Here is a 144,179-nt window from a genome sequence, read left to right as displayed (position 1 = left end):
CAGTAATAAAAAATAAAAAAAACTCATTGGAATCCATGTAGATTAAGGAGCCGGGCGCATGGATTAGGGGGGCGGGGCCCCTGTGCCCCGTATGGACGGGCCGCCACTGCAAATGAGTGTTATAGCAACTACCCGCTGGGAACCCATATCAATTCAAGTCAAAGCATACCTGATGAAGGCATACCTCCCAACTGTCCCGGATTCTGCGGGATCCTCCCGCAATTCAAAGTCTGTCCCGGGGTCCCGCGGACTAGACTAGGATCCCGGGAAACAGGGCCCGGGCGCGACATTCCGTGCCTCCATGTTTGCGTTCCACCTCCATGTTTGCGTTCCACCGCCATGTTTGGTGTCCGGTTCCCTGTGATTGGGCGTATGGGGGTCATGTGCGGCGTGGGGCTGGCCTGTCATTGATTGTCTAGAAGTCCCGCCTCCGCACATGACCGCTATACGGGCAATCACAGTGCGACGGGAAATACGGAGCACATGTAGGAGAACCCCCCCGCTCAAACAACTTTGATTCTCCAGCACTTTGACCCCCGCCCCGCTCAACAACTTTGATCCCTGGCACAATCCCCCCCCCCCCCCCCCCCCCCGCTGAACAAGATGTCCCGCATTGGATTTTCTAAATGTTGGGAGGTATGTGAAGGGGTCCTTGAAAACGTTGAAATTTATTACTGTGATATGGTCACTAACCAGTACCCAGCCGTGCTATAGACAAAAGATGGCTACAGGGCATTCGTCCAGTTCTGGAAGGGCTTTTATAGACGTCCTCCCTGAACCCCGCCCTCCCGCGCATCCGCATCGGGTCCGCTCTGTGCCCACTGTTGACAGGCTATGTCACAAACAGGGACAGGTTCAAGGTCAGGGCAGACTGCAAACAAGTGTAGTCCAAATACTAGCTGAAGTTGTTAACCAGAGAAACAGGCATGAAGAAGCACAGGAACTAATGCCAACTGAATTATTGGGCTAGGAAATGAACCCATTGCTCAGGCAACGGGTGCTGGTCTGAGTAGAGCTAAATAGCGAGTCTGATTGACAGGATAGGCGGGGGCTGCCCCTTCAATATATTTCCTTTTTGCACTAATACATTGCTGCAGTCTTGTTCTCCGCTGGTCGAAGGCATGGAGAAAATCTATTTCTGTCAGCTGTTTCAACACATCCGCCGTTTTCTTCTTTACAGCATCAACTGACTCAAAACGCGTCCCTTTAACCGCTTCACCCCCGGAAGGATTAACCCACTTCCTGACCAGGCAATTTCTTTCAATACGGCACTGCGCCACTTTATCTGACAATTGCGCGGTCGTGAGAAGCTGTCCTCAATATTTTTTTCCCCCCCACAAATAGAGCTTTCTTTTGGTGGTATTTGATCACCTCTGCGCTTTTTATTTTTTGCGCTATAAACAAAAAAAGAGCAACAATTTTGAAAAAAACACAATATTTTTTACTTTTTGCTATAATAAATATCCCAATGTATTTAAAAAAGAAAAAAAAATCTTCAGTTTAGGCCGATACGTGAATAAGCGTCTATTGATTGGTTTGCGCAAAAGTAATAACGTCTACAAACTAGGGAATAGATTTATGTCATTTTTATTATTATTATAATTTTTTTACTAGTTATTGCGGCGATCTGTGATTTTTATAGTGACTGTCACATTATGGCAGACAGACCGGACACTTTTGACACTATTTTGGGACCGTTGTCATTTATACAGCGATCAGAGCTATAAAAATGCACTGATTGCTGTGTAAATGTCACTGTCAGGGAAGGAGTTAACACTAGGGGGCGATCAAGAGGTTAAATGCATTACCTAGGGAGTGATACTAACTGTGGGGGGAGGGGACTAACTAGGGGAGGAGACAAATCAGTGTTCCTATATACTAGGAACACACGATCTGTCTCCTCTCCCCTGACAGGACATGGATCTGCAGGACCCTTTTTTCGGTCCGCAATGGAATCAGATAGCTTGGGTGTTCACACTTATGCAATCCGATTGCTGCACCATTTTCGAACTGATCTGGGTGTGTCATTAACTTTGCATTGATACCCGGAGCGGTTCGCAGATGTCAGTGTGAACGGCAGGTGACATGCGATGTGGAAACTCGCACTGGAATTGCGCTAGTTCCCGAATCGCATACATGTGAACCAGGACTCAACCCTCGTTCACACTGAAGGCGCATTTAAGTGCAAGTTTGGGGGGGATTTGAAAGACATCCATGCGGGTTCATGCACCGATGTCTATTGAAATCACACCCAAAGTTGCCAAAAGTAGTACAGAAACAACTTTTGGGAATCTGTGCGGCGCCGGCAATAGGCCCCAATTTGGCATGCTCCATGTGAAAGGGGACTAAAAGGGGTTGTAAAGGTAAATGCTTTTTCACCTTAATGCATCCTATGCATTAAGGTGAAAAAACATCGGACAGTACCACCCCCCCCCCCCCCCGAACTCCCGTTTTACTTACCTGACCCCTCGAAAGTCCCACGCTCATCCCCATCATCCTCCTTGGTTCTCAGCCTGGCTGTTGATTGGCTACACTGGATGGATTGAAAGCAGCGCAGCCATTGGCTGTGGACGGTGTCAGTAGGGCAGTGGACGGTGTTAGTAAAGCAGTGGACGGTGTCAGTAGAGCAGTGGACGGTGTCAGTAGAGCAGTGGATGGCGCAGTAGGGCAGTGGACGGTGTCAGTAGGGCAGTGGACGGCGCAGGAGGGCAGACGACGGTGTCAGTAGGGCAGTGGACGGTGACAGTAGAGCAGTGGATGGCGTCAGTAGGGCAGTGGACGGTGTCAGTAGGGCAGTGGATGGTGTCAGTAGAGCAGTGACCGGCGCAGGAGGGCAGCGGATGGTGTCAGTAGGGCAGTGGACGGTGTCAGTAGAGCAGTGGACGGTGTCAGTAGGGCAGTGGACGGTGTCAGTAGGGTAGTGGACGGTGCCAGTAGGGCAGTGGACAGTGTCAGTAAAGAAGTGGACGGTGTCAGTAGGGCAGTGGACGGTGTCAGTAGGGTAGTGGACGGTGCCAGTAGGGCAGTGGACAGTGTCAGTAAAGAAGTGGACGGTGTCAGTAGAGCAGTGGACGGTGTCAGTAGGGCAGTGGACGGTGTCAGTAGGGTAGTGGACGGTGCCAGTAGGGCAGTGGACAGTGTCAGTAAAGAAGTGGACGGTGTCAGTAGAGCAGTGGATGGTGTCAGTAGGGCAGTGGACAGTGTCAGTAGAGCAGTGGATGGTGTCAGTAGAGCAGTGGATGGTGTCAGTAGAGCAGTGGACGGTGTCAGTTGGGCAGTGGACGGTGTCAGTAGAGCAGTGGACAGTGTTAGTAAAGCAGTGGATGGTGTATGGATTGAAAGCAGCGCAACCATTGGCTGTGGACGGTGTCAGTAGGGCAGTGGATGGCGTTAGTAAAGCAGTGGACAGTGTCAGTAGAGCAGTGGACGGTGTCAGTAGGGCAGTGGACGGTGTCAGTAGAGCAGTGGATGGCACAGTAGGGCAGTGGACGGTGTCAGTAGAGCAGTGGGCAGCGCAGGAGGGCAGTAGACGGTGTCAGTAGGGCAGTGGACGGTGTCAGTAGAGCAGTGGATGGCGCAGGAGGGCAGTGGACAGTGTCAGTAGGGCAGTGGACGGTGTCAGTAGAGCAGTGGACGGCATCAGTAGAGCAGTGGACGGTGTCAGTAGGGCAGTGGACGGTGTCAATAGGGCAGTGGACGGTGTCAGTAGGGTAGTGGACGGTGCCAGTAGGGCAGTGGACAGTGTCAGTAAAGAAGTGGACAGTGTCGGTAGAGCAGTGGATGGTGTCAGTAGGGCAGTGGATGATGTCAGTAGAGCAGTGGTTGGTGTCAGTAGAGCAGTGGACGGTGTCAGTTGGGCAGTGGACGGTGTCAGTAGAGCAGTGGACGGTGTTAGTAAAGCAGTGGACGGTGTATGGATTGAAAGCAGCGCAGCCATTGGCTGTGGACGGTCAGTAGGGCAGTGGACGGTGTTAGTAAAGCAGTGGACGGTGTCAGTAGAGCAGTGGATGGTGTCAGTAGGGCAGTGGACGGTTTCAGTAGAGCAGTGGATGGCACAGTAGGGCAGTGGACGGTGTCAGTAGGGCAGTGGACGGCGTCAGTAGAGCAGTGAACGGCGCAGGAGGGCAGTGGACGGTGTCAGTAGGGCAGTGGACGGTGTCAGTAGGGCAGTGGACGGCACAGGAGGGCAGTGGACTGTGTCAGTAGGGCAGTGGACGGTGTCAGTAGAGCAGTGGATGGTGTCAGTAGAGCAGTGGATGGTGTCAGTAGAGCAGTCGACGGCGTCAGTAGAGCAGTGGACGGTGTCAGTAGGGCAGTGGACGGTGCCAGTAGGGTAGTGGACGGTGCCAGTAGGGCAGTGGATGGTGTCAGTAGGGCAGTGGACTTGTCAGTAGGGCAGAGGTAGGTGTCCGAAGGGCAGTGGATGGAGTCAGTAGAGCAGTGGACGGTCTCAGTAGAGCAGTGGACGGTGTCAGTTGGGCAGTGGACGGTGTCAGTAGAGCAGTGGACTTGTCAGTAGGGCAGAGGTAGGTGTCCGAAGGGCGGTGGATGGAGTCAGTATGTTTTTATTTGTGTTATTTTTTTAAAAGATTTTTAGGAGCTCCGTTGGGGGGCTTTGGTGAGATATCAGCAGGGGGAATCTGCAGCGCATGGGGTGATTAGGGTGTGCCCAAGCACACCCGGCACACCCCCTGCGCACGCCTATGTACTAGGTTAACAGCGGGTTGAGCATATCACAGTGCTGCTTCTCTTTTCACTGTCTAGATGCATACTTGGGGCAGGGCCAGGAGGACCTGGGTTTAAAGGAAGCGGAGTGAGTGCTGCTGGCCATCAGGCTGGACACATCTAGTGGCAGAAAAAAGTACTGCAGGGCAAATTTCTGCATTGAGGGTGAATGATGTAACAAATGCTGATTTTGTTGTTTTATCTTTTAATGAGCTATTCATTCTTAGCTTGATATTTTTGTCTTGAGTTCTGCTAAAAAAAAAATATATATACATTTAATGTTGTATTAATGAATACAGAGCTGCATTCATTTGTGTCTTTTAATCTGCAGGGAGTTCAGCTCTAAATAGCAGTTGTGCGATAGTTCAAAGAGCATGGTGGCCAAAATGTCATTTATGTGACAAGGTGACCTGTTATTGTTTGTACATCTCCCCGCAATTACCACCAAGAAGATTTCAAAGTCCCGTCTTCACCTAAAACCATTTGTCAGAATGTCCCCTTTGTAGCCTCTCCCGCCGCGAGACGCATGGAACAGGAACAGCTTGGTCTCAACTAAATGTAGAATATTTTTCAGATTCTTTTTTTCTTTTTTTTTAACCACTTAAGACCCGGACCAAAATGCAGGTAAAGGACCTGGCCAGTTTTTGCGATTCGGCACTGCGTCGATTTAACTGACAATTGCGCGGTCGTGCGACGTGGCTCCCAAACAAAATTGGCGTCCTTTTTCCCCACAAATAGAGCTTTCTTTTGGTGGTATTTGATCACCTCTGCGGTTTTTATTTTTTGCGCTATCAACAAAAATAGAGCGACAATTTTGAAAAAAATTCAATCGGCCAGATTCACAGAAGAAGTACGCCGGAGTATCTGCTGATACGCCGGCGTACTTTCAAATTTGCTGCGTCGTATCTTTAGTTTGAATCCTCAAACCAAGATACGACAGCTTCTGGCTTCGATCCGACAGGCGTACGGCTTCGTACGCCTTCAGATCGTAGGTGCAATACTTCCGCGCCCGCTGGGTGGAGTTTGCGTTGTTTTCCGCGTCGGGTATGCTAATTTGCTTTTTCCGGCGATCCACGAAGGTACGCGCGGCCGTCGCATTCTCTTACGTCGTCGCTAGTCGGCTTTTCCCGGCGTATAGTTAAAGCTGCTATTTCGTGGCGTATAGATAGACCTGCCATGTTAAAGTATGGCCGTCGTTCCCACGACAAATTTTGAATTTGTTTTGCGTAAGTCGTCCGTGAATAGGAAAGGACGTAACTCACGTCTACGTTAAAAAAATGACGTCGGTACGACGTCATTTCGCGCAAAGCACGGCGGGAAATTTCAAAACGGAGCATGCGCAGTACGTTCGGCGCGGGAACGCGCCTAATTTAAATAATCCACGCCCCCTACCCGGATCATTTGAATTAGGTGGGCTTGCGCCGGAGGGATTTACGCTACGCCGCCGCAACTTTACAGGCAAGTGCTTTGTGAATCAAGCACTTGCCCGTAAAACTTGCGGCGGCGTAACGTAAATGCGATATGTTACGCCGCCGCGGATGTACCTGAATCTGGACCAATATTTTTTTACTTTTTGCTATAATAAATATCCCCCAAAAATATATAAAAAAACTTTTTTTTCCCTCAGTTTAGGCCGATACGTATTCTACCTATTTTTAGTAAAAAAAATTGCAATAATCGTTTATCGATTGGTTTGCGCAAAATTGATAGTGTTTACATAATAGGGGATAGTTTTATTGCATTTTTATTAATATTTTTTTTTTTACTACTAATGGCGGCGATCAGCTATTTTTTTATCGTGACCGCGACATTATGGCGGACACTTCGGACAATTTTGACACATTTTTTGGACAATTGTCATTTTCACAGCAAAAAATGCTATAAAAATGCATTGTTTACTGTGAAAATGACAATTGCAGTTTGGGAGTTAACCACAAGGGGGCGCTGAAGGGGTTAAATGTGACCTCATATGTGTTTCTAACTGTAGGGGGGCGGGGCTGGACGTGTGTCGTCATTGATCGTGCTTCCCTATATCAGGGAACAGACGATCAATGACAGCGCCACAGTGAAGAACGGGGAACAGCTCTTATCGTTCTTCAGCTCCGGGGACCGATCGCCGGACTCCAGCTGCGATCGGGTTCGTGGGTCCCGCGGTCACGGATATTCGGACCCACGGCTGGGCACTTAAAGAGGACGTACAGGTACGTGCTTGTGCCCAGCCGTGCCATTCTGCCAACGTATATGTGCAGGAGGCGGTCCTTAAGTGGTTAAACAACTATGATTAGAACTAAAAAAAAATAATGCTGTTCTTAGGTAGACATGAAATATTATAAATTATTATCATAACGATCGTGCAATATAGATTTTTGCTGCGAAATTACTAATAAGAGGAATCTCATCTTAGGCTGCATTCACACCTATGCGACAAGTAACGCCGCGTACGCGGCGTATTTTGCCGCGATTTGTTTAACTTTTTTTTTTTACAAGACATTTACATTGATGTCTATGGCCGAACGCCAATGCCGCCTGAAAAAAAGGGTCCGGGACTTGTTTTCAGGCGGCAGGCGTATGGCGTTTCGGCGTTCGGCGTGAGATGTGAACCATCTCATAGACATCAATGCAAATTCGCCCCTCCAGGGTATCGAGCGTCGGGCGTTTTGTCGCCTAGGTGTGAATGGAGCTTTAATGCAAACTCTCAACTTAAGGCTCCATTCACATCAGCGTTTTCCAGTGCGACTTTGGTGCGGCTATCGGGCGGCTTTGATCCGACCTTAAACTCAGTGGACCCGAGTCACATCAAAAATCGCACTCAACAGCGCCCCCCTTCATATGGCGCCCATGGCACTTGCCATGGCTGCCATACCCTAGAGACGCTACTGCTCATGTGTTAGAATGGCCCAGTCACAGTCCAGACCTAAATCCCATTGAGAATCTGTGGCAAGACTTGAAAATTGCTGATCACAGACGCTCTCCATCCAATCTGACAGAGCTTGAGATATTTTACAAAGAAGAAGAATGGGCAGAAATGTCCCTCTCTAGATGTACAAAGCTGGTAGAGACATCCCCAAAAAGACTTGCAGCTGTAATTGCAGAGAAAGGAGGTTCTACAAAGTATTGACTCCGGGGGGCGCCATACAAATGTACCCCCCACACTTTTCACAGATTTATTTGTAAATGTTGAAAACCATTTATTATTTTCCTTCCACTTCACAATTATGGGGTAGATTCAGGTAGGGAGCGTGTAACTCTGTGCGGGCGTAGTGTATCCTATTTACGCTACGCCTCCGCAACTTTGACAGGCAAGTACAGTATTCACAAAGCACTTGCTCCATAAGTTGCGGCGGCGTAGCGTAAATTGGCCGGCGTAAGCCGCCTAATTCAAATGTATAAGATGTGGGCGTGTTTTATGTAAAATCACCGTGACCCCACGTAAATGACGCTTTTTACGAACGGCGCATGCGCCGTCCGTGAAAGTATCCCAGTGCGCATGCTCCAAATTAACCCGCAAAAAGCCAATGCTTTCGACGTGAATGTAAATTACGCCCAGCCCTATTCGCGAACGACTTACACAAACGACGTAATCGACGGAAAATTTGACACTGGCCCGACGTCCATACTTAACATTGGCTGTGCCTCATATAGCAGGGGTAACTTTACGCCGGAAAAAGCCTTACGGAAACGGCGTATCTGTACTGCGACGGCCGGGCGTACGTTCGTGAATAGGCGTATCTAGCTGATTTACATATTCTAGGCGTAAATCAGCGTACACGCCCCTAGCGGCCAGCGTAAATATGCAGTTAAGATACGACGGCGTAGGAGACTTACGCCGGTCGTATCTTAGCAACATTTAAGCGTATCTCAGTTCAAGCATACGCTTAAAGTTGCGACGGCGCGGATTCGGACTTACGACGGCGTATCTACTGATACGCCCGTCGTAAGTCTTTCTAAATCTGCCCCTATGTGTCACTTTGTGTTGGTTTATCACATAAAATCCCAATAAAATACATTTACGTTTTTGGTTGTCACATGACACGATGTGGAGAATTGCAAGGGGTATGAATACTTTTTCAAGGCACTTCAAAAATAAACATGAACGGTTATGGTAAAAAGATTCATACATGAAACAGCAGAGTTAAAATATTTTGTTGAAAGGAAGTTCCTCCATCACTTGTGATCTTATCGTAGGTTCTCTTCCACGTGTGAGGGCGTCTTGTACTTGTTACCGCGCTCTGCAAACAGGAAGTGAAAGAGCAACGCCTGCAGGTGGCCGATTATAAGAGAGGAGGCTGGGGGGTGAGGAAGCTGGGGGGTGAGGAGGCTGGGGGGTGAGGAGGCTGGGGGGTGAGGCGGGTGGGGGGGGCTGAAGATAGGAGTTCTATAGTGAAATCAGAGGAACAAGTGACACATCAGTGGGGTAGCAAACATGGCAGTAGAGTCCTCAACGTAGAACTACAGGCAAAACGTTTTATTTTATTTTGGATAGAGGGTTACTTATAACCAGTGGCGGTTCGTCCATAGAGGGCGCTGGAGCGCCGCCCCCTCTGGCTCTCACCGCCCCTGGGGTAGATTCAGGTACCTTTGCGCATTTTTTACGGAGGCGCAGGGCAATGTTTTTGCCGCTGCGCCCCCGCAAATTTTCTGCGCTACCCGCGATTTACGGAGCAGTAGCTCCGTAAATTGCGTGGGCGCTCCGGCAAAATGCCCGGCGTAAGTGCGCGCAATTTAAATGATCCCGTAGGGGGCGGGAATCATTTAAATTAGGCGAGTTCCCGTGCCGATCGTAGAGCGCATGCTCCGTCGGGAAACTTTCCCGACGTGCATTGCGGCAAATGACGTCGCAAGGACGTCATTTGCTTCAAAGTGAACGTGAATGGCGTCCAGCGCCATTCACGATTCACTTACGCAAACTACGTAAAGTTCAAATTTCGCGACGCGGGAACGACGGGTATACTTAACATTGGGGCAGGGGCAGCCTTACGCGAAAACCGCCGTACGCAAACGACGTAAACTGCGTACGCAGGGCTCGCGTAACGTTGTGAATCGGCGTTAGTATGCAATTTGCATACTATACGCTGAGCACAACGGGAACGCCACCTAGCGGTCATCGCAAGAATGCAGCCTAAGATATGCGGGCATAAGAGCCTTATGCCGTGCATATCTTAGGCTGCAGTCGGCGTAACGAGGTTCCTGAATCAGGAGCATTCGTTACGCCGGGGCAAGTAAGCAATTGCGCTGTGTAACTATGGTTACACAGGCGCAATTGCTTCTTGAATCCGGGCCACTGAGTCTAATAACATAGATTAATGCATTGCACGAATCTATGTTATTATCGCCGCTGCCGCTGTTCTATTCAGATGGTCGGCGCTCATGTCCGGCCATCTGAATAACGGCAGCTGGTTGGCTGTACGGAAGTGCCTATCGGAGCCAACGGTATCGATAGGCTTTTCCGAGTACAGCCCTCGGGTCCCGGAAGCTTATACAAGGAACACACTAGGGATGCGCTCCTTGAATAAGACTGACAGGCGTCTCAGCCAATCAGGTTGGCCTATTCTGGCTACCGGTAACCTGATTGGCTGAGACGCCTGTCAGTCATCGAGGGCGGTAGACGACATCGGGGGACGTGGATGGCTGACTCCAGTAAAGGTAAGTGCTGGGCTGGGGGGGGGGGGGCACTTTACAGGGCACAGCGGCGACATCAATGGGCACAGTGGTGACAATAGGCACAGTGGGGACAATTAAAGGGCACAGCGGCGACAATTAAAGGGCACAGCGGTGACAATTAAAGGGCACAGTGGTGACAATTAAAGGGCACAGTGGTGACAATTGATGGCACAGTGGCTGTGTTTGATTGCATGGCACAGTGGCTGTGTTTGATTGCATGGCACAGTGACTGCGTTTGATGGCATGGCACAGTAGTGACAATTGATGGCACAATGGCTGCGTTTGATGGCATGGCACAGTGGTGCGAATTGATGGCACAGTGTCTGTGTTTGATGGCATGGCACAGTGGTGACAATTGATGGCACAGTGGCTGCGTTTGATGGCATGGCACAGTGGTGACAATTAATGGCACAGTGGCTGCGTTTGATGGCATGGCACAGTGGTGACAATTGATGGCACAGTGGCTGCGTTTGATGGCATGGCACAGTGGTGACAATTGATGGCACAGTGGCTGCGTTTGATGGCATGGCACAGTGGTGACAATTGATGGCACAGTGGATGCGTTTGATGGCATGGCACAGTGGTGACAATGGCACAGTGGCTGCGTTTGATGGCATGGCACAGTGGTGCGAATTGATGGCACAGTGACTGCGTTTGATGGCATGGCACAGTGGTGACAATTGATGGCACAGTGACTGCGTTTTATGGCATGGCACAGTGGTGACAATTAATGGCACAGTGGCTGCATTTGATGGGCACAGTGAGGCTGCAATTTTTTTTTTTCGTTTGCGCCCCCCCCAAAAATTTGGAGCACCAGCCGCCACTGCTTATAACACCTGTAAGGTTTATTTTTGTCATCAGTGTCCCATTGAAGAGATTTACTTTCACTTCCTGTCCCATAGCCAAAACAGGAAGTGAGAGAAAATCCCTGCTAATTAATGCAGTAGTAAACCGCAATTGAAGAAAATAAATAAAAATCCCCCTGCAAGGCAATGTCATATGTAATACTAGCACATTAGGAGAGACTTACCTCAAAATAAAGCCCTGAAGCGCCGCACTGTTGCCGCTGAGAGTCCTTTTTTCACCACAAATAGAGCTTTCTTTTGGTGGTATTTGATCACCTCTGCGGCTATTTTTTTACTTTCTGCTATAAAGTATATCCAATACAAAAAATGGAAAAAATCGAATTTCTTCATCAAGTTAGGCCAATATGTATTCTGCTACAGCCTGCGGCTGCCGGCCTTAAAGGGAGGATATCGTTGTTTGAAAATGTGAGTTTATTATTACACAGAATCCCACGAGTCTAACCCTATCTACCTTAGAGACCCCATTGCCTAGCGCTTAACCACTTCCCGCCCGGTCAATAGCATATTGACGTCCGGGAAGTGGTTGTGTTATCCTGCTGGACGTCTATTGACGTCCAGCAGGATAACAGCCCCCGCGCACCCGTCGCGGCGATCAGTGGTGTGGTGTGTCAGTCTGACACACCGCAACACCGATCTCAGTAAAGAGCCTCCGGCGGTGGCTCTTTACCACGTGATCAGCCGTGTCCAATCACGGCTGATCACGATGTAAACAGGAAGAGCAGTTGATCGGCTCTTGCTCACTCGCGTCTGACAGACACGAGTAGAGGAGAGCCGATCTGTGGCTCTCCTGACAGGGGGGGTTTGCGCTGATTGTTTATCAGCGCAGCCCCTCCTCGGATGCCCACACTGGACCACCAGGATGCCGCCCAGGACCACCAGGGAAGCACCCAACTTGTGGCTGGTCAGGGAAGTCCCCATGGCCATCCACATGTACAAATGTATGCATAACATATGCCAATCAGTGCCCACAAATGGGCACTGACTTGCACCAGCATGGCACAAACACATTTTTGATGCCCAGCAATGCCACCCACCAGTTTCATCAGTGCCACCCACCAGTGTCATCAGTGCCACCCACCAGTGTCCATCAGTGCCACCTATCAGTGCTCATCTGTGCCCATCAATGCCCACCTATCAGTGCCTGTCCATGCCCCCTATCAGTGCCACCCATAAGTACCCATCAGTGCCAGCTATGAGTGCCCATCAGTGCCGCCTATGAATGCCCATCAGTGCCACCTATGAATGCCCATCAGTGTCGCATACCAGTGCCACCTATCAGTGCCCATCATCAGTGCCCATCAGTGCCACCTTATTGGTGCCCATCAGTGCCACCTTATCAGTGCCCGTCAGTGCCGCCTTATCAGTGCCTGTCAGTGCTGCCATATCATTACCCGTCAGTGCTGCCATATCAGTGCCCGTCATTGAAGAAGAAAAGGTACTTATTTATAAAATAAATTAACAGAAACAAAGAAAAACGTTGTTGTTTTCAAAATTTTCGCTATTTTTTTATTTGTTGCGCAAAAAATAAAAATCGCAGAGGTGATCAAATACCACCAAAAAAAAGCTCTATTCGTGGGAACAAAATGGTAAAAAATTTGTTTGGGTACAGTGTAACATGACCGCGCAATTGTCATTCAAAGTGCGACAGCGCTGGAAGCTGAAAATTGGATTGGGCAGGAAGGTGTATAATGCCGCGTACACACAATCGGTCAAACCAATGAGAATGGTCTGATGGACCGTTTTTATCGGACCAAACCGATCGTGTGTGGGCCCCATAGGTTATTTATCCATCGGTTAAAAAAAAGCAATCTTGTTTTAAATTGAACCGATGGATACCTAAACGATAGAACAAAAACGATCGTTAGTAGGCACGTCCATCGGTTAAAAATCCATGCATGCTCAGAATCAAGTCGACTCATGCTTGGAAGCATTGAACTTCGTTTTTTTCAGCACGTTGTTGTGTTTTACGTCACCGCGTTTTGACACAATCGTTTTTTTTAACCGATGGTGTGTAGGCGCGACTGACCATCAGTCAGCTTCATAGGTTAACCGATGAAAATGGTCCATCAGACCGTTCTCATCGGTTTGACCAATCGTGTGTACGCGGCATAAGTGCCCGGTATGGAAGTGGTTAAACTTGGCTGACAGCCTCAGTCTCCTCTGGTCATTACCCTCCTCCAGCTCAAAATTTTAGGCTGACTGTACACTATACAATCCCCTTTAAATCTACCAACAACTGTTGTGTATGGGTCTGCACTTTTGGATACAATTAGAATGTATTGTTCAGATTTGAACTCCGATTTGGTAAATGTAAAAGAGATTGTATACAGATTGTACAATCAGATTGTTATGTGTACGGTCACCCTTTCCATGCATGCGCAGGAAGCTCCCATAGACTTTAATTGGGCTGTACTTCAACACTGGAGAAGCTCTGAGTACAGCCCCATTCAGGACTATTTGGGGACTCATTGCGTGGCCAGCACTGGGAAAGATTTCAGGTCAGAGGAGGCTAAACACGGGAATAAAGGTAAATAAGGACAAGCTGGTGGAGTTTTTATTAACCCTTTCATGCCTAAGCCTATTTATGACATTTGGCGTATACAAGTTAAAATCCGTATTTTTTGCTAGAAAATTACTTAGAACCCCCAAACATTATATATATATTTTTAGCAGAGAATCTAGAGAATAAAATGGCGATTGTTGCAATATTTTATGTCACGCGGTATTTGTGCGGCGGTGTTTTAAACGCAACTTTTTGGGAAAAATGTAATAAAAAAAAAATGAAAAAGTAAAGTTTGCCCAATTTTTTTGCATAATGTGAAAGCTGATGTTACGCCGAGTAAATAGATACCAAGCATGTCACGCTTTATAATTGCACGCACTCGTGGAATGGCGACAAACTACGGTACCTAAAAATCTCCATAGGCGACGCTTTAAACTGTTTTTTTACGGTTACCAGGTTAGAGTTACAGAGGAGGTCTAGGGCTAGAATTATTGCTCTCGCTCTGACGATCGCGGCGATACCTCACAAACGCGACTTCCGTATGCGTTTTCTTTGTTGCGCAAGCTCGCGGGGAGAGGGGCACTTTAAATGTATTTTTTTTTTTTTCTTATTTATTTTATTTATTTTTATAATATTAAATTGTGTTTTTTTTTTTTTACATTTTGATCACTTTTATTGCTGTCACAAGGAATGTAAACATCCCTTGTGACAGTAATAGGTGGTGACAGGTACTCTTTATGGAGGGATCGGGGGTTTAAAAGACCCCCGATCCCTCCTTTCCACTTCAAAGTATTCAGATCGCCGAAAACGGCGATTCTGAATACTGTGTACTTTTTAAAATCCGGCGCCATTGGCAGCCGAGAAACCCGGAAGTGACGTCATGACGTCGCTTCCGTGTTTCCATTGTGGAGACTGAATCAAAGCCGCTTACGGCTTAGTTTCAGTCTGCGCCTGGACACTGGAGGCGCCGGATCGAGGATCGGGACTCCCGGTGGGACGGGAGGCCCGGTCAGAGCGGCGAGAGGCGGCGGGAGGGGGGGGGATGTCCCCTCCCGCTCCTACGGCATAACGATCAGTTGTTATGTCTGGATAGCCAATCGCCGGCTCTAAACAACGGTACCGGGATGATGCCGGAATCATCCCGGTATAACCCCCGAAAGTATAAATTTGCCATAGAAAAAGACATTGGGGGAGATTTACTAAAACCGGAGAGTGCAAAATCTGGTGCAGCTCTGCATAGAAACCAATCAGCTTCCAGGTTTTTATGTCAAAGCTTATTCGAGCAAGCTAAATTTAGAAGCCGATTGGCTACCACCCAGAGCTCCACCAGATTATCCATTTTCCAGTTTTGGTAAATCAACCCCACAGGATTTTGTGATCTGGTCAGTCTTTCAGCAGAGATGCTAATCGTTTTCCCAGATGACCACTAGGGGGAGCACTGACAGGTTTGCTTATGTCACACAATATTGATTACTATGCACCAAATATTGCAATAATAAATGTAAAACTTGAATGTGTGCTCACCAAAAATACTCTTGATGTATTGTGCCAGATCCTCCAGAATTGAGCCCTTGTTCTGTCCACACACAGACTGGAGACGGTGCGGAGTGGAACACCGAGGCTTGGCTGCAATGAGTCATCTTGGAAGGTCTGCTGCATCCAGTGAAGTAACCTTTCCACTTCCACTTCATTGAATCCTGAGCCAAAGCCAAAGCTAACACCTTTCACTCCTCCTGAAGGAGCATCAACTCTACAAACACAGTGTAGGAGGGAGGAAAACTCATAACATCAGTTGTATTTCTGGTGTACAAAGTGGGGGCCCGCTGGGGGCCTCCAAAAATCTCAGCATTTAAAGAGTTCATGAACCTCATATATTTCTTATCGTTTTTAACCACTTTAGCCCCCGACCATTTGGCTGGCCAAAGACCAGAGCACTTTTTGCGATTCGGCACTGCGTCGCTTTAACTGACAATTGCGCGGTCGTGCGACGTGGCTCCCAAACAAAATTGGCGTCCTTTTTTCCCCACAAATAGAGCTTTCTTTTGGTGGTATTTTATCACCTCTGCGGTTTTTAGTTTTTGCGCTATAAACAAAAATAGAGCGACAATTTTGAAAAAAATTTATGTTTTTTACTTTTTGCTATAATAAATATCCCCCAAAAATATATAAAAAAAACATATTTTTTTCTCAGTTTAGGCCAATACGTATTCTTCTACATATTTTTCGTAAAAAAAAATCGCAATAAGCGTATATTGATTGGTTTGCGCAAAAGTTATAGCGTTTACAAAATAGGTAGAGTAGTGTGAGTGAGCAGGGCCGCCATCAGGAATTATGGGGCCCCTTACGCAGCTTCAGGCATGGGCCCCCTGGAGCAGAGAATTGAGGTCGGGGGGCTTTGGGTGCTGACGAACAAAAAAAAAAAAAAGGGGGGTTGCCCTGGGGACCTCTTGGCCCCTAACAAAAAAAAAAAAAATATATATATACATAAAAAATATAAAAAAAAAAGAAGGGGGGGTAGTCATCTAGGCCCTTTAATCAAAGGGAAAAAATATATATAATTTTTTTATAAAAATAAAAAATGGGGGGGTTGCCATCCGGGGGCCCCTGGGGACCTCTAGGCCCTTTAATAAAAACAACAAATAAAATAAAATAAAATAAAAATATATATAAAAAAATTGAAATTACATTTTATAAAAAAAAAGGGGGGGTTGCCATCTGGGGCCCTTACAAAAAATAAATAAATAAATAAAAAAAGGGGGTTGCCATCCGGGCCCCTTACAGGTGTACTGCCTGTACCCCCCTGATGGCAGCCCTCCGAGTGAGTGAGAATTTTTCAAATTTTCTATGAACTCAAACTTTGGCGTTGGATCCCCAAACAGGTAAGTGTCCTCATATTAAAAGTCAGCAGCTACAGTATTTGGGCTAGATTCAGAGCCAGTTACGCCGGCGTATCAGTAGATACGCCGTCGTAACTCTGAATCTACGCCGTCGTAAATTTAAGCGTATTCTGGAAACCAGATACGCTTAAATTAGGCTAAGATACGAGCGGCGTAAGTCTCTTACGCCGTCGTATCTTAGGGTACATATTTACGCTGGCCGCTAGGTGGCGCTTCCGTCGATTTTAGCTTAGAATATGCAAATGAGCTGGATATGCCGATTCAGAAACGTACGTGCGCCCGGCGGATTTTTTTACATCGTTTGCATAAGGCTTTTTCCCGGCGTAACGTTACTCCTGCTATATGAGGCATAGCCAATGTTAAAGTGGAGGTTCACCCGAAAACTTAATTTTTAACATTAGATTGAGGCTCATTTTGTGAAGGGGAATCGGGTGTTTTTTTTTAAAATCGAAGCAGTACTTACCGTTTTAGAGAGCGATCTTCTCCGCCGCTTCCGGGTATGGGCTGCGGGACTGGGCGTTCCTATTTGATTGACAGGCTTCCGACGGTCGCATACATCGCGTCACGATTTTCCGAAAGTAGCCGAACGTCGGTGCGCAGGCGCCGTATAGAGCCGCACCGACGTTCGGCTTCTTTCGGCTACTCGTGACGCGATGTATGCGACCGTCGGAAGCCTGTCAATCAAATAGGAACGCCCAGTCCCGCAGCCCATACCCGGAAGCGGCGGAGAAGATCGCTCTCTAAAACGGTAAGTACGGCTTCGATTTTAAAAAAAACTACCCGATTCCCCTTGACAAAAGGAGCCTCAATCTAATGTTAAAAAAATTTTTTCGGGTGAACTCCCGCTTTAAGTATGGACGTCGTTCCCGCGTCGAATTTTGAAAATTTTACATCGTTTGCGTAAGTCGTTCGCGAATAGGGCTTTGCGTAAATTACGTTCACGTCGAAAGCTTTGACTATTTGCGACGTGATTAGGAGCATGCGCACTGGAATACTTTCACGGACGGCGCATGCGCCATTCGTGAGAAACCTCATTTGCGTGGGGTCATGTTTTATTTACATAAAACACGCCCACCTCTTGACAATTTGAATTTGGCGCGCTTACGCCGGCAGATTTACGCTACGCCGCCGCAACTTACGGAGCAAGTGCTTTGTGAATACTGCACTTGCCTCTCTAAATTGCGGCGGCGTAGCGTAAATAACATACGCTACGCCCGCACAAACTTACGTCCCCCTACCTGAATCTAGCCCTATGTAGCTGCTGACTTTTCTTTTTTTTTTTTTTTTTCCAGACTGGACAATTGCTTTAATTTCTCAAAATCCATGCTTTCCTAAAAATACTGGACTATCCTGCGCTGGGATTGGCATAGAAACCACACAGAAACTGCACCAGAAAGAAGCAGTGCCAAGCTGCCAGCACCAAAACAACCAACGTCAGCAAAATGCCAAAAAAACAGCAAAGAAGCATTGGATCTGTTAGTAAAGGAAAGTTCACTTTAAACTGTTACAAAAGACTTATTAATTTGGACATGAGACAGAGCGCATTTCTCCCCCGCGTCGGGGGCCAAGGACGGAACTATCCAGCTGCTGCTCCCAACGCTGACATGACGACATCAGAAGTATTATGAAAGAGTTGGCACGGTGTCCTGGCTGTATTCATATTTGGGGGATTTGTGCATCAGACCTGGAGAAATTATTATTCACTTTCAGTAGCCTAAAAAATTAATAAAGTAAAAGGAAAATGTATACCAGAGGCTTGCGATTCCAAATCGATGCTAAAAACGCAGCAAAACGCGGAACATGTGCTTATGTGCCATTTAATACTCCAAACGTGGTGCGATTTTGCCACGAGCGTCACCTCCCTGAAATGAGTTGGGATGTCTGTAAGTGACAACCTTGTATGATCATAATACTTAGGCCCAGATTCTCGTAGATCGGCGCATCTCTGCAGCGGCATAACGTATGTCATTTACGTTACACCGCCGCAAGTTTTACAGGCAAGTGCTTTATTCACAAAGCACTTGCCTGTAAAGTTGCGGCAGCGTAGCGTAAATCACCCGGCGCAAGCCCGCCTAATTCAAATTAGGCGGGTAGGGGGCGTATAGCATTTAAATTAAGCGCGTTCCCGCGCCAAATGTACTGCGCATGCGCCGTCCGATAAATATCCCAGGGTGCATTGCTGGGATAAAAAAATGCATTTTAGATCCGACGGCGTAAGAGCCTTACGCCTGTCGGATCTAATGGATATCTATGCGTAACTGATTCTAAGAATCAGGCGCATAGATACGACGGCTCGGATTAGGACTTACGACGGCGTACATGGTGCTGCGCCGTCGTAAGTCCTCTGAGAATCCGGGCCTTAGAGTTTGTTATGGGGGGTCGGGTTTAAGGGCCCCTGCTGGCCCCGGTCCGGGGGATGATTTCTTCACCTATTTCTTTCTTAACCACTTGCCGACGGCCAAACGCTCTGATATACGTCGGAAGAATGGCACGGCTGCGCAAAGCAACGTACCTGTACGTCGCTTTCAGGGGTGGACTGCCCATTCGGGATTCTCGGGGTGCAGGCGCCAAGAGGCTGGTTCAAAAGCTTCCTCCTGGTCCCATCCCGTGATAGGCGTTTGACACTGTGTTCAGTGTTCCGCCAATCACGGACATTCTTTCATCCTCTGACTCAGTTTCCCAGCAGACACTGTGTTCAGTGTTCCGCCAATCACGGACGTTCTTTTGTCTGAGGATGAAAGAACGTCCGTGATTGGCGAAACACTGAACACAGTGGGGTAGATTCACATACCTTTTGCGGCGGCGTATCTCCAGATACGCCGCCGTAATTTGAATTCCGCGCCCGCTTAGCGTTACGCCGATTCACAAAGGCAGTTACGCTGAAAAAATAGGCTTCCTCCACCGACGTAACTTGATTGCGGCGGCATAGAATTGTGTGCAATATAACTTTGGCCGCTAGGGGCGCTTCCGTTGTTGTCGGCGTAGAATATGCTAATTTCCTAGATACGCCGATTCACAAACGTACGTGCGCCCGGCGTTCGTTTTTTTACGTCGTTTGCGTTAAGGCTTTTTCGGCGTAAGGCTGATGCTGCTATTAGGAGGCGCAGCCAATGTTAAGTATGGACGTCGTTCCCGCTTCGAAATTTGAATTATTAACGTTGTTTGCGTAAGTCGTTCGCGAATAGGGCTGGACGTAATTTACGTTCACGTCGAAACCAATGTCGTTACGCCGTACTTGGAAGCAATGCACACTGGGATATGTACACGGACGGCGCATGCGCCGTCATCACATATTACCATAAAACACGCCCCCTTCCCCATTTGAATTACACGCGCTTACGCCAGCCCCATTTACGCTACGCCGCCGCGACTTACAGAGCAAGTGCTTTGTGAATACTGCACTTGCTCCTGTAAGTTGCGGAGGCGTAGCGTAAATACACTACGATGTGCCGCCGTAACTTATAGCGTAGCTACCTGAATCTACCCCAGTGAGCTAGATTCAGAGAGATGAGCGCATCTTTCTGCGGGCGTAACGTATCTCCGATACGTTACACCGCTGTAACTTTGGGCGCAAGTTCTGTATTCAAATGGGGATGTTGGGGGCGTGTTTTATTTAAATTTCACTTGACCCCGCGTTTTTGAAGTTTTTTTTTTAACGGCGCATGCGCCGTCCATAAAATATCCCAGTGTGCATTGCTCCAAAGTACGCCGCAAGGACGTATTGGATTCGACGTGAACGTAAATGACGTACAGCCCTATTCGCGAACGACTTACTCAAACGACGTAACATTTTCAAAACTCGGCGCGGGAACGACTGCCATATTTAACATTAGCTACGCCTCATATAGCAGAGGTAACTATACGCAGAAAAAAGTCTCACGTTAACGACGTAAAAAAATGCGCCGGCGGGATGTACGTTTCTGAATCGGCGTAAATACCTAATTAGCATATTCCTTGCGTAACTACACGGAAGCGCCACCTAGTGGCCAGCGTGATTATGCAGCCTAAGATACGACGGTGTAAGACACTTACGCCAGTCGGATCTTAGGGAAATCTATGCGTAACTGATTCTCTGAATCAGGCGCATAGATACGACCCCGCACACTCAGAGTTACGACATCGTATCTTGTTTCTGAATCCGGCCCAGTGTCTGCTGGGAAACTGAGTCAGAGGATGAAAGAACGTCCGTGATAGGCAGAACACTGAACACAGTTTCAAGCGCCTATCATGGGATGGGACGGAACCAGGAGGAAGCCGCGAGTTTTAAAAAATGGACGACAGCCTGTCAAGAATTTCAGGTACGCTGCAATGTGCACAGTGAGGTGGTAATGGGCACAGGGAGGTTGCAATGGGCACAGTGAGGTTGTAATGGGCACAGGGAGGTTGTAATGGCACAGTGAGGTTGTAATGGCACCATGAGGTTGTAATGGCACTGTGAGGTTGCAATGGGCACAGTGAGGTTGCAATGGGCACAGTGAAGTTGCAATGGGCACAGTGAGGATGGGCACAGTGAGGTTGTAATGGGCACAGTGAAGTTGCAATGGGCACAGTGAGGGTGGGCACAGTGAGGTTTTAATGGGCACAGTGAGGTTGTAATGGACACAGTGATGATGGGCACAGTGAGGTTGTAATGGGCACAGTGAGGTTGTAATGGGCACAGTGAAGTTGCAATCGGCACAGTGAGGATGAGCACAGTGAGGTTGTAATGGGCACAGTGAGGATGGGCACAGTGAGGTTGTAATGGGCACAGTGAAGTTGCAATGGGCACAGTGAGGATGGGCACAGTGAGGTTGTAATGGGCACAGTGAGGTTGTAATTGACACAGTGAGGATGGGCACAGTGAGGTTGTAATGGGCACAGTGAGGTTGTAATGGGTACAGTGAGGATGGGCACAGTGAGGTTGTAATAGGCACAGTGAGGTTGTAATGGGCACAGTGAAGTTTCAATGGGCACAGTGTGGTTGTAATGGGCACAGTGAGGTTGTAATGGGCACAGTGAGGTTGCAATGGGCACAGTGATGTTGGGCACAGTGAGGCTGCAAATGGGCACAGTGAGGCTGCAGATGGGCATTGTTGACCCTCTTTTGACTTATACGCAGGTCGGCTTATACTCAAGTAAATACGGTACACATTATTTTATATATATATATTACACACCTGAAACAGTGTGAAAGCAAAAAAGTCCTGCTAGCCGCATCTTTGGAGCGGCGAAATCAAACAATGGGGCGCCGCAGCTATACCGCCGGGAAAGCGCCTCTGTGGTGATTTTTAACCCTTTCTCGGCTGCTAGCAGGGCGGGGGGGTAAAACTGGCCCGCCGCCCCCGCCCCAGTGTGAAAGGGGCTTACTGCAGCAGACCCATTATTTAAAACGTATTGACACTTTTTTTTTTGCGCCGGTGACACATATACCGTATCACACGACTCTGCTGTATGGCAGAGCCGTGCAAATCTCAGAACTGGATGGACAGAACTACAAATCGTTTTGGGGGCAGGGTAAGGACCCTCCATCTCGTCTCCTCTGTGTATTCAGCCGATTGCTTGGAGCGCAACAACTTCAACGTTAAGGCGCCGCCGCCAACTACAGCCAGCTGATAGATGCTGGGAAAGGTTTTCCCGGGACGGGAATTCCACATCAGTCAAAGTCGGGTTGTTTATGCTTTTCATACGACTTTTGCTGTTTTTTTCCTGTTTGTTGGCGCCCCCACCCCCCGCCCAACTGCTTGTGTCTGGAAAGGATAGAAGCGGTTTGCAGCGAGGGGGCGCTTCTCTTGTGTTGCGGACGCGGTTACATCCTGTTTTTGTACACAGACCTTCTCTAAATCTCACCCAGCAATGGCCGGCAGGGAGGAAGTGTCAGCTCTCTGTACTGCGAGTGATCGGAGCGCCGCCATCTCTCTCTCTCCCATCCTAAATCCTTTATTTATTATCCCAGGAAGAAATGACTGCAGTTCTGGAATCATTAATACGTCATTAACCACTCAAGACCCGGACCTTTAGGCAGCTAAATGCCCAGGCCAGGTTTTGCAATTCGGCACTGCGTCGCTTTAACTGACAATTGCGCGGTCGTGCGACGTGGCTCCCAAACCAAATTGGCGTCCTTTTTTTCCCACAAATAGAGCTGTATTTTGGTGGTATTTGATCTCCTCTGCGGTTTTTATTTTTTGCGCTATAAACAAAAATAGAGCGACAATTTTGAAAAAAATTCAATATTTTTTACTTTTTGCTATAATAAATATCCCCCAAAAACATATAAAAAATGTTTTTTTTTCCTTAGTTTAGGCCGATACGTATTCTTCTACCTATTTTTGGTAAAAAAAAAATGCAATAAGCGTTTATCGGTTGGTTTGCGCAAAATTTATAGCGTTTACAAAATAGGGGATCGTTTTATTGCATTTTTTTTTTATTTTTATTTTTTACTACTATTGGCGGCGATCAGCGATTTTTTTCGTGACTGCGACATTATGGCGGACACTTCGGACAATTTTGACACATTTTTGGGACCATTGTCATTTTCACAGCAAAAAAATGCATTTAAATTGCATTGTTTATTGTGAAAATGACAATTGCAGTTTGGGAGTTAACCACAGGGGGCGCTGTAGGAGTTAGGGTTCACCTAGTGTGTGTTTACAACTGTAGGGGGGTGTGGCTGTAGGACTGATGTCATCGATCATGTCTCCCTATAAAAGGGATCACTCGATCGATGCAGCCGCCACAGTGAAGCACGGGGAAGCCGTGTTTACATACGGCTCTCCCCGTTCTTCAGCTCCGGGGAGTGATCGCGACGGAGCGGCTATAAACGAATAGCCGCGCCGTCATCCCGGATCGCTCCCCGAGGTAAGCCGCACGCAGCGGAGGGGGTCCCGATCGGAGCCCCCACCCGCTAGAAGGCAGGGACATATATATACGCCCATCTGCCTGTACGTGCCATTCTGTGGACGTAAATAGGCATGCGGCAGGCGCTAAGTGGTTAAGGCTCCATTCACACCTGAGCGACAAAACGCCTGAAGCGCGACGCTCAGATACGCTGGAGGGGAAAAATAACATTGTTGTCTATGGAGATGGTTCACATCTCCACGCCGTACGCCGATCACGTGAAGCTCAAACAAGTCCCGGACCCTTTTTTGTCGCGCGTAATCAGGCGGCTTCGGCATTCGGCATAGCCGACAATGACATGTAAAAAAAACGGGGTTAAAAACGACGCGTTTTGTCGCGGCAAATCACGGTACAAAACGCAGCGCTAAGGTGTGAATGCAGCCTAAAGCTCAGCAGCTACAGTGTTTGTAGCTGCTGACTTTTATTTTAATTTTTTTTTAGCCGGACCTCCGCTTTAAAAAATAGCAGCGACAAACCATGTGATATCATCATAGTAAACATAAATAAAACAAAAAAAAGTCACACTTAATCAAATACAAACCACAAATATACCGTGAAGGTAATAACCTAGTGCAGTGATGGAGAACCTTGGCATCCCAGATGTTTTGGAACTACATTTCCCATGATGCTCCACTACACTACAGAGTGCAGGCAGGCAGGCCCGGATTTACTCCCTTTGCTGCCCCAAGGCCGGGTCTTTCAATGCCGTTAAAAGCTGCTCGGTTGTTATGCCGGAGGAGCGGGAGGGGACATCCCCCCCTCCCGCCGCCTCTCGCCTCTCTGACCGGGCCTCCCGTCCCACCGGGAGACCCGATCCCTGATCCGGCGCCTCCATCGTCCAGGCGCGCTCTGAAACAAATGATTCAGTGTCCGCATTGAAAACACGGAAACGACGTCGTGACGTCACTTCCGGGTTTCTCGGCCGGATTGAAAAAAGTACACAGTATTCAGAATCGCCGTTTTTGGCGATCTGAATACTTTGAAGTGCAAAGGAGGGCTTGGGGATCTTTTAGACCCCCGATCCCTCAATAAAGAGTACCTGTCACCACCTATTACTGTCACAGGGGATGTTTACATTCCTTGTGACAACAATAAAAGTGATCAAAATGTAAAAAAAAAAAAAAAAAAACACACAATTTAAAATTATAAAAAAAAAAAAAAAGATTTTTTTTTTTTAAAGCGCCCCCCTCCCCGCGAGCTTGCGCAGCAAAGAAAACGCATACGGAAGTTGCGCCCGCATATGAAACCGGTGTTCAAATCACACATGTGAGGTATCGCCGCGATCGTCAGAGCGAGAGCAATAATTCTAGCACTAGACCTCCTCTGTAACTCCAACCTGGTAACCGTAAAAAAAGTTTAAAGCGTCCTTTTTTTCCCACAAATAGAGCTTTCTTTTGGTGGTATTTGATCACCTCTGCGTTTTTTATTTTTTGGGCGACAATTTTGAAAAAAAAACACAATATTTCTTACTTTTGCTATAATTAATATCCCATTCTTCTACATATTTTTGGTAAAAAAAAAAAAAAAAAAAAAAAAATCGCAATAAGCGTATAGTGACTTGTTTGCGCAAAAGTTATAGCGCCTACAAAATAGGGGACATAATGATTTTTTTTTATTATTATTTTTTTTACTGGGAATGGCGGCGATCTGCAATTTTTATTGGGACTGCGACATTATGGCGGACACATTGGACACTTTTGACACATTTTTGGGAACATTCACATTTATACAGTGAACAGTGCTATAAATATGCACTGATAACTGTATAAATGTGACTGGCAGGGAAGGGGTTAACCACTAGGGGGCGGGGAAGGGGTTAAATGTGTAGCCTAGTGAGTGTTCTAACTGTAGGGGGAGGGGGGTGACTGGGGGAGGTGACCGATCTGTGTCCCTATATACAAGAGACACAGCATCGGTCTCCTCTCTCCCTGACAGGACGTGGATCTCTGTATTTACACATAGAGATCCACGGTCCTGCTCAGTTACCGGGCACGCGCATCATGTTCCCAGTAACGCGACGGGTGCGCGCGCCCCCTAGCGGCTTTAAAAGACGAGGAAGTCATATGACGTCCTGTCAGAATAACTGAGCTACCTTGCCGCCGTCAATTGACAGCGGCTGATAGTATAGAGGTTAAAGCGGCTCTTCAGTAATTTTTTCATCTTTCCATCTTTTAAATCTTCTGCCCTTGTTGTTGTTTTAACTTTGGATAGTAAAACTTTTTTTTTTTTTCTGCCTGTAAATCCCTCATACAGCCCACTTCCTGTTTCCTGTCTGGTCATTAGACTAGGCCAGTGTTTCTCAACTCCAGTCCTTAAGGCGCCCCAACAGGTCATGTTTTCAGGATTTCCCTCAGATGAAACAGCTGTGGTAATTACTAAGGCAGTGAAACTGATCAAATCACATGTGCAAAATAATGGAGAGCCTGAAAACATGACCTGTTTGGGCGCCTTGAGGACTGGAGTTGAGAAACACTGGACTAGGCTTATGACATCATGCACAGCCCTCTCTCTCTCTAGTGAAAGTTTGGGAGGGGGGATGAGTCATAAGAGTGCCAATGAGAGCTGCAGAGATGGAGGTATGCCTCTGTGTGTCTGTGTAAATCCAGGAAGTGAACAGGCAGCAGCTTCAGCTGCCCACAGTTAAAATGGCTGCAGCCAGACTCAGTGGAGGGAATCTTCTGCAGCATATTTGGCAAGTACAGAATCACAGTATATATAAAATAATATGCAAAGTGGTTGGAGGGAAGCTTCAGAATGGCAAAGATGTTTTTATTACAAATTATGTGAGCGGACCGCAGTTCCTCTTTAAAAAAAAAAGACTGAATAACAAATGGGAATTCTCTCGCTTTATTTACATATATAGACTGTACAAAGAAACATGTATCCAAATCAGTATTTACAGTTCCTGTGTAAAATTCAGACAAAAGCATTAACAAAACATCAATGGTATTAAAAAAAAAAAAGAAGTGTAAAAAAATAAACCAACAACTACATAAAACACAGACACAGAATTGTTACTTTGTATCTAAAACCTTTCCTGAGAGTTTTTAAAGGAGCACAGCGCCATCTAGAGGAACGCTGTAAAAAGGCACGTGATCAAAAATGATCTAAACCCAGCCACCAAGACCCCTTTCACACCGCAGCCGCGCCAGCGCTAAAACGACGCTCATTTTAGCTGCACTTTAGCGCTCTTTAACCACTTAACCCCCGGACCATTTGGCTGGCTAAAGACCGGGCCACTTTTTTGCGATTCAACACTGCGTCGCTTTAACTGACAATTGCGCGGTCGTGCGACGTGGCTCCCAAACAAAATTGACGTCCTTTTTTCCCCACAAATAGAGCTTTCTTTTGGTGCCATTTGATCACCTCTGCGGCTTTTATTTTTTGCGCTATAAACAAAAATAGAGAAAATGTTTTTTTCCCCTCAGTTTATGCCGATACATATTTTTGGTAAAAAAAAAAAACGCAATAAGCGTTTATTGATTGGTTTGCGCAAAAGTTATAGGTCTAGATTCACGTAGGGCGGCTTTACGTTGTGCGGGCGTAGCGTATCTTATTTACGCCGCCGCTACTTAGAGAGGCAAGTGCTGTATTCACAAAGCACTTGCGTCCTAAGTTACGGCGGCGTAGCGTAAATCGGCCGGCGTAAGCGCGCGTAATTCAAAGTAGGCAGGTCGTGGGCATGTTGTATTTAAATTAAGCGTGACCCCATGTGGATGCATGGCCGAACGAACGGCGCATGCGCGCGCATGCTCAGTATCACGTCGTATTTACGCCCAAAGATACGCCGGCTCAATGCCTGTGACGTGAAAGTAACCTACGCACAGCCCCATTCACGTACGACTTACGTAAACGACGTAAAAAGATACGCTTGTTTCCGAAGTCCATACCTTGCATGGGCTGCGCCACCTAGAGACCTGCTTTATCTTTACGCATGCGTATGTCTTACGTAAGCAGCGTAACTTATTGCGACGGGCGTACGTACGTTCGTGAATCGGCGTATCTTGCTCATTTGCATATTCGACGCGGAAATCAACGGAAGCGCCACCTAGCGGCCAGCGTAAATATGCACCCCAAGATACGACGGCGTAGGAGACTTACGCCGCTCGTATCTTGGCCAAATCTATGCGTAACTGATTCTATGAATCAGGCGCATAGATACGACGGCGGCCATTCGAACCAGATTCTCAAAGACTTACGACGGCGTATACGCCGTCGTAAGTCTTTGAGAATCTGGGCCATAGCATCTACCAAACAGGGGATAGTTTTATTGCATTTTTATTAAATATATATTTTTTTACTAGTACAGAGGAACACACATTAGTCTCCTCCCCTTGTGTGTCTCCGCCCCCTACAGTTAGAATCACTCCCTCGGGAACATATTTAACCCCTTGATCGCCCCCTAGTGTTAATCCCTTCCCTGCCAGTCATATTTATACAGTAATCAGTGTAGTTTTATAGCACTGTTCGCTGTATAAATGTGAATGGTCCCAAAAATGTGTCAAAAGTGTCCGATGTGTCCATCGCAATGTCACGGTCACAATAAAAAAAAAAAAAAAAAAAAAACGCAGATCGCCGCCATTACTAGTAAAAAAAAAAAAAAAAAACGATCCAATCAATAAACGCTTATTGCGATTTTTTTTACCAAGAAGAATACGTATCGGCCTAAACAGAGGAAAACATTTTTTTTTATATATATATTTTTTGGGGATATTTATTATAGCAAAAAGTAAAAAAATATTTTTTTCAAAATCTTCGCTCTATTTTTGTTTATAGCGCAAAAAATAAAAACCGCAGAGGTGATCAAATACCACCAAAAGAAAGCTCTATTTGTGGGAAAAAAAGGACGCCAATTTTGTTTGTGTACAGCGTCGCACAACCGCGCAAATGTCAGTCAAAGCGACGCAGTGCCGAATAGCAAAAAGTGCTCTGGTCAGGAAGGGGGTAAATTCTTCCGGGGCTGAAATGGTTAAACGCCTGAAAACTGCCCCCAGTGTGAAAGGGGTCTAAATCTTCTTTTTTTTTTAGCCCAAATGTTGTCACCAGACCTCAAAAACATAAAAAATAGCGTAGTAAATTCATATAGCCGGATTCAGGTAGAGCGGCGTATATTTGAGCGGGCGTAGCGCAGCTCATTTGCGCTACGCCGACGTAACATGGAGAGGCAAGACCAGTATTCACAAAGCACTTGCTCCCTAAGTTACGGGGGCGTAGCGTAAATTGGCCGGTGTAAGCCCGCCTAATTTAAAGTAGGAAGGAAGTGGGCGTGTTGTATTAAAATGAATCGTGACCCCATGTAAATGAAGCGCCTAACGAATGGCGCATGTGCGCGCATGCTCAGAATCACGTCGAATTTACTCCCTAAGATACGCCAGCTCAATGCCTACGACGTGAACGTAACCTACGCTCAGCCCCATTCACGTACGACTTACGTAAACGAAGTAAAATCCGACGGAAGTTCCGACGTCCATACCCTACATGACTTAGACCAACTATTTGGTGGTTTAACTTTACGCCGGACGTACGCCTTACGTAAATGGCGTAGCTTACTGCCACAGGCGTAAGTACGTTCGTGAATCGGCGTATCTAGGTCATTTACATATTCGACGCGTAAATCAATGGAAGCGCCCCTAGCGGCCAGCGTAAATATGCGCCCAAGATACGACGGCGTAGGAAACTTACGTCGGTCGGATGGAGCCGAAATTCAGGCGCATCTCCTTTGCAGAATCAAGTGCATAGATACGGCGGCGCATCCGTGGACTTACGCGGCGTATCATTAGATACATCGGCGTAAGTCTTTGTGAATCCGGGCCATAGTTCCTCTCCACGTAAATCTTTAATAAAAAGACAAAAGCTTTATTTCGATCTGAAGATAAACCAGAGTATTCCCGCTTTGTTCAGACACTTCCTGCTACGGGGTTGACAACCGTCTCTCAATTGAGCTCCTGTGTTGTCAGCGATTTCAGGAAAAAAATACCACATTATGGCCACTAGATGGAGTGGGCAATCATAGGAAAGCAACAGAAATACGGTCAGAGTTCGTGAAAGCTGGGAGAAGGCTTGGGACATTCGTCAAGTGCATTTTTTTTATATACAGTATAGACCTCATAGTATCACCCAACCTACATCTACCTTCATTGCTGTTCTGGAATATTAAAGGCATGCATTTTTAAATGTCCGTTTTGACGCAGGGCAGCATGTGTGGTCACTTGACTGGCCAGGAGGCCACCGGATTTCAAGTATGTATTTTTTTTTTTTTAACCACTTAAGGACCGCCTCCTGCACAATGGCACGGCTGGGCACATGCACGTACAGGTACGTCTTGTGCTAGTACCCAGCCGTGGGTCGCGGCGCGCGCCCGCGACCCGGTCCGAAGCTCCGTGACCGCGGGACCCGCAGACACGATCACCGCTGGAGTCCCGTAAACGCTCCCGGAGATGAAGAACGGGGTGAGCCGTGTGTAAACACAGCTTCCCCGTTCTTCACTGTGGCGCCGTCATTGATCGTGTCATCCCTTTTATAGGGATACACAATCGATGACATCACACCTACAGCCACACCCCCCTACAGTTAGAAACACAGATGAGGTCACACATAACCCCTTCAGTTAACTCCCAAACTGCAACTGTCATTTTCACAGTAAACACTGAATTTTAAATGCATTTTTTGCTGTGAAAATGACAATGGTCCCAAAAATGTGTAAAAATTGTCCGAAGTGTCCACCATAATGTCGCAGTCACGAAAAAAAAATCGCTGATCGCCGCCATTAGTAGTAAAAAAAAAAAATGAATAAAAATGCAATAAAACTATCTATCCTATTTTGTAAACGCTATAAATTTTGCGCAAACCAACCGATAAACGCTTATTGCGATTTTTTTTTTACCAAAAATAGGTAGATGAATACGTATCGGCCTAAACTGAGGAAAAAAAATGTTTTTTTATATATTTTTGGGGGATATTTATTATAGCAAAAAGTAAAAAATATTGAATTTTTTTCAAAATTATCGCTCTATTTTTGTTTATAGCGCAAAAAATAAAAACCGCAGAGGTGATCAAATACCACCAAAAGAAAGCTCTATTTGTGGGGAAAAAAGGACGCCAATTTTGTTTGGGAGCCACGTCGCATGACCGCGCAATTGTCAGTTAAAGCGGCTCAGTGCCAAATCACAAAACCTGGCCGGGTCCTTTAGCTGCCTAAAGGTCTGGGTCTTAAGTGGTTAAAGTGGCCAGGAAAGGGGGTTTTAGTGAGGGATAAGAAGGGGGGGGTCTGAAGTTTTTTTTTATCTTAATGCATTCTATGCAAAAAACTTCTGTGTGCGGAACCCCCTTCCCCCCCAATACTTACCTGAGCCCCCTCTAGATCAGGGGTCTCAAACTTGCGGCCCTTCAGCTGTTGCAAACCTACAAGTCCCATGAGGCATTGCAAGGCTGACAGTTACAAGCATGACTCCCACAGGCAGAGGCATGATGGGACTTGTAGTTTCACAACAGCTGGAGGGGCCACCAGTTTGAGACCCCTGCTCTTGATCCTGCGATGTTTCACGAGAGTCTTGACTGTCCGGGACTCTCCCTCCTCATTGGCTGAGACAGCAGTTGGGCGCAATTGGCTCCCGCTGCTGTCAATCAAAACCCGTGAGCCAATAAGGAGAGACAGGGGGCGGCTCGAAAAAGAACACACATAGCTCGGCTCCGGTGCCCCCATAGCAAGCTGCTTGCTGTAGGGGGGGCACTCTGCAGGAGGGAGGGGCCAGGAGCGCCGGTGAGGGAGCCGAGAAGAGGAGGATCTAGGCTGCTCTGTGCAAAACCAACTGCAACAGAGGAGGTAATAATAACATGTTTGTTATTTTTCACCCCCCCCAAAAAAAAAATACAGTAGTACCTCGGATTATGAGCATAATTTGTTCCAAAAGAATGCTTGTAATCCAAAGCACTCATATATCAAAGCGAGTTTCTCCATAGGAATCAATACAAACTCATTCTCAACTAAATTTGTTCCAGTGTCACTGCTAGTGTGTGCAGTACCGCATGTGGCCAGAGGTGGGGAGCCGCCGGAGACACTCGGAAATGCTTGCGTCTCCGAACGTCACCAGCGCCCCCGCACCTCTGGCCGCATGCGGTACTGCACACCACAGAGGCTTGAATCCTACTGGTCTTGCGAGACAACGCTCGCAAATTCGAGTCAGGATTTAAAAAAATAAAGCTCGTAAAACGAGCGTTACTCGCAATCCAAGGTTTTACTGCACATCATTTTAATTTCACCTTAAATCTGATAGTTACAGAGCCCTTAAATTGTCCATACATTACACAATCTTCTTTAGCTTTACCAAAACTATCTAATATAGGGACAACTCTAAATAACCCAACGTATATTTGTATCAAGCAGGCCCTCACGCAAAATAGTTGATGGTCGATCTACAGGAGGTTGCACAGTCAACATTGTATAGTGCAGTGATGGAGAACCTCGGCATCCCAGATGTTTTGGAACTACATTTCCCATGATGCTCTTGCACTCTGCAGTGTAGTGGAGCATCATGGGAAATGTAGTTCCAAAAACATCTGGGGTGCCGAGGTTCTCCATCACTGGTATAGTGCAGGGGTTTCCAAACTGCGGCCCTTTGCTTGCTTTTATGCGGCCCTCAGGGGAATGTTTCATCCACGATATACCAACAATTGGACAGAATTCCCCCCTCCCCCACTCACACTAATGAAAGGACACAATTCCTCCCAATTACACCGAAGATGGGGCACTATTCCCCCTAATGATGGGGTCCAATTTCTCCCAATGACACCAATGAGAGGGGACAGTTCCTTCAAGTGATTCCAACAATGGGGCACAATTCCTCTCACTGACACTAATGATGGGGCAAAGTTTCTCCCAATGATAGGGCACAATTACTCCCACTGGCACTAATGATGTGGCACAGTTTCTCCCAATGATGGGGCACCATTCCTCCCACTGACACGAATGATGGAGCAAAGTTTCTCCCAATGATGGGGCACAATTACTCCCACTGGCACTAATGATGGGGCACAGTTTCTCCCAATGATGGGGCACAATTCCTCTCACTGACACTAATGATGGGGCAGTTTCTCCCAATGATGGGGTACAATTACTCCCACTGGCACTAATGATGGGGCACAGTTTCTCCTAATGATGGGGCACAATTACTCCCACTGGCACCAATGATGGGGCACAGTTTCTCCCAATGACACCAATGATGGGGCACGATTCCTGCCAGTGAAACAAATGACGGGGGCACTATTCCTCCCAATGACAGCAATGATGGGGACAATTTCTTCCAATGACACCAATGATAGGGGACAAATCCTCCAAGTGAGTTCAACAATTGGGGCACAATTCCTCCCACGGATACCAAAGATGAGACGCAATTTCTCCCAATGACACCAATGATGGGGCACTATTCCTCTCACTGAGACAAACAATGGGGCATTTTTTTTCTCTCAATGATGTTGGGACCTTTTCTACTCCCAATGGCCGCAGTCCGCCCCCCCTAAAATCTGTAGGACAGTAAACCGGCCCTTTGTTTAGAAAGTTTGGAGACGCTTGGTATAGTGTATGGTCACATGTAGAGAGGTGTCCCAGGAACAGATGTCCCCATTGGAGGATTTTTACTCACTTCCTGTTCTGGTGACAACTCCAGATTCTCCCCGACCTTCTGTCCTGGTAGCAATGGACTCCAGAACAAGTAGAACAAAAAGGTAGAAACATCCAACAAGGACACAGAAATAATAAAAAAAAACTTGACCTTTCCCTACTCCATTCAAATCTAGAGAAACATAAAATACATTTTAATAATCCAACAATTAAAAAAAAAAAAGGTTCAGGCTTTGTCAGTGAAGATGCCCAAATTGCAACCAATCAGGTGTGCCATGATCAGGATTGATCCCAATTGGCTACTACAGGTGACGGCACCTGGCACAAAGCTCTTCCCTAAATAAGTCCATAGAGATTGTGAGTTCCGGATGGGACAGGGACAACTCCGTTTTTATATATTCTTTCTCTGGTTTTAGTAAAACCTCCTTCTCAGTCCTTTCCTTGTCACCACATCGTCCAGAAAATCATCGTCCACTAAATCATCGTCCACTAAATCATCATGCTCCTTCCGCTTCTGGAACTGGCCCGGTCCTGGAAGACATACATTTGGTTAATCTAGAACCATAGGTGTGCGCAGCCTTTGGCATTAGGGTGTGCACCCCAAAGCTCAAACACACTCTACCAATCACTCACGATGTTCATTCAGAAAGGGAAGGGGCCTGTAAATGGCATATTTACTGGCCCCTTCCCCCACTCATCCTAAAACATCCACAGCAACAACCAGTGGGAGAGGAAGGAAGCCGGGAGTGCCGTGGAGGGAGGGAGGAGGAGCCAGGTCAGTGGGGGGAATCTGTTCTGCACAGGGTGATTAGGGTGTGCCCGGGCACACCTGACACACCCTGTGCGCACGCCTATGTCTAGAACCGTACTTTATACAATGAGATCACTTACCAAATGGGTTGCAGCACGTCTAACACTGAAGTAAACTTAAAGTGGAACTAAACCCCCCCCCCCCCATCCTCCCAGGAGGGCACCACCTTAGTCTCTCTCTATAAGTTAAAGGGGTTGCAAACGTACAATATTTTTTTCCCTAAATAGCTTCCTTTACCTTAGTGCAGTCCTCCTTTGCTTATACTTGTCCCCCCCCCCCGTATACTTGTCCCCATTCTCGTTCTCCCGTATACTTGTCCCCATTCTCGTTCTCCCGTATACTTGTCCCCATCCTCGTTCTCCCGTATACTTGTCCCCATCCTCGTTCTCCCGTATACTCGTCCCCATCCTAGTTCTCCCGTATACTCGTCCCCATCCTCGTTCTCCCGTATACTCGTCCCCATCCTTGTCCTCCCGTATACTTGTCCCCATCCTCGTTCTCCCGTATACTTGTCCCCATCCTCGTTCTCCCGTATACTTGTCCCCGTCCTTGTCCTCCCGTATACTTGTCCCCGTCCTTGGCCTCCCCTATACTTGTCCCCATCCTCGTCCTCCCGTATACTTGTCCCCATCCTCGTTCTCCTGTATACTTGTCCCCATCCTCGTTCTCCTGTATACTTGTCCCCATCCTTGTTCCCCCGTATACTTGTCCCCATCCTTGTCCTCCCGTATACTTGTCCCCATCCTCGTTCTCCTGTATACTTGTCCCCATCCTTGTTCCCCCGTATACTTGTCCCCATCCTTGTCCTCCCGTATACTTGTCCCCATCCTTGTTCCCCCGTATACTTGTCCCCATCCTTGTCCTCCCGTATACTTGTCCCCATCCTCGTTCTCCTGTATACTTGTCCCCATCCTCGTTCTCCTGTATACTTGTCCCCATCCTTGTTCCCCCGTATACTTGTCCCCATCCTTGTTCTCCCGTATACTTGTCCCAATCCTTGTCCTCCCGTATACTTGTCCCAATCCTTGTCCTCCCGTATACTTGTCCCAATCCTCGTTCTCCCGTATACTTGAACCCATCCTTGTTCCCCCGTATACTTGTCCCCATCCTTGTTCCCCCGTATACTTGTCCCCATCCTCGTTCCCCCGTATACTTGTCCCCATCCTCGTTCTCCCGTATACTTGTCACTATCCTCGTTCTCCCGTATACTTGTCCCCATCCTCGTTCTCCTGTATACTTGTCCCCATCCTCGTTCTCCTGTATACTTGTCCCCATCCTCGTTCTCCTGTATACTTGTCCCCATCCTCGTTCTCCTGTATACTTGTCCCCATCCTTGTTCCCCCGTATACTTGTCCCCATCCTTGTTCTCCCGTATACTTGTCCCAATCCTTGTCCTCCCGTATACTTGTCCCAATCCTTGTCCTCCCGTATACTTGTCCCAATCCTCGTTCTCCCGTATACTTGAACCCATCCTTGTTCCCCCGTATACTTGTCCCCATCCTTGTTCCCCCGTATACTTGTCCCCATCCTCGTTCCCCCGTATACTTGTCCCCATCCTCGTTCTCCCGTATACTTGTCACTATCCTCGTTCTCCCGTATACTTGTCCCCATCCTCGTTCCCCCGTATACTTGTCCCCATCCTCGTTCTCCTGTATACTTGTCACTATCCTCGTTCTCCCGGATACTTGTCACTATCCTTGTTCTCCCGTATACTTGTCCCCATCCTTGTTCTCCCGTATACTTGTCCTCATCCTCGTTCTCCTGTATACTTGTCCCCATCCTCGTTCTCCCGTATACTTGTCCCCATCCTCGTTCTCCCGTATACTTGTCCCCATCCCCGTTCTCCCGTATACTTGTCCCCATCCCCGTTCTCCCGTATACTTGTCCCCATCCCCGTTCTCCCGTATACTTGTCCCCATCCTCGTTCTCCCGTATACTTGTCCCCATCCTCGTTCTCCTGTATACTTGTCTCCATCCTCGTTCTCCCGTATACTTGTCCCCATCCTCGTTCTCCTGTATACTTGTCCCCATCCTCGTTCTCCTGTATACTTGTCCCCATCCTTGTTCCCCCGTATACTTGTCCCCATCCTTGTTCTCCCGTATACTTGTCCCAATCCTTGTCCTCCCGTATACTTGTCCCAATCCTCGTTCTCCCGTATACTTGAACCCATCCTTGTTCCCCCGTATACTTGTCCCCATCCTTGTTCCCCCGTATACTTGTCCCCATCCTCGTTCCCCCGTATACTTGTCCCCATCCTCGTTCTCCCGTATACTTGTCACTATCCTCGTTCTCCCGTATACTTGTCCCCATCCTCGTTCCCCCGTATACTTGTCCCCATCCTCGTTCTCCTGTATACTTGTCACTATCCTCGTTCTCCCGGATACTTGTCACTATCCTTGTTCTCCCGTATACTTGTCCCCATCCTTGTTCTCCCGTATACTTGTCCTCATCCTCGTTCTCCTGTATACTTGTCCCCATCCTCGTTTCCCGTATACTTGTCCCCATCCTCGTTCTCCCGTATACTTGTCCCCATCCCCGTTCTCCCGTATACTTGTCCCCATCCCCGTTCTCCCGTATACTTGTCCCCATCCCCGTTCTCCCGTATACTTGTCCCCATCCTCGTTCTCCCGTATACTTGTCCCCATCCTCGTTCTCCTGTATACTTGTCTCCATCCTCGTTCTCCCGTATACTTGTCCCCATCCTCGTTCTCCTGTATACTTGTCCCCATCCTCGTTCTCCTGTATACTTGTCCCCATCCTTGTTCCCCCGTATACTTGTCCCCATCCTTGTCCTCCCGTATACTTGTCCCCATCCTCGTTCTCCTGTATACTTGTCCCCATCCTCGTTCTCCTGTATACTTGTCCCCATCCTCGTTCTCCTGTATACTTGTCCCCATCCTCGTTCTCCTGTATACTTGTCCCCATCCTTGTTCCCCCGTATACTTGTCCCCATCCTTGTTCCCCAGTATACTTGTCCCCATCCTTGTTCTCCCGTATACTTGTCCCAATCCTTGTCCTCCCATATACTTGTCCCAATCCTTGTCCTCCCGTATACTTGTCCCAATCCTCGTTCTCCCGTATACTTGAACCCATCCTTGTTCCCCCGTATACTTGTCCCCATCCTTGTTCCCCCGTATACTTGTCCCCATCCTCGTTCCCCCGTATACTTGTCCCCATCCTCGTTCTCCCGTATACTTGTCACTATCCTCGTTCTCCCGTATACTTGTCCCCATCCTCGTTCCCCCGTATACTTGTCCCCATCCTCGTTCTCCTGTATACTTGTCACTATCCTCGTTCTCCCGGATACTTGTCACTATCCTTGTTCTCCCGTATACTTGTCCCCATCCTTGTTCTCCCGTATACTTGTCCTCATCCTCGTTCTCCTGTATACTTGTCCCCATCCTCGTTCTCCCGTATACTTGTCCCCATCCTCGTTCTCCCGTATACTTGTCCTCATCCTCGTTCTCCTGTATACTTGTCCCCATCCTCGTTCTCCCGTATACTTGTCCCCATCCTCGTTCTCCCGTATACTTGTCCCCATCCTCGTTCTCCTGTATACTTGTCTCCATCCTCGTTCTCCCGTATACTTGTCCCCATCCTCGTTCTCCTGTATACTTGTCCCCATCCTTGTTCTCCCGTATACTTGTCCCCATCCTTGTTCTCCCGTATACTTGTCCCCATCCTTGTTCTCCCGTATACTTGTCCCCATCCTTGTTCTCCCGTATACTTGTCCCCATCCTTGATCTTCCTGTATACTTGTCCCCATCCTTGATCTTCCCGTATACTTGTCCCCCATCCTTGTCCTTCATTGTACTTACCCTCATCCTTGTCCTCCATTGTACTTATCCTCATCCTTGTCCTCCATTCTACTTATCCTCATCCTTGTCCTCCATTCTACTTATCTTCATGCTTGTCCTTCGGTATTCTTATCATCCTTGTCCTTTCATATACTTATCCTCTTCCTTGTCTTCATTTATACTCTTATCCCCTTCCTCGTCCTCCCACATATATACTGATCCTTGTCCTCCTGTATTCTTATCCTCATCCTTGTCCTTCCATTCTCTTATCCTCATCCTCCTATATACCCATCCTTAGGAGACTATATAATTCTACAAATTCCTGGCCAATTTTACAATTTCGGAGAACTCACCGACTGCCTCCCTCGCTGGTTTTTGATCTTTCCTGTGCTGCTGTCGATAGATTTGTAGCTGGGAGGTTTGTCCTCCGGCCAGTCGTAGGGCTGTGGGCGCCGTTCTCTCCTGCCGCGGGCGTATTGACTTTCATCGTCTGAGCTCCAAGAGTTGCGTCTGTAGGGGGGCGAGTGGCTCCTCCTCCGTCTAGAGACGCGGTCCGGACTGCCCCTTCTCCTTGACCTGTCTGGAGACCTTCTGTGATCGGAGCTTTGGTTGGAATGCCCGCGTTGGTCATCATAAGCTGACTCGTCGCTGTGATTAGAGCGGTCAAATCTGCGGGGAGGGGAGGGGTCTCTCCTTCCACGGCTGTCATTTGGCTGCCCTCTCCTATAGCCGTGGGACCGGTCGCTTCTATCTCTCTCGGGAAGGTAGGGGTCTTCCTGGGGTCCGTTCCGCCTCCTGTCCCGATCGCTCTCTAGGGCATCCCACGAGTTGTGTCTGCGATGTTGGCTGGAGTTATTGCTCCGATGAGAGCTGACAATATGTTCAACAATGGGGGGAAGCTGAATCACCCTGCGATCAACTTCACGGACCCCAACTTCGCTCAAGGAAGATAACATGCTGGGGTGGTGGCTGGCCCCGCTGTAGTGAGGGCCCGAGGCCAAAGGCTGGGCTGTATTAAAGTTCTTGAGCTCGTTCTCCAAAAAGTCAAGAACTTTGTTATTGGGGGGTGGGAAGTTTTGCTGTCTGACCATTGGAATGCTCCCCTGAAGTGAGAGATCTGCAGAGGAATGAAAACAATTTTTAAATAATAATCATTTTAATACTTTTGGAAAGAGAAGTGTGGAGGGTATGACTGAAGACAGTATGTGCAGGAGAGGAGTGTGGAGGGTATGACAGTGGGCAGTATGTACAGGAGAGGGGTGTGAAGGGTACGATAATGGGCAGCATGTATAGGAGAGGAGAGTGGATGGTATGACAGTGGGCAGTATGCACAGGAGAGAATTGTAGAGGGTATGACAGAGGGCAGTATGTACAGAAGAGGAGTGTGGAGGGTATGACAGTGGGCAGTACAGCAGAGGCATGCGGAGGGTATGACAGTGGGCAGTATGCACAGGAGAGGAGTGTGAAGGGTACGACAATGGGCAGTATGTAGAGAATAAATAAAAAATGTATATATGTAGAGGAGAGGAAAGTGGAGGGTATGACAGTGGGCAGTATGCACAGGAGAGGAGAGGAGTGCCGAGGGGATGAGAGTGGGCAGTATGTACAAGAGAGGATTGTGGAGGGTATGACAGTGAGCAGTATGTACAGGAGAGGAGTGCTGAGGGGATGGCAGTGGGCAGTATGTACAGAAGAGGAGTGTGGAGGGTATGACAGTGGGCAGTATGTACAGAAGAGGAGTGTGGAGGGTATGACAGTGAGCAGTAAGTACAGGAGTTGAGTGTGGAGGGGATGACAGTGGGCAGTACAGCAGAGGCATGCAGAGGGTATGACAGTGGGCAGTATATACAGGAGAGGAGTGTGAAGGGTATGACAGTGAGCAGTAAGTACAGGAGTTGAGTGTGGAGGGGATGACAGTGGGCAGTATGTACAGGAGAGGAGGGTGGAGAGTAAGATAAGTGAGCAGTATGTACAGAGGAGTCGTTTGGAAGATATGATGGTGGGCAGTATATGCAGGAGAGGAGTGTGAAGGGTATGACAGTGGGCAGTACCGTATTTTCGGTTAGGTTACCGGCTTATACGCCGGTAACCTAACATCCCTCACCTTATCCTAAGACATGCATTATTCAAAGCCGCGCCTCCTACTTCTTCTGTTCCGTGATAGGCGGAACACTCAGCTTCCCAGGAGACACTGTGTTTAGTGTCCGCCTATCACGGAACAGAAGAAGTAGGAGGCGCGGCTTTTGAAAAATTGACGGCCGCGATTCTGCATGTCTTAGGATAAGGTAAGGGATCGTCAAGACACAGTCAGGCATGTCATAAGGGAACAGCGAATCTGGCATGTAATGGGGCACAGTGAGTCTGGCATGTAATGGGGCACAGTAAGTCTGGCATGTAATGGGGCACAGTGAGTCTGGCATGTAATGGGGCACAGTGAGTCTGGCATGTAATGGGGCACAGTGAGGCATGTAATGGGGCACAGTGAGTCTGGCATGTAATGGGGCACAGTGAGTCATGTAATGGGGCACAGTGAGTCTGGCATGTAATGGGGCACAGTGAGTCTGGCATGTAATGGGGCATAGTGAGTCTGGCATGTAATGGGGCACAGTGAGTCTGGCATGTAATGGGGCACAGTGAGGCATGTAGTGGCACAGTCTGGCATGTAATGGTGGCACCGTGGGGCGAGGCATGACTAGTAGGAAGGGGGTAGTCTTATACGGCGAGTATATCCCAAAACCAACATTTTAGCTGGAAAATTAGGGGGTCGTCCTATACGCCCAGTCGTCTTATAAGCCGGCAAATACGGTATGTACAGGAGAGGAGTGTGAAGGGTATGACAGTGGGCAGTATGTAGAGGAGAGGAGTGTGGAGGGTATGCCAGTGGGCAGTATGTAGAGGAGAGGAGTGTTAAGGGTATGACAGTGGGCAGTATGTACAGGAGAGGAGTGTGAAGGGTAAGACAGTGGGCAGTATGTACAGGAGAGGAGTGTGGAGGGTATGACAGTGGGCAGTATGTACAGGAGAGGAGTGCGGAGGGTATGACAGTGGGCAGTATGTACAGGAGAGGAGTGTGGAGGGTCTTACATTATGCAGTATATGCAGGACAGGCATGTAGAGAATATTACGGGGTTGCAGTTAGTACACGCAGCATTATGAGGTGTGTGTTTGGTTTAGTACACAGACAGCGGGTGCCTTTCCAGCATACAGAGACATCCGGTGTACATTTCTGTCCTCACCTCTCTGAAGTAAGGGGTTGAGCTGATAAGAGGAGTGTTGAGAGTGGCGGTCGGCTCCGGCGTAGAAAGGTTTCTCCATCATCCAGGGGACGTGGCTTTGCATCTGCTTCATGTACTGATGGCGGGCGATGGCTGTGGGAGAGAAATGCAGAGCGACATATAGAAAAGGCCAATTAAATTACTCTCAGGGGGTCTCATCAGTGTACAGACAGTAGTAGTACCCGTTCTCATTACACAAATCAGATTCAGTTTTCTTCATTCTCCAGCGATGGGAATGATTTTTAGAGAAGATGGCAAGCAGATTGGCAATTTAAAACAGAACTGTAAAATAAATTCCTTAGCACCCACTGCAGGCCAGCAAAGAGAACTTGCTTTATGTAAACCCATTACAAACCTTAGACCATTCAAACCTAGAACATCTTGCATGCAGCCGTGATGATGTCACACAATAGTAAAATTCCACGTTAAAAACAAGTGAATTCATGAAAAAGATCCATTATCTTCCTTTACACAGCGGTACAAAAGGTAAGTGCCCCCAACATATTTCGCCTGAGCGTCCTCAGGGGCAAAATGACTGCCAATAATCCAAAAACTGTATCACAAACACAAAATATAAACTAACCAATCTAGCAAGTGTGTACAACATATTTTCATCAATATATTTTACTTACACAAGTGACTCGGCACCTGACATCAAATGGAGACACGATTGCTCTGTTAATATATTGTTGACCGTTCCAAAAGGTAAGCACGATTGAACCAACACTGTGAATGTTGAACATGTAAAATACATTGATGAAAATATGTTGTACGCTTTTTCTAGATTGGTTAGTTATATTTTGTTTTTGTGATACTGAAGTAAAAATTGCAATACTATACACTCTATTGTAACCTATATAGCTATTGCATATATGTATCAATTGTATATCCCTATAATTGCTAGACTATCGAGAGTATGCTAGGCCCAGTGATATTAAGTTAGCTATGAAGACAGACACATATGCTAGTAAACAATGTTGCATTTATTTACCAAGAAAATAGGAACATAACAAACTAAACAGCAGATCTACAACATATAAACAACAATCATCAAAGATACTTATCGCCTCCTCTAGGTAGAATCCTTGTTGGCTGAGCTCAAGATGGCAAAGATAACTCTCTGTTTCAAACAGTCCAATTTAAAGAACCTCAGTCGAATCTCATTCAAACTCCCCCCATTGCCAGTCCCATTTTCTTTTGGACCAATCAGAGTGTTCACAGGGCAATCCTCCTCAATAGAAAATAAGATCTAGCTGGATAATGTGTAATAGAAACACACCGTGGTAAGTGATGTGACACAAAAATAAATAGTAATGTGAACCTCAAATGAAGTCCATATGAATTATACGTGTAACTCCAAAATATAAGTGTGATAGTCCAAGGTCAAGCTGGCCTATACAATCCAAAAAAAATATATATATAAAGTGTATTTTCTTTTTGGAGTTGGTCAAAAGTTCTTTGTGGAAAAGACCAAACGACTGTAGAGGAATGGAAGATGATGTAATCTTCTCAGGTATGGAATTCAGATGTTCTTAGTAAGCAGTTGGAACCTCATCAGCAATCCATAATGGTATCCAAATAAACAAATATAAAGATGGGTACTCTTACCGGAATGTGTGGACATACACGTCAGCGACGGTATGTCAAACAAGCATGTACGAGCTCCTAGGCAGCCGTGGTGTCAGTAGGGAAGCCGTTTGATGTGCCAGCCTTTAATCCACCAGGACGGGTCCGATCCAATGAGAGGAGACAGCTCATGCAGGTGAGGTTCTCAGATGAAGGAGTATAATATGCAGTAAGGCGAGGGAAGCTGAGGGTTTCTACGTTTCATGCTTGTTTGACATACCGTCGCTGACGTGTATGTCCACACATTCCGGTAAGAGTACCCATCTTTATATTTGTTTATTTGGATACCATTATGGATTGCTGATGAGGTTCCAACTGCTTACTAAGAACATCTGAATTCCATACCTGAGAAGATTACATCATCTTCCATTCCTCTACAGTCGTTTGGTCTTTTCCACAAAGAACTTTTGACCAACTCCAAAAAGAAAATACACTTTATATATATATTTTTTTTGGATTGTATAGGCCAGCTTGACCTTGGACTATCACACTTATATTTTGGAGTTACACGTATAATTCATATGGACTTCATTTGAGGTTCACATTACTATTTATTTTTGTGTCACATCACTTACCACGGTGTGTTTCTATTACACATTATCCAGCTAGATCTTATTTTCTAGCTGTCTTTCAGGTTACCACACGGTCATCATCCTCTGTGGTTTACCTGTCACACCACTTGGGGGTGTGTCCTCCTCCCCACCTTTCTTTTTCAAATTTTATTGATTTTTCACTGAATTTTGATCATTTACCATATTTTTTGATTCATGTCACTGAATACTCAGCGCTGCACTTTTTCTTTTTTATTTCTTGTACACAATATTGTCTTTTGTTGGTGCTGGCTGCTACTGGTTAACATTGTTTATGGTTAGCGCAACTTTTTTTCCTAATTTTAATCCTCCTCAATAGTTTATATTACTGACTGTCCTGCCGTATTTAGCCTCTGGGGGCAGTATTGCCCATATCATCTCCAATAGCTTGCTGATCTTTGATCATTGCCATTATTTTGGCAGTTACACCTCTCTTTGAAGCTTGTTTGCGGAGGGGCTAATCAAGGAATCTCACAGACAGATTGGAGCCACTACTGTCATGTAAAGTTATAGCCTTAATTGAGTACATTCCAACTTGGGAGCCAAATGGCAGTCCTGTCCTCCATGGCTGACCATTGGGAATGAAAAAAGATATGTAGAAATTATGTTAAAGGGGTTGTAAAGGTACAATTTTTTTCCTAAATAGCTTCCTTTACCTTAGTGCAGTCCTCCTTCACGTACCTCATTCTTCCATTTTGCTTTTAAATGTCCTTATTTTTTCTGAGAAATCCTCACTTCCTGTTCTTCCGTCTGTAACTCCACAAAGTAGTGCAAGGCTTTCTCCCTGGTGTGGAGTGTCGTTCTTGCCCCCTACTTTGGACAACAGGAGAGTCAGGACGCCCACTAACACACAGCTCCTTTCTCTATCTGCAACGTAGAGAGCGTCCTGACTCTCAAAATATTGTACCTTTACAACCCCTTTAACTCATGTTGCCTTCCAACAGATAGTTTTGGATTATCGGTGGTCATTTCTCCCTGAAGAAGCCAGAGTGGGCGAAACATGTTTTACATATACAAGTGACTTGACATCAAATTGAGACATTATAGCTCTGTTAATATATTGTTGTTAATATTCCGATTGTAAGCATGAGTGAGCCAACACTGTGAATGTTAAATATGTAAAATACATTGATGAAAATATATGTTGTACACTTTTGCTAGATTGGTTAGTTATATTTTGTTTTTGTGACACAGTTTTTGGATTATCGGCAGTCATTTCGCCCTGAAGATGCCAGGGCGGAGCGAAACATGTTGGAAGCACTTACCTTTTGTACTGTTGTGTAAAGGATAATATATTGTTTCATGAATTCACTATTGTTGATTTTTATATGTGTTAGGAATCTATTTATACAATTGTGTTAATTTCCGAGAGGTCCACTTTAAATGAAGAGGCCATACCTTCCTCTGGACAGCAGCACTTGGTAGGGCAGCAGGGACAGCGGACGTAGCAGCAGCAGCAATGAGGGCAGCACTGACACCAGCATATGCAGAGGAGGAGGATAAGAAGAAGTCCTCCCATTACGATGAACAGCACGGTCAGCCAATCTGTGCGGGATGAAGAGATACGACGTTACATCAAGGAACAAGGACATTTCCCATAATTGGCTTCCTCCTGGTGCGGGAGAATCAGAGGATAAAGATCCATTGTAGCTGGAACTTCACTTACGTAGAACAATCAGCTTCACCTCCTTATCCCGGTCCCCGGCCGTGTCCCCCTGGGCCTCCACTGAGCAATAATAAACTCCGTGATCCCACCACATTACCTCGCTGATCACCAGGTCGGCTTCTGGAGACAAAAGAAAAAGGAGAAAACTGGTTAAGGAGTCGTCAGGGGCAGGGCTGTCTTAATGAGAGGGCACTGCCCAGGGGCCCCAGCTGCATGGGGGGCCCCTGTCCTTTCCCCAAAGCAGCTGATCGTTGAGCCCGGGCTGCCCCTCTACATCCCAGATATCCCTCTAGCACTCTGACCCCTCTACACCCTGGATACCCCCTACCTCCTACCTACTTGATTTCGGTTTACCTGCACTGTCTCCATTGTAGGGGCCCCAGAGCATTACTTTGCCCAGGGGTCCATGATGCTATGAAGACGGCCCTGGTCAGGGGTTCCAGGGATAGGTCTAGTCCAGGGGTCTCCAGTCTTTTGAAACAAAGGGCCAGACTTTATAAGGGTCAGAGTGTGGCCAGTGGGAGTAAACAATGCCCCATCTTTACAATTATAGGGAGGAATAGTGTCTGTGACAGACCTAGCCGGGACAGAGGCTTTTTGAGGGGATTGAATGCGAGCCTCTTGCCTACCGATCATGTGCCCTGGCATTTGGAGGAACGGTGCTCTTTGTAAGCTGTATGCCGGGGGATCCTTGAGGTTGTGTTACTTTGGATTCAGGTCCGTGTCCCCCTAAGACACAGTGGGCTAGATTCAGAAAGAATTTACATTGGCGTATCTATAGATACACTGCGTAAATTCAAAGCTGCGCCGGCGTATCTTCTTTCTGTATTCAGAAAGCAAGATACGTCGAAATTAGGCTAAGATCCGACTAGCGTAAGTCTCTTACGACGTCGTATCTTAGTTGAATATTTATGCTGGCCGCTAGGTGGCGCTTCCGTCGATTTCCGCAAGGAATATGCTAATTAGGTAGATACGCCGATTCAGAAACGTACGTCCGCCCGGCGTATTTTTTTACTTCGTTTACGTTAGGCTTTTTCCAGCATAAAGTTACCCCTACTATATGAGGCGTATCCTATGTTAAGTATGGACGTCGGGCCAGCGTCGAATTTTCCGTCGATTACGTCGTTTGCGTAAGTCGTTCGCGAATAGAGCTGTACGTAAGTTACGTTCACATCTAAAGCATTGACGATTTGCGGCGTAATTTCGAGTATGCGCACTGGGATTCTTTCACGAACGGCGCATGCGCCGTTCGTAAAAAACGTCAAATACGTGGGGTCATAAGTAATTTAAATAAAACACGCCCACATCATTCACATTTGAATTAGGCGGGCTTACGCCGGACCACATACGCTACGCCGCCGTAACTTAGGGCGCAAGTTCTTTATGAATACGGAACTTGCGCCCTAAGTTACGGCGGCGTAACGTATCTGAGATACGTTACGCCCGCAGAAATATACGCCGGGCTATCTGAATCTAGCCCAGTCACTGATTCATAATGTTTAGACACATACTGTTAGATGCTGATGTCATCAACTCCAGACACCTGTCTGTCTGTTGTCTGATATAATGTAAATGAGTCTAGTATGGCTTCTCTTTTTTTTTTTTTTTTTTTTTTTTTATTTATACAAAATAGAAGACCGGCCCACAAGGACCACAGCGAGTAAACAGTACAACAGTTGTTATATGGAGGCACACATACAAAACATGGCAGTTACATAATAATGCTCCGCGAAAACTTTTAAGCTACCTGTGGAGATACCTCTCCCGGTCGGGGATAGCAGCGCACGGAGCGGAAGGCTATTTGCCATCCGTCTCGCATCGCCGCCCCCAGCTCAAAAACCGGCATCTCATCCCAATCAGTGCTCTTGTGGTATCTTTCTGCGGCCGGGTACTATGGAACCGTGTGTCAGTCCTCCACAATTTCCTTTTTCTAAGTGTAGTAGAATATAAGAAAACAGAAGTAGGAATCTGGGTGCTGCTCAGTGAGCAGTCCAGAGATAAAGAGGAAAGAGATAGAAAAATAAAAGAGAAGAGGGAGAAAAGTAGTAGAGGGATTAGGAAGATAAGTGGAGGGTGAGGGATTGAGAGAGGGGGGTTAGGGGGGGTTCGCGAGCATGGACCAACATCACTGCCTGGCGATTCCTCTCACCGTGGCGGCCTCCGCCGTCAGGGCTGCATGTCCGGGGGGGGGGGGGGCAGGCTTTGACCAGGGGGTGGCGGTAGTTCTCCTCTAAGGGCCTGGCCCTCCTCGGAGTACTTAAATATTGTCCATAATTGCCAGGTCTGGGAGTAGAGTTCACCCCTATCTTGCTTTGACAGGACTAGATCCTCCATCCACCCGATCTCATCCACCTTCCGCAGCCACATGGCCACTGTCGGTGGGTTGGGGGATTTCCAGCACAGTGGAACACAGGCCTTGGCCGCGTCCAGCAAATGGCGCACCACCGACTTTTTGTATACACGCGTTGGGGTAGAGGTTGCGTGGAGCAGGAAATACGCTGGGTCATCTGGGACTTCGCGCTCCGTGAATTTTTGTGTAACTCGCCTTACCCCTTCCCAGAATGGTCTGAGGAGTGGGCAGGACCAAAAGATATGTAATAGTGTCCCTCTGTCTGATCGGCACCTCCAACAGAGGTCCGATGTGTCCGGAAACAATTTATGCAATAGGTCTGGAGTTCTGTACCACCTTGGGGCGTTAGCTGATAGCCCAAGTCTAGTTCCCATCTATCAAGGCTAGGTATCTGAAACCCTTCTACGGGTGTCACCAGTAGCGTATGTAGTAAGGACAGGGCGTGAGGTAGCGCCCCCGACTCCCCGCACATCTCCTCCAAAGTCGTAAGAGTATGCCCGGCGGGTGGTGGGGGGATGGTTCTGAGGAAGTGGCCCAGCTGGCTGGCTCTCATAAAATCCAGCTGATATTGACCGGACTGATCCATCAGCTGGGCCGTCGTCTTCCATCGACCCATCTCACTGAAGTGTGAGGCTTGAAAGGTCCCAGACTCGCGGAGCGTAGCAAATTTGGCGTCTCTAAGTCCTGGTGTAAAGTTTGGGCTGCCCAGAATTGGGCGTAGCGGTGAGGTCTCTGACGTCAGGCGGTACTGTTCTAACAGCCTAGCGCATACCTTTGTAGTATTCCCTATCAGCGGGTGGTGTTGTACGTCTGTTTGTTGTAGGGCACGGCACCACGGAGCACGTCATAGCATAATGTCACATTGTGCCTGCTCTAATTGTGGCCAAGGTTTGAGCGAACTGTGTCGATTCCAGTATATGAGTCGGTTTAACTGCGCTGCATGATAATACGTTCGGACGTTTGGCATGGCTAGGCCACCACATATTTTGGGTAATGAGAGGACGGCTTTATTTACTCGGGATCGCTTCCCTGCCCACAAAAAAGTTCCGAACGCGGCTTGTGTTTGCCTAAAAAATTCCGAGGGGACATGTACGGGGAGGGCTTGCAACAAGTACACGAATTTGGGCAGAATGGACATCTTCAGAATGTTGCACCTACCGAACCAGGAATGTAGTCCGGCGGTCCAGTGGTTCAACAGTTGTTGGACTGTCCTAAGCAATGGAGGGAAATTAAGTTTGAATATATTAGACAGTCGTGATGGGATCCGTGTTCCTAAATACGTTAGTGCTGTGTCCGTCCATTTTAGATGAAAGCCTTGTTTAAGTCGGGTCAGTAGTGGTTGAGATATTCCCACCCCCATCGCCTCTGACTTTGACAGGTTAATTTTTAAATTCGATAGTTTGCCGTAGGAGTCAAATTCACGCATCAAATTTGGAAGGGACGACGATGGATTAGTCAGAGAGAACAGCATGTCATCAGCATAGGCCGAGACTTTGTATTGGTTGTTTCCGACCGCGATTCCCGTAATATTTGGGTTCCGCCGTATTTGCCGTAGGAAGGGTTCTAACGTCAGGGCGAATAGGAGGGGCGACAGCGGGCATCCCTGTCTGGTCCCATTCGCAATCGGAAATGGGTCTGACAGCGTTCCATTTGCTCTTACTCTGGCCGTTGGTTTCGTATAGGCCGCAGTTATCCATCGCATCATTTTCTGACCTATCCCTACGTGACTCAAGGTGGCGAATAAGAATCTCCAGCTCACCCGGTCGAATGCCTTTTCGGCATCCGTCCCTACAAAAACACAGGGGACCTTTGTTTTATTAGCTACGTGGAGCAGGTTCAATACCTTGGTCGTATTGTCCCTGGCCTCCCTGGTTGGGACAAAGCCCACTTGATCCAGGTGAACAAGACCAGGGAGATACTTCTGAATTCTCGTGGCGATCACTTTTGTGAACAGCTTGATGTCAGTGTTCAGCAGTGAAATGGGTCGATAACTGCCGCATTGACCCGGGTCTTTACCCTCTTTATGGATCACTGCTATTTGCGCCTGCAGAGTGGATATATGGAACGCGCCCTCTGTCCCCAAGGTATTGAACAGGCTCACCAAATGGCTCCCTAGAGATGGCAGCAGGGTCTTGTAGTATGTGGCCGTAAGACCGTCTGGGCCCGGGGCCTTCCCTGGTTTGGAAGATTTTAGTGCCATCTGTATCTCTGGTAGGGTAATTGGCTCTTTCAACTCTTCTCTCATTTCTGTTGTTAAGGTCGGCATGCTGGAGGAAGTCAGATATTCCGTCGTCTGGTCCGAGTCATGTTCTGGGATTGGGGGGGGGGAGATTGTACAGGTTCGTATAAAAATTTTGGAATTCCTGGGAAATCTGTTGAGGGGTGGAAACCTTTCGTCCTTCGCGTGTGACTATGTGCGGTATGTATGATGACGCGTTTTGTGTACGGAGTGCTTGCGCCAGCATTCTCCCGCATTTATTGCCCGATTCGTAACCATGTCGCCTACATATCTGTATCGCCGCTTTGGCCTTGAAATGTAACAGATCCGTGATCTGTGTGCGAGTGGTGTTTAGTTCAGAGTTCACTTGGGGCGTCTGGGACTGTTTATGTTGGGTTTCTAGTAACTGCAACTTAACGAGCAGTTTGTTGAGTTGGTCTGTTCTCTGTCTCTTCAGTCTGGCCCCATGTTTGATTAGAATCCCCCTTATGACCGCCTTGTGGGCTTCCCAAACTACCCCCGCATCGCTGTCTTGTGTGGTGTTAGAGTCAAAGTAATGTCTCACCTCCTCAACCACCTCTGCCATGGTATCAGCGTCCTGTAGCAGGCTCTCATTAAGTCGCCAGGGACGTGTCTGGGCCGTCTGTGCATCTGTCAGGGCATATACTAGCGTGACCGGTGCGTGGTCGGTCCAAGTTATCGACCCTATCGACACGTCCTCCACTGCCGAAAGGTGTCTGTGAGGTATCAGGAAGTAGTCAATCCTGGAATAGGATACATGGGGTTTGGAGTAGAAGGTGTAGTCCTTCTCTCCAGGATGAAGAAGACGCCAGGCGTCCACTAGCCGTGCCGAGTGTAGCGCCGTGTGTATGCGTTTACGGGAGTCTCTGGAGGTAGAGGAGAGCCCTGTCGAGGTGTCCTCCTCAGGAATCAAAGGAATGTTAAGGTCGCCTCCTATAATTAGTTGACCCTCCGCGTATCGCAATAACTGTTTTAATTGTCTGGACAGAAAAGTATCTTGGTGCTCGTTTGGGGCGTAGAGGTTCGCTATAGTAACCTGAACCTGTCCAATTCTGCCCTTCAGGAACAGAAAGCGTCCCTCCGTGTCTAATTTAACATCCTCATACGACCAGGGGACTCTAGCTGAGAGAAGTATGGAAACCCCCCTGGATTTTGCTGCCGCATAGTTTGAGTGGTATACTGTGGGATAGTGTCTACTTTTTAGCATAGGTATGTTCCCTTCTCTAAAATGCGTCTCCTGTAGTAACACTACGTCCGCGCCTAAGCGACGCATATCATTCAGGAGCATTCTCCTCTTTTCTGGGATGTTCAGGCCTTTGGCGTTCAATGACACCACAGTCAGCCTGTCCATGCCCGCGAACTCGGGGAGGGTGTGTCCCCTTGGGTCAGAGGGGGGTAGGAAGGTGTGGGGTGGGGGTCAGCCCTCTCGGATATAGGGGGTCGGGTGGGTAAGAAGTGTCAGGAGAGTGAGGGGAATAGGGGAAAGGAAGGATTCAAGTTAGGAGGCCACCAACAGAGTGTGTGGCAAGAGAGAAAGAGTCTAATTTAGCCTAAACAGCTAAAGGCGCTCTCCAGCTGAAAACTGGGAACCGAGCGCAGGCCTAGGTGGGTAGGACAGGGTCTGCAAAGCGAGCTCCCGGGTCCCCCCCCCCCCCCCCGACCATAGGTGATGTTGGGGCCCAAGTTGACAGTGCAATCTAAGTCATCAAACATTCCAGGTGTAGTATAACATCAGATTAGTCATAATATAAAAGAACCAAGTAGAACAGAACAACACAGCATCACATGGTACATAGCAACCCAAAATCAACAGGGCATTCTAGTTCTTTCCTCAGCTTGAAGTGTCATTAATCCCCGTATGAGGGGGACCCCTCTGTTGTGCTCTATGCATGTGGTGCTGTTTCTAACTAGAACAGGCAGAGTGGTGGCGAGCCATGTTATCTCCCCCTCCCCTTCATTTTAAAAAATACCACCGCCCCCTCCTCCACGTCCCGGCCAATAAGGCACAGGAAGACCGCCGAGTTATTCTCTCTAAATGAGAGATCTCCCCTCCACACCGAGCAACCGCTCAACATTCCCTCCCCCAACATCACAATGGTCCCTAGTGCAATGGTGTCCTCCCATCACCCCATAGGTCCCCTCAACTCCCTCCCGCATGGCCACTGTCCAGGCCCTCAGAGGGCTTAGCTACGCCTCAGCGTACCTGTTGGTCCGGTGGTGGGGGACCTTTCGCCTCCCTCCCTTCATACTGGGTAGCGGCTCCAAGTGTCACTGAGAGGGGGGCAGTGGGGTGGTGCTAGCATGTCCCGTTACCAGCATGGGCGGGTCATATCATGTCCCCTTGTGGGGTGGAAGTTCGAGGAAGTTCCTGCCTGTCAGGAGGGGTCATGAGGGTGAGAGGACCCCTCTCCTCCGCAGGGGAGCGCCAATTTCAAACTGGTTAAGGGGCCTCTGCAGACCGGGCATGCACATGTGGCCTACAGGGGCTGGTTGCCTTCCCCCACCCCCCGCTTAATATCAAACAACTGGCGTGGGTTTAAAGTGGGAACATATCCGGGCCAAAGCAGAGTCCATGGGCACTCCCTCTTTTCCCTGGTCTGACATGGCGTGGGGGTAGGAAAGAGAATCTGACGCCGACCCGAATATGGCAGCTCGAGTTCAGTCACAGGAAGATGGGGGTCATGCACTGGAACGTCATTCAGGATCTACTCACGTCCATCGTGCCCGTTAGTGGGGTGGAAGATTGGGGGAGTCCCCGCTTGTCAGGTGGGGCCAGGAGGGCGAGTGAACCCATCACCTCGGCAGGGGAGCGCCAGCTTCAGGTCGGGCAAGGGGTCTCTGCAGCCCGGGCATGCTTATGTGGCCTACAGGGGTTAGTTGCCTTCCCCCACCCCCCGCTTAACATTAAACAACCGTAGTGGGTTCTGAGTGGGAGAACGGCCGGGCCAGAGCAGTGTCTATGGGCGCTCCCTCTTTACCCAGGGCTGACAATGCGGGTGGAAAAAAGTAATCCTGATGACAGTCTGGTCATGGCAGCTAACATACAGTTTCAGGGAGAGGGGGGGTCAAACAATGGGTCACCACACAGTGACTACTCACGCTATCCCTGCGGCTCGTTTCCCGATGGTGCTCTTTGCCGTCGTCTGTTCTGTCTGCGCTGTCTCGGCTGTGCGGCTGCTCTGTAGTTGGAAGGCCCCGATCTCCCGATCGTACGCGGCAGGATCTGCAACCAGTCTGGCACCGATACAGGCTCAGCTCCCAAGAACCGGAACAGTCCCGGCAGGTCCACCGGAGTCATCAGGGTGTAGGCCATCCCTTCTTTCCTAAAGGTGACAGACAGTGGGTAACCCCACCGGTAGGTAAAGCCGAGTTGCTTCGCAAGGTCCAATACGGGTCTGAGCATTGCCCTGCGTCGAAGTGTTGCCCTGGAGAGGTCCGGCAGGATCGTGATTCGTGCTCCCTCTACCGTCACCTCCTCATGTTCCCAGGCGCCTCGCACTATTCGCTCCTTCTGGGCATATCTGAGGAGTCTGCAGATCACGTCGCGCGGCCTGTCTTGATCCGCCATCCTGGGGCCTAGAGCGCGGTGCGCCCTGTCTATCTCGATTACCTCCAGCGGTTCCCCCAGCACCTCTCGGAACAGCTCCTGGAGTTTCCCCTCCAGTGTCTCCGCATCTACCGTCTCGGGTAGCCCCCGTAGCCGCAGATTGTTGCGGCGGCTCCGGTCTTCCACATCCTCCAGGTGGAGCTGTAGGGCAATCGCTGTGTCCCTGTGTTGGTCTCTCGCTCTCTCCAGGCCCGACACCCGCTGCTCCAGGGCCGTAAATGATGCTTCGCCCGTTGTCACTCTCTCCGCCAGGGAGGATACATCCGCCTTCACCTCCTGGAAGTCTCGGCGGTGGGTCTCCTCCAATTTGAGGATCAGCGCCTCTATGTCCGACCGCGTGGGGAGGGCCTCAAGCAGGGCCCGGATTTCTCTCTCCACCGGGGAGCCCCCCGGGGAGGAGGTCGGGGATTCCATGCCAAGGTCAGCGAGGCTCAGTGGTGCTCGAGAGCCTGAAGGTAAGTCCGGTGTCGCTGGGGCTAGAGACCACTCACCGCGCTCCAGGGTTTCTGTCCGGACTGCAGGCGCCGCACCGCGTGGCGCCGTTGCTCTGGCTCCCGGGGATATCTGCTGTTGGTGCTGAAAATACCGGTGCAAATCTCCGGACGGAGTGTTAGATCTGGTCACCCGGGTAGTAGCTTTAATGCTACGCTTTTTGGCCGATTGCATGCCGAATTTAGTGTTGTTTTGGCCGGTATAGGGGAGGACAAGGCCGGGAGCTCGAGGAGGAAACAGCTTCACTCAGCCATGTCCAGGCCACGCCCCTCGGCTTCTCTTTTTCACCCATTGTTGGTTGTGCCAATTAACTCTGCAATTGCCTGAAGGAGTTCTGCGTTGATATGTATGATAATGTGTATTGTAGTTAGGGAGTCACATTGGCTGCTGTAAGGGATTAGTGGGCTCACGTTAATTTATGTTTGTGGTTACTTCCTCTTTAACTGTATATAAGACTTGAATTCTTGTTATAATAAACTGTCTGATGTTTTACCCTACACTGAGCTACGACTAGTGAATGGGAAAGCTAAGGGGCCCTTGGATGGTGTGGTTCCGGACAGAGGAAGCGTTTACGGCAGACAGACTCATTTTGAGTACGGGGTCCGTCACAGTGTCCCATCATTGGTGTCAGTGGGAGGAATAGTACCCAATCATTGGTGTCACTGGGAAGAATAGTGCCCTATCAATGGTGTCACTGGGAAGAATAGTGCCCTATCAATGGTGTCAGTGGGAGGAATAGTGTCCCATCATTGGTGTCAGTGGAAGGAATAGTGCCCCATCATTGGTGTCAGTGGGAGGAATAGTGTCCCATCATTGGTGTCAGTGGGAGGAATAGTGTCCCATCATTGGTGTCAGTGGGAGGAATAGTGTCCCATCATTGGTGTCAGTGGGAGAAATAGTGTCCCATCATTGGTGTCAGTGGGAGGAATAGTGTCCCATCATTGGTGTCAGTGGGAGGAATAGTGTCCCATCATTGGTGTCAGTGGGAGGAATAGTGTCCCATCATTGGTGTCAGTGGGAGGAATAGTGTCCCATCATTGGTGTCAGTGGGAGGAATAGTGTCCCATCATTGGTGTCAGTGGGAGGAATAGTGTCCCATCATTGGTGTCAGTGGGAAGAGTAGTGGCCCATTGTTATTGTCAGTGAGAGTAACAGTGCCCAAAGAGATGGATAAAGGCAAACAAAGGGCCGCATCTGGCCCCCAGACCGCAGTTTGGAGACCCCTGGCCGAGATTATCAAAGGGTCTGCAATTTAAACTGTCTGTGCTTTACAACCATGACCAATCAATATTCAAATGTATGTTTGAAATTGACATTTGGGAAATTAAAAATAGAATAATCTTTCAGGTCTGTACAGTGCCAGAGAACAGCCGGTCTGAGCATGTGCAGGGGATTTGGCACATACCATACATGATCCTATATATATATATATATATATATATATATATATAATAAAAAAAAAGACACAAGCTGCAAATCAAAGTGTAAAGGAGGAGACCGTCCCCTCCCCCCGGTAAGAGGCTTCATAATCCATCGCCATTTCACCAATCCATTTAGATAACGTGTAAAACCATCCAGCCCGCTCCCATCATCCAATCCAGTTACCGCCGGCGGTTAATCTTTCCAGCTGCTGCGGTTTTCACGGAGATAGAAATTCACCGATGTTAATCTGTCAATTGCTTATTGACCCAGATTATCACGAGGGATCCGCAGCTTAATTGCCTATCTCTAGCCAAGCAAGTTCAACTACCCACAGGGCTAATGGATGCAGAACACTTATGTCGTAATGGAGCTGAAAACAATTCCTCGTTAGCGAGTGTCACCACGTGGGCGGGGTCACACAAGAGATTGTAAAAAGGTGGCGTTTCCTCGAGTAGAACAAGAGCCAGGCTTAGCTTGTTATTATACAGTCAGGTCCATAAATATTGGGACATCGACGCAATTCTAATCTTTTTGGCTCTATACACCACAATGGATTTGAAATGAAACAAACACAGTGATTCAGTAACATTTGCGCAGTTTTTACGTAGGCGCAGGGCACCGTTTTTGCCCTGCGCCGCCGCAAATTTTCTGCGCTACCCTCGATTCACGGAGCAGTAGCTCCGTAAATTGCGTAAAATGCCCGGCGTAAGCGCGCGCAATTTAAATGATCCCGTAGGGGGCGGGAATCATTTAAATTAGGCGCGTTCCCGCGCCGAGCGTAGGGCGCATGCTCCGTCGGGAAACTTTCCGGACGTGCATTGCGGCAAATGACGTCGCAAGGACGTCATTTGCTTCAAAGTGAACGTGAATGGCGTCCAGCGCCATTCACGATTCACTTACGCAAACGACGTAAAAATTTAAACTTCGCGAGTACGGGTATACTTAGCATTGGCTGCCCCTGCTTTTAGCATGTGCAGCCTTACGCGAAACCCGGTGTACGCAAACGACGTAAACTGCGTACGCAGGGCTCGCGTAACGTTGTGAATCGGCGTTAGTATGCAATTTGCATACTATGCGCTGACCACAACGGGAACGCCACCTAGCGGCCTGCGTAAGAATGCAGCCTAAGATATGAGGGCATAAGAGCCTTATGCCACGCATATCTTAGGCTGCAGTCGGCGTAACGAGCTCTCTGAATCAGGAGAAGTCGTTACGCCGGGGCAAGTAAGCAATTGCGCTGCGTAACTATGGTTACGCAGGCGCAAATGCTTTTTGAATCTGGGACAATGGCGTAAGTTCAAGGATGCGCCGTCGTATCTATGCGCTGTATTCAGGAAACAAGATAGCCTGAATTTTGCCAAGATACGACCAACGTAAGTCTCCTACGCCGTTGTATCTTGGGTGCATATTTACGCTGGCCACTAGGGGCACTTCCGTAGATTTACGCGTCGAATATGTAAATGAGCTAGATACGCCGATTCACAAACGTACTTGCGCCCATCGCAGTAAGCTACGCCGTTTACGTAAGGCGTAAAGTTACCCCTGCTATATGAGGCGCAGATAATGCAAAGGTATGGACGTCGGAACCAGGGGCGTACCTAGAGCATTTGGCACCCGGGGCGGATCCTATATCTGGCACCCCCACGGTAAAATGTAAAAACACCCCACTGCGTCCCCTGCATCCTTTAATATCTCTTTGTAACTACTGTGTACCCCTCTCCACATACCCCTTTACATTACACGGCACCCTGCACCTCTGGACCCCTTTACATTACACAGCACCCTGCACCTCTGGACCCCTTTACATTACACAGCACCCTGCATCTCTGGACCCCTTTACATTACACGGCACCCTGCACCTCTGGACCCCTTTACATTACACAGCACCCTGCACCTCTGGACCCCTTTACATTACACAGCACCCTGCATCTCTGGACCCCTTTACATTACACGGCACCCTGCACCTCTGGACCCCTTTACATTACACAGCACCCTGCACCTCTGGACCCCTTTACATTACACGGCACCCTGCATCTCTGGACCCCTTTACATTACACGGCACCCTGCACCTCTGGACCCCTTTACATTACACAGCACCCTGCATCTCTGGACCCCTTTACATTACACAGCACCCTGCACCTCTGGACCCCTTTACATTACACAGCACCCTGCACCTCTGGACCCCTTTACATTACACAGCACCCTGCATCTCTGGACCCCTTTACATTACACAGCACCCTGCATCACTGGACCCCTTTACATTACACAGCACCCTGCACCTCTGGACCCCTTTACATTACACAGCACCCTGCATCTCTGAACCCCTTTACATTACACAGCACCCTGCACCTCTGGACCCCTTTACATTACACAGCACCTCTATATCCCTTTACATTAGACTGCACCTCTGGACAGTGCAAACCCCTCCCTACAATACAGACCCACCACTACAGTGCAGACCTCCCTACAATACAGAACACCCCCCCCCACAATACGGACCCACCCCTACAGATCAGACCCCCCTACAATACAGAACACCCCCCCTACAATACAGAACCCCCCCACAATACAGAACCCCCCCCTCATATACAGAACCCCCCCATACAGATACCACTCCCCTCCCCCTCATATACAGAACCCCCCATATAGATACCACCCCCTACAATACAGAACACCCCCCTACAATACAGAACACCCCCCTACAATACAGAAGCCCCCATACAGATACCACCACCTACAATACAGAACACCCCCCTACAATACAGAACCCCCCCAAATACAAAACCCCCCTATACAGATACCACCCCCATACAATACAGAACCCCCCTACAGTTCAGACCCCCCTACAATACAGAACACCCCCTCTACAATACAGAACCCCCCCATACAGATACCACCCCCTACAATACAGACCCCCCCCCCTCCCTCATATACATAACCCCCCCTATACAGAACACCCCCCACAATACAGAACCCCCCCTCCTATACAGAACACCCCCCCACAATACAGAACCCCCCTCATATACAGAACACCCCCTTACAATAGTGCAGAGTGACACCCCCCCTTGCCGTAATGCTGCTGATGTAAAGTGACGATCAGTGCGCCGCGTGCTAGAGCACTTGTACGGAGGAGGGGGAGGCGGCCGCAGCTTCACGCTGCTTGGGTCAGCTGTGTGACTGTCAGACAGTCACAGCCGATAGTATCAGAGCCGCGGCGCTGCGCTGCCATGGAGAAGGGGGATCATTGCGGCCAGGTCCCAGGCGGCGGGTATCACTCGGGTACGGCTCGCACGGCACCCCCCCCCCCCCCTGAATAGCCAGGCTGTGTGTTACCTAGTCTGCCGTCAATCATGCTGTCACCACGCCATGCCTCAGTCACGGAAGGGGGGGGGGGGGCGTCGGCCTGACACCCCCCCCCAGTGTGTGGCACCCGGTGCGGCCCGCCCCCCTCGCCCCCTGCTTAGTCCGCCATTGGTCGGAACAGCCGTCGAATTTTACGCCGTTTACGTAAGTCGTACGTGAATGGGGCTGGGCATAGGTTACGTTCACGTCACAGGCATTGAGCCGGCGTATGTTAGGGAGTAAATTCGACGTGGTTCTGAGCATGCGCCGTTCGGTCGGCGCTTCATTTACATGGGGTCACGATTCATTTTAATACAACACGCCCACTACCTGCCTACTTTGAATTAGGCGGTCTTACGCCGGCCCATTTACGTTACGCCGGCGTACATATGGGAGCGAGTGCTTTGTGAATACTGTAATTGCCTCTCAATGTTACGACGGCATAGCGCATATGAGATGCGCTACGCCTATCTAAAGATGCACCGATCTCTCTGTATCTGGCCCAATGTGCTTTAACTGCAGACTTTCAGCTTTAGTTTGAGGGTATTTGTATCCAAATGAGGTGAACGGTGTAGAAATTACAACAGTTTGTATATGTGCCTCCCACTTTTTAAGGGACCAAAAGTAATGGGACAATTGGCTGTTCAGCTGTTGCATGGCCCGGTGTGTATTATTCCCTCGTTATCCCATTTACAAGGAGCAAATAAAAGGTCCAGAGTTCAATTCAAGTGTGTTATTTGCATTTGGAATCTGTTGCTGTCAACTCTCAATATGAGATCCAAAGAGCTGTCACTATCAGTGAAGCAAGCCATCATTAGGCTGAAAAAACAAAACAAACCCATCAGAGAGATGGCAAAAACATTAGGTGTGGCCAAATCAACTGTTTGGAACATCCTTAAAAAATAAAGTAAGCACCGGTGAGCACAGCAGCACCAAAGACCCGGAAGACCACGGAAAACAACTGTGGTGGATGAGGGGAATGGTGTAGAAATTACAACAGTTTGTATCTGTGCCTCCCACTTTTTAAGGGACCAAAAATAATAGGACAATTGGCTGTTCAGCTGTTGCATGGCCCGGTGTGTGTTATTCCCTCATTATCCCATTTACAAGGAGCAGATAAAAGGTCCAGAGTTCATTTCAAGTGTGTTATTTGCATTTGGAATCTGTTGCTGTCAACTCTCAATATGAGATGCAAAGAGCTGTCACTATTAGGGAAGCAAGCCATCATTAGGCTGAAAAAACAAAACAAAGCCATCAGAGAGATGGCAAAAACATTAGGTGTGGCTAAATCAACTGTTTGGAACATCCTTAAAAATAAAGTAAGCACCGGTGAGCACAGCAGCACCAAAGACCCGGAAGACCACAGAAAACAATTGTGGTGGATGAGGGGAACGGTGCAGAAATTACAACAGTTTGCATCTGTGCCTCCCACTTTTTAAAGGGACCAAAAGTAATGGGACAGATTAACAATCATATATCAAACTTTCACTTTTTAATACTTGGTTGCAAATCCTTTGCAGTCAATTACAGCCTGAAGTCTGGAACGCAATGACATCACCAGACGCTGGGTTTCATCCCTGGTGATGCTCTGCCAGGCCTCTACTGCACCTGTCTTCAGTTCCTGCTTGTTATTGGGGCATTTTCCCTTCAGTTTTGTCTTCAGCAAGTAAAATGCATGTTCAATCGGATTCAAGACAGGTGATTGACTTGGCCATTGCCTAACATTCCACTTCTTTCCCTTAAAAAAATCTCTTTGGCTGCTTTCGCAGTATGCTTCGGGTCATTTTCCATCTGCACTGTGAAGCGCCGTCCAATGAGTTCTGCAGCATTTGGCTGAATATGAGCCGATACAAATATTGCCCGAAATACTTCAGAATTCATCCTGCTTTTGTCAGCAGTCACATCATCAATAAATTAAAGAGAACCAGTTCCATTGGCAGCCATACATGCCCACGCCATGACACTACCACCACCATGCTTCACTGATGATGGTATGCTATGGATCATGAGCAGTTCCTCTCCTTCTCCATACTCTTCTCTTCCCATCACTTCCCATCACTCTGGTACAAGTTGATCTCGGTCTCATCTGTCCATAGGATGTTGTTCCAGAACTGTGAAGGCTTTTTTAGATGTTGTTTGGCAAACTCTAATCTGGCCTTCCTGTTTTTGAGGCTCACCAATGGTTTACATCTTGTGGTGAACCCTCTGTATTCACTCTGGTGAAGTCTTCTCTTGATTGTTGACTTTGACACACATACACCTACCTCCTGGAGAGTGTTCTTGATCTGGCCAACTGTGAAGGGTGTTATCTTCACCAGGGAAAGAGTACTTCAGTCATCCACCACAGTTGTTTTCCGTGGTCTTCCCGGTCTTTTGGTGTTGCTGAGCGTTCTTTCTTTTTAAGGATGTTTCAAACAGTTGATTTGGCCACACCTAATGTTTTTTTTTTCCATCAAAGAAGTTTTTATTGAGCAAAACAACAATTTACATGGTATACAAAACGCGTTCTGGTACAGTAAGCATCATGTGGTAATAGAATACAGAGAGAAGAAAAAATTATATATAAAAAAGGGAAAAATTAAATAAAATAAAGTGGGCCATACAGTGTGGAGGAGCATGACATGCAGTTATAGATATTCTGAAGTGTCTAGGAACAGGTTAGGGGTGAGTTCAGCCACTTGTCCCATATCTTTTCATATTTGGCCGGGCAGCCCCTGTGGGCATAGACCAGTTTTTTATACGGCAGTACACTGTTGACCTCTGCCAGCCAGTGAGAGAATTCTGGGGGGTGCGGACGCATCCATACCCTTGCTATGACCTTTCTAGCTGTAAACAGTGTCTCATGCAGAAATATCTTTAAAAACTTATTCATCTCTGCATCCGGGAATATACCCAAAAGGCATGGTTTTGGCTGCAGAGATATAGGGGAACCCATCTTGTCATGCAGGAACTTCACCACCTGTTCCCAGAAGGCCTGAATCTTAACGCACTGCCACATCAGATGGAAGAAAGTACCCGTATCCCGGGCACACATTGGGCAAACATTAGGGAAGTCTCGTCTGTATTTAGAGATCCTGAGGGGTGTAAGATAGGCTCTGTTCAGGATAAAGGTTTGTGTGAGGCGGTCTGTTAGCTTAGGGGAAACCATTTTGCATGCATCCAGGGCATCACTCCATTCATCATCTTCCAGTGGACCCACCTCCCCCACCCACCTGGACTTCAGGGCATAGGCAGAGACCGTCGCGCTCGGGAGCGTGATCATGGTGTGGAATTGGGTGATTAATTTTTTTGGGTCAGGGTACTTAATTGCGGCCATCAAGGGATTGTCAGCCAGTATCAGGTCGTCCTTGGGAAATTGAGCCCGGAAGGCGTGTCGCAGTTGGGCGTAGCGGAAAAGCATATGATCGGGCAGGTCATACTCAGCTTGCAGTATATTAAAGGGTTTAAGTTTTCCACCTCTAGTGACGTGTGACAGATAGTATATCCCCCTAGAACTCCACATTTCAGTGTCGCGGATGCGCTCTAGCTCCGGTAGGGCAGTGTTGTGCCACAGGGGAGTGTAGACTTGCAGGGTCGGGATGCCCAGCTTGTTTGAAACCACGCTCCACACCTTTCTGTAGTGATACAGCAGGGATTGTCGGTCCCCCGTCAGTCTCATCCCCCCCCCCCCGCTATTGCCTCTAAGGGATCGCCCGCCGACCGAGTCCGTGTAGGGCACAGAAGCCCGAGGAATCTGATCCTGTCAGTCTTGTCTATGTGAAAAAGCTGCGACAGTTGGGCAGCTAGATAGTAGGCGTTGAAATCCGGTAGCGCTAGTCCAGCCAGGTCTGTGGGGTTTTTTAATCTGTGCCAGGGGAGTTTGTGCCTCGCCGAGCCCCAGATGAATGGTTTAAGGAGGGCCTCCATCTGCTTGAAGCACCGAAGCACTAGGTAAACCGGCGAGTGCCATACCATGTATAAAATCTTTGGCAGCAAAACCATTTTTACTAAATTTATGCGACCCGTAACTCCCAGTGGGAGACGAGCCCAGACCTGAGTTCTCTGTTTGAGCATAGCACACAGTGGCGTGATATTCAGTGAGACATAGTCTGCCGGGTCTCTGGTGGTTCGGATTCCTAGGTACTTGATTTCAGCGACTCTTTGCAGAGGAAGCAGGGCCCTATCACCAGTCACCGGGTAGCTGTCTAATGGGAGAATTTGGGATTTATCCCAGTTGATTCTGAGACCCGAGAAAGCGCCGAAGCGCTCTATCAGGGTCAGAGCCACCGGGAGGGAGTCAGTAGAGTCGTCCAGGTATAGTAATGTGTCGTCAGCATATGTACTTATTCTTTCCTCCACTCCATCCCTCCGTAGTCCCGTTATGCCAGGGTGCGTGCGTATAGCTATTGCCAGCGGTTCCGCCGCTAGTGCGTACAGCAGCGGCGACAGGGGGCAACCCTGTCTCGTGCCCCGTCGTAGAGGAAACCGGTCTGATGGCCACCCGTTAGCCAGTACTCTGGCCACTGGGTCCTGGTAGAGGAGTTTCACCCAGCGGATGAATCTAGGGCCTAGTCCAAATTTTGCAAGGCATGTCCAGAGATACCGCCACTCCACCGAATCGAATGCCTTGGCGGTATCCAGGGCGACTATTATTCTGGAGCCAGTGTTGTCGTGTGGGGCCTGAAGGTTAATGAACAGCCTCCTAAGATTGAAGGAGGTGTTCCGCCCTGGCATGAAACCCGCCTGATCATTGTGCACAAGGGAGAGGATCACTGTGTTGAGGCGGGCTGAGAGCACCTTGGCCAGAACCTTAATGTCCACCTGTAGCAGGGAAATGGGGCGGTATGACTCGGGTAGGTGAGGGTCCTTTCCTGGCTTGGGGATCAGCACTATGGTCGCTTCTCTCATTGATGGGGGAAGTTCGGATCCATCAAAGATGGAGTTGTATAGGGCTAGGAGTCTAGGGACTAGAGTGTCAGCATAGGTAGAGTAGAACTCGGCCGGCAGGCCATCCGACCCCGGAGCTTTGGATTTCGGGAGACCAGCCAAAGCAGCGGAGATCTCCTCCACCGTCAGCGGCTCCTCAAGTGTCAGAGTCTGTTGAGCGGTCAGTCGGGGGATCGATAGATCGGATAGAAACGTTTCCGCTAGGGAGTCGTCGTTTGGAGCTACCGTGTCATATAGGGAGGAGAAGAAATCTCGGAACATAGTGGTCACCTGCTCCGGGTCCGTTATAAGGTCTCCCGCTGGAGAGCGCAGGGAGATCACTACTGGAGGTCTCTCCTCACAGTGCACCAAGTAGGCGAGTAACTTCCCTGCTCTCTCCCCGTGTTCGAACGTTCTTTGTTTTAGAAAATAAAGTTTACGCCTTGATTTCTCGTAGTGTAGCTGGTCAGCCGCCCTGAAACAGAGCCTAAGCTCCGCAGCCAGGTCGGCTGTTGGATTGGTATTGTATTCCCTTTCTTTTGCCTCAGTGAGTTTCGTGGCCCTATCCAGTGCCTCCGCAGACACAGCCTTAATGGAGTTTATGCGGGAGGAGAGTGTCATGCGGGCGTGTAGTTTAAAGGCCTCCCAAACTGCCCGAGGAGATGCAGATCCAGAGTTATCGGCAAAGTATTTTTCCCACTCCGTGGCCAGGTCCGCATCCCCCGGGAGCAGGGTCAGCCAAAATGGGTTTAACCGCCATGAGGGCGGTGGACGGGCCTGGGGCAAGGACAGTTCCGCCCAACAGGGACAGTGGTCAGAAAGGGATCGGGGGGAGAAGCCAGTGGCCCTAAGTCTAGGGAGGAGTGGTTTAGATACCAGGATTAAGTCTATACGGGACATAGAGTAGTGTGAGGTCGAGAAGCAGGAATACGCTCTGTCCGTGGGGTGGCCATATCTCCATGAGTCAACGAGATTGAAGTCTGCGAGGAGCCTCGCAAATCTCGTGGGGCGCGACTCCATCGGCGCGGCCTGGTCCCCGGTCATTCTATCAAGGGAGAGGTCTAGTACATTGTTGAAGTCACCCAGCCAGATTGCTGGTATGTCAGGGTGCAGGGCCATAAAATCAAATCCAGACACTAACACAGTGGACTGAAAGGGGGGCGGGATGTAAACTGCCATTAGGAGAAACATATCCCCATACATTTTACCTTTCAAGAAAACGTACCTGCCCTGTGGATCTATCACTGAATCCTGGAATTCAAAATGTGCCGTTTTGGCGATGAGCACCGAGACCCCTCTGGAGTGAGAGGTGTGGACCGAGTGGAATCCCCAGCCCACCCACGGCCGCCGAAGCGTCCTCTGGGCCAAGCCTTCGGCATGCGTTTCCACAAGGACCACAACATCTGCCCTCAGTTTTTTAAGCACCGCAAAAATTGCAGAGCGTTTGATCGGGTCTCTCATCCCACGGACATTCCAGGTTAAAAACTTCAGTGCGGCCATGGGATGAGCCAGGGAGTGTGTAAGGCTCCAGGATTCAGATGACCCTTGATTGCATACATTACACCACGATCAAGCACATATACAGCCCAACATGACCACATCATCACAATGCTGCACCACCTAGATACGTTTTGCTTTAGTGAATCAAAAATTAAAAGAAAAAAAACAACAGCCCAAAACTTTTGCACCCTTCCCTCCCCCCACCCTGCCCTGCACTGTCCCCAACTGGTGCGGGCTTGGACCCTCAACTGCCAACGTGGCATGAGCAGCACCCATATCACTTTAAGTATGCAGGCTGTTGTGAGTACATATGTGGAGGCCACCAGCACAATCCCAGGCAACAGCAAACCAGGTTTCCCGGGGTGAAACCGTGCAGTGGCAGCCCCCCAGTTCTGATAGTGGGTTACTGCAAATGGGGCGGAATTCCGCTGCGTGCTTTGGCACAATATAGGACTGCGCTCGCTGTCCGTTGCGAGCCCTTCAATAGTGCGCCTCCCTCCGCCGGGGGAAGGAGAGTTCAATACAGGGTTATGCGGACATCCATCAATGTGAAACAGCAAAGAAAATAAAAGTTGAAATTAAGTGGGACAAATATATACAGCAAAGATGTAGGGAAGGGGGGACTGATCCAGTGTTCAGCTCGGGGGGATAGGCAGGCGACCCACCCCCCTCATTCAGGGCAGCGAGCAGGCCATCCTTCCAACTCAGGATTCAACCAAGCGGGCGATGCGGACCCCTGCCCAGTGTGCAATGTTGCCCCCCCCCCCGTGGGATTCACGATGTAGGGGCGTCCCGGGGCATCGGGTGTCTGAAAGCATTGTCAGGGTGCTTGTGCTTGTCCTATCTCATGACGCTCCAGGCCACGCCCCCCCCCTAATGTTTTTGCTATCTCTCTGATGGTTTGTTTAGTTTTTTCAGCCCAATGATGGCTTGCTTCACTGATAGTGACAGCTCTTTGGATCTCATTATTGAGAGTTGACAGCAACAGATTCCAAATGCAAATAGCACACCTGAAATTAACTCTGGACCTTTTATCTGCTCCTTGTAAATTGGATAATTAGGGAATAACACACACCTGGCCATGGAACAGCTGAGCAGCCAATTGTGCCATTACATTTGGTCCCTTAAAAAGTGGGAGGCACATATACAAACTGTTGTAATTCCTACACTGTTCACCTGATTTGGATGTAAATACCCTCAAATTAAAGCTGAAAGTCTGCAGTTAAAGCACATCGTGTTTGTTTCATTTCAAATCTATTGTGGTGGTGTATAGAGCCAAAAAGATTAGAATTGTGATGATGTCCCAATATTTATGCAGACCCTTGGTGAAGGTGCGGACCCTTGGTGAAGGTGAAGACCCTTGGTGAAGGTGCGGACCCTTGGTGAAGGTGCGGACCCTTGGTGAAGGTGCGGACCCTTGGTGAAGGTGCGGACCCTTGGTGAAGGTGCGGACCCTTGGTGAAGGTGCAGACCCTTGGTGAAGGTGCGGACCCTTGGTGAAGGTGAAGACCCTTGGTGAAGGTGAAGACCCTTGGTGAAGGTGCGGAGCTATGGTGAAGGTGCGGACCCTTGGTGAAGGGGAAGACCCTTGGTGAAGGGGAAGACCCTTGGTGAAGGGGAAGACCCTTGGTGAAGGTGCGGAGCCATGGTGAAGGTGAAGACCCTTGGTTAAGGGCATTGCAGGTGTGGACCCTGGTGAATATAAGTGTAGGTATGGACCATGCCGACTGTAGCATAAGGATGAATGGAGAGGACCTTGGTAAGCTTGATATAAGGATGAATAAAGAGGTCATTTAACCACTTAAGGACCGCCTCCTGCACATATACGTCGGCAGAATGGCACGGCTGGGCACAAGCACGTACCTGTACGTCCTCTTTAAGTGCCCAGCCGTGGGTCACGCCCGCGACCCGGTCCGAAGCTCCGTGATCATGGCAGCGGGACCCGATCCCTGCCGGTGTCCCACGATCGGTCACAGGAGCTGAAGAACGGGGAGAGGTGTGTGTAAACACACCTTCCCCGTTCTTCACAGTGCCAATGTCACTGATCGTCTGTTCCCTGATAGCTCCATTAATTAGGCCCTGCCTAACAGCCAACCAGTGGCTTTAGCTGGATGATGACTAGCTCCCCTAGAATGCAAACATTGCACCTAACCACTTGCCATCGGTAAGGTTTTACCCCCTTCATGACTAGGCCATTTTTTGCTAAATCAGCCCCGTGCTACCTTGACTGGCAATTGCACGGCCATGCAACACTAGATGAAATGTATATATTTTTTCCACACAAATAAAGATTTCTTTTGATGGTATTTGATCAGTATTGCGTTTTTTTTTTATAATATAAAAATTATATATATATATTATATAATCATAAACCACTTTGAAAACAAAACCCCTAAATTTTCTACTTTCTTTAAAAAAACTTATCCAATAAAAATCACATTTCTTCATACATTTTGGCCAAAATGTATTCTGCTACATGTCTTTGGTAAAAAAAAAAAAATTCCAATAAGTGAAAAAAATCAAACCCGGTAATATTACTAAATAACCATTAGGTGGCAGCATTGCTATGTCAAATGTTCTTGTATTATTCAATCTGGCTTTGTATGACAACATGTAAAATTTATTCAATTTGCTGGAGACGACTTAGCGCACATCCCCATTCACGTTACATAGAAACAACAAATAAGCCTTCAGTTTAAGGCAAGAGATCAATCTTTTTATTATCAGTCAAGATTTAAAAATTGCCATCAGAGTCATCAAGAATAAAAACTGTTTGCATTTAAATAAGCCACATACAGGCTCAATGTTTCAGGAAATTGTATCTCGTTCTGTGAAAAGAAAATCAATAAAGTTACATCTGTCTTGCCTGTTGCAATGAGAGGGGGAGGAGCCAGGGGTGTATTTAGGTTTTGTGCTGCCCTAGGCCTGGTGAAACTCGCGCACCCCTTCCTTTTTAAGACTCGTCCTATCATTTTCATGGGATGAGAACAGAGGGACAGGGTGGGATGAGGACAGGGGGGATGAGGACAGGGTGGGATGAGCACAGGGTGGCATGAGCACAGGGGGACAGGGTGGCATGAGCACAGGGGGACAGGGTGGCATGAGCACAGGGTGGCATGAGCAAAGGGGGATAGGGTGGCATGAGCACAGGGTGGCAGGGGGACAGGGTGACACGAGCACAGGGGGACAAGGTGGCGTGAGCACAGGGGGACAGGGTGGCATGAGCACAGGGTGGCATGAGCACAGGGGGACGGGGTGGCATGAGCACAGGGGGACAGGGTGGAATGAGCACAGGGTGGGATGAGCACAGGGGGACAGGGTGGGATGAGCACAGGGGGACAGGGTGGGATGAGCACAGGGTGGGATGAGCACAGGGGGACAGGGTGGGATGAGCACAGGGGGACAGGGTGGGATGAGCACAGGGGGACAGGGTGGGATGAGCACAGGGTGGGATGAGCACAGGGGGACAGGGTGGGATGAGCACAGGGGGACAAGGTGGCGTGAGCACAGGGGGACAGGGTGGCATGAGCACAGTGGGATAGGGTGGCATGAGCACAGGGTGGCATGAGCACAGGGGGACGGGGTGGCATGAGCACAGGGGGACAGGGTGGAATGAGCACAGGGTGGGATGAGCACAGGGGGACAGGGTGGGATGAGCACAGGGGGACAGGGTGGGATGAGCACAGGGGGACAGGGTGGGATGAGCACAGGGTGGGATGAGCACAGGGGGACAGGGTGGGATGAGCACAGGGGGACAAGGTGGCGTGAGCACAGGGGGACAGGGTGGCATGAGCACAGGGGGACAGGGTGGCATGAGCACAGGGAGGCATGAGCACAGGGGGACGGGTGGCATGAGCACAGGGGGACAGGGTGGAATGAGCACAGGGTGGGATGAGCACAGGGGGACAGGGTGGGATGAGCACAGGGTGGGATGAGCACAGGGTGGGATGAGCACAGGGTGGGAAATTTGTGGGGGGGGCCTTTTTGCCACCCCCCACAAAGTGCCGCCCTAGGCCTGGGCCTTGTCGGCCTAGGCCATAATACATCTCTGGGAGGAGCACAGACACAGAAGACCTCCCACCTGCCAATGATTCTAAATGTGAACCAACCCTAATCATTCTCAGTTAAGGAGATCATCCCTATTTGCATATTAGTTGCCACATAATAAAGAGGACCCGTCACCAACATAAAAATTTACAATAAAAGCACAGGACATTACAGTACTCCAAATGCCTCTAATAAAAAGAACTAGTGGGTGCAAACCGCAAGGAGCGCGCCCAGACTCTCAGTTGCACAAAAGTGTTCGAGAGCCTTGGAAGTATCAGACACTTGTGCAAAAAAATGATGCTTTAAAACATTGATAACAGCTCTGCCAGGAGCCTAAAGGTTAACACGGTCAGCAAATTCTCTGCTGGAGCAGGATTGGGCTATCCTCCTTAACGGGACCATATGAGAGAGATAGAAGCACCGCTAACCAAGTGTAGTAAAAACGTATTAAAAGTGAATTTAAAAACAAACAAAAAAAGGTATGCACTAACAAAGGTGTACGCCAAACGGCACATAGTATACTCCAAGCCAGCAGATGGCAGCCTCTCCACAGCCAGGCGAATTGTGTCCTGCGAGCAGCATCTTGTCAAGCATTGGATTTGACAAAGGGGTAGCACCACCCCGAAACACGTTACCATGCCCCCTGTGACTTCATCACTCCCTCCGGATTCCCAGCCTCAGCCCTGAGAGTCTGTACAGTGTCTAGGACAAGAGGCGGCTTGCAGGACACACGTGGCCTGGTGGTGGAGAAGCTGCCACCTGCTGGCTTGGAATATATGTGCTGTTTGGAGTACATCTTTTTGGAAACATATTTGCCTTTTTTTTTTACTTATTTTTAATAAATTTCCTACACTTAGTCAGTGTTACTTTCATTTCTCTCTTTCTTTGTGCTTTTATATGGTCCTGTCTGGAGAAGGATTGGGATATCCTTTTATTGACACCATAAGGACCATATGAAAGTGCAAAGAGAGACTGAAAGATGTACTCCAAACAGCACGTATATTCCAAGCCAGCAGATGGCAGCCTCTCCACAGCCAGGCCAAGTGTGTCATCCAAGAAGCCTCTTCTCAAGCTCAGGAATTTGACAAAGGGGTAGGGCCCCCCGAAACACGTTGCCATGCCCCCTGTGACATCACCACTCCTTTCGGATGCCCAGCCTCAGCCCTGAGAGTCTGTACAGTGTCAAATTGGTTGCAGATTCAGAGGCTGCTTGCAGGACACACTTAGCCTGACTGTGAAGAAGCTGCCATCTGCTGGCTTGGAATATATGTGCTGTTTGGAATACATCTTTTCGAGGCTATATTTTCCTTTTTTTTTTACTTTTGATAAATGTACTACACTTAGTTGGTGGTGCTTCTGTCTTTCTCTTTCTTTGTGGGACTTGGCGGTGATTCTTCTGTCTCTCTCTCTTCCTTTGTGGGACCATATGCAAGCACAAAGAAAGACAGACTGAAAGATGTACTCCAAACAGCATATATATTCCAAGCCAACAGATGGCAGCCTCTCCACAGCCAGGCCAAGCGTGTCCTGCAAGCAGCCTCTTGTCCTAAACAGCCTCTTGTCAAGCCCTGGGCTTGACAAAGGGGTAGTACCACCCTGAAACGCGTTGTCATGCCCCCTGTGATTTCAATATGCCCTTCAGATGCCTGGCTTCTGCCCTGAGAGTCTGTACAGTGTCTAGTAGACTACTGATTCAGGACAACGGGCTGCTTGCAGGACATACCGTATTTATCGGCGCATAACGCGCACTTTTTTCCCCTTAAAATAAGGGGAAAATCGTGGGTGCGCGATATACGCCAATACCGGCTTCCCGCGATCAGTTTGAATGCCTGTGCCGACATATACCGAGTGCAGTACACTCGTCTACATTCGGCCAGGCTCGGCTTCGCTCGTGCTCACGCATAAACGTCACAGAGCGTGAGCACGAGCGAAGCCGAGCCTGGCCGAATGTAGACGAGTGTACTGCACTCGGTATATGTCGGCGCAGGCATTCAAACTGAGCGCGGGAAGCGGCGATTCGACGGGGAGACAGCGCGGGAGAAGCCGGGAGGACACCACCGAAGCCGCAGACGGACGCCGGACCCGACGAGGCCGCCGATGGACGCCGCGCAAGACACCAAAACTGTAAGTACTAAAAAATTTTTTTTTACAGGAATTGCGGGTCCACATTAGGGGTGCGCGCTATACGCCGGAGCGCGCAATACCCCGATAAATACGGTACTCAGCCTAGCCGTGGAGAGGCTGCCATCTGCTGGCTGGGAATATATGTGCTATTTGGAGTACATCTTTGTATAAAAAACGTATTCACTTGCCATGTGCCATTGAACTTTTTAGCAAATTTGACTTTTTCGAGAAGAGTCAATTCTCTAGTAAAGCCCCTTGCCATATAGCACTCTCCCCTTCTGGGAATGTATCATTACTGCCTGTGCTGGCCCAGCTACTCTGCCTATCTCTTCAACTCCCCACAGTTTTTTTAGCAGCCTGGAGAAAAGTGAATACTATAGAGCGTCGCTTGAGTGGCAGCTCTAAATCTCATGGGGCTGCCGACATCTCATCCAAGATGGCGGCACCCAGCAGCAGTTGAAGGGTTTTTGAGAGGTCAGGAACTGCCGCTGTTGGCTCACGTCTGAAAATTCCTGATGCCTGGCTGTGTCTGAGGTCCCCCCCCCCCCCCAGAACAACACACGAGTGTCAGAATCACTAATTTCTCTGCTGGTTCTGCAGTAAGGATGAGCTCCGGCGTGTTCGCATAGAACACGTGCAGAGCCCGCCAGGAAGTCGGCACCCGCGCTGCGCTAATCACAGCCAGGCAGACATTGTCCGATGCTCGGCTGCAGAGATCGGGAAATGTCTGCTTGGCTGTGATTAGAGCAGCGCGGGTGCCGACTTCCTGGCGGGCTCTGCACGTGTTCTATGCGAACACGCCGGAGCTCATCCTTATTCTGCAGTAGTGACTCAGAGGACTGAAGCCAACACATCAGCATGACAGCCAGGCAACTAGCATTTTCATAAAGAGGGATCAGCAACTGGCAGTGTACCTATTCCTCTGGCGGCTGGTGACCTAAAGTGCTCTGCCCTTAGAACATACGGAAATGTTTTTGCTTGGCTCTCCTGTGACAGATGTCACACATCCTCTAATGACAATGACATTACTGGCTGCTTCCCAAGAGGTGCTGCAGCAGCTGAGCAGAGATTGAAGTCTCTGTAATAAACATGAGAAGAGAGGAAGAAAAGAAAGGTCACCAGGAGTCGGAGAGCAGCGCTCTGTAATGCTGGAAAGGTCAAGAGATGTTATTTTCAGCCTTCTGATCCCGGGAAAGCTCACAATTATTTTTTTTCCCTTTTGGTTTTGGAGAAATGCTGCACCCCCAGGGAGAGGAGTTCCGCCATTCTGATCGTAAATTATTGGGTTACCGTCAGGGCTGTCTGATGCTTGTTATAAAAATGCAGTACCCATTATGCATGAAGGAAACCTGTTCTGAAAGAAATATGGAGGCGGCCAGGTAATTAGGAAGTACTGCATAAGAATGTGTACAACTTGCAGCCAGCAGATGGCGCTCTGTGCTTTGTGAACACTCTGGCCCGGATTCACAAAGCACTTGCGCCGATGTATCTCAAGATACGCCGCGTAAGTGCAAATATGCGCCGTCGTATCTGTGCGCCGTACCCACAAACTAAGATACGCCTAAAAATAGGCTTCATCCGACCGACGTAACTTGCCTACGCCGGCGTAGGGTGGGCGCACATTTACGCTGGCCGCATGGTGGCGCTGCCATTGATTATCCATTCAAATATGCAAATGAGGGAAATACGGCGATTCACGACGCAGGCTACGAGAGGTGCGCATAAGTTGTACGTCCGGCGTAAAGTTAAGCAGCAGACATGTAAAGGTCTACATCAGGGAACAGAAGCCGGCGGTTTTTACGTACTTTACGTTGGACGTGTGTCTGGATGGGCGTAGATTACGTTCATGGCGTAGGCAGTGATCCGGCGTATCTTAGGTAGTTGTTCCGACGTGGTTGTGAGCATGCGTCCACGACACGACGCATGCGCAGTTCGTTCAACGTACTTGTCTGGTTCTCAAACCATCATTTGCATGGGGTCACGCCTCATTTGCATGGCTCACGCCCACTTCCACCTACGCCGACTTACGCCTTCGAAACCCAGCGCAGTTTTGGCAGCCTTGGCTTTGTGAATTCCATGCTTGCCTCTCTGCTCTGCGTCGGCGTAGCGTACATTGAGATGTGCTACAGCGGCGTAATGTGCGCCCGTTCTCTGTGAATCCGGGCCTTTTTTCTGCATCAATTGTGCTTATCATGGACGAATGCCCCTTCCTCCCTTACTAGTGCCATCCTAAAGAGTCACCAATATGAGAGCAGCTGGTGTTGGGCTTTCTTATTAGAAAGCCTAGCATTTTATTCAAAGTGTCACGAATGCGCCCTGCAATAAATGTATATTGGTAACATAGTAGGTACAGTAGTGGGATCACAAAAAAAAAAAAAAAAAAAACTGTATAAAAACTTCCAGAAAATCAATAAATGAAAGAATGAGAGCAGCTGGTGCATTTTATTCTGAGGGGCATAAATGCATCCTTTAATAAATATATATATAGGTAACATACAGAAATCTGGTGCAACTCTGTATAGAAACCAATCAGCTTCCAGACTTTATTGCAAAAGCTTAACCACTTAAGGACCGCCTCCTGCACATACAAGTCGGTAGAATGGCATGGCTGGGCACACGCACGTACAGGTACGTCCTCTTTAAGTGCCCAGCCGTGGGTCGCGGGACCCGATCCGTTTCTCCGTGGCCGCGGCCCCGATCGCCGCTGGAGTCCCGCGATCGGTCCCCGGAGCTGAAGAACGAGGAGAGCTGTGTGTATACAAACCTTCCCCGTTCTTCACTGTGGCGCCGTCATTGATCGTGTGATCCCTTTTATAGGGAAACACAATCAATGACGTCACACCTACAGCCACACCCCCTACAGTTAGAAACACACATGAGGTCACACATAACCCCTTCAGCGCCCCCTTGTGGTTAACTCCCAAACTGCAATTGTCATTTTCACAGTAAACAATGCATTTTTAATGCATTTTTTGCTGTGAAAATGACAATGGTCCCAAAAACGTGTCAAAATTGTCCGAAGTGTCCGCCATAATGTCGTAGTCATGAAAAAAAAAAAAATCGCTGATCGCCGACATTAGTAGTAAAAAAATAATAATTTTGTAAACGCTATAAATTTTGCGCAAACCAATCGATAAACACTTATTGTGATTTTAGCTGCGCTTTAGCTTACGGCGGCACAGCGTATTGTATTTACGCTACGCCGCCGTAACTTACAGGAGCAAGTGCTGTATTCACAAAGCACTTGCTCCGTAAGTCGCGGCGGCGTAGCGTAAATGGGGCCGGCGTAAGCGCGCGTAATTCAAATGTGGAATGGGGGGGCGTGTTTTATGTAAATGTCTGATGACCTGACGTGTACATATCCCAGTGTGCATTGCTTTCAAGTACGGCGCAACGACGTATTGGTTTCGACGTGAACGTAAATTACGTCCAGCCCTATTCGCGAACGACTTACGCAAACGACGTAAATATGCTGAAGCGCCCCTAGCGGCCAGCGTCAGAATGAACCCTAAGATACGACGGCGTAAGAGACTTATGCCAGTCGTATATTAGGCTAAAGTCGGCGTATCTAGCTTTCTGAATACAGAAAGTAGATACGCCGGTGCAGATTTGAATTTACGCGGCGTATCTATGGATACGCCGGCGTAAATTCTCTGTGCCTTCCATGGGCTCAACATACTCAGGATCCATATAGAGATTTGCAGATTAACCACTAGAGGGAGCCCTGTATTCAACTCAGCCTCCATCAAGCTCCCTGCTTCATAGCTGCTGAGGTACAATATCAGCCACACAGGGAGTGCATTGCTTTTAATGGGTTGGGCTACTCATCAGGGCCACCATCAGGAATTATGGGGACCCCTACACAGCTTCAGGCATGGGCCTCCTGGAGCAGAGAACCGGGGGGGGGGCTGGTCCTGCCGCCTCAAATTAAGAAGTGGGGGGGTGCGAATTGAGAAGCGGTGCCACAAATTGGGGGGGGGGGGGGGGTTGCCCTGGTGACCTCTGGGCCCCTTACAAAAAAAAATATATATATATATATCAAAAATTATTTAAAAAAAAAAGGGGGGGTAGCCATCTGGGGCCTCTGGGCCCTTTAATAAAAAATAAATAAAATTATAAAAAAAGGGGGGGTTGCCATCCGGGGCCCTGGGGACATCTGGGCCCTTTAATAAAAAATAAATATATATATATATATATATATATATATATATATATATATATAAATAAAAAAGGGGGTTGCCATCTGGGCCCTTGGGGACCTCCGGGCATCTTACAGGTGTACTGCCTGCACCCCCCTGATGGCGGCCCTGCTACTCATAGACTTGTATTGTGAGAAGGAGCAGTAAAGCACAACTGTTGTGAAAAGACACATTTATTTCAAAGAGGAATAGTATGGCCATTACTATTCCCTGCTTCTCAATATTCTCCAGCAGCTGCAGGGTAGCAGTTGATTGCAGAGGCACACATACATGTAGTATGAATGATAAGACTGAACAGCCTGCATTTGAAAAGTGGTATTGAATAGAGAGATTCGTAGATTAACCACTAGAGGGAGCTCTGCATCCTACTAAGCCTTAATCAACCTCCCTGCTTCACAGCTGCTGAGGTACATTATTGGCTGCACAGGGAGTGCATTGTTTTTAATGGGTTGGCCTATTCCTAGGGGGTTATATACTAAAACTGGAAAAAGTGAAAAATCTGGAGAAACCAATTAGCTTCCAGGTTTTATTGCAAAAGTAAAATTGAACAAGCTGTTAGAAGCCGATTGTCTACCATGCACCGCTGCACCAGATTCTGCATGCTCCAGTTTTAGTAAATCTCCCCCATAGACTTATATTGTGAGAAGGAGCAGTAAAGCACAACGGTTGTGAAAAGCCTATAAATGAATTTAAAAGAGGGATCCCATGTCCAACGCCACTCCCTGCTTCTCAATATTCTCCAGCTGCTGCAGGGTAGCAGTTGATTGCAGAGTTACACATAAATGCAGTATGATCACATTTGTACTTCATTTATTCTGAACAATGTGCCCATAGACGTCCGCTGAAATTTTTCCAGGGAGGGGCGCTTCAGCAGCGGCGATACACAGTCGCATTTAACCCTTTCTTCACTGATAACGCTGCCAGCTGGCAGTGTGAAATAGCTCTTGAGATAATTCAGCTTCACTCCATGCCCATATAAATATAGCCTAGAGAATGTACAGACCCCCCTTCAGCACAGATGGACCCCACCTTCAGCACAGACCCCTCCATTCAGCACAAATGGACCCCCCTTCAGCACAGACCCCCCATTCTGCACAGACCCCCTCCATTCAGCACAGATGGAACCCCCCTTCAGCACAGACCCCCTTATTCCGCACAGACCCCCCTTCAGAACAGATGGGACCATTTTAAGCACAGACCCCCTTCAGCACAAACACCCCTTTAGTACAGACCCCCCCTTCAGCACAGATGGACACCCCATGCAGCACAAACCCCCCTCCCCCATCCCATTCAGTACCTCAGATCAGCGCGGCACAGGCACAGCAGGTTCCCTCCCCCTGTGTACATAAACACTGGAGGGGAGGCAGCTTCACTCGCTGTGCCTGTGTGACATCCAACCGGGACCACTCAGACAGCCCGTGGCCGCAAAACTCTTCAACACCTTCTCGATTTTCCAGGGGGGTCAATTGTCCCCCCTTGCCCTATGGAGCAGACGCCCATGAATGTGCCTTCTATGTATGGGCTCAACATACTCAGGATCCGTGACTGTGGCCGCAGATAAGACTGAACAGCCTGTATTTGAAAAACTGTGTTAAATATAGAGATTTGTAGATTAACCACTAGAGGGAGCCCTGTATTCAACTCAGCCTTGATCACCCTCCCTGCTTCACAGCTCCTGATATACATCAGCCACATAGGGAGTTCATTGTTTTTAATAAGTTGGGCTACTCATTGACTTGTATTGTGGAAAGGAGCAGTAAAAGCACAACTGTTGTGAAAAGACAATAAATTAATTTCAAAAGAGGGATCTCATAACCAACGCCATTCCCCGCTTCTCAAAATTCCCCAGCTGTAGCAGTTGATTGCAGAGGTACACATAAATGCAGTGTGAACGCAATTGTGTTTCTTCAATTTTTCTGAACAACGTGCCATCTATTGGGCTCAACATGCTCAGGATCTGTCCCTGTGGCCGCAGATAAGACTGAACAGCCTGCATTTGAAAAGCAGCTGGAGAGACAACTAAGTGGAAAGTGTCAGGGGCTCCCCGGCGTGACAAATCCTCTTTTATCCGATCGGCGAGGCGCTCACACATTGGGCTCCCAGTTAACCAGCCTGAGATGCATCGAGCAACGAAATCCACTTAAATTGCATCTGGCTGCTAAGATGTGAAAGTGCGGCGTGTGTCGCGATGTGACAGCGGCCTACGAGCATGTTTCATCAATTCCCACCGAGGATAAGGAGGATGCCTCGTACAGCACAGGCGCTGTACATCCCCCACTGCTTCCGGGAAAACCCGCACTCTACACTACAGCCCACCTTGCTAGGAGGACATGCTCAAGTTATTATTTTTATTATTAGCGATAGTATTGTACTTTGTTTATGCGACTTTTACTTGTTTGCTGTCTCATATTTTTGATTATATATATATATATATATATATATATATATATATATATATATATATATACATATACATACACACACACACACACACACACAGATCTGTGCATGGCATGCACCCCATTCCCACATCAGGGAATTTGATTAGCTGTTCTGCTTAAAGCCCCATTCATACTTGCAAAGGGGGCCTGTCTGTATCCCGGGCCTTGTGTCTGCAGGCAATTATTGTATGACCGATAACCTGTGAACTGCGGGCACTGTCAGCCTCCCGTTGCTTTCATTGGGGCTTGCTGCAACTAAGGGCGCATTTACAGTACTGCGTTAGGTTGGCGTGCATTATGTCATGCATCAAACTGAATGGGCTGTCAACAGCACCAAAAAGTAGTGCATGCATCATTTCTGGAAGCACACCGCAGTGACTTCGGTCCGTTGTCGCATCCTGTGCTGCTGTGCAGGTCGATCAACAAAGTGCATTGGGGTGTCATTCAGAAATAGTGGTGGAGAAAAGGTGGTGGTGGGGTGTGGAACATTAGGAATATACTAGTCTTTCAATGACTGTCTATGAGGCAACCTTAGGGGGTGTCGGGGAGGTGTCAGCACAGCTGCTGCACCAGCAAGCCCTTCCTGGTCCTCCCCTGGACATTGGAAAACTGATTGGGCATAACTATGGAAAAAAATTATCAGATCACCCCACTCTTGGCATATTTATTAGTAGTCAAAAAAGTGACTGCATACAACAATGTCTCCACTAAGGAACCAACCTTCCTTGACACATTTTACCACATCTAGCTTGCTTACAAGCCAGGAGTGATAAAATGCATCAAGGAAGGTTGGTTCCCAAGTGGAGACATTACAAGCCAGAAGTGGTGAAACGCACCAAGAAAGGTTGGTTCTCAGGTGGAGACATCACAAGCCAGAAGTGATGAAATGCGTCAAGGAAGGCTGGTTCCCAAGTGGAGACATCACAAGCCAGAAGTGGTGAAACAAGTCAAGGAGGGTTGAAGGAGACATCACAAGCCATGAGAGGTGAAACAAATCAAGGAAGGTTGGTTTCCAGGTGCAGATATCAAAAGCCAGAAGTGGTGAAACAAATTAAGGAAGGTTGGCTCCCAGGTGGAGACATCACAAGCCAGAAGTTGGTTCCCAAGTGAAGACATTGCAAGGAAGGAGAGGTGAAACACGTAGAGGAATGTCGGTTCCTAGGTGGAGACATCACAAGCCAGGAGTGGTGAAACAAATCAAGGAAGGTGGTTCTCAGGTAGAGATATCACAAGCCAGACGTGGTGAAATGTACCAAGGAAGGTGGTTCCCAGGTGGACAGATCACAAGCCAGAAGTTGTGAAAAGCATCAAGGAAGGTTGGTTCCCAGGTGGAGACATCATAAGCCAGAAGTGGTAAAACACGTCAAGGAGGGCTGGTTGTCAGGTGGAGACATCACAAGCCAGAAGTGGTAAAATACACCAAGGAAGGTTGGTTTCCAGGTGGAGATATCACAAACCAGAATTAGTGAAATGCATTAAGAAGGGTTGGCGCCCAGGTGGAGACATCACAAGTCATAATTGGTGAAACAAATCAAGGAAGGTTGGTTTCCAGGTGCAGAAAGAATGTACCGATATCTTGGCACCCACCATAACGCATCTTGTAAATCAAATAGTTCAAAGAAGGTATTGTTCCGACCTCCCTAAAGCAAGGCATAATTAAACCCTTCCCAAAGAAATCCAACCTCGACCCCAAAGACCCAAACTACCAAAGACCGGAAACTAGCCTTAAGACCATCTCCCAGATTATTGAGAAAGCAGTAGTACAACCGCTACAACTCCATTTGGACACCCACAAACTCTTGGACCCACTACAATCAGGCCCAGGCCATGGCACAGAAACAGCACTTCTCAAAATATGGGATGACGCCCTCAAAGCAGCAGAAGACGGGACACCCTGTCTCCTGGTGCTGCTGGATCTAAGTGCAGCATTCGACACAGTAGATCACAAAACTCTAATCATTCGTCTTAAAGAGGTAGCCGAGTCACAGACTCAGATCTACCCTGGTTCGCATTCTTCCTAGAAAATCTTTCCCAGATAGTGAAACTAGGAGCCCCCGCCTCAGAAACACGCACCATTTCTTGCCGATTCCCTCAAGGATCACGCTCTCACCTGTGCTCTTCAACATCTACCTCCGCCCACTACTCAAAATCATCAGCAAACAGGACCTGTGCTACCACTCCTACGCTGAGGACACTTTACTTTCGCATCACAAAAAAAAACAAAAAAAACAATATCACGGATTAGAAAAATGCCTCTCACTGATCGATGATTGGATGACTGAAAGCTCCCTCAAACTTAATGGATCCAAAGCAAAACAACTTCTCCTCCACGCAAACTGAAAGACTAAAGCTAGGACCTCATGGACACCACCCAACATCCTTGGACAGATCACCACCCCAAGCACAAAAGTCAAAAGCCTCGGAGTCACCTTTGACTCAGAGATGTCGATGGATGCACAAATAGGATCAGTAGTCAGCGGATCCCACTATCTTCTCCGCCTACTCTGTAGACTCATCCCCTTCATCCCGGAAGAGGATACAGCGGTAGTAGTCGGAACAATGATCAATTCTCGACTCGACTACGCAAACTCCCTCTACTTAGGACTACCAATATAACAGATTTCGCTCCTACAAGTCGTCCAGAACACAGCCAAATTGGTAACGAGGAAAAAACCATGGGAATCAATCACCCCGTGCCTGAGGGCCCTCCATTGGCTAACCGTAAAGGATCGGGTCACATTCAAGACCCTCTGCCTCACCCACAAATGCACACAAGGAAAGGCTCTTCAATACTTATGCGAAAAAATAAAACACTACACCCCCAATTGCATTCTCCGATTAACTAATCAAAACCTCCTCCACATCCCGAAGTCCAACTACAAATCGAAGGGAGAACGAAGATTTGCAGTCCAAGAACCACAGCTATGGAACGCTCTTCCGACAAACACCCGCATGGAAGAAAACCATCGGGCCTTCAGGAAAAAACTTAAGACCCAAACTCTTCTGAACGATAAGGACGACACTGGATGGAAATAAGCGCCTTGAGGCGATTTAGTTCGCATTTGTAGCGCTATACAAGTTACTCACTCACGATATCAAAAGCCAGATGTGGTGAAACAAATTAAGGAAAGTTGGCTCCCAGGTGGAGACATCACAAGCCAGAAGTGGTGAAATGCGTCACAAAGGTTGGTCCCCAAGTGAAGACATCACAAGGAAGGAGAGGTGAAAAATGCAGAGGAATGTTGGTTCCCAGGTGGAGACATCACAAGCCAGAAGTTGTGAAATGCATCAAGGATGGTTGGTTCCCAGGAGGAGACATTATATGCAGTCAGTTTGGAGTGGAGTGGAGACGGACTATAGTGGCCATTATTTTTATACAGAAGGAGCGAGTCTTGAGTGAAGCTGTGGATTTGGGTGTAAGTACGATTGGGTGAGCAAAAACATAACTTAAAAATCAAAGCAGAACTAGGCCCCTCTCAAACAAAACATGTGTGGCAGCACTTCATTACACATGCATTGGCACCTTCAGTTTTCTTTGAGTCCCCCTGAAAAAAGTCCACCTAATGGAGCTTTCTTGTCATGGGGTGGCCACAATGCTTCACTGCTCCCGAATTCAGAGCAGAGTTGCCACTCTCTTTTAGGCGGGGCTTGCTTCACTACAATGAAATGAGAAGATATTGCAGGGAGTGTGGCTATCAGTATAGTCACTGTAAATTCATAAGCCAGTTGCTTGTCATATCAGCACCCAACCACACCCTTTCCGGATTGGCAGCACTGCTTCTGCTGCTGAAACCTCCCAATGTGAGCTGCAGTGTCTGGGAGGAGCGCAAGAGACATAAAGGAAGGAGGTTTCAGGTCAGTCAGGAAGTTTATTTTTACGTTATGAGACTGGGGGCTGGTGAAAGCCATCATGGGAAAAAGGAGGGGTGGGCACATACTTCCAAACACCCAGAAGCACCAGGGGTCTCAGCAGGAAAATAGAGCGATGTAAGAGTGCAGAGAACGGCATAGTAATGGATTCACTTTCAACACTTACTATTCTGTATGGTGATCTTGCGCTGGCGGTAGTCCATGCCCAGCACGGCCTCATTCTGGCCGCGCTTCTGGATAACGATGCGCACTTCCCTCTGGTTGTCGTTGCAGTCAATGGTTGGGTCTTGCCCAAGGGAGACACCTGCCTGGTACGCTGCAAAACAAAGCAAGGGGATCATAGGAAGTCATTACAAGATCAGTGATCTGTTTATGAACTTTGTAGCTTTTTTTTGTGTCTAAAAATATTCTACTTACTCAGCGATTCATTCAGACATCCATCTTTTAGATGACTGACTTGAGACACATTTGTTAATTTAAAATGTCAGTGCAAACAAACCCATGAGGTCTACAATTTAAAGTAGCTGGGTGGAGTTGCATGCTTCTCCACTACTATTCCACTTTGCTTTTTATTTATAAAGATCTGAAATTAAAATCTACAAAAGGCAAGAAGTCATGACCCAGTTTAAATAAGCTGTTATGGGGGTGTGGCCTGGAGCAGCATGTGAGCAGACGTCTTTCCTAGCAGCTCCGAGATCCCTCTGAACAATCCTGTGCCATCCTGCTCTCCTGCCCCTCTAAACCGGCTACAAACCTTACAGTTCCCTTGGGGAAGCCCCTGGGATACTTTTCTGAGGAATCTGGTGGATGGGAAAGCGCAAGAAGCAGCCCGCGGTCAGGATCAACATCACCACGCGCTCCGACCAAGATGGCCGCTGCACCACCGCGCCACTCTCCTCTCTTGCATCCACGCCGGAGCTCTTTGCTGAGGACCCTGAGCCATCTTTCCCACCCTCTCCTGGGACCTCCAACATGCCAGCGCTGCCTGCCCCTGCGTCTCCTAGCGAGGATGGCCTGGAGGACGGCCCGGAACCGGAGACCACGCTGCTGGAGGTCCTTAAAATCATTAAGGTAAACCACTCAGGTATTATGGGGAAAGTGGAGGAGCTTAAGCTGGACATTACAATAATGCGCCAGGATATGCATAAAGTGCGGGACCGTGTCACAGTAACGGAGCGCCGCATCAGTGATCTGGAGGACACTGTGGGCCCAGCCCTTCCTACCCTTAAGGCCCAGGGCACTAAAATTCGATCGTTAGAGGACAAGATGGACGATTTAGAAAACCATTCACGCCGGAACAACCTGCGCTTGGTGGGTTTTCCTGAAAGGGTCGAGGGTTTCGACCCGGTTGCTTTCCTGGAGAGCTGGTTTGCTCAGGAATTTGGAAGGGACTGCCTATCCCCCTGTTTTGTTTTGGAGCGGGCCCATAGGGTGCCTGGCCGACCGCTTCCTTCGGGTAGCCCCCCTCGCACCATGATAATGCGCCTCCTTAATTACAGAGACCGGGACTCTATCCTACGTGCTGCCCGCATTAAGGGGAGCCTGAAGATCAACAATGCCTCTGTGTCTCTCTTCCCTGATTACTCCCCTGCTGTCCGTGCCTCGAGAGCCAAGTACCAGCATGTCAAGCAAAAGCTGAGGGAGAAGACCATCCAATACTCCATGCTGTTTCCTGCGACGCTGAGAGTGGTGCATCAAGGCCAGGTGCACTTTTTCCAAACCCCTGCCAATGCTTTGTCCTGGTTTGAGTCCCTGCACCAACCTGGCCGTGTGTCTGATCAGGCACCCGACACTTGATTTGCTTTTACCCGTTACCTTTCTTTTTCCTTGTTTTTTTTTTTCTGTCCTGGGTTGCAATTTTTATTCCACTCCACAGGAGTGTACCTGGGGCAGGAGCTCTCAGTCAATCAGGTTGCCGGTAACCAGAACCGGTGAACCTGATTGGCTGAGACGCCTGTCAGTCTTATCCAAGTAACGCACCCTCCGTGCGTCCCCTGGATAACTATTTGGAAGCCAATTACAGCCTGAGGGCTGTAATCGGAAAGCCTATCAGAGCCAGTGGCACTTCCAAAGCCAACCAGCTTCCAGGAGTTATTGCAGGAGAGGGAGAGGTGTGTGGGGAAATATTGGAGAGGCATTGTGGGAGAGGGAGAGGTGGTGTGGGGAAATGTTGGAGAGGTATTATGGGAGAGGTGGTGTGGGAAAATGTTGGAGAGGTATTGTGGGAGAGGGAGAGGCGGTGTGGGGAAATGTTGGAGAGGTATTGTGGGAGAGGTGGTGTGGGGAAATGTTGGAGAGGTATTGTGGGAGAGTTGGTGTGGGGAAATGTTGGAGTGGTGTTGTGGGAGAAGGAGAGGTGGTGCAGGGAAATGTTGGAGAGGTATTGTGGGAGAGTTGGTGTGGGGAAATGTTGGAGAGGTATTGTGAGAGAGGTGGTGTGGGGAAATGTTGGAGAGTTATTGTAGAAGAAGTGGTTTGGGGGAATTGATGAAGAGGTATTGTGGGAGAGGGGGTACAGTCTACAGAAGAGGGAGAGGTGGTTCGGGGAAATGTTAAAGGGGCATTACAGGGAGTTTTCAGTGGATTTACAGGAGTACATTTCATAATAATACATGCAACAATAATGAACAAATATCCTGTAGTGTGACTGTGAAGCAGTAACAATCATGCCTGTGACCACATCACAGCTCTATGAGAAAGCCACTATAAGGGTGTCAAGCTATATTGTGATTAAATATATATATAGAAGTCTTGAGTACATACAGGCAGAATAGAAGTCGAAGATGGGATCTTTGCAGAAGGACTTGAAGACCCAGGAGACGGACACGTCCTGGATGGCAGCAGAAGTGCTGTAGTCACACTTGAGGATCACAGTGGAAAATAACATGGAGTATCTCTGGGTGTCCTGTACAGTCACTTGCAGGGCCCGACATCCTAAAAACACAAAACAGAAGAAAAGACGTCAGAATTCACTCTCAGCAGCTGAATTATATATCATTTTGTCTTATCAAGTATGAATAGTTATCATGATTTACTACACATTGTAGGAGGCGGATGTGAAAGGGTCATGTGGGGACTGCCAGGGTATAGCATGTGCAATTTTCTTCACAATTTAAATATGTATCCGCTTCTATAAATTCTACACACAAGCCAAAAACAATTGACATTTTCTCAAATTTCTGTATGACAAACAAAGAGCAAAAATAAGGGGAAAAAAGTCATATTAAACTCAAAAGCCAAAATGTTATACTGTATATTGCAGCTTACATACACTCACCAGCCACTTTATTAGGTACACCTGTTCAATTGCTTGGAAATACAAATTGCTAATCAGCCAATCACATGGCAGCGACTCCATGCATTTAGACATCTAGACGTCAGTGGCGGTGCGTCCATAGAGGGCGCAGGAGCGCCGCCCCCTCTCGCTTCCGCACCGCCACTGAATACAATACACAGATTCATGCATTGCATGAATCTATGTATTGTTGCTGCCGCCCACTATTCAGATGGCCGGCCCCCTGGTGAGCGCTGCCCATCTGAATAATGCCAGCTGGTTGGCTTTGGAAGTGCTTATCAGAGCCAGCGGCTCTGATAGGCTTTCCGATTACAGCCCTCAGGCTGTAATCGGCTTCCAAATAGTTATCCAGGGGACGCACGGGGGGTGCGTTCCTTGGATAAGACTGACAGGCGTCTCAGCCAATCAGGTTCACCGGTTCTGGTTACCGGCAACCTGATTGGCTGAAGCGTCATCGAGGGCGGGAGAAGACATCGAGGGACCGTGGAAGGAGGATGGCTGACCCCAGAAAGGTAAGTGCCGGGCGGGGGGGGGCAGCATTTTACAGGGCACAGTGGCGACAATTGATGTGGGCACAGTGGCGACAATTGATGTGGGCACAGTGGCAAAAATTGATGTGGGCACAGTGGCAAAAATTGATGGCATAGCACAGTGGCTGCGTTTGATGGCACAGTGGTGACAAGTGATGGGCACAGTGGCTGCGTTTGATGACATGGCACAGTGGCGACAATTGATGGCACAGTGGTGACAATTGATGGCACAGTGGTGACAATTGATGGCACAGTGGCTGCATTTAAAGCATGGCACAGTGGTGACAATTAATGGGCACAGTGGCGACAATTGATGGCACAGTGACTGCGTTTGATGGCATGGCACAGTGGTGACAATTGATGGGCACAGTGGCGATAAATGATGGCACAGTGGCTGTATTTGAAGGCATGGCACAGTGGCGACAATTGATGGCACAGTGGCAACAATTGATGCCATGGCACAGTGGCTGCATTTGACGGGCTCAGTGGCTGTATTTGATGGACACAGTGAGGCTTCAATTGTTTTATTTTTTTTGTTTGTTTGCGCCCCCCCCAAAAAAAATTGGAGCACCATCCACCACTGCTAGAAGTGATGAAGAGGACTTGAAGTTCAAACCGAGCATCAAAATGGGGAAGAAATGGGATTTAAGTGACTTTGAACATGGCATGGTTTGCACTTTGGAGTGCAACTTTGATGCAACTTTGGATGGGTGAAACTTGGATAGGACTTTGGCTTTGACCAGTAATAATGGACAACTGTTGCATTGTAGAACATTCAGGCATGACTTCCATGCAACTTTTGAGGGTTAACATTGAAGTCTATGGCCCTCTATGTAATGACATCGCTTCCGGGTTACTAGATCCGAGACACGATCACAGCCGATTCCAGCTTCGTTCGGGTATCCGGCAAGCCGGCGGATGTGCAGGCTGGTCGATCAGGCGAGTCGCGGAAGGAGGCAGGAGAGGTCCCTTCCCGCTGCTTAAGGTAACGATCAAGTGGCTGCTTAGCCGCACTGATTGTTACAATAAGAAAGCCAAACGTCGGCTCTAAAAAAAAAAACGGTACCGGGTTGATGTGTGCAGCTGCATGCACCCCGGTACAACCCCTTCAATCCAAAGGCCGCATATTTGCGTACGGTCGACGTTAAGGGGTTAAATACACTGACAATTTGGACCAAAACTCGTTATATTCCCTTTAAAAGCAGAGTTCCACCCACATTTTAAATGTTTCGCTCCTGCATTGGCGACTACTTTTTAGCAGCAATGTATGTATCTTAACTCGCTGGGCAATGCTCAGCTTTCGCTATTCTGTGGCGTGGCGAGGTACCTAATTTCCCCCCATGCAGCTGCACATTCGCTCTTGTGATATTAACCCAGGAGCCAATAGGCATCCTCCGCCTGCAGCATTACGGTATTTGTGCGCCACGCTCTCTACGGTATGCGCATGCGCGAGTGCCGTATCCCAGAAGAAGCGATGAGTGGGCTTAAGATGCCCGCACTCAAGATGGGAGTGGGCTCACAGGGAAAATCAAAGTAAGGTTTTTTTCCTAAAAGAGACTACAAACACATACATATATAACTCATACTGATTTATATGGCCCAGATTCTCAAAAGAGATACGACGGCGCATCTCCAGATACGCCGTCGTATCTCTGCCTAGCGCCGTTGTATCTATGCGACTGATTCTTAGAATCAGTTACGCATAGATATTCATTAGATCCGACAGGCGTAAGTCTCTTACGCCGTCGGATCTTAACTGCAATTTTTTTTTAGCCCGCTAGGTGGCGCTTCCGTCGATTTCCCCGTTGAGTATGCAAATTAGGTAGATACGCGAATTCGTGAACGTACACGCGGCCGACGTAGTAACGTAGTTACGACTTTTACTTTTTTCCCTGCGTAAAGTTGCCCCTGGGTCTATGAGGCGCAGCCAATGTTAAGTATGGCCGTCGTTCCCGCGTCGAAAATTTAAAAATGTACGTTGTTTGCGTAAGTCGTTCGTGAATGGGGCTGGACGTCATTTACGTTCATGTCGAAACCAATGACGTCCTTGCAACGTCATTTGGAGCAATGCACACTGGGATATTTTAGGGACGGCGCATACGCAGTTCGTTCAGCGCGGGGACGCGCTTCATTTAAATGAAACATGCCCCCTACCCGCCGAATTTGAATTGCGCCGGGTGATTTACGCTACGCAGCCTCAAGTTTACAGGCAAGTGCTTTGTGAATAAAGCACTTGCCTGAAAAACTTGCGGCGGCGTAACGTAAATGAGATACGTTACGCCCGCACAGAGATACGCCGATCTCTGTGAATCTGCCCTTATATGTGTAGGTGCAACCATCACATCAGTGTTTAAAAAAAAATAAAAAAACAACAACTGGAACTTTGCTTTAAGTAATTCATGAGAAGGCTGAAAGCAGCAACAACGTTCGGCCAATGTTATGATTTTCACACCTGAACAGTGAAAGTCTGAGCAGCCGGCTTCCCTTTGAGTGTTGCTGTAGGGAGATCTGTACGCCGGCCAGGCTCTTGTCTCCCTCAGTGCCGCCGTTTCTGCAATGTTTATTTAAGGTTCTGACATTGCAGAAGGTTATTTGTGAAGAAAACGTCTCTGCACGTTTATTCCGCAAGACAGAAATACACAATGCGACAGACAGGACGAGACACGCTGTCAACCTCTCCGCGGTGCTCGGGTTTATTTCTCTTTGCATAAATATCCGAGATACAAAAACACGTAAAATAATGCGCAGATCTAGGATTAAAGTGCACCTGTCTAAAGTATGTGCACATTTTTTAACTAGCCGTTTTAAAGATATTTAAAACATGCCATCACTGACCTCTCTATCTGCATGTACTGTGAATTAATTCATTCTCAACCATCACAAAAGAAATTGCATTCTAGTCATTTCTGTCTGTGTCCCCGTCCTGTTTACCAGTATCATTGAAAGTGAGAATAAAAGAAAATCCCACGTTTTGGGTTGTTCCCAGAAAAGTAATAGAGAGGAAATCCTCCAATGGGGACCCTAGTTTTGGTGATCTGGGGGTCCCCAATTCCCTTAATTTTCAGGGATTTTTTCTCACTTCCTGTTTGGCTATGGGACAGGAAGTGAAGGGAAATCTCCCCAATGGGACACCAGATGGTGACAATAAACCTAACAGGGGCTATAACCGGCCCTTATCCAAAATGAGAAAGAAAAGTTTTGTCTATAGTTCTACTTTAACCACTTGATTTCCCCCCACCCTTTCATGACTAGGCCATTTTTTGCGATCTGGCACTGCGTCACTTTAACTGACAATTGTAACATCGGATAAATTCGTATTCGTTACGTTCACTAACAGACAAATTTGAAAGGACATTCCAATACCTTTGATTTAACAGTTAGTTATTTAAAATTTTGGGATTTTCTTTCTTATTTTTGGGTTTTCTAATTTTCAAAATTTAGAATTTACGAATGTTCAAATTTGCAAATTTAAAAAATAAAACATTTTACAAATTTTTCTATTGACAGATTTTCTAATTAGCGAATTTTCGAATTTAGGGATTTAGAAGTTTACAGACTTTTTTAAATTACGGATTTTCTAATTTACGAATTTTCAAATTTATGAATTAAAAAATGTAAACATTTTCTAATTTACAATTTTTTTTTTTTTTTTTTTACAGATTTTCTAATTTACAAATTTTCTAATAATTAGCGAATTTTCAAATTTACGGATTTTCTAATTTACGGACTTTCTAAATTACGGATTTTCTTATTTACGAATTTTCAAATTTACGAATTTTCAAATTTAAACATTTTCTAATTTACAATTTTTTTTTTTTTTTTTTTACAGATTTTCTAATTTACAAATTTTCTAATAATTAGCGAATTTTCAAATTTACGGATTTTCTAATTTACGGACTTTCTAAATTACGGATTTTCTTATTTACGAATTTTCAAATTTACGAATTTTCAAATTTAAACATTTTCTAATTTACAATTTTTTTTTTTTTTACAGATTTACTAATTTACGAATTTTCAAATTTACGAATTAAAAAATGTATACATTTTTTAATTTACAATTTTTTTTTTTTACATATTTACTAATTTACGAATTTTCTAATAATTAGGGAATTTTCAAATTTACGGATTTTCTAATTTACGGACTTTACAGACTTTCTAAATTACAGATTTTCAAATTTACGAATTTTCTAATTTACGAATTTTCTAATAATTAGCGAATTTTCAAATTTACGGATTTTCTAATTTACGAATGAAAAATTTTAAACATTTTCTAATTTACAATTTTTTTTTTTACAGATTTTCTAATTTACGAATTTTCAAATTTACGAATTAAAAAATGTATACATTTTTTAATTTACAATTTTTTTTTTACAGATTTACTAATTTACGAATTTTCTAATAATTAGCGAATTTTCAAATTTACGGATTTTCGAATTTACGGACTTTACAGACTTTCTAAATTACGGATTTACGAATTTTCAAATTTACGAATTTTCTAATAATTAGCGAATTTTCAAATTTACGGATTTTCTAATTTACGAATTAAAAATTTTAAACATTTTCTAATTTACAATTTTTTTTTTTTTACAGATTTTCTAATTTACAAATTTTCTAATTAGCGGATTTTCTAATCTACGGATTTTATAATTTTTGGATCTTATAATTAGTGAATTTCATAACGAATGACTTGAAAAACGAAAAAACGAAAAAAAAAATATGAAAACAAAAACAAATTTTTCGGCAGTGCACATGTCTAATCCACATCATCAATTTTCTAAATCACCATTATTTTACTTTCAGGAAAGAGTGACGGAGGATACGGTGGACTATGATGGCGGTATTGTAAAATAATAACCTCTCAAATAATCTGTGGTTGCAAGCAGACAGGAATTCTGTGACTTACTGAAATACATATTAGCACCCGCTGCTCTGTATACTTTAAAATATATAATAAGCTTCTGCAGTCTGATAGGGAGAGTAAATAATCTCATTCATACTTATCAAGAACAAATTTACTTTTGTTACTAATGATAAAGGCGCTCGATAACAAACCGCGTTCAGTCTGGAGCTCGCAGCCACAAATACTGACTGCCTCTAAAGCTGAACTCTGGGAATGCACAAATAAAACTAAATACCCTCGCAGTGGGGTCCCCAATGCATTGCAAGGGCTAAATGCTTGTTATTTCTAGGGGTATAAGACGAGGCCGTATTACTTACCATACTCCCGTTCCGACCAACTCCAGCACTGTCCTCTTCTCCCTGGCGCTCTGGAGTATGGGGGACCCCCCCCCCCCCCCAGTGTCATCGTACAATGCAGAGCTATTAATGCCCTGGAGGAAGCAAGTGTGGTACCATGGCTGAAAGAGCCTCAGACCGGTTGCATGGATAGAGGGCACCTGCCAGAGCCAGGAATAGGGTAATGATAACTTTTTATTCCTGAATCCCCAGGACATAATCAACACATAAACCCGTGCAGAGGCTCCCACTGCAATTAATTTTTTTTTTTCAGCCCAGAGCTCAGCTTTGATGAAGACCTTTCTGCTGTCTATACTAACCAATCGCATATCAGTGAAGGTTTCAAAAATAACAGAAAGAACCAGGATTGGTTAAAGTCCCAATGCATTTAGTTCTGAATGGAGCAGAGAACAGTTAGAACTCCAGCCTCCCATTGAAGGCTACTAATGACACCACATACAAAGACATTGTAGACAATTGCATGCTTCCAACCTTTTGGGGAGGACCTTTTTCTGATCCAGTATGACTGTGTCCCTGTGTACAAATCCAGCTCCATAAAAGACATGACTTGTTGAGCTTGGTGTGGAGGAACTCAAGAGCCTTTAAGAGAGCCCTAACCTCAACCCTACTGATCACCATCCATAAAGACATGGCTTGATGAGTTTGGTGTGGAGGAACTCGAGATCCCTTAAGAGAGCCCTAACCTCAACCCTACCAATCACCATCCATAAAGACATGGCTTGATGAGTTTGGTGTGGAGGACCTTGAGATCCCTTAAGAGAGCCCTAACCTCAATACTACTGATCACATCCATAAAGACATGGCTTGATGAGTTTGGTGTGGAGGAACTCGAGATCCCTTAAGAGAGCCCTAACCTCAACCCTACTGATCACCATCCATAAAGACATGGCTTGATGAGTTTGGTGTGGAGGACCTTGAGATCTGTTAAGAGAGCCCTAACCTCAACCCTACTGATCACCATCCATAAAGACATGGCTTGATGAGTTTGGTGTGGAGGACCTCGAGATCCCTTAAGAGAGCCCTAACCTCAACCCTACTGATCACCATCCATAAAGACATGGCTTGATGAGTTTGGTGTGGAGGAACTCGAGATCCCTTAAGGCCTCGTACACAGGATAGGTTAACCAGAGGACAACGGTCTGATGGACCGTTTTCATCGGTCAAAACCGATCGTGTGTGGGCCCCATAGGTTATTTACCCATCGGTTAAAAAAAAGCCAACTTGCTTTAAATTTAATTTAGTAGGCACGACCATCGGTTAAAAACCAGGCATGCTCAGAATCAAGTTGACGCATGCTTGGAAGCATTGAACTTCATTTTTTTCAGCACGTCGTTGTGTTTTACGTCACCGCATTCTGACACTATCGGTTATTTAACCAATGGTGTGTGGGCACGACGGACCATCAGTCAGCTTCATCGGTTGACCGATGACAATGGTCCTTCAGACCCTTCTCATCGGATGGACCGATCGTGTGTACGAGGCTTAAGAGAGACCTAACCTCAATACTACTGATCACATCCATAAAGACATGGCTTGATGAGCTTGGTGTGGAGGAACTCGAGATCCCTTAAGAGAGCCCTAACCTCAATAATACTGATCACATCCATAAAGACATGGCTTGATGAGCTTGGTGTGGAGGAACTCAAGAGCCCTTAAAAGAGAAGTATGGGTTTTCCTTTTATTTAATAATCATAGTTACCTAGGTGGATGCTGCATCTGTCCTCCAGTGCCTCTAACACAGTCGAATGATCTCACACTACAGATCGCTCAGTTCTCACAGCTTCCAGCAGAGAGCTGGTGGCGGTCAGTCTCCTCTGTCTGCTCTGCGCCCCCACACTCACTGCAGCACTGGGCTGTGGAAGGGGTGGTAGCAGCTGGCTCAGCCAGGTGCCGGTCCAGGCATGTGGGCAGATCCCTATCCCATTGTCAGGATCTTGCCGGAGCTTGGACCAGCTCTGTGACGTCAGCAGACAGCGGACTTCAGCACGCTGTCTGCTGAAAACGGGAGAAGTATAGCCAAGCAGGCTTTGGCTGTACTTCTTTATGGGTTTAGCCGGGGTGCTTTCCTTGTTATCATTAACAAATTCTATACAAATGACCAGAGAGGGGCCAAGGCTAAAGCCATTTCACTGTTATCTTACTATCCCGACTGGTGGGAGTGCGGCATCCTTCGCCAGTTCTATGTAAATGTTTTAATTTTGACACCATTGCAGTGTTATTATTATTATATATTTTTGTAGCATCACATCTGTACACAAGGTCTGTTTTGGTGATGGATCTCTGAATTCTAATTGTCTGGCACTACGCCGAGCTAGTAGTGTCACCTGTGTGATTGTGTACCTGAAGGGTTGCAGCTGATGGCGGCTCCCCTGCCAGACCCGTCTTCCTGGCTGCGCCAGGCTGTTGTTTGCTGGGATTTCGCTGGCTCCGGCCAAGCCTATGCGGCTGCCCTGGACATCGGCCAGTTTTATATCTGGCCTCATCTGCAGCGGCCACGGTCCAGTGAGCACTTCAATGAGAACGTAGATAATTCTGACACCGGGCTTGTGCTACAGATCTACTGGCACTGCCGTTTCTCGGACACCTTGTATATTTAAAATCATGCTGGCAGTTTTATTTTTCAATCAGTTACAGTTCCTGCTTAACCACTTCAATACCGGGCACTTTGGCCCCTTCCTGCGGAGGACAATATTCAGCTTTTACCGTTTGAATGACATTTGCGCGGTCATGCAACACTGCACCCAAACAACATTTTTTATCATTTTCTTCCCACAAATAGAGCTTTCTTTTGGTGGTATTTGATCACCTCTGGAGTTTTTATTTTTTGCTAAACAAAATAAAAAATACCTAAAAAATGTTTTTTTTTAAAAAGTTTGACTTAGTTTCAGTTATAAAATTTTGTTTTCTCCTTCACTGATGAGCACTGATAAGGAGGTACTGATATGTAGAATTGATGGGCACTGATAGGTGGCACTGATGCAGGGCAGCCATCACAAATGTTGGGGCCCCTTACATAGCTTTAGGCAGGGCCCCCCTGGAGCAGAGAACCGGGGGTGGGGGGGGGAGGCTCTTCTCTCTCCTGCCACGGGATAAGCGGGGAGGGGGTGTTGTGGTAACAAATGTGTCATCTCTTCTCTCTTGGTGCTGACGAACAAAACAAAGTCAAGTCAAGTCTTCTCTCTCCTCTTGCGAGTTGCTAAAGGTGGGGGGTCAGATGAAAAAAAATGGGGGGGGGTGCGGCCGGGCCCCTTATGCCTGTACCCCCCCCCGATGGCGGCCCTACACCGATGGGCCCTGACAAACGGCTGTGATGGGCACTGACAGGTGGCACTGATGGGCAGCACTCATGATGAGGTACTGATGAGGTTTTGATAATGTAGGGCACTGATTGGCAATGTGATGGGCACTAATCGGCACTGTGGTGGGCACTACTTGGCACTTTATTGGGCACCGACAGGTTATTCTGAGGAGGCACTGACTGGCAGCTAATGGGTACCTTTTTGTCACATCCGAGGGGGCTGTGCTTATAATCAATGTTCCGATTATCAGCACAGACCCCCCCCTCTGACAGGGAGAGCCGCCGATCGGACTGAGGACTATGTTTACAGCGCTCTCTGGGGTTTTGTAATCCTGGATCAGGGTCTAGAGCTTAAACGGCTTCAAAGTGTCTTGGGTGGGATGAAACCATGAATCCTCTGCCCAGGTCTTACTGGAGACCGGCAGGTTGTGAGAGCGAGTGTGCCGATGTGTACAATTGTTATAAGCAAACAAAGCTAGCTAGCAGGGAGATGTGCTCCCGTTTGAAGACAGGTCCTGTCTGTAGGTAGAGGTGTCCTACTCAAGATGCACTCCATGTCTATCAGGCTGAGAGACTTGGGGTGGCTACACAAGTCTGGGAGACTAAGAGAAAGTCTGGGAGACTGAGAGGGCCGGGGCAACTAAATGAGTCCAGGGGAAATCTGCAAGTCTTAGAAGAGAGTGACAGCCCAGGGGGGTCCCCTATAGAGCGGCCAGAAGTGGACCTGTACAGCAGGGAGCTGTACCCATGGGCAACTGCAGGTAGGGGCAGGGGGGGGGGGCAAGCACACCGCCTGGAATTAGGGATCAGCAAGGTGTCCGCCATAGGCGTGCGCAAGGGTTGTGCCCAGGCGGGTGCAGGAAGGAAGATTGCACTGTTGGTGGCAGCTGGCAGAGCTTTTCATTGCCCGATGTTAAGACATCAGTGGTCTCTAGCATCAGGAGTCAGCACACACAAAACCTCTCCTGCTCTCCCAGCTCTGCATATACCACAGAGGAGGGCGGGTTATCCACAGCCCCTCAAGCCTGCAGCGTGCATCAACAGGAGCCTGGCCTGCCACCGAGTTATAGACGATTCACTTCTGTGGGAGGAAGGAGAGCTCTGCGGGGGATTGGGTATGCATACTGGCATAGCACACGCTTAGATTCTGCACCCTGTACATAGCACACGCCTGGGAATCTGCACCCTGTACATAGCACACGCCTGGGATTCTGCACCCTGTACATAGCACACGCCTGGGATTCTGCACCCTGTACATAGCACACGCCTGGGATTCTGCACCCTGTACATAGCACACGCCTGAGATTCTGCACCCTGTACATAGCACACGCCTGAGATTCTGCACCATATACATAGCACACGCCTGGATTCTGCACCCTGTACATAGCACACACCTGGGATTCTGCACCCTGTACATAGCACACGCCTGGATTCTGCACCCTGTACATAGCACACGCCTGGAATCTTCACTCTGTACATAGCACACGCCTGGAATAATGTCTCCCCGTTAAAAATAAATACTTGCGAGTCATGGCTAAGCCCCTCCCCTTCATGACATTATAAATAGTTGCGAGTCATGGCTAAGCCCCTCCCCTTCATTTAATTACAGACATGGGCGTTCTGCGAACGCCCATGTCTGTAATTAAAGGCGGAGAGAGTCAGGAGAGCTGGTGAGAAGGTCTGAGGGACCAGTGATGAGCAGTGCTGATGAAGACAGAGACAAATGGTTTGGTATTTTCGAGAACCTGTTTTGCTGTGTGAAGCCGAAACCCTTGCTTGGGCATGTTTTATAGGTTTTACTTTCGTTTTATAAAAAGCAGGCTGGCAAGCCCTAAAACCAAGTTCAGACTGGCATTATTCTCACTTACTGTAAAAATGCTACCACTGAACCAACGATCCGCATATCACAACATATTTCACTGAATACATGACATGAACAATGGGGAACCCTCACCCTATGGCCTACTCACTACGCTATACTCCTTCCTGACACTCTTGTCTTTTTGCTGCAGACCAATGTATAGTTGTTGATCTGGCGTGACCTAGAATCAGATGTTGGAATTGTATGATGTAACCTTAGAATTACCAATTGTTTCAAATTCACCCCACCTTGTTATTCTTATTCGTAATTGTTTTCTCCGTCTATCATTTATGGCGCCAATGTTTTACATTACAGGGCTGCTTATTGCATATGTATACCTCTAATTTAATGAAACCTTCTAGCGATGGTTTTGGATACCCTTTGTTACCCGTATATGGCGCGTACACACGATCGGAAATTCCGTCAAGAAAACAGTTTGGCTCAAACTTGTGTCACACAAATGTTGCTGGGAACGCGGTGACGCACAACACGTACAACGACACTATTAAAGGGAAGTTCAATACCAGTTGTATTAGTATAAGTTTAAGTTTGGTGAGAGACGATTTGTGCTTTTCAGTCCGTTAAAGTGCGATGAATGTGCCATCTCAATTACGAACGCTAGTTTTAACCACTTAAGGACCGCCTCCTGCACATATACGTCGGCAGAATGGCACGGCTGGGCACATGTAGTACCCAGCCGTGGGTCGCAGGCGCGTGCCCGCGGCACGCTCCCGCGACCCGGTTCGAAGCTCCGTGACCGGGTCCGTGGGCCCCGCGGACCCGATCGCCGCTGGAGTGCGGCGATCGGTCCCCGGAGCTGAAGAACGGGGAGAGCCGTGTGTAAACACGGCTTCCCCGTTCTTCACTGTGGCGGCTGCATCGATCGTGTGATCCCTTTTATAGGGAGACCCGATCGATGACGTCACACCTACAGCCACACCCCCCTACAGTTGTAAACACACACTAGGTGAAACGAAACTCCTTCAGTGCCCCCTTGTGGTTAACTCCCAAACTGCAACTGTCATTTTCACAATAAACAATGCAATTTAAATGAATTTTTTGCTGTGAAAATGACAACGGTCCCAAAAATGTGTCAAAATTGTCCAAAGTGTCCGCCATAATGTCGCAGTCACGAAAAAAAAAAATCGCTGATCGCCGCCATAAGTAGTAAAAAAAAAAAAATGATAAAAATGCAATAAAACTATTCCCTATTTTGTAAACACTATAAATTTTGCGCAAACCAACCGATAAACGCTTATTGCGATTTTTTTTTACCTAAAATAGGTAGAAGAATACGTATCGGCCTAAACTGAGGAAAAAAAATGTTTTTTTATATATTTTTGGGGGATATTTATTATAGCAAAAAGTAAAAAATATTGCATTTTTTTTTAAATTGTCGCTCTATTTTTGTTTATAGCGCAAAAAATAAAAACCGCAGAGGTGATCAAATACCACCAAAAGAAAGCTCTATTTGTGGGAAAAAAAGGACGCCAATTTTGTTTGGGAGCCACGTCGCACGACCGAGCAATTGTCTGTTGAAGCGACACAGTTCCAAATCGCAAAAAGGGGCAAGGTCCTTTAGCAGCATTTTGGTCTGGGTCTTAAGTGGTTAACAGACCGAGCGCTTCCATCTCGTACTTGATTCTGAGCATGTGTTTTTTTTTTTTTACGCGTCGGAATTGCTACAGACGATCAGAATTTCCGACGGAAAAATAGAGAACCTGCTCTCAATCTTTTGTTGGCGTCAATTCCGACAGCAAAAAGTCCGATGGAGCATACACACGGTTCGGAATTTCCGACAAAAAGCTCACATCGCACTTTTCTTGTCGGAATTTCCGATCGTGTGTACGCGGCATTAGACAATATGCCTCCCTCTTTTCAATGGTTTATATTGGTTGCATGCAGAAAGGAAAAAAAGGACAGGGTTTCACAAAAGCTGTATGTACTGTATAGAACTGTCTTTCAAATGTCCTGATTAAATGTTACCTTTTCCCCGTTTTTCTTTAGAACGGTTATACGGATACTTTTTAAAAATCTTCAATAAAAAACACAATTCTAAAAAATATGGGCCAGATCCACGAAAGAATTACCCCGGCGTATCTCTTCATACGCCGCGTAATTTCAAATTTTGCGCGTCATATCTTTGTTTTGTATCTACAAAACAAGATACAACGGCATCTCGGATGGATCCGACAGGCGTACGTCTTAGTACGCCGTCAGATCTTAGATGCAATTTTTCCGCAACCGCTAGGTGCCGTTTCTGTACTTTTTCGCGTCCAGTATGCAAATTAGCTAGTTACGGCGATCCACGAACGTACGTCCGGCGCATTTTTTTACGTCATTTGCGTTCGGCTTTTTCCGGCGTATAGTTAAACCTGCTATTATGAGGCGTACTCAATGTTAAGTATGGCCGTTGTTCCCGCCTCGCATTTTGAATTTTTTACGTCGTTTGCGTAAGTCGTTTGCGAATAAGGATTTGCGTAGAATGACGTCACCGTCTTAACCATTGGCTTGTTCCGGTTTCATTTCGAGCATGCACACTGGGATACCCCTACGGACGGCGCATGCGCAGTTAATGAAAAACGTTGTTTACGTCGGGTCACGACGTATTTACATAAAACACGCCCCCATCACAGAGATTTGAATGCCGCCCCATTACGCCGCCAAAGATACACTACGCCGCCGTAACTTACGGCGCGCATTCTTTGTGGATTTGAAAAATAAAAATAAGTTACGGCGGCGTAGTGTATCTTAGATACGCTGCGCCCGGCGGAGAGAAGCGCCGAGGTACGTGGATCTGGCCCACAATATATAAAATAAAATAAAAGAAGAAGGAGGGATATGCACTTTTATTTAAGTGCAGTGCAGTGTGACGCAGTACACCACATCGCAAACCACTGCAGTTAATAAAAATAAATGCTATTTTTTTTTTTTTGTAAAAATTTCAATGAAGGTGAAAAAAAAGAAAAAGGGAAAAGTGCATTGGGTCGTTTATGACGCATAGGCAAGTATAGCGTGGCTGCTAGTATGATCATGCCCAAATATACATCATCTTGGACTACCATGCATTATTAATAGTACAATTAACCTTGTCTTCTCTATTGGATATTAATGTATTGATATAATTTAAATAATATTACTCCATGCGGTACTGTGATTTTTTATACCATTATCCATGATATATTACATCTATATTATTTTAGCTCATGAATTGATTTATCTATGTTATCTAGCATGAATGTGGCTATTAATATTACCATACCGTATTTTCCGGCGTATAAGACGACCCCCTAATTTTCCAGGAAAATTTTTGGTTTTGGGATATACTCACTGTATAAGACTACCCCCTTTTTTTCAAGCCCCACTGTGCCATTACATGCCCCCACTTTGCCATTACATGCCCCCACTGTGCCATTACATGCCCCCACTGTGCCATTACATGCCCCCACTGTGCCATCACATTAAATGCCCCCACAGTGCCATCACATTAAATGCCCCCACAGTGCCATCACATTACATGCCCCCACAGTGCCATCACATTACATGCCCCCACAGTGCCATCACATTGCATGCCCCCACAGTGCCATCACATTGCATGCCCCCACAGTGCCATCACATTGCATGCCCCCACAGTGCCATCACATTGCATGCCCCCACAGTGCCATCACATTGCATTCCCCCACAGTGCCATCACATTGCATTCCCCCACAGTGCCATCACATTGCATGCCCCCACAGTGCCATCACATTGCATGCCCCCACAGTGCCATCACATTGCATGCCCCCACTTTCCCCCCCACTGTGCCATCACTCACGTTTTGCAGGCCGGTGACAGTCTCCGTCTGCTGCGAGCGTCCATGATTTCAAAGCCGCGCGCCGTCTTCTCAGCGTGTCCTGTGATTGGCAGAACGCAAATTTTCCCAGTAGTGCCTCTGTTCTATGTTCCGCCAATCACGGATGCCTTCTCATCTCGTCCGAGGATGAGAAGGCATCCGTGATAGGCGGAAAACAGAACAGAGGCGCTGCTGGGAAGATTTCTGTTCCGCCTATCACAGGACAGCGAGGACGCGCTGAGAAGACGGCGAGCAGCTTTGAAATTATGACGATCGCAGCTGCACGGAGACCGTACCCGGCGTATAAGACGACCCCCGACTTTGGATGCATTTTTTTGCATCCAAAAAGTCGTCTTATACGCCGGAAAATACGGTATAAGAATGAATTTAAGGGTTAAATATGAACCAAGAAATGTGTGCTATTATAATTCCCCCGATGCATTTGTTTTACCATATTTATTGCATTTGATATTTATTATGGTGCTGAATGAAATCTGAAATCTCTACTACAGGAATTCCCTTAGGGTCTTCGTTTTACCATATTGATTGAATTTGTTATTTATTACCGACATACTGAATTAACATAAAGTTATATTTTTAGATATCACACCGTTTAATTATAGTTCAGCTTTATTTTAACAATATTTTAACAATTTTTTTTACCTATTTCTATATTTTATATTATTTTTACATATATTGATTTTATTAGTTTAATTTTACAGTTCATCTTTTATTTCATCTATACTATTTTTTTTTACTTAAACCTCTTACACTTTTATTTTACATTAGAGTGTTATTTTAGTTATATATATCTATATATAGATGGTTTACCATTAGTTTTTGCCTGTTTCTAAACTGCTGCTACATTTTTATTTTATCTATTATATCTTATATTACTGATATAATATGTACATATATTGGGGCAGATCCACGTACAACGGCGCATATTTCCGCCGGGCGTAGCGTATCTAAGATACACTACACCGCCGTAACTTATTATTATTTTTTAATCCTCAAAGAATGCGCGCCGTAAGTTATGGCAGCGTAGTGTATCTTTGGCGGCGTAAGGGCGCGCAATTCAAATCGATGTGATGGGGGCGTGTTTTATGCAAATACGTCGTGACCCGACGTAAACAAAGTTTTTTTTTTTTGAACGGCGCATGCGCCGTCCGTGGGGGTATCCCAGTGCGCATGCTCGAAATTAAACCGGAACAAGCCAATGCTTACGACGGTGACGTCATCCTACGCAAATCCCTATTCGCGAACGACTTATGCAAACAACGTAAAAAATTCAAATTTCTACGCGGGAACGACGGCCATACTTAACATTGAGTACGCCTCATAAGAGCAGGGGTAACTATATGCCGGAAAAAGCCGAACACAAACGACGTAAAAAAATGCGCCCGGCCGGACGTACGTTCGTGGATCGCCGTATCTAGCTAATTTGCATACTCGACGCGGCCGCTGGAAAAATGCACCTAAGATCAATATCAATAGATACGCCGGCGTAATTCGTTTGTGGATCTGGCCCATTGACTTTATATCTTATAGCTTTATCTTATAATTTATCTTTAGTTTATGTATACTATTTTGTTTAACTTAAAACTTCTTACAACTTTATTTTATCCTATAGTTTGATTGTTTTTTTCACTTTATTATGCAACATATTATTTTTGTTTATATTTATTTTATATCATTTAATAGCGCTTCTTTATTTTTTCTATACTACTTTTTTATTTTTCTGATATTTTACCTTTATATCATTTATATAAACCTTACTACAATCATTAAAACTTGTGCAGCTTGCCGTCTGAGCAATGATTTTGCAAGATAGCTGCCAAGCCCTGTACAGGTCCCTGCTATTCAGCCTGTATCCTTCATTGATTCCTGTGTACAGACTTCTGGCTCGTTCCTGGCCATCTCCTGCATCTTCCTTTGATTTCTTTGTACAGACTTCTGGCTTGTTCCTAGTAGTCCATGTTCTCGGCCCCTCCTTTCCGGTTATACATTTCTGCTGCCCACTTGACCTCTGGCTTGTTCCTGGTTATCCATGTCTGCTGCCTGCTCTGACCTCTGGCTTGTTCCTGGTTATCCATGTCTGCTGCCTGCTCTGACCTCTGGCTTGTTCCTGGTTATCCATGTCTGCTGCCTGCTCTGACCTCTGGCTTGTTCCTGGTTATCCATGTCTGCTGGGCTCTGATGAAGAAGCTTTGTGCTTTGAAACGCGTCAGCCGGCAGTGACCCTCTTCACATCCTCCATGCCCATTTGGAGTGCGGTTTGGGTTCTACATGCTGCAGCCATTTATGGAATGACTTTCTTACTGCATACCTTTCTACCACAATTGTGAGTAGGTTTTCTATATTGTATTTTAATAAAATGTGTTAAAAACGGTAATACACTAGGCTGGTGCGCCTTTGTTCCTTTTTTTATCCATGTCTGATGCCTGCTCTGACCTCTGGCTTGTTCCTGGTTATCCATGTCTGCTGCCTGCTCTGACCTCTGGCTTGTTCCTGGTTATCCATGTCTGCTGCCCGCTCTGACCTCTGGCTTGTTCCAATTTATCCATGTCTGATGCCTGTTCTGACCTCTGGTTTGTTCCTGGTTATCCATGTCTGCTACCTGCTCTGACCTCTGGCTTGTTCCTGGTTATCCATGTCTGCTGCCTGCTCTGACTTGTTCCTGGTTATCCATGTCTGCTGCCCGCTCTGACCTCTGGCTTGTTCCAATTTATCCATGTCTGATGCCTGTTCTGACCTCTGGTTTGTTCCTGGTTATCCATGTCTGCTACCTGCTCTGACCTCTGGCTTGTTCCTGGTTTACCATGTCTGCTGCCTGCTCTGACCTCTGGCTTGTTCCTGGTTATCCATGTCTGCTGCCTGCTCTGACCTCTGGCTTGTTCCTGGTTATCCATGTCTGCTGCCTGCTCTGACCTCTGGCTTGTTCCTGACCATCCATATCCTCAGCCTGCCATGACCTCTAGACCTTCTCTGTTGACCTCCAACTCATGGTCTGTGGTATTTAGAGTAGGGTGAACTCAGGGGGTGCAAGCTAGGGTCAGCAGGCAGTGAAGCCCAAACCCCTATGTGAGGGCCTTTTGGGAATGCCGGCTGGCTTTTAGACTCCAAAATCTGGGGGATCCTGCGTTACCTGCTCTAACTTGAGACCATCTCCTACTTCATATACCACTTTATTCAGCTCCTCAGTCTTATCAATTCCAGAATAATAATAGTCCAAATTTCAGGATCTCCTTTTTCCAGGTGGTTCCAGTGTGGATCCTACTCTGCAGATCCAGGTCTAACCATTTTCATGGTGCTCTACCCTACCATAAACCAACTATCAGCCTTCACTTAGGCAAGCCTACCATCTCTCATTGGGTATCCCGTACAGTGTAGCTAGACTAGAGGGTCCACATCAGCACAGGTGGCACCCCGATAGATGGTGTCAATAAATGCTGGTGCAATGACATTTCATGCTGTCCTAACTGGAGGATTCAAATTGTTGGACGATTGTTCTAAGCAGCCTTGAATTATTCACCTTTGACTTTTATGTTCTTCAAATATCTGAACATGAGCTTTAAGATTATTTAGTTCTGCATCAAAATTGGTCCAAAGGACACAACAAAGACGTTTTTTTGTCTTGTTCACTTGATAATTTGTTGAGATCGCGTCTATAAAAGACTCGGTGCAAACCACGCTTTATTTAGCCTGCTCTGTGACTGGGCATGGCTTACTATAAATTGTGCCATTAGAACCCCTCATTGCTTTTATCATAAATGCCATTAAAGTACCAATGTAAATGGGCAACTAACAAGCAGTGGCGGCCGGTGCTCAAATTTTTTTGGGGGGGGGGGGGGGGAAAATAAACTGAAAAAAAAAAACACAGCTACTGTAACCATCAATTGCTGCCAGTGTGTGCCCATCAATTGCCACCAGTATGCCTCATCAATTGCCGCCAGTGTGCCCCATTAATTGCCGCCAGTGTGCCCCATTAAATGCTGCCAGTGTGCCCCAAATGCCACCAGTGTGACCCATCAAATGCCAGTGTGCTGCCAGTTTGCCCTTTCAATTGCCACCAGTGTGCTGCCACTGTGCCCCATCAATTGCCGCCAGCGTGCTGCCAGTTTGCCCCATCAAATGCCGCTAGTGTGCTGCCAGATCTGCCCCATCAAATGCCACCAGTGTGCTGCCAGATCTGCCCCATCAAATGCCACCAGTGTGCTGCCAGATTTGCCCCATCAAATGTCACCAGTGTGCTGCCAGATTTGCCCCATCAAATGCCATCAGTGTGCTGCCAGATTTGCCCCATCAAATGCCACCAGTGTGCTGCCAGATCTGCCCCATCAAATGTCACCAGTGTGCTGCCAGATTTGCCCCATTAAATGCCACCAGTGTGCTGCCAGATGTGCCCCATCAAATGCCACCAGTGTGCTGCCAGATTTGCCCCATCAATTGCCGCCAGTGTGCCCCATCAAATGCCACCAGTGTGCTGCTAGTTTGCCCCATTAATTGCCGCCAGTGTGCTGCCAGTTTGCCCCATCAATTGCCGCCAGTGTGCCCCATTAATTGCCACCAGTGTGCTACCAGTGTACCCGTCAAATGCCACCAGTGTGCGGCCAGATTTGCCCCATCAAATGCCACCAGTGTGCTGCCAGATTTGCCCCATCAATTGCCGCCAGTGTGCCCCATCAAATGCCACCAGTGTGCTGCTAGTTTGCCCCATCAATTGCTGCCAGTTTGCCCCATCAATTGCCACCAGTGTGCCCCATCAATTGTCACCAGTGTGCCCCATCCATTGCCACCAGTGTGCTAAGAGTGTGCCCCATCAATTGCCGCCAGCGTTCTGCCAGTTAGCCACATCAAATGCCGCCAGTGTGATGCCAGATTTTCTCCATCAAATGCCGCTAGTGTGCCCCCGCCCGGCACTTACCTGTCTTGGTCAAAGCTGTCCTCCGAGTCCTCAATGTCTTCTCCCTTCTCCCGTCCTCTTCCGTCTTCTACTATGACGCAGTGACACTGTGAATTGGATGCCTGACAGGCGTCCAATCACATCGCCTGTCGCTTCAGCCAATCAGGTGACTGGTAACCAGACATGGTGCACCTGATTGGCTGAGAGGCGGGTCAGTGTTCACTCGAGATTCACCCGGCCGGACACCTGAATAGGGAGCGGCAGCAATAGATAGATTTATGCAATGCATGAATCTATCTATTGTCGATTGACGGGTGCAGGAGAGAGGGGGCAGCACTCCTGCGCCCACTATGGACGCACCGCCACTGCTCACAAGGTAGACTTCTCCGTAACATTACAAGTCTGCCTGGATACATTCCTGACCTGTCACAATATACAGAAACCGGATCTTTTTTTTTTTTTTTAAAGCTCCACCTTTTATCATTGGGCCTCAGGCAGTTTCTGAAGACACAAACCAATGCAGCTCTGTAATCATTAATACGTCATTAACCACTTGACCTCTGGAAGGTATTGCATGCCATTGAAGTCAATGCGGAACAAATTATTTTCGTTTCCAATGACTTCAATGGGGAAACTTGCTTTGATATAAGAGTATTCTCCTGGAATGGATTATGCTAGTAATCCAAGGTACCTGTATGTCACTTTAAATTTCACGCCGTCGCCGCCGGCGAGTGCATGCCCCTTTCGCGAGCTTCGTAACCGTGCCTGCGGGACCTACGGACTCGATGTCCGCCGGTGTCCCCCAATCGTGTCACAGAGCTGCAGAACAGGGGGATGCCTGTGTAAACAAGGCATTTCCCTGTTCTACCTTGTGACAGGACAGCGATCTACTGCTCCCAGTCATCGAAAGCAGTAATCAATGTTGTATCACAGGTAGCCCATCCCCCCCTCCCCACAGTTAGAATCACTCCCTAGGACACACTTAACCCCTTCCTCGCCCCCTAGTGGTAAACCCCTTCCCTGCCAGTGACACAGTAATCAGTGCATTTTTATAGCACCGATTGCTGTATAAAATGACAGTGGTCCCAAAATTGCGTCAAAAGTGTCCGCCATAATGTCGCAGTCACGATCGGAAAAAAAAACGGAGATCGTCGCCATTACTAGTAAAAATAATAATGAAAATGCCATAAAACTATCCCCTATTTTGTAGACGCTACAACTCGTGCACAAACCAATCAATATACGCTTATCGTGATTTTTGTTACCAAAAATATGTAGAAGAACACGTATCGGCCTAAACTGAGGAAAAAAAATATTTTTTTATACATTTTTTGAGGATATTTATTATAGCAAAAAGTAAAAAAAATATAGCTTTTTTTTCAAAATTGTCGCTCTTTTTTTGTTTATAGCGCAAAAAATAAAAACCGCAGAGGTGATCAAATACCCCCAAAAGGAAGCTCTATTTGTGGGGAAAAAAGGATGCCAATTTTGTTTGGGTGCCACGTCGCACAACCGCGCAATTGTCAGTTAAAGGAACGCAGTGCCGAATCGCAAAAAATGACCCGTCATTGGGCAGCCAAATCCTCCGGGGCTGAAGTGGTTAACTGGTCGTCCATCTGCCGACTCCCAATCTTAAGGTCAGGTTGTGCCCACCTCTGAGGGTGCTGAACCCCCTGAGCGCTCAGGTTACATTTTCATACATAAAGAGGACCTGTCATACTATAACAAAGGTCATCACTTCTACACCGGATATTTATGTGTCTGGTCTCTGTTCAGCCAACTGACATCCCCGACATGTAACTATTGTTTTTCGTGCTCAGACGCAGCGTGATATCACCATTTCCTCTCCTATACAGCTTATTTCATTCAACATCTCAAGGTCAACAGAGCCACTCCATTAGCGCAACAGTTCCGTATTAATCATCTATAAGAGAGGAAGCTGTTTGTAATTCAGTGTGAGCGGGGCAGGCAAGGACAACATTCATTCAACCTTGTGATTCCAAAAGACAAGAGCGCCAAACCTGCGTCATTGAGAATAAAAAAAGGTAAAAATGTCGTGTTAGAGCAACTTACTGCCAAGTTCGACAATGAAAATGTTCCCATGGATTCCAGAAAAATGTCCTTTCCATACCGTGCCCTGCAAAAGTATTCACCCCCCCCCCTTGGCTTTTTACCTATTGTGTTACATTACAGCCTTTAGTTCAATGTTTTTTAATCTGAATTATATATCAGACAGGAGGCTCATATCTTATGCATTATCTTCCTTTAATAATGCGCACAGCAGAAATACAACTTTCAGTGAATTTCAATAATAAAATAACTTTTTATAAACAAACTACAAGTCCCAGCAGTCCTCTGGGTATGCCGGCCAATCACACGGCAGATCCGGTAGTATATAAGGGACTGTCTCTTTAAACACCTCCTCTTTCTTTCTGCTCACAGCATGAAATCAGATGAGTATATTATTCTACAGATATAATTTATTGTTTGATTCTTGTCATATTTAATGGGACTTGTTCCCATTATTTGCCCATTACATTCTAAATGATGTAGTGATATTAACATTATATGTAATTTTTATGTTTAATTTTTATATTTAATATGTACTATTGTAATTTTCTATATATATATAATTTCCTTGTCAGAAATATGATGTTGCCCTTAGCTGTCGCTTTTAGCGCCAGCGCTTGCTGCATACAATGATAGGTGTCCTCTATCCCCTGAGGTAAAGCTCACATCGCAGGTCGGCGCCATTTTACTCTCTTGGCGCCTTCCCTGTCAGTTCTTCCGACACCGCGCGCTTCCCCTCAGAGAGTCCCGTCTCTGAGGGGGCGTATCGCAGCATCCCCGCGCTCCTCCAATCAGCACGTCGCGCGCTGCGGGGGGCGGGCTCGGCGGACCTCAGCGCTGTCCTATCACAGCACAGGAAGCGTAATCTCGCGAGATTACGCTCTCCTGAACGTGGACACGCCTACCGTTCGCCGCTGCTCCAGTGTGGAGCAGTCGGCTGTACGGGTAGGACGTCCCTGAGGGCCCCCCTTCACAAATCGATCTTATCAAATCAATAGAGCCCTAATTAATAGGTTATTGCTAATAACAATAAGAGATAGGTGTACCTTTCATCAAAACCTCACTGGGCTAGATCATCTGGGGCAATTACACTGTGCTAGTGGAATCAGTAGTGTGAAAAATCTTCCCACCTGCTTTCCCCTCTTGCACTATTACCTGTTACCTAGGAGATTCCCCTCAGCTTGTAATTACCATGGCTGATGAGTATACTGAAGCCCCTGTCACCCCAAATGGAGGTGACCACACCCTTCATAGCCCCATATTCCTGACTGCTGCCCAGATCCAGGAACTCATTAACCATTCGGTACAAGTAGCCATGGCTTCGGCCCCCATGACACATTTGGCTGCTGTCATGCCTGGTCCCCCAGGCTGTGGTGAACCGCCCACAAAAAAGAGCAAGGCGACTCATAAGCGCAAACACGTTCCCACAACATGCGACTCCCCGGCAGGGGAAGTAAATAATGTGCCCCAGGCAGCACCCAACCCGGTCTGCCGACCCACTACCCTCCCAGACTCTCACCGACCCCTGAGCCTCGGGGAGCAGCAAACGCAGGGGCAACGGTCCGCAAGACGGTCCAAACCTGATTCCTTTGTGGACACGTCTGATTCGTCCGCGGAATCTGAGGCGGCAGACGCCTACGAGTCTGATGATGATGCTGATGATATTGATTATGAGGGTAGTGGGCATATGGCGCCCACTGACAACGCCACCCCTGTAACCCAGGGCGAAATAATTCTAGACGCTAAGGGAGAACCCTTCTTCGATCCAGAAGGGATTTCTCACCCCCGCTCTGGAGAATGGGCCCCTCTTCCGGAGGTTGCCCAATATATCCAATACTGGGCCCGCAGGTCCGTGGATAAAAACAACCGCAACAAATTGAGAGCGGAGTGTCCTCGCCCATGCATCCCAAAAAAGGCGGTTTGCACCCCCGAGGTGGACCCGGTACTGCTCAGGTACCTTACAAAACAGGGCAAATATTCAAAAAAGGGTATCGAACGATCCTTTCGTTCCATCCAGGATCGCATACTCGATCTGTTCGGCCCTGTCACCAAAATTTTAAATATAGCCGAGCAAGCTTCCTCCTCGGATAATCCGGTGGACTTGGATCAGCTCAGAGGCTGGGCCCAAAGAACGGTTTGCCTGTTAGGCAGCGCAAATACCATTTGCTCCACGGAGCGTCGCAGATCCATTTTAATGAGATTGGATCCTCAACTATCCCATCTCGCAGACTCAGAACCTGGCCCGTCAGCCGAGGGCATGCTCTTTGGAGATTCCCTTATCAAGGATATTAATAAAATGGTCGGACTGTACACGAGTCTGGACAAGGCCCAATCTTCACTGAAGAAATCAGGGACCGCCAAAATTTTTCCCAGGGCCGGCAGAAACAGGGGCCGTTCTGCCGGTCGCTACTCCGCAAACAGGCAATACTATAGAGCTCCCGCTCAGTACAGCCAGGCTCCACAGTCATATCCAATCCCGGTGGCTCAACCAGCACCATTCTTTCCGCCACGCGGACGTCCCTGGAGGGGACGCGGAGGGAGAGGCTATCCCCGTTCAAGACCTGCTACCGGTGAGTGCCACACACCAGTATTTTTTTCACACCCTAGGGGGAAGATTGAGACATTTTATCCACGGCTGGTCTGCGATTTCGGCAGACCCCTGGATACTCAACACGGTTACGGGATATCAGATAGAACTGTATTCCTTACCAGAACTGAATGTGGTACCTCACCCCATCCGGTTCTCAAACCAGAACTCGATACTTATAGACCAAGAGCTCCAAGCGCTCCTCTCCAAACAGGCCGTCATAGAGGTGGACCCTCTCTCCCCAGGGTTCCTCAGCAACCTCTTTCTGGTCAGGAAAAAGGATGGCGGTTTCCGCCCCGTTATAAATCTAAAAACCCTCAATCAACACGTCGTTTATCGACACTTCAAGATGGAAGGGATTCACCATCTGAGGGACCTCCTGCGTCCCGGGGACTGGTTGGTAAAGGTGGACCTGAAGGACGCCTACCTCACAGTCCCCATCCACCCTTCCTCCCAACACCTTCTACGCTTCATTTGGAGGGACAAGATATGGCAATTCACCTGCCTTCCCTTCGGGCTATCCTCCGCCCCATGGTGCTTCACCAAGTTGCTGAAACCAGTGGTGGCGGCCCTACGGAGCAGGGGCGTACGATTGATTATCTACCTGGACGACCTGCTCATTATGGCTCGTTCCATAGACCTGGCAAACATTCATGCCTCCTGGACTGTCAACTTACTCCAGGAATTAGGCTTTGTCATAAACTGCGAAAAGTCCATCCTGACTCCATCCCAAGAGATGGAATTTTTGGGATTCTTAGTGGACACCAATCGCGCTGTCCTTCGCTTGCCCAAGACCAAACTGGCCATTATCCGCAAGGAGATACATTCCATATTGTACAAACGGCGAGTGTCCCTACGCGGCTTAGCACGACTAGTAGGACTCTTATCGGCCTCTGTACAGGCCATCTTTCCGGCACCACTTCATTATCGAGCCCTGCAGAGGCTCAAAGCGCTTCACCTGCGCCAGGGCCTTCGCTACTCAGACGAGGTACCACTGGATGCGGAAGCTGTGGTAGAGTTACGCTGGTGGTTAAAACACGCCACCGAGTGGAATGGGAAAACCATTTTCAGCTCCAATCCGGATTACATTATAGAATCGGATGCGAGCCGACACGGCTGGGGTGCTCGCTGCGGACCTTCCGCCACAGGAGGGACCTGGTCCGCAGAGGAGTCGATGCTTCACATCAATGCGTTGGAACTCACGGCGGCCTTTTTCGCCCTCAGGAGTCTTCTGCCGAACGTATCCAATTGCTGTGTTTTACTACGCATGGACAACGTGACCGCAGTCCAATATGTCAACCGCCTAGGCGGCTCCAGATCCAGAACCCTGGCAATTTTAGCAAAGGAGTTTTGGCACTTCTGTCTGGAACGCAACATCGTTCCCTTGGCAGAATACATCCCAGGCACCTCGAATTTGGTTGCGGACTGGAATTCTCGGTACCTCACCGACTCCAGCGACTGGCGACTAGACCGTTCGGTATTCCTCTCCCTGCTTCGACTGTGGGGTTCCTTTTCCATGGACCTCTTCGCCTCACGCCTCAACCGGCAGCTCCCGCACTTTTTCAGCTGGAGACCGGACCCCGAGGCCCAGGCGATAGACGCCCTTCGCCAGATCTGGCCACAAGGGACGCATTATGCGTTTCCACCCTTCTCAATGATCCTCAGGGTTCTCCTACATGTGGCAAACCTGGGGGCCTCAGTCGTGTTGATCACTCCTTGGTGGCCAGCACAACCGTGGTTCCCCCTGCTCCTGGGAATGACTGTCGATCTCCCCAGACTGCTTCCCCGGGTTCCACATCTCTTATCCAATCCAACAGGGGAACTCCATCCCCTGGTAGTGGGTCACGACCTTCATCTCCTCGCTTGGTTGGTATCGGGGTCTCGGACTCAGGTAACAACCTTTCACGAACGGCTAGGGACCTCCTCGCCCTGGCCTGGGCCCCCGGGACTAGATCGGCGTACCGATCAGCCTGGGGAACCTGGGTACGTTGGTGTGATCAACGGCAAATTGATCCCGTTCACGCACCTGTACCAATGGTAGTTAATTATCTGGCGGATTCATTTGAATCCGGGAGATCATATAGCTCCATCAACGTGTATCGATCAGCCATTTCGGCTTACCATTGCCCGGTAGATTCCCTTCCGGTTGGTAGACATCCCTTGGTGTGCCGCCTCTTGCGAGGTGTTAGATTTCAACGTCCACCACATCCCAGATATCAGAGCACTTGGGATGTGGCATTGGTATTGAACATGTTCTCTACATGGGAGGACAATGACGCTCTCCCGCTAAAGCTACTATCCTTTAAACTTACTGTTCTTTTATGCTTAATCTCCATCAAACGAGTATCTGATGTCAAAGCCTTAGACATTTCTAGGCGCCAATTTTCACCCCGGGGCGTTCAGTTCTCGGTTGTACGTCGTACAAAAACAAGAATACAATCGGTCTTTTATCCGTCTTTTCCATCACACCCACGCTTATGTGTGGTTCGCTGCTTGCAGGCCTATGAGTTACAAACAGCTGCGCTACGATCTCCGTCGTTGTCGCAACTTCTCATTTCCTACGTACGCCCACATCTTCCGGTTTCCTCGGCCACGCTGGCCCGGTGGGTGAGGTTCACCATGGACATGGCCGGGATTGATGTCACTCTGTTCGGTGCCCATTCTTCAAGGGGTGCCATGGCTACCAAGGTAATCACCTCGGGTGGCTCACTTTCGGATCTTCTGATGGCGGCAGACTGGTCTTCCGAGACCACTTTTCGCCAATTTTACTTTAGACCGGAGGACCACGTATCTATGACAGTTCTGTGATTATGTTATTATTTTGATTTGTCAAGTTTAACACTGTATGTATATCCATTTATGACTTTGAACTTGCATAAGATATGAGCCTCCTGTCTGATATATAAATTTAGATTTTCCTAGCTTGTGACGGAAAATATTAGTTATATGAAGACAGGAGGCGAGTATCTTCCCACCCGACCCAACCCTATCACGGTTTTATCTCATGTTGTTCCAGGCTATTGATGAACGAAACACACGAGCCACGGGCTGAGAAGTTTCCGGAGTGTTCTCCGTTGTTGTTCCCCGTTGGGACGTCTACCTGCTCGACTCGCCGGATCCGATTCCTGACGGACGGAAGACCAGTTGCAGTTGAAGTTTTCGGTTTCAAGTCCTTACCAGTTTCGCTCCAAGAAAGAGGAGGTGTTTAAAGAGACAGTCCCTTATATACTACCGGATCTGCCGTGTGATTGGCCGGCATACCCAGAGGACTGCTGGGACTTGTAGTTTGTTTATAAAAAGTTATTTTATTATTGAAATTCACTGAAAGTTGTATTTCTGCTGTGCGCATTATTAAAGGAAGATAATGCATAAGATACTCGCCTCCTGTCTTCATATAACTAATATTTTCCGTCACAAGCTAGGAAAATCTAAATTTATATGTGATGGATCAGAACACAATAGTCTAAGTTGGTGACGTAAAATTAGAAAAATATATAATATATAATTGCCATGTGCGTATGTATTAACCCCCTTTGTTATGAAGCCCATAAAAAGCTCTGGCGCAACCAATTACCTTCAGAAGTCACATACCGTATATACTAGGGTCAGGGCCGCGATCAGGAATTATGGGGCCCCTTACACAGCTTCAGGTATGGGCCCCCTAGAGCAGAGAACCGAGGGGGGGGGGGGGGGTGCTGCCGCCTGAAATTGAGAAGGGGGGGCTGCCTTGAATTGAGAAGCGGGGGGGGGGGGCCTTTACAAAAAAAAGAAGAAATAAAGAAAAATATATATATAAAAAAGGGGGGTAGCCATCCGGTGACCTTTAATAAAAATAAATAAAATATATATATAAAAAAAATATCCTTTAGTAACCCTTAGGGCCCCTGGGGGCCTCCGGATCTCTATAAAAATAAAATAAAAAAAAAGGGGGTTGCCATCTGGGGACCTCTGGACATCAAAAAAAAAAAAAAAAAAAGAAATTGGCCCTTTAATAAAAAATAAAATAAAAATATATTACATTTTTTTTATTTTCTAAAAATAAATAAAAAAAAGGGGGTTGCCATCTGGTGCCCTGGGGGCCTCCGGACCTCTAAAAGAGAAAGAAATTGGCCCTTTAATAAAAAATAAAATAAAAATATATTACATTTTTTTTTTTTTTTTATAAAAAGTAAAAAATAAAAAAAAGGGGGTTGCCATCTGGGGCCCTGGGGGCCTCCAGGCCCCTGGGGACCTCCGGACCTCTAAAAAAGGGGGTTGCATCTGGGCCCCTGGGGACCTCCGGGCCCCTTACAAGTGTACTGCCTGTACCCCCCTGATGGCGGCCCTGACTAGGGTTGTCCCGATACCGAGCATTTTTGCGAGTACTTGTACTCGCGCAAATGCTCCCGATGCTTCACCGATACTTTTTTTTTTGCGGAGAGCGGGTGGAGAGGGGGCGGAAAGCTGCTGCCGCTGTCTGGTCCCCAAAGAGAAAGCCAAGTGCCCCCCCACCCCCCCGCTACCTAGTTGATCAGCGCGGGGAACATTACAGCTTTCATTTGAATAGCTGTGTGTTCCCCGCCGCGCCTCGTCATATATAGCCCCTCCCCTTGTCCGGGGACTTTGATAGACAGATTACCCGTCCCAGGATTGGACAGGTAATCTGTCTATCAAAGTGCCCGGACAAGGGGGAGGGGCTATATATGACGAGGCGCAGCGGGGAACACACAGCTATTCAAATGAAAGCTGTAATGTTCCCCGCGCTGATCAACTAGGTAGCGGGGGGGGTGGGGGGGCACTTGGCTTTCTCTTTGGGGACATATGGCTGCATTTAGGGACACATGGACACATTTTTAAAAAAAAGTATCGGTAATCGGTATCGGCGAGTACATGAAAAAAAGTATCGTTACTTGTACTCAGTCCTAAAAAAGTGGTATCGGGACAACCCTAGTTTATACTCAAGTATAAGCCGACCCGCATATAAGCCGAGGTACCTAATTTTACCCCCAAAAAACTGGGAAAACGTATTGACTCGAGTATAAGCTTAGGGTGAGAATGCAGCAGCTACTGCAAGTGGAAAAAGAGGGTCAACAATGCCCATTTGCACGCCTCACTGTGCCCAACCTCATTGTGCCCATTGCAACCTCACTGTGCCCATTGAAGCTTCCCTGTACCCGAGTCAATGTACCTAAAATTCTGCGGGCGTCCATTCATTGTTTAAAAGTCGCGGTCTCCTCCTGGTCCCGTTCCACGATAGGCGTTTCCCAGCAGCCTATCACAGACGTCTTCTCATCCTCGGACTCTGTTTCCCAGCAGACACTGTGTTCAGTGTTCCGCCAATCACAGACGTCTTTTCATCCTCAGACAAGAGAACATTCGTGATAGTCGGGAACACTGAACACAGTGGCCCGGATTCAGAAAGCAGTTACGACGGCGTATCTCCAGATACGCTGTCGTAACTCTGAGTGTGGGCCATCGCATCTCGGCGCCTGATTCATAGAATCAGATACGCCTCAATGTTGCCTAGATACGAGCGGCGTAAGTCTCCTACGCCATCGTATCATAGGGTGCAATATTTACGCTGACCGCTAGGGGCGCTTCCCTAGACTTCCGCATCGAATATGCAAAATAGGTAGATACGCTTACGTCGTTTACGTAAGGCTTTTTCCGGCGTAAAGATACCCCTCATAAAGCAGGGGTAAGTCGTGTTAGGTATGGACGTCGGAAACGAATGAACAGCGTCGTATTTTACGTAGTTTGCATAAGTCGTTCGCGAATAGGGCTGTACGTAAGTTACGCTCACGTCGAAAGCATTGACAGTTTGCGGCATAATTTGGAGCATGCGCACTTGGAAACGTTCACGGACGGCGCATGCGCCGTTCGTAAGAAACATCAATTACGTGGGGTCACAAGTAATTTCAATAAAACACGCCCACATCATCCACATTTGAATTAGGCGGGCTTACGCCGACACATTTACACTACGCCGCCGTAACTTAGGGCGCAAGTTCTTTCTGAATACGGAACTTGCGCCCTAAGCAGTGGTGTATTTAGGTTTTGTGCTGCCCTAGGCCTGACGAAACTCGTGAACCCCCTAATTTAAATATGACCCACCCCTTCCCACCCTTTCCTGTCAAGGCCACACCCCCATTTAGGATCCACCCTGACATTTTCCAGTGAGGACACCAGTTCTGAGGGCCTTGGGGGGCAGTAGAGTCCCTTAATTTGCAGCAATTTACTCTGACAAATTACTCTGACTTCCTGTTTTGCTATGGAGCCCGTCAGCTGACTTTTTGACAGTTTTTAGCCTCCTGACATGGCATCTGTCTCTCTAGCTGAGAACTCAGGTGGGAGGTCCACTGTTATTATAGGACAGTCAAAACTAGAAGCGACGCAAAGCCCCCCTCCCAGTTGCGGAACGCCGCCCGCCCACACAACAACTCATTGGTTGGGGTCTGCGGCCCTAGCCTCCTCCATGTGTATGGGCTTCCCCCCTGATGGTGGACTTGCCAGTTAATTTTATACCGACAGTAGTGCGGCCACTTTATGGGGGCACTAGACTGATTTGCCTCCCGGCCCAGTCCACCTCAAGACTGGTGCAACACTAAAAGTCAAGCCACAAGGACTCTTCTCGTGCTGCCCCCCTGCAAAGTGCTGCCATAGGCCTGGGCCTTGTTGGCCTAGGCCAAGATACAGCATTGGCCCTAAGTTACGGTGGCGTAGTGTATCTGAGATACGCTACGCCCGCCGATAGATACGAAAATGTATCTGAATCCGGGCCAGAGAAACGCTTATCACGGAAGGGACCAGGGGGAAGCCGCGACTTTTAAACAATGGACACTCGCAGCCCTTCAGGTACAGTGACTTGAGTATAAGCCGAGGGGTGTATTTTTCAGCCCTAAAAAAAAGGGCTGAAAAACTTGGCTTATACTCGAGTATATATGGTAATTAGTGAAATGATGTCCACCCGTGTGCAATCTAAGTGTCACATGATCTGTCATTACATAGACACACCTTTTTGAAAGGCCCCAGAGGCTGCACCACCTAAGCAAGAGGCACCACTAAGCAAACACTGGCATGAAGACCAAGGAACTCTCCAAACAAGGAAGGGAACAAGGAAGGGACAATGTTGTTGTGAAGTACAAGTCAGGGTTATAAAAAAAAATATCCAAATCTTTGATGATCCCTAGGAGCCCCATCAAATCTATCATAACCAAATGAAAAGAACATGGCACAACAGCAAACCTGCCAAGAGACGGCCGCACACCAAAACTCACGGAGCGGGCAAGGAGGGCATTAATCAGAGAGGCGGCACAGAGACCTAAGGTAACCCTGGAGGAGCTGCAGAGTTCCACAGCAGAGACTGGAGTATCTGTACATAGGACGACAATAAGCCGTACGCATACCTCCCAACTGTCCCTGATTTCGAGGGACTGTCCCTGATTTCGAGCAATGTCCCTCTGTCCCTCTTTCCTCCTCATTTGTCCCCCATTTTGGTCTGATCTATGGAGTTGTATATAAAATGCACTTTTTATCTTTAAAAAAGTGTTTCCCAGTGCCAAGCCTTTCATCCAAATTTCTAAATTGCTGCATTAATACATTTTAAAAGCCAATATAAAAGAATAGTAGTGGTAAAGAAAAGTCCTTTAACTTTTTTTTTGGTTAATTCTTCTTTAAGAGGGTGTGTCAGGGGGCGTGTCCTATGCCTACATACGTTTGTTAGTAGGTGTCCCTCATTCCTATCTCAAAATGTTGGGAGGTATGCGTACGCTCCATAAAGTTGGGTTTTATGGCAGAGTGGCCAGAAGAAAGCCATTACTTTCAGCAAAAAACAAAATGGCACGTTTTGAGTAGGGTTGTTTCCGATACCACTTTTTTTTAGACTGAGTACAAGTACCGTTACTTTTTTTCAAGTACTCGCCGATACCGATTACCGATACTTTTTTTTATGTCATGTGACAGCATATATTTTTTTTTTTGCAATTTTTTTTTTTTTTACAGTGATTTTTTGTTTTCGGTTTTTTTTGTGTTTTTTAGGTGGGGGGTGGCTTGTCAGTGTGTTTTTTTATTTACATTTTATTTTTATTTATTTAAAAAAATAATATATATTTTTTTTTTTAATCAGCCCTGTTGGGGGTCTTTGGAGAGATATCAGGGGTCTTAACAGACCTCTGACATCTCCCCTTTAAGGCAGAGAAAGGGACTAGGGACACAGATTCCCCAGTCCCTTTCTCTGCAGCCTCAGCTGAAATGAATGGCGAGAAGCTCCTCTCCATTCATAAACTGAAGCATCGTAAACACAAGTAACGAAGCTCAGTTATATGAATGGACAGAGTCAGTGATCACTGACTCTGTTCATTCTGAAAAGGTAGGAGCCGGGTTTAGCGTCTCCTACCTCCGCTCTCCATCCTGACAAATTGAGGGGGGAGAGAGGACAGCACAGAACACGGGGGGGAGAGAGGACAGCACGGAACACGGGGGGAGAGAGGACAGCACGGAACACGGGGGGGAAGAGAGGACAGCACGGAACACGGGGGGGAAGAGAGGACAGCACGGAACACGGGGGGGAAGAGAGGACAGCACGGAACACAGGGGGGAAGAGAGGACAGCACGGAACACAGGGGGGAGAGAGGACAGCACGGAACACGGGGGGGAAGAGAGGACAGCACGGAACACGGGGGGGAAGAGAGGACAGCACGGAACACGGGGGGGAAGAGAGGACAGCACGGAACACGGGGGGGAAGAGAGGACAGCACGGAACACGGGGGGGAAGAGAGGACAGCACGGAACACGGGGGGGAAGAGAGGACAGCACGGAACACGGGGGGGGGAGAGAGGACAGCACGGAACACGGGGGGGGGGGGAGAGAGGACAGCACGGAACACGGGGGGGGGGAGAGAGGACAGCACGGAACACGGGGGGGAGAGAGGACAGCACGGAACACGGGGGGGGAGAGAGGACAGCACGGAACACGGGGGGGAGAGAGGACAGCACGGAACACAGGGGGGGGAGAGAGAGGACAGCACGGAACACAGGGGGGGGGAGAGAGAGGACAGCACGGAACACAGGGGGGGAGAGAGAGGACAGCACGGAACACAGGGGGGGGAGAGAGGACAGCACGGAACACGGGGGGGAAAGAGAGGACAGCACGGAACATGGGGGGAAAGAGAGGACAGCATGGAACACGGGGGGAAAGAGAGGACAGCACGGAACACGGGGGAAAGAGAGCACAGCACGGAACACGGGGGGGGGAAAGAGAGGACAGCGCGGAACACGGGGGGGGAAAGAGAGGACAGCGCGGAACATGGGGGAAAGACAGCACGGGGGGAGAAGACTTGCAACTCCCCTGCCTGCCCAGCTATCGGCTGAGGCATCGGAGCATTTCCCCCGAGTACAAGTACTCGGGGAAATGCTTGGTATCGGTACTGATACCGATACTAGTATCGGGACATTCCTAGTTTTGAGTTTGCGAAAAGGCATGTGGGAGATTCCTAAAATGCGTGGAGGAAGGTGCTATGGTCTGGTGAGACTAAAATTTTACTTTTTGCCCATCAAAATGCTTTACAGGCGTCCCAGTGTGACAGGGGTCTAAGATACAAGTCAGATTTCAGGCATCCCCTGCACCAAAAATGACATTTTTGATGGTATACTCCCAATAGGAACACGTCTAAAGGGATGCAGGCACAAAAGAGACCTCACTGGAATACCATTCAAGTAGCAGATTTAGAAGAAATATTAAGGGCTTTCACATATAATTTGTTGATTAACCAGTTGCCGACCAGCCGCCGTCGTTTTACGGCGGCAGGTCGGCTCCCCTGCGCGAGAGCCCGTAGCTCTACGTCGGCTCTTTTGCAGGCCACTCGCCCCCGTCTCCCGTGCCCGGCGGGCGCGATCGCCGCCGGGCACACGCGATCGCTCGTCACACAGCTCCCAGTCCTATAAGGGAGAGAAATGCTGATCTTCTGTTCATACAATGTATGAACAGAAGATCAGTCATTTCCCCTAGTGAGGCCACCCCCCCTCACAGTTAGAACACACCCAGGGAACATACTTAACCCCTTCCCCACCCCCTTAGTGTTAACCCTTTCACTGCCAGTGGCATTTTTATAGTAATCCAATGCATTTTTATAGCACTGATTGTTATAAAAATGCCAATGGTCCCAAAAATGTGTCAAAAGTGTCCGCCATAATGTCGCAGTACCGAAAAAAAAAAAAATCGCTGATCGCCGCCATTACTAGTAAAAAATGCCATAAAATACCCCCTATTTTGTAAAGTGAGTGAGTGAGTGAGTAACTTGTATAGCGCAACAAATGCAAACTTAATCGCCTCAAACACTATAACTTTTGCGCAAACCAATCAAACGCTTATTGCGATTTTTTTTACGAAAAATATGTAGAAGAATACGTATCGTCCTAAACTGAGGAAAAAATAAGTTTTTCTTATATATTTTTGGGGGATATTTATTATAGCAAAAAGTAAAAAATATTATTTTTTTTCAAAATTGTCGCTCTATTTTTGTTTATAGCGCAAAAACAAAAAAAAAAAACGCAGAGGTGATCAAATACCACCAAAAGAAAGCTTTATTTGTGGAAAAGAAAGGACGCCAATTTTGTTTGGGAGCCACGTCGCACGACCGCGCAATTGTCAGTTAAAACGAATGCCGAATCGCAAAAAGTGCTCTGGTCTTTTTACCAGAAATATGGTCCGGGGGTTAAGTGGTTAAAGGATTGCGCAATCAAATGGTCTGATGAATGAGTTTTCATAAAAATTCTAAAAATTTTGCAATTGAGCAAAAAATAAAATAAAAACTCTACTGATGTATGGCCAACCCAAGGCACTGCTTCCTCTGACTGCTAGTCTCATCAGATTTGCAGGGATATTTGGTGATGTGACTACTGTGCTGATCACCGTTCTTCTTGCTGAAGGGGAAGCTGTACCTGAGGAGCTGCAGTACAAGGATCTCCCTGCTTCTGCTTCATCTATTCTACGGATCTGTGCCTCCTTCAACATTCCTTCTGTTCTTTTCATTTTCCCACCAGACATCACTACATTCACATAGTGTGCATTTGGAACATTGGGGGCCAGATTCTCAGAGGAGATACGACGGCGTATCTCCAGATACGCTGTCTTATCTCTGAGTTGAGCCGTCGTATCTATGCGCCTGATTCATAGAATCAGTTACGCATAGATTTCTATTAGATCCGACCGGCGTAAGTCTCTTACGCCGTCGGATCTTAACTGCATATTTACGCTGGCCGCTAGGGGCGTGTACTCTGATTTACGCCTAGAATATGTAAATCAGCTAGATACGCGAATTCACGAACGTACGCCGCAGTACATTTACGCCGTTTACGTTAGGCTTTTCCCGGCGTAAAGTTACCCCTGCTATATGAGGCGTATATGCTGCGCACCAATGTTAAGTATGGCCGTCGTTCCCGTGACGAAATTTGAAAAATTAACGTAGTTTGCGTAAGTCGTCCGTGAATGGGGCTGGAAGTCATTTACGTTCACGTCGAAACCAATGACGTCCTTGCGGCGTACTTTGGAGCAATGCACACTGGAAAATTCCACGGATGGCGCATGTGCCGTTCGTGAAAAACGTCAATCACGTCGGGTCATGCTTATGGCAGCAGTGGAATATCCCGGGCAGATATGCAGCTTGTTTCAGCTGTACAGGTGAATGCGCTCATGTACATGAAGTCCTAAAACAAACATTAATAGCTGAGTAAATATTGTGTTATTTTGTTTTTTCGATACGCGCTCATTTTTTAAATTCGTTTGCAAAATATTCCACATTTCCATTTTTTTTTTACTAAAATCCAGCAGATGTTTCCATAATTTAACGTTGGAGAAGGAGAGGCCTACACAATGCCAAATGTAGATGTTGGATATCTTGCATAGTTAGTTTTTTTATCACCTAAAACTGGTTCAACACTGGAAGGCAAAACTCTCTCCAATCCTGAAATGGTTAACGGGAAAAGTGCGTTGCTTATTATAGCGAGGGATTATGCATGATGCAAGCGTTTTGTTGTTGCTGGTGGAAGCGGTGCATTGTGGGTGCTGTGAAGGGATGCTCTATACATCATCAATGATGCAGATAAAAATCTCTCCTGTAATGAACCTGGAGGATAGAGGAGCGATGTGTCAATGACATCATTAGCATTGCAGATTCACACCTGGACTATATCACCCCTCCCCCTTTCAGCAGTCATAGGCCCAGATTCTTGTACATCGGAGTAACGTATCCGATTTACGTTACGCCGCCGCAACTTACACGGGCAAGTGCTGTATTCTCAAAGCACTTGCTCCGTAAGTTGCGGCGGCGTAGCGTAAATCGGCCGGCGTAAGCCCGCCCAATTCAAATGTGGAAGGGGGGGCGTGTTTTATGTTAAACTACTGTGACCCGACGTGATTGACGTTTTTGCGGAATGGCGCATGCGCCGTCCGTGGAATTTTCCAGTGTGCATTGCTCCAAAGTACGCCGCAAGGACGTCATTGGTTTCGACGTGAACGTAAATGACGTCCAGCCCCATTCACGGACGACTTACGCAAACGACGTAACTTTTTAAAATTTTGATGCGGGAACGACGGCCATACTTAAAGCGGGGGTTCACCCTTAGAGGGCACTTTTTCCCCTTAGATTCCTGCTCGTTTTCTCTAGGGGAATCGGCAATTTGTTTTAAAATATGTGCAGTACTTACCCGTTTACGAGACGCATCCTCTCCGTCGCTTCCGGGTATGGGCTGCGGGAATGGGCGTTCCTTCTTGATTGACAGTCGTCCGAGAGGCTTCCGACGGTCGCATCCATCGCGTCACGATTTTCCGAAAGAAGCCGAACGTCGGTGCGCAGGTGCAGTATAGAGCCGCACCGACGTTCGGCTTCTTTCGGCTACGAGTGACGCGATGGATGCGACCGTCGGAAGCCTCTCGGAAGACTGTCAATCAAGAAGGAACGCCCGCTCCCGAAGACCCATACCCGGAAGCGACGGAGAAGATGCAGCTCGAAAACGGGTAAGTACTGCTCATATTTTAATACAAATAGCCGATTCCCCTAGACCGAACGAGCAGGAAGCTAAGGGGAGAAAAAAAAAAAATTGAATAAATGGGTGAACTCCCGCTTTAACATTGGCTGCGCCTCATAGCAGGGGCAACTATACGCCGGGAAAAGCCTAACGTAAACGTCGTAACTTTACTGCGTCGGCCGCTCGTACGTTCGGGAATTCGCGTATCTAGCTAAATTTGCATACTCAACGCGGAATTCGACGGAAGCGCCACCTAGCGGTCAAAAAAAAATGCAGTTTAGATCGGACGGCGTAAGAGACTTACCCCTGTCGGATCTAATGGATATCTATGCGTAACTGATTCTAAGAATCAGGCGCATAGATATGACGGGTCGGATTCGGACTTACGACGGCGTACATGGCGCTACGCCGTCGTAAGACCTCAGGATCCGGGCCACAGAATTTTACATCCATTTCCCCTACAGATATCCCGGTATTCCTTGTCTCTATATCCTTTACAGGTATCCTGGTATTCCTTGTATCTCTTTCCTCTACAGATGTCCCAGTAGTCCTTGTAGCTATTCCCAGTACATAATATTCCAGTATTCCTTGTATCTATTGCCATACAGATAATCCAGTATTAACCACTTGCCTACCGGGCACTTACACCTCCTTCCTGCCCAGGCCATTTTTCAGCTTTCAGCACGGTCACACTTTGAATGACAATTGTTCTTTTGGTGGTATTTAATCACTGCTGGGTATTTTATTAAAAAAAAAAAAAAAATTATATATATGCGTTTTTTACTTAGTTTCTGTCAGTAAATTTTGTAACCAAGTAATGTTTGCCTTCATGGATGTGCACTGATGGGCACTGATAGGATAAGCTGGTGGGCATTGATGAGGTGGCACTTATGGGCACTAATGTGCAACACTTATGGGCACTGATGAGGTGGCACTAATATACCGCACTTATGGCCACTGATAGGTGGCACTGATATGTGGCGATGATGGGCACTGTTAGGCGGCACTGGTGGACACTAATAGGCGGCACTGGTGGGCAGTAATGATGGGCTGATTGACAGCAGTGCTGGGCATTGATGGGCAGCACTGATAGGTGCAGTTAATTGGATCCTTTCCCCTAAAGATGTCCCAGTATTCCTTGCATCTATTCCCAGTACATAATATCCCAGTATTCCTTGTATCTATTCCCAGTGAATTATATATCCCAGTATTCCTTAGATCCATTTCCTGTTCATATATTCCAGTATTTTTTGCATCCATTTCCAGTACAGATTTCCCACTTTTCCTTGTATCCATTACCTCTACAGGTATCCCGGTATTCCTTGTATCCATTTCCCCTACAGATATCCCGGTATTCCTTGTATCCATTTCCTCTACAGATATCCCGGTATTCCTTGTATCCATTTCCTCTACAGGTATCCCGGTATTCCTTGTATCCATTTCCTCTACAGGTATCCCGGTATTCCTTGTATCCATTTCCTCTACAGGTATCCCGGTATTCCTTGTATCCATTTCCTCTACAGATATCCCGGTATTCCTTGTATCCATTTCCTCTACAGATATCCCGGTATTCCTTGTATCCATTTCCTCTACAGATATCCCGGGATTCCTTGTATCCATTTCCTCTACAGGTATCCCGGTATTCCTTGTATCCATTTCCTCTACAGATATCCCGGTATTCCTTGTATCCATTACCTCTACAGGTATCCCGGTATTCCTTGTATCCATTTCCCCTACAGATATCCCGGTATTCCTTGTATCCATTACCTCTACAGGTATCCCGGTATTCCTTGTATCCATTTCCCCTACAGATATCCCGGTATTCCTTGTATCCATTTCCTCTACAGATATCCCGGTATTCCTTGTATCCATTTCCCCTACAGATATCCCGGTATTCCTTGTATCCATTTCCCCTACAGATATCCCGGTATTCCTTGTATCCATTTCCCCTACAGATATCCCGGTATTCCTTGTATCCATTTCCCCTACAGATATCCCGGTATTCCTTGTATCCATTTCCTCTACAGGTATCCCGGGATTCCTTGTATCCATTTCCTCTACAGGTATCCCGGTATTCCTTGTATCCATTTCCTCTACAGATATCCCGGTATTCCTTGTATCCATTACCTCTACAGGTATCCCGGTATTCCTTGTATCCATTTCCCCTACAGATATCCCGGTATTCCTTGTATCCATTTCCTCTACAGGTATCCCGGTATTCCTTGTATCCATTTCCTCTACAGGTATCCCGGTATTCCTTGTATCCATTTCCTCTACAGATATCCCAGTATTCCTTGTATCCATTTCCTCTACAGATATCCCGGTATTCCTTGTATCCATTTCCTCTACAGATATCCCAGTATTCCTTGTATCCATTTCCTCTACAGGTATCCCGGTATTCCTTGTATCCATTTCCTCTACAGATATCCCAGTATTCCTTGTATCCATTTCCTCTACAGATATCCCAGTATTCCTTGTATCCATTTCCTCTACAGATATCCCGGTATTCCTTGTATCCATTTCCTCTACAGATATCCCGGTATTCCTTGTATCCATTTCCTCTACAGATATCCCGGTATTCCTTGTATCCATTTCCTCTACAGGTATCCCGGTATTCCTTGTATCCATTTCCTCTACAGATATCCCAGTATTCCTTGTATCCATTTCCTCTACAGATATCCCGGTATTCCTTGTATCCATTTCCTCTACAGATATCCTGGTATTCCTTGTATCCATTTCCTCTACAGGTATCCCGGTATTCCTTGTATCCATTTCCTCTACAGATATCCCGGTATTCCTTGTATCCATTTCCTCTACAGGTATCCAATTCGCAATAGTGTAAACCCAGCCTCAAGGCAGACGTCCCAATACTTTTGGCAATATAGGGGTAGATTCACGTACCTTTAGGCGGGCGTAGCGTATCTCCTATACGCTACGCCGCCGTAACTTTGAGAGGCGAGTATAGTATTTTCAAAGATTTTGCCGCCGAAGTTACGGCGGCGTAGCGTATTAGGGCCGGCGTAAGCCCGCCTAACTAAAATGTTGAAGCTGTGGGCGTGTTTTATGTATATTAACTGTGACCCCACGTAAATGACGTTTCGATCGAACGGCGCATGCGCCGTCCGTGGACCTATCCCAGTGCGCATGCTCCAAATGACGTCGGCAAACCGCCATGCTTTCGACGTGAACGTAAATTACGGCCAGCCCCATTCACGGACGAGTTACGCAAACGACGTAAAATTTGAAAAATTCGACGCGGTTCCGACGTCCATACTCAACATTGGCTGCGCCATGTTTTTGGTGGTTTATCTTTACGCCTGAAAACCCCTTACGTAAACGGCATATCTTTACTGCGACGGCCGAGCGTACGTTCGTGAATAGGCGTATCTAGCTGATTTACATATTCTAGGCGTAAATCAGCGTACACGCCCCTAGCGGCCAGCGCAAATATGCAGTTAAGATACGACGGCGTAGGAAGACTTACGCCGGCCGTATCTTAGCAACATTAAAGCGTATCTCAGTTTGAGCATACGCTTAAAGTTGCGACGGCGAAAATTTGCAAGACTGCAAATGAGTTCTGCTGTAAATTTTTCTGACAGTCGCTGTAACTACTTGAAGACCAGCCGCCGCAGTTGTACTGTTTTTTTTTTTTTTTACTTCAAAATTTACGTTTTTTTTTGTTTGCTTATAGCGCAAAAAAATCAAACCGCAGAGGTGATCAAATACCCCCAAAAGAAAGCTCTATTTGTGGGGGAAAAAGGACGTCAATTTTGTTTGAGTGCCACGTCGCACGACCGCGCAATCTTCAGTTAAAGTGACGCGGTGCCATTTCACAAAAAAATGGCCTAGCCATTAAGGGGGCAAATCCATCCGGTCCTTAAGTGGTTAAGGTAATTTTCCCAGCTCCCTGATATTCAGTTGTTTCCACTCATGTCTACAGTGCCTTGCAAAAGTATTCACCTCCCCCCCCCCCCCCCTTGGCATTTTTCATGTTTTGTTGCTCCCCTGCAGTGTCAGTGTGACAGCCCGAGTGCTTTCACACTGAGGCGACGCGCTGGCAGGACGTTAAAAAATGTCCTGCAAGCAGCATCTTTGGAGCGGCGAAGGAGCGGTGTGTACATCGCTCCTCCACCGCTCTTGCTCATTGAAATGAATGGGCACCGCGGCCAAACCGGCGCTTCAGCGGTGCTTTGCGCGGGGGGGGTTAAAAGCGCCCACTTCCGGCCTAATACCTCTGCAAAAATTACAGTAAAGCGCCGTTAAAAATATCGTCGCTTTACCGCCACCGCCCAGTCTGAAAGCGACCTTAGTGCAGACTTCTGGGAAAATTAGTGGGCCAATCACACAAGCACGAAATGGTCAGTACACACGTCGGCAGAATGGCGCGGCTGGGCAAATCAACGTACCTGTAAATCAATGTAAACAGACAGATCCCCGTTCTGTCAGGGAAGTAGATAGAGAACTGCTGTTCCTAGTGATCAGTCCCCTCCCCCCCCCTATAGTTAGAAACACCTCCCTAGGGAACACCTAACCCCTTGATCGCCCCCTAGTGTTAACCACTTCTTTGCCAGTGACATTTTATACAGTAATCAGTGTCTATTTTTAGCTCTGATCGCTGAATAAATGTCAATTGTCCCCAAAAAAGTGTCAAAAGTGTCCGATGCGTCTGCCACAATGTCGCAGTCCTGCTAAAAATCGCATTTACTAGTAAAAAAAAAAGTTATAAAAATCAAAATAATAATAAAAATGCCATACCAAAAATATGTAGAAGAATACATATTGGCCTAAACTGATGAATATTTAAATTGTTTGTGGATATTTATAATAGCAAAAAATGTTTTTGTTTATAGCGCAAAAAAGAAAAACCGCAGAGGTGATCAAATACCACCAAAAGAAAGCTCTATTTGTGGGAAAAAATGACATAGATTTTGTTTGTGTACAGCGTCGTGTGACCGGGCAATTGTCAGTTAAAGCGACGCAGAAAATGGCCTGGTCATTAAGGGGGCAAATCCTTCCGGTCCTTAAAGCGGAGTTCCACCCAAAAGTGGAACTTCCATTTTAAGCACTCCTCGACCCCTTACATTCCACATTTGGCATGTCATTTTATTTTTGGGGGGGGAGTTGGTAACTTCTTTTAAGTGGTACTTCCTTTCCCACTTCCTTCTTCCTCTTTTTGGCCGCCTAGGTGACTCCTCCTCTCGCCATAGGCGGCCCCTCCCTGCCAGCAATCTTCTGGGACATGTCACAGGTCCCAGAAGATTGACTAGCCAATAGCAGAGCGACTCGCACATTGCGCAGTGCGCGCCTGGCCGTGGAGCCGTAAACTGTCACAGCTGGGTGCCCACAGTTGCTATGACGGCGCCCCGGAGAGGAAGGGGGAGAGGAGCGAGGCTCCGGGCGCCCGCATCGTTGGACGGTGGGGCAGGGGAATGTGTTTTTTTTTTAAAAAACGGGTGGAACTCGTTTTTCTTGAATTTTTCTTGCTCTAAAAAAGGTGCCGATAATGGCCGACAATAAATGTATATTCATTTAAATTCATATTAACCACTTAAGGACCCCTTCACGCCGTTATACGTCGCAGAATGGCACGGCTGGGCACATCCACGTACATGTACGTGGCTCTTTAAGCCCAGCCGTGGGGTCGCGTATGCGCGGCCCGGTCCGAAGCTCCGTGGCCGCGGGATTTGTGGACCCGGTTGCCGCTGGAGTCCTGCGATCGGTCCCCGGAGCTAAAGAACGTTCTTCACTGTGGCGCTGTCATCGATCGTGTGTTCCCTTTTATAGGGAAACACAATCGATGACGTCACACCTACAGCCACACCCCCCTACAGTTAGAAACACAAATGAGGTCACACTTAACCCCTTCAGCGCCCCCTTGTGGTTAACTCCCAAACTACAATTGTCATTTTCACAGTAAACAATGCATTTTTTGCTGTGAAAATTACAATGGTCCCACAAATGTGTCAAAATTGTCCTGAGTGTCCGCCATAATGTCGCAGTCACGAAAAAAAAAAAAAACGCTGATCACCGCCATTAGTAGTAAAAAAAAATTTTTTTATAAAAATGCAAAAAAACTATCCCCTTTTTTGTAAACGCTATAAATTTTGCGCAAACCAATCGATAAACGCTTATTGCGATTTTTTTTTTACCAAAAATAGGTAGAAGAATACGTATCAGCCTAAACTGAGGGAAAAAAATGATGTTTTATATCTTTTTGGGGGATATTTATTATAAAAAAAGTCAAAAATATTGCATTTTTTTCAAAATTGGCGCTCTATTTTTGTTTATAGCGCAAAAAATAAAAACCGCAGAGGAGATCAAATACCCCCAAAAGAAAGCTCTATTTGTGGGAAAAAAAAGGACGCCAATTTTGTTTGGGAGCCACGTCGCACGACCGCGCAATTGTCAGTTAAAGCGACACCGTGCCGAATCGCAAAAACTGGCCGGGTCCTTTAGCTGCCTAAAGGTCTGGGTCTTAAGTGGTTAATTAAAAGTTGAATAGAATACAATTTTATATATAAAAATATATATATATATTTTTTAAAAACTGTCCTTTTGCGTTTTGTCAAAGTGCCTCCTAAATTTTTCGATTTCGGCCCCAACATTTTCGGCTCAGTGCACCTCTCGTTTATTACGCGTTGGTGTGAGGTCACGTGTCGCCTGCGGCAGATTTCAATGCTTAGTCGATAGTGAAATCAGCACCTTGTGCGTTGATCTGCTCCAGCGCCGTGTTTTCTCGCAGTCCCATAGACTGATCTAGGACTGGGTACGTTGACGACTTGCTACATTGACTCCATTAGTAACAGACGAGATGACGGTTTATGTTCAGCCGGCATAGTTCTGTGGATAAGTAATATTTAATCATCTGCCAGATAAGGCTGGCACGCTTCCTAGTCATGTTGTGGAAACACACAGCTCACCTCTAAACCCCGAGAAGACCCGAGCAAAGACATTCCTTAGGGCAGGAAAATGATTCACACGATAAATGTCTTCTGATCTCACAGCTGATTATACGAATCATAACATTGGCGTCACTAAATTCTCACGTGTGCCAAAACACAGGGAGCGGAGATCACCGCCAACTGACTCTTCTGTAGGGCCCATTCAGACATTGGCGTCCTGGCGCGTTTCATTAATCATACACATTGGGCTGGATTCAGGTAGTTTTGCGCTTTTTTTACGGAAGCGCAGGGCAACGTTTTTGCCCTGCGCCCCCGCAAATTTACTGCAGTGCCCTTGATTCACGGAGCAGTAGCTCCGTAAATTGCGTGGGCGCGTCGGCAAAATGCCTGGCGTAAGCGCGCGCAATTTAAATGATCCCGTAGGGGGCGGGAATCATTTAAATTAGGCGCATTCCCGCGCCGATCGTAGAGCGCATGCTCCATCGGGAAACTTTCCCCACGTGCATTGCGGCAAATGACGTCGCAAGGACGTCATTTGCTTCAAAGTGAACGTGAATGGCGTCCAGCGCCATTCACGAATCACTTACGCAAACTACGTAAATTTGAAATTTCGCGACGCGGGAACGACAGGTATACGTAACATTGGCTGCCCCTGCTAATAGCAGGGGCAGCCTTACGCAAAAACCGACGTACGGAAGCAACGTAAACTGCGTACAAAGGGCTCGCGTAACGTTGTGAATCGGCATTAGTATGCAATTTGCATACTATACGCTGAGCACAACGTGAACGCCCCCTTAACGGCCATCGCAAGAATGCAGCCTAAGATATGCGGGCATAAGAGCCTTATGCCGCGCATATCTTAGGCTGCAGTCGGCGTAACGAGGTTCCTGAATCAGGAGCATTCGTTACGCCGGGGCAAGTAAGCAATTGCGCTGTGTAACTATGGTTACACAGGCGCAATTGCTTCTTGAATCCAGCCCATCTTAACCATTGGGCTGAGCTTAGGACTTCTCATGGTGAGAGATCCAGGTCCAGCGCCTCGCCCCCTTACCTCTTCTTTCGGGCATGCATTTGAATTGGCTGCCTTAAAATTGTAGCAATCCCAAAAGCAAACATTTATTATTTCCTCCTCCCATTATGAGGGGTTCCCACCATCCCTGTGCGGAGTTCCCAGGTCTGTACACCTGCTGTGCCCATTATAAGGGGTTCCCACCATCCCTGTGCTGAGTTCCCGGGTCTGTACACCCGCTGTGCCCATTATAAGGGGTTCCCACCATCCCTGTGCCGCGTTCCCGGGTCTGTACACCTACTGTGCCCACTATGAAGGGTTCTCACCATCCCTGTGCCGCGTTCCCGGGTCTGTACATCTGCTGTGCCCATTATAAGGGGTTCCACCATCCCTGTGCCGAGTTCCCGGGTCTGTACACTTGTTGTGCCCATTATGAAGGGTTCTCACCATCCCTGTGCTGAGTTCCCATGCCTGTACACCTGATGTGCCCATTATGAGGGGTTCCCACCATCCCAGTGCTGAGTTCCCGGGTCTGTACACCCGCTGTGCCCATTATAAGGGGTTCCCACCATCCCTGTGCTGAGTTCCCGGGTCTGTACACCCGCTGTGCCCATTATAAGGGGTTCCCACCATCCCTGTGCGGCGTTCCCGGGTCTGTACACCCGCTGTGCCCATTATAAGGGGTTCCCACCATCCCTGTGCCGCGTTCCCGGGTCTGTACACCCGCTGTGCCCATTATAAGGGGTTCCCACCATCCCTGTGCTGAGTTCCCGGGTCTGTACACCCGCTGTGCCCATTATAAGGGGTTCCCACCATCCCTGTACTGAGTTCCCATGCCTGTACACCTGATGTTCCCATTATGAGGGGTTCCCACCATCCCTGTGCTGAGTTCCCAGGTCTGTACACCCGCTGTGCCCATTATAAGGGGTTCCCACCATCCCTGTGCCGAGTTCCCGGGTCTGTACACCTGCTGTGCCCATTACGAGGGGTTCCCACCATCCCTGTGCCGAGTTCCCGGGTCTGTACACCTGCTGTGCCCATTATAAGGGGTTCCACCATCCCTGTGCCGAGTTCCCGGGTCTGTACACTTGCTGTGCCCATTATAAGGGGTTCCACCATCCCTGTGCGGAGTTCCCGGGTCTGTACACCCGCTGTGCCCATTATAAGGGGTTCCACCATCCCTGTGCGGAGTTCCCGGGTCTGTACACCTGCTGTGCCCATTATAAGGGGTTCCACCATCCCTGTGCGGAGTTCCCGGGTCTGTACACTTGCTGTGCCCACTATGAAGGGTTCTCACCATCCCTGTGCGGAGTTCCCGGGTCTGTACACCTGCTGTGCCCATTATAAGGGGTTCCCACCATCCATGTGCGGAGTTCCCGGGTCTGTACACTTGCTGTGCCCATTATGAGGGGTTCCCACCACACCTGTGCCGCGTTCACGGGTCTGTACACCTGCTGTGCCCATTATGAGGGGTTCCCACCATCCCTGTGCCGAGTTCCTGGGTCTGTACACCTGCTGTGCCCATTATAAGGGGTTCCCACCATCCCTGTGCCGAGTTCCTGGGTCTGTACACCCGCTGTGCCCATTATGAAAAGTTCTCACCATCCCTGTGCGGAGTTCCCAGGTATTGGATTTTTATATCAATTTTAAATTATGAAAAATGTAAAAAAGGAATACACAAAGGTTTGTGGGAACACCCAAAAGTCCCAGGTGGACAGGAAGAAGCCGGGGTGCTGACATCTCATGACTGGAGTCTCAAACTGATAAACTCCCCAACGATTCTGCCAAGCTTAAGTATTAGTCGTGGGTGGAGTGGGTCAGGTTTCTAGTTGTGGGTGGAGTGGGTCAGTTTTTGTAATAGTTGTGGGCAGATTCTAGTTGTGGGCAGAGTGGGGCAGATTCTAGTTGTGGGCAGAGTGGGGCAGATTCTAGTTGTGGGCAGAGTGGGGCAGATTCTAGTTGTGGGCAGAGTGGGTCAGTTTTTGTATTAGTTGTGGGTGGAGTGGGTCAGTTTCTAGATGTGGGCGGAGTGGGTCAGTTTTAGTATTAGTTGTGGGCAGGGCTGTGGAGTCGGAGTCGAGGAGTCGGAGGAAATTTTGGGTACCTGGAGTCGGAGTCGGCAAACAATGCACCCACTCCGACTCCGACTCCTACTAAATTTAGATTGGAATAAATAGTTTTTTTTATAAAACTTTGTTTTCATTGTGTTTGTCTTTTGCGTAAACTGTGCAATACAGTAGACTGTTGGCTTCCCAGCTAGTAGTCCTGTGATAGGTTGCGTTTCTTTCCCTCAAGGAATGTATAAAATACATTTGCATATTAATACAGAGGAGTCGGGGAGTCGGAGGTACATAAAACTAAGGAGTCGGAGTCGGAACATTTATCTACCGACTCCACAGCCCTGGTTGTGGGCGGAGTGGGGCAGATTCTAGTTGTGGGCGGAGTGGGGCAGATTCTAGTTGTGGGTGGAGTGGGGCAGTTTCTGGTTGTGGGTGGAGTGGGGCAGTTTCCGGTTGTGGGTGGAGTGGGGCAGTTTCCGGTTGTGGGTGGAGTGGGGCAGATTCTAGTTGTGGGTGGAGTGGGGCAGATTCTAGTTGTGGGTGGAGTGGGGCAGATTCTAGTTGTGGGTGGAGTGGGGCAGTTTGCGGTTGTGGGTGGAGTGGGGCAGTTTGCGGTTGTGGGTGGAGTGGGGCAGTTTGCGGTTGTGGGTGGAGTGGGGCAGTTGTCTCTGGGTGGAGTGGGGCAGTTGTCTCTGGGTGGAGTGGGGCAGTTGTCTCTGGGTGGAGTGGGGCAGTTGTCTCTGGGTGGAGTGGGGCAGTTGTCTCTGGGTGGAGTGGGGCAGTTGTCTCTGGGTGGAGTGGGGCAGTTGTCTCTGGGTGGAGTGGGGCAGTTGTCACAGGATGGAGTGGGGCAGTTGTCTCTGGATGATGTTGGTTATATTGATGGAATGGGAGTTTCCCGCACAGTGCCGGGAACCATGTCCCTCACACATCACTCTCTCGGAAGGTGGAGACGCTTCATGAAAGCTCCATTCAGGGAACAGAGAAGTTTGAGGCGTTCTCCAGAAAAAATACGAGTTATTCCTGTCTGAAAGAACACTTTGTAATACTCAGAAATACCCGGCAGAAGTTTCCGTGTTTACCGGGATACTTCACGGCAGGCGGAGCGATCGGCAACTGCTGAACTACAGACACCAGCAACACGTGGCGAACTACAGACACCAGCAACACGTGGCGAACTACAGACACCAGCAAACACGTGGCGAACTACAGACACCAGCAAACACGTGGCGAACTACAGACACCAGCAACACTTGGCGAACTACAGACACCAGCAACACGTGGCGAACTACAGAAACCAGCAAACACGTGGCGAACTACAGACACCAGCAACACGTGGCGAACTACAGAAACCAGCAAACACGTGGCGAACTACAGACACCAGCAACACGTGGCGAACTACAGACACCAGCAACACGTGGCGAACCACAGACACCAGCAAACACGTGGCGAACCACAAACACCAGCAACACGTGGCGAACTACAGACACCAGCAACACGTAGCGAACTACAGACACCAGCAAACACGTGGCGAACCACAGACACCAGCAACACGTGGCGAACCACAGACACCAAACACATGGCGAACTACAGACACCAGCAACACGTGGCGAACTACAGACACCAGCAAACACGTGGCGAACTACAGACACCAGCAACACGTGGGGAACTACAGACACCAGCAACACGTGGCGAACTACAGACGCCAGCAACACGTGGCGAACTACAGACGCCAGCAACACGTGGCGAACTACAGACGCCAGCAACACGTGGCGAACTACAGACGCCAGCAACACGTGGCGAACTACAGACGCCAGCAACACGTGGCGAACTACAGACGCCAGCAACACGTGGCGAACTACAGACGCCAGCAACACGTGGCGAACTACAGACGCCAGCAACACGTGGCGAACTACAGACGCCAGCAACACGTGGCGAACTACAGACACCAGCAAACACGTGGCGAACTACAGACACCAGCAAACACGTGGCGAACTACAGACACCAGCAACACGTGGCGAACTACAGAAACCAGCAACACGTGGCGAACTACAGACACCAGCAACACGTGGCAAACTACAGACACCAGCAACACGTGGCGAACTACAGAAACCAGCAACACGTGGCGAACTACAGAAACCAGCAAACACGTGCCGAACGACAGACACCAGCAACACGTGGCGAACTACAGACACCAGCAAACACGTGGCGAACTACAGACACCAGCAAACACGTGGCGAACTACAGACACCAGCAACACTTGGCGAACTACAGACACCAGCAACACGTGGCGAACTACAGAAACCAGCAAACACGTGGCGAACTACAGACACCAGCAACACGTGGCGAACTACAGAAACCAGCAAACACGTGGCGAACTACAGACACCAGCAACACGTGGCGAACTACAGAAACCAGCAACACGTGGCGAACTACAGACACCAGCAACACGTGGCGAACTACAGACACCAGCAACACGTGGCGAACTACAGAAACCAGCAAACACGTGGCGAACTACAGACACCAGCAACACGTGGCGAACTACAGACACCAGCAACACGTGGCGAACTACAGACACCAGCAAACACGTGGCGAACCACAAACACCAGCAACACGTGGCGAACTACAGAAACCAGCAAACACGTGGCGAACTACAGACACCAGCAACACGTGGCGAACCACAGACACCAGCAACACGTAGCGAACCACAGACACCAGCAACACGTGGCGAACCACAGACACCAGCAACACGTGGCGAACCACAGACACCAAACACATGGCGAACTACAGACACCAGCAACACGTGGCGAACTACAGACACCAGCAAACACGTGGCGAACTACAGACACCAGCAACACGTGGGGAACTACAGACGCCAGCAACACGTGGCGAACTACAGACGCCAGCAACACGTGGCGAACTACAGACGCCAGCAAACACGTGGCGAACTACAGACGCCAGCAACACGTGGCAAACTACAGACGCCAGCAACACGTGGCGAACTACAGACGCCAGCAACACGTGGCGAACTACAGACGCCAGCAACACGTGGCGAACTACAGACGCCAGCAACACGTGGCGAACTACAGACGCCAGCAACACGTGGCGAACTACAGACGCCAGCAACACGTGGCGAACTACAGACGCCAGCAACACGTGGCGAACTACAGACGCCAGCAACACGTGGCGAACTACAGACACCAGCAAACACGTGGCGAACTACAGACACCAGCAACACGTGGCGAACTACAGAAACCAGCAACACGTGGCGAACTACAGAAACCAGCAACACGTGGCGAACTACAGAAACCAGCAAACACGTGGCGAACTACAGAAACCAGCAACACGTGGCGAACTACAGACACCAGCAACACGTGGCAAACTACAGACACCAGCAACACGTGGCGAACTACAGAAACCAGCAACACGTGGCGAACTACAGAAACCAGCAAACACGTGGCGAACGACAGACACCAGCAACACGTGGCGAACTACAGACACCAGCAAACACGTGGCGAACTACAGACACCAGCAAACACGTGGCGAACTACAGACACCAGCAACACTTGGCGAACTACAGACACCAGCAACACGTGGCGAACTACAGAAACCAGCAAACACGTGGCGAACTACAGACACCAGCAACACGTGGCGAACTACAGAAACCAGCAAACACGTGGCGAACTACAGACACCAGCAACACGTGGCGAACTACAGAAACCAGCAAACACGTGGCGAACTACAGACACCAGCAAACACGTGGCGAACTACAGACACCAGCAAACACGTGGCGAACTACAGACACCAGCAAACACGTGGCGAACTACAGACACCAGCAAACACGTGGCGAACTACAGACACCAGCAACACGTGGCGAACTACAGACACCAGCAACACGTGGCGAACTACAGAAACCAGCAAACACGTGGCGAACTACAGACACCAGCAAACACGTGGCGAACTACAGACACCAGCAACACGTGGCGAACTACAGACACCAGCAAACACGTGGCGAACTACAGACACCAGCAAACACGTGGCGAACTACAGACACCAGCAACACGTGGCGAACTACAGACACCAGCAAACACGTGGCGAACTACAGACACCAGCAAACACGTGGCGAACTACAGAAACCAGCAAACACGTGGCGAACTACAGACACCAGCAACACGTGGCGAACTACAGACACCAGCAACACGTGGCGAACCACAAACACCAGCAACACGTGGCGAACTACAGACACCAGCAACACGTGGCGAACTACAGACACCAGCAACACGTGGCGAACCACAAACACCAGCAACACGTGGCGAACTACAGACACCAAACACATGGCGAACTACAGACACCAGCAACACGTGGCGAACTACAGACACCAGCAACACGTGGCGAACTACAGACACCAGCAACACGTGGGGAACTACAGACACCAGCAACACGTGGGGAACTACAGACACCAGCAACACGTGGGGAACTACAGACACCAGCAACACGTGGGGAACTACAGACACCAGCAACACGTGGCGAACTACAGACACCAGCAACACGTGGCGAACTACAGACACCAGCAACACGTGGCGAACTACAGACACCAGCAACACGTGGCGAACTACAGAAACCAGCAACACGTGGCGAACTACAGACGCCAGCAAACACGTGGCGAACTACAGACACCAGCAACACGTGGCGAACTACAGAAACCAGCAACACGTGGCGAACTACAGACGCCAGCAAACACGTGGCGAACTACAGACGCCAGCAACACGTGGCGAACTACAGACGCCAGCAACACGTGGCGAACTACAGAAACCAGCAAACACGTGGCGAACTACAGACGCCAGCAAACACGTGGCGAACTACAGACACCAGCAACACGTGGCGAACGACAGACACCTGCAACACGTGGCGAACTACAGACGCCAGCAACACGTGGCGAACTACAGACGCCAGCAACACGTGGCGAACTACAGACGCCAGCAACACGTGGCGAACTACAGACGCCAGCAACACGTGGCGAACTACAGACACCAGCAAACACGTGGCGACTACTATCTATTTTAGTACTTGTTCACCTGCGTAGGTTACGTCATGCATTGATGTGCGTCGTCTTTAGGGCCCCAACATCAATTCATAAAAACTATCCCCGCCCCCTTTAGATCAGACAGACCTGCTGGGTGTCTATGACAGATGATGGTTACAAATAGACATACAATCATTTCTCAGTCTTTTATTTCTGTCTTGTGACCCCACTGTGGAAACTTTCTTTCACTTCCTGTTCCTGCGACACCCACAGAAGAATGAGATGGGGGAGGGAAGCATAAGATCAGATGGTCTAACCCTTTCACAATATAAGCTGCTTTCACACACAGCTTGAAGTACCGGCCCTTTAAATCTCAAAGAAAACCTCTTTTGAATTCAATACGGGGGCGGGGGATGGGTGGGTCACCATTACTGACCTTCTTCTGAAAAATGCTTGTTTCCTGGCTGCCGCTGTCTTATAACTAAAATCATATACACAACCTAGAAAAGAGCAGCATTCCTCATCTGCATGTTTGTATTGGAACGCATTCAAGCCAGAGGATCCTCATGACAGCCAGGCAGTTGGCATGTTCAGAATAAGTCAGTGATAGCAGCATGCAGGATTCCCAGCACAGAGATCATCTATTTACAAACATCTCTACATCAGATGACACCATGGATATGTGGGGGAGGGGACAGATGACAGATCACACCGGATACAACTTCCTTCACCTGCAATCATCTCATGTGATACATCCGACCTCTGACCCCAATTCACCCCAACTTCCCATAATAGTGTCACCGTACACCCCTCCGATGTCCCCCGTGTCACCATACACCCCTCCGATGTCCCCAGTGTCACCGCACACCCCTCCGATGTCCCCCGTGTCACCACACACCCCTCCGATGTCTCCCGTGTCACCACACACCCCTCCGATGTCTCCCGTGTCACCACACACCCCTCCGATGTCCCCCGTGTCACCGTACACCCCTCCGATGTCCCCCGTGTCACCATACACCCCTCCGATGTCCCCAGTGTCACCATACACCCCTCCGATGTCCCCAGTGTCACCATACACCCCTCCGATGTCCCCCGTGTCACCGTGTCACCACACACCCCTCCGATGTCCCCACACACCCCTCCGATGTCCCCCGTGTCACCGCACACCCCTCCGATGTCCCCCGTGTCACCACACACCCCTCCGATGTCTCCCGTGTCACCACACACCCCTCCGATGTCCCCCGTGTCACCGTACACCCCTCCGATGTCCCCCGTGTCACCATACACCCCTCCGATGTCCCCCGTGTCACCGTACACCCCTCCGATGTCCCCAGTGTCACCGCACACCCCTCCGATGTCCCCAGTGTCACCGTACACCCCTCCGATGTCCCCAGTGTCACCACACACCCCTCCGATGTCCCCCGTGTCACCATACACCCCTCCGATGTCCCCCGTGTCACCGTACACCCCTCCGATGTCCCCAGTGTCACCGCACACCCCTCCGATGTCCCCAGTGTCACCGTACACCCCTCCGATGTCCCCAGTGTCACCACACACCCCTCCGATGTCCCCCGTGTCTCGTACACCCCTCCGATGTCCCCCGTGTCACCGTACACCCCTCCGATGTCACCTGTGTCACCGTACACCCCTCCGATGTCCCCCGTGTCACCATACACCCCCCGATGTCCCCCATGTCACCATACACCCCTCCGATGTCCCCCGTGTCACCATACACCCCCCGATGTCCCCCGTGTCACCATACACCCCCCGATGTCCCCCATGTCACCACACACCTCTCCGATGTCCCCCGTGTCACCACACACCCCTCCAATGTCCCCCGTGTCACCGTACACCCCTCCAATGTCCCCCGTGTCACCGTACACCTCTCCGATGTCCCCCGTGTCACCACCCACCCCTCCGATGTCCCCCGTGTCACCGTACACTCCTCCGATGTCCCCCGTGTCACCGTACACTCCTCCGATGTCCCCCGTGTCACCGTACACCCCTCCGATGTCCCCGTGTCACCACACACCCCTCCGATGTCCCCCGTGTCACCATACACCCCTCCGATGTCCCCCGTGTCACCACACACCCCTCCGATGTCCCCCGTGTCACCATACACCCCTCCGATGTCCCCCGTGTCACCATACACCCCTCCGATGTCCCCCGTGTCACCGTACACCCCTCCGATGTCCCCCGTGTCACCGTACACCCCTCCGATGTCCCCCGTGTCACCGCACACCCCTCCGATGTCCCCCATGTCACCGTACACCCCCCCTCCGATGTCCCCCGTGTCACCACACACCCCCCGATGTCCCCCGTGTCACCATACACCCCCCGATGTCCCCCGTGTCACCATACACCCCTCCGATGTCCCCCGTGTCACCACACACCCCTCCGATGTCCCCCGTGTCACCGCACACCCCTCCGATGTCCCCCGTGTCACCGCACACCCCTCCGATGTCCCCCGTGTCACCGCACACCCCTCCGATGTCCCCCGTGTCACCACACACCCCCCCGATGTCCCCCGTGTCACCACACACCCCCCCGATGTCCCCCGTGTCTCGTACACCCCTCCGATGTTTCCTACGCACAGTGTCAGGTGTTTATATTTCACCTGTTGCTCCTCCACCTGTCTTAGGTGTGTCTGCGCATGCTCATTACCCCCCCTCCCCCTCCTGCAGACAGGAATCCTCCTGGAAGTGATACAATTAGAGATCTCCATGTCCTCCTTACCTGAGCACAGCCAGGTGCAGAGCAGCAGCAGGTAGAGAGCAGCCATGGCCCAGGTGAGCCCTCCAGGTGATCACTGTCCCCCTCTGGATGATCCTCTCCAGCAGCCAGTCCTCATCCCAGCTTCTCCTTCCAACTGAAACTTCATCCAGAAACCAGCTGCCCCTCCCCCACTGCCTGGCAGGGGTGATTGTGCCCCTCCCTGCAGTGCAGGCACCTCCTCCACCCTGCCTGCTCATCCAACCTGTTCTGACACTCAGCACAGCTTCAGCCAGCCTCTATGCACACAGGTCATCATCACCTACCAGGGACAGGTAGACGCTGCCAGGTGTGCGTCACCGAGGACCACCGACCACCACCGTGTGCCACCTTCCATGGCTTTCTTTGGGGTCTTCTAGTTGGTTTATTATGTTTTGGGCTCCACAACATAAATATCTTAAGACAAAACTTTTTTTTGTTTTATTTTTAGTATTTAGTTTTCGGGTTTTTTGTTTAGTTCTATTTTTTTTTTAGTTTTTAGGGGTTTTTTTCTGTTTAATATTATTTTATTTTTTTTAAGGTTCTGTTGATTTTTATTTTTTTAATGTTTTCGTTTTTAGTTTATTTAGGTTTTTGTTCTTTGATGAAATCTTTTTTTGTTTGTTTTTTATTTTCCTTGTTCAATACTTTTATTGAGGTCCCTGCTGTATTTACCTCCCCTCCATCCCTTGGTCCTTGCTGTACTTACCTCCCCTCCATCCCTTGGCCCTTGCTGTACTTACCTCCCCACAATCCCTTGGTGCTTGCTGTACTTACCTCCCCTCCATCCCTTGGTCCCTGCTGTACTTATCTCCCCTCCATCCCTTGGTCCCTGCTGTACTTACCTCCCCTCCATCCCTTGGTCCTTTCTGTACTTACCTCCACTCCATTCCTTGGTCCTTTCTGTACTTACCTCCCCTCCATCCCTTGGCCCTTGCTGTACTTACCTCCCCTCCATCCCTTGGTCCTTGCTGTACTTACCTCCCCTCCATCCCTTGGTCCTTTCTGTACTTACCTCCCCTCCATCCCTTGGTCCTTGCTGAACTTACCTCCCTCCCTTGGTCCTTTCTGTACTTACCTCCCCCCATCCCTTGGCCCTTGCTGTACTTACCTCCCCTCCATCCCTTGGTCCTTGCTGTACTTACCTCCCCTCCATCCCTTGGTCTACTTACCTCCCCTCCATCCCTGGGCCCTTGCTTTACTTACCTCCCCTCCATCCCTTGGTCCCTTGCTGTACTTACCTCCCCTCCATCCCTTGGCCCTTGCTGTACTTACCTCCCCTCCATCACTTGGCCCTTGCTGTACTTACCTCCCCTCCATCCCTTGGTCCTTTCTGTACTTACCTCCCCCCCAATCCCTTGGCCCTTGCTGTACTTACCTCCCCCCCATCCCTTGGCCCTTGCTGTACTTACCTCCCCCCCATCCCTTGGCCCTTGCTGTACTTACCTCCACCCCATCCCTTGGTCCTTTCTGTACTTACCTCCCCTCCATCCCTTGGTCTCTGCTGAACTTACCTCTGGGGTTGCTGAGCGGTCGGCACCACTTCAGCCAGTCCAGCAGTCCGCGGGATTGGAATCCTCTCTCCTCTGTGCAGAGCTTCCAGGATGGATGCGATCGATTCTGATTAGCCAGCACTGTCACTGGGAATCGATCTTGTCCATCCCAGAAGTGATGCACAGAGAAGAGCCGGCAGTGGGGGGGCTGACAGCTCAGCATCCCTGGAGGTAAGTACAGCAGGGAGCGGGTGGATGGGGAGGGTGTACATTATTTCATCTTTACCTTTAAACGAGCATTAGGGCTCCATTCACACTTGTTCATCTTGTCCTGCGACTTTGGACTCATAAAGTCGCAGCCAATGTATTTCAATGGACACCGTCCCTGCACTACTTTGGGACTTTCATGCCAATTGAGTGCCATAGACTACAATGTAAACTCTCAAAAGTCACGTGAAAGTCGCATCCAAGCCACACCCATCCAAAGCTGCATCAAAGTCACAATGGAAATCGCATTAACTTTGGAGTCGCACAAGTGTGAGCGCAGCCCTAAAGCAGTATAAAACCCCAAACTTATTTTATTGCAACTTATCAAACATTTAATGTGGTGGCTGCATTCGTTTTCTTTTTTTCTTTAGTTTCACCTGGTGATCCCGCCAGTAAGTCTGTTTTTTCTCAGCCAAGACCAAGCTGTTCAGAAACAATGGCAGTTAACATGTGTGGGTAAAGGTTGGTAAAACCAAAGCTCAACCGCCCCCTAGAACAAGGGCATGCAGCCGCTCAGGGCTGTACTTATGCAAAAATTAAACAGCGCGTTGCAATCGCCGGGGACTCGATCCGCGATCGAGGAAAGAAATCCAGAATTCTGACAGGGGAGGAGGGAGAGATCTGCTGGTAATCCTAGTAATCGGGAACAGCGATCTCTCTCCTCCAGTCAGTCCCATTCCCCCACAGTTAGAAACACCTCCCAGGGAACACATTTAACCCCATGATCGCCCCCCTAGTGTTAACCCCTTCCCTGCCAGTGACCTTTACACAGCAATCAGTGCATTTTTATAGCACTGATCGCTGTATAAATGTCAATGATTCGAAGATAGTGTCCGATGTGTCTGCCGCAACGTCGCAGTCCTGCTAAAAATCGCAGATCGCCGCCATTGCTACTAAAAATCGAATAATAATAAAAAATGCCACAAATCTATCCCCTAATTTGTAGGCGCTGTTTTTGCCAAAAATATATAGAATAATAAATATTGGCCAAAACTGATGAAGAATTTTTTTTTTTATATTTATTATAGCAAAAAGTAAAAAAAAAATATATATATATATATATATATATATATATATATATATATATATATATATTTTTTTTTTTTTTTTTACCAAAAATATGTAGAATAATACATATTGGCCTAAACTGATGAAGATTTTTTTTTTTATTATTTTTTTTTTATATATATTTATTATAGCAAAAAGTAAAAAATAAAAACATTTTTCAAAATTGACGCTCTTTTTTTGTTTATAGCGCAAAAAATTAAAAAATATGTAGAATAAAACATATTGGCCTAAACTGATGAAGAATTTTTTTTAAATGTTTTTTTTTTATATTTATTATAGCAAAAAGTAAAAAATATAATTTTTTTTCAAAATTAAAGCTCTTTTTTTTTTGTTTATAGCGCAAAAAATAAAAACCACAGAGATGATCAAATACCACCAAAAGAAAACTATTTGTGGGAAAAAAATACATAAATTTTATTTGGGTACAGTGTCGCACGGCCGCGCAATTGTCAGTTAAAAAGGACAAAAAAAAATGGCCTGGTCATTACAGACGTAAGTGGTTAAAAAAAAAAATCAGATCTCTCATGCCGGACAGGGCCGTGCTGTTTGGCGGAGCTGTGCAAACCTCAGGGCTGGATAGACAAAAATAAAAAATAATCTGGCAGGTACGGCTATTTTCTATGTATATCATTTGGGTATTTTTCCCGGAGTTTCGCTTTAACGTCGTCTGTCCCCGGCCTCTACGCTGGCCCCGGACTTTCACCCCCCAACAATATTGTCTGGCCTCCATCCCCCGTCCTTCTGTTACAGAACAATGGAGAGCTCTGTGTTTTCAGAATTACTCGGATCTCCCGCTGTGTCTTCATCACAATTTATTAACTTGTCAGAAAAATAAAAGTCTAAACAAGTTGAATACCATTCAGAATTTTCTCATAGTTCCCGGTCACAGGATTCAGAAGAAACTTTACTAATGGGGAGTATTGAAGGGGGACAAGGACGGGACAAGGACGGGACAAGGACGGAAGAAGGACGGAAGAAGGACGGAAGAAGGACGGGACAAGGACGGGACAAGGACGGGACAAGGACGGGACAAGGACGGGACAAGCACGGGACAAGGACGGAAGAAGGACGGGACAAGGACAGGACAAGCACGGGACAAGGACGGGACGGGACAGGGACGGGACAAGGACGGGACAAGGACGGGACAAGGACGGGACAAGGACGGGACAAGGATGGGACAAGGACGGAAGAAGGACGGGACAAGGACAGGACAAGCACGGGACAAGGACGGGACGGGACAGGGACGGGACAAGGACGGGACAAGGACGGGACAAGGACGGGACAAGGACGGAAGAAGGACGGGACAAGGACAGGACAAGGACAGGACAAGCACGGGACAAGGACGGGACGGGACAGGGACGGGACAAGGACGGGACAGGGACGGGACAAGGACGGGACAAGGACGGAAGAAGGACGGAAGAAGGACGGAAGAAGGAGGGGACAAGGACGGGACAAGGATGGGACAGGGACGGGACAGGGACGGGACAAGGATGGGACAAGGACGGGAAAATAAAAATGACTCGGC

At 48.1% G+C, this 144,179-nt stretch overlaps 1 protein-coding gene and 1 long non-coding RNA gene across 2 annotated transcripts; both read right to left on the bottom strand.

Moving 5' to 3' along the window:
- Positions 1-33,542: 33,542 nt before the first annotated feature.
- Positions 33,543-139,978, bottom strand: ILDR1 (immunoglobulin like domain containing receptor 1). The gene is made up of 8 exons (XM_040339089.1): positions 139,812-139,978; positions 84,209-84,379; positions 81,612-81,761; positions 44,908-45,027; positions 44,640-44,786; positions 40,987-41,118; positions 38,104-38,867; positions 33,543-33,672 (listed from the first exon to the last, which is right to left on the bottom strand). Exons 1-8 carry the CDS (start codon positions 139,855-139,857, stop codon positions 33,631-33,633), a joined length of 1,572 nt encoding a protein of 523 aa, XP_040195023.1. The 5' UTR covers positions 139,858-139,978; the 3' UTR covers positions 33,543-33,630.
- LOC120928026 lies at positions 101,221-103,357 on the bottom strand. The gene is made up of 3 exons (XR_005747161.1): positions 102,307-103,357; positions 101,972-102,181; positions 101,221-101,676 (listed from the first exon to the last, which is right to left on the bottom strand). It is a non-coding gene; the product is annotated as an uncharacterized LOC120928026 (long non-coding RNA).
- Positions 139,979-144,179: the final 4,201 nt, after the last annotated feature.

The sequence above is a fragment of the Rana temporaria genome, chromosome 2, assembly GCF_905171775.1.
Source record: "Rana temporaria chromosome 2, aRanTem1.1, whole genome shotgun sequence".
Classification (NCBI taxonomy): domain Eukaryota; kingdom Metazoa; phylum Chordata; class Amphibia; order Anura; family Ranidae; genus Rana; species Rana temporaria.
The sequence above is the reverse complement of the archived record's forward strand: the minus strand, read 5'-3'. Positions and strand labels throughout refer to the sequence as shown.

Bases quoted from the DNA above. Each gene is read 5' to 3' on its own strand.
- ILDR1 (XM_040339089.1), bottom strand. From the start codon at position 139,857: ATGGCTGCTCTCTACCTGCTGCTGCTCTGCACCTGGCTGTGCTCAG. The intron at 45,028-81,611 runs GTAAGTGTTGAA...TTTTGTCTCCAG, and splicing joins CAAGATCACCATACAGAATA to AAGCCGACCTGGTGATCAGC. The intron at 33,673-38,103 runs GTGAGTTCTCCG...TATGTCTTCCAG, and splicing joins ACCAGCGAGGGAGGCAGTCG to GACCGGGCCAGTTCCAGAAG.